This window comes from Macrotis lagotis, chromosome 8 (genome assembly GCF_037893015.1).
Source record: "Macrotis lagotis isolate mMagLag1 chromosome 8, bilby.v1.9.chrom.fasta, whole genome shotgun sequence".
Classification (NCBI taxonomy): Eukaryota; Metazoa; Chordata; class Mammalia; order Peramelemorphia; family Peramelidae; genus Macrotis; species Macrotis lagotis.
This window is the reverse complement of record NC_133665.1, coordinates 61,032,447-61,154,094: the sequence shown is the minus strand read 5'-3', so window position 1 is coordinate 61,154,094 and position 121,648 is coordinate 61,032,447. Positions and strand designations below refer to the sequence as shown.

The 121,648-nt window shown below is 43.3% G+C and overlaps 6 protein-coding genes and 1 pseudogene across 21 annotated transcripts; 3 read left to right on the top strand and 4 right to left on the bottom strand.

Annotated features, from left to right (window-relative positions):
• Nucleotides 1-6,004: 6,004 nt before the first annotated feature.
• Nucleotides 6,005-40,882, bottom strand: CD19 (CD19 molecule). Of its 4 annotated transcripts, none has more exons than XM_074197365.1 (15): nt 35,986-36,143; nt 35,204-35,470; nt 34,430-34,618; nt 16,555-16,854; nt 16,185-16,295; nt 15,914-15,962; nt 15,357-15,445; nt 13,346-13,459; nt 12,851-12,943; nt 12,601-12,675; nt 12,371-12,427; nt 12,212-12,268; nt 11,774-11,866; nt 11,564-11,651; nt 6,005-7,297 (listed from the first exon to the last, which is right to left on the bottom strand). In XM_074197365.1, exons 1-15 carry the CDS (start codon nt 36,077-36,079, stop codon nt 7,282-7,284), a joined length of 1,692 nt encoding a protein of 563 aa, XP_074053466.1. In that variant the 5' UTR covers nt 36,080-36,143; the 3' UTR covers nt 6,005-7,281. The 4 variants fall into 4 exon arrangements, with proteins under 4 accessions (XP_074053466.1, XP_074053468.1, XP_074053469.1 ...); XM_074197367.1 differs by lacking the exon at nt 6,005-7,297 and adding an exon at nt 40,045-40,882 and having other exon boundaries at nt 9,323-11,651; nt 35,986-36,025; XM_074197366.1 differs by lacking the exon at nt 6,005-7,297 and adding an exon at nt 9,325-11,291.
• Nucleotides 40,883-40,996: 114 nt separating this feature from the next.
• Nucleotides 40,997-52,801, top strand: RABEP2 (rabaptin, RAB GTPase binding effector protein 2). Of its 2 annotated transcripts, none has more exons than XM_074197363.1 (14): nt 40,997-41,121; nt 41,873-42,079; nt 43,698-43,855; nt 44,798-44,917; nt 45,027-45,374; nt 45,602-45,718; nt 45,891-45,932; nt 46,247-46,408; nt 46,762-46,939; nt 47,058-47,069; nt 47,174-47,229; nt 47,326-47,397; nt 47,649-47,765; nt 48,169-52,801. In XM_074197363.1, exons 1-14 carry the CDS (start codon nt 41,058-41,060, stop codon nt 48,268-48,270), a joined length of 1,755 nt encoding a protein of 584 aa, XP_074053464.1. In that variant the 5' UTR covers nt 40,997-41,057; the 3' UTR covers nt 48,271-52,801. The 2 variants fall into 2 exon arrangements, with proteins under 2 accessions (XP_074053464.1, XP_074053463.1); XM_074197362.1 differs by having other exon boundaries at nt 45,834-45,932.
• Nucleotides 48,811-65,659, bottom strand: ATP2A1 (ATPase sarcoplasmic/endoplasmic reticulum Ca2+ transporting 1). Of its 2 annotated transcripts, XM_074197361.1 has the most exons (23): nt 65,368-65,659; nt 65,058-65,075; nt 64,534-64,616; nt 62,429-62,533; nt 61,636-61,774; nt 57,781-57,861; nt 56,913-56,998; nt 56,385-56,682; nt 55,911-56,077; nt 55,098-55,186; nt 54,645-54,747; nt 54,248-54,379; nt 53,262-53,387; nt 52,861-53,079; nt 52,172-52,507; nt 51,633-51,853; nt 51,279-51,481; nt 50,936-51,021; nt 50,628-50,761; nt 50,373-50,490; nt 49,995-50,112; nt 49,677-49,722; nt 48,811-49,142 (listed from the first exon to the last, which is right to left on the bottom strand). In XM_074197361.1, the coding sequence occupies exons 1-22, from the start codon at nt 65,483-65,485 to the stop codon at nt 49,718-49,720; spliced, it is 2,985 nt and encodes a 994-aa protein (XP_074053462.1). In that variant the 5' UTR covers nt 65,486-65,659; the 3' UTR covers nt 48,811-49,142; nt 49,677-49,717. The 2 variants fall into 2 exon arrangements, with proteins under 2 accessions (XP_074053462.1, XP_074053461.1); XM_074197360.1 differs by lacking the exon at nt 49,677-49,722.
• Nucleotides 65,660-70,050: 4,391 nt separating this feature from the next.
• On the bottom strand, nt 70,051-77,529 carry SH2B1 (SH2B adaptor protein 1). Of its 6 annotated transcripts, none has more exons than XM_074197355.1 (11): nt 77,278-77,529; nt 75,004-76,034; nt 74,553-74,654; nt 73,951-74,042; nt 73,688-73,794; nt 72,463-72,614; nt 71,949-72,143; nt 71,480-71,651; nt 70,929-71,028; nt 70,644-70,762; nt 70,051-70,505 (listed from the first exon to the last, which is right to left on the bottom strand). In XM_074197355.1, exons 1-10 carry the CDS (start codon nt 77,480-77,482, stop codon nt 70,744-70,746), a joined length of 2,175 nt encoding a protein of 724 aa, XP_074053456.1. In that variant the 5' UTR covers nt 77,483-77,529; the 3' UTR covers nt 70,051-70,505; nt 70,644-70,743. The 6 variants fall into 6 exon arrangements, with proteins under 6 accessions (XP_074053456.1, XP_074053455.1, XP_074053457.1 ...); XM_074197354.1 differs by having other exon boundaries at nt 71,949-72,160; nt 72,463-72,663; nt 77,278-77,522; XM_074197356.1 differs by lacking the exon at nt 77,278-77,529 and adding an exon at nt 77,131-77,255 and having other exon boundaries at nt 71,949-72,160; nt 72,463-72,663.
• Nucleotides 77,530-84,707: 7,178 nt separating this feature from the next.
• On the top strand, nt 84,708-88,705 carry TUFM (Tu translation elongation factor, mitochondrial). The gene is made up of 11 exons (XM_074197353.1): nt 84,708-84,865; nt 85,050-85,090; nt 85,251-85,416; nt 85,888-86,054; nt 86,322-86,426; nt 86,631-86,795; nt 87,100-87,232; nt 87,376-87,480; nt 87,590-87,741; nt 87,869-87,988; nt 88,283-88,705. The coding sequence occupies exons 1-11, from the start codon at nt 84,823-84,825 to the stop codon at nt 88,454-88,456; spliced, it is 1,371 nt and encodes a 456-aa protein (XP_074053454.1). The 5' UTR covers nt 84,708-84,822; the 3' UTR covers nt 88,457-88,705.
• Nucleotides 88,706-89,222: 517 nt separating this feature from the next.
• On the bottom strand, nt 89,223-113,847 carry ATXN2L (ataxin 2 like). Of its 6 annotated transcripts, none has more exons than XM_074197347.1 (23): nt 113,075-113,846; nt 111,278-111,314; nt 111,045-111,101; nt 110,888-110,959; nt 110,296-110,446; nt 109,775-109,899; nt 109,463-109,554; nt 109,070-109,270; nt 108,594-108,775; nt 108,339-108,446; nt 107,797-107,988; nt 107,476-107,547; nt 107,124-107,194; nt 106,601-106,896; nt 106,390-106,459; nt 105,893-106,039; nt 105,700-105,772; nt 105,337-105,524; nt 105,040-105,169; nt 104,819-104,940; nt 104,399-104,611; nt 103,862-104,051; nt 89,223-89,796 (listed from the first exon to the last, which is right to left on the bottom strand). In XM_074197347.1, the coding sequence occupies exons 1-23, from the start codon at nt 113,359-113,361 to the stop codon at nt 89,732-89,734; spliced, it is 3,141 nt and encodes a 1,046-aa protein (XP_074053448.1). In that variant the 5' UTR covers nt 113,362-113,846; the 3' UTR covers nt 89,223-89,731. The 6 variants fall into 6 exon arrangements, with proteins under 6 accessions (XP_074053448.1, XP_074053449.1, XP_074053452.1 ...); XM_074197348.1 differs by having other exon boundaries at nt 89,223-89,793; XM_074197351.1 differs by lacking the exon at nt 113,075-113,846 and adding an exon at nt 112,010-112,945.
• On the top strand, nt 92,318-93,029 carry LOC141495720 (peptidyl-prolyl cis-trans isomerase A-like; annotated as a pseudogene).
• Nucleotides 113,848-121,648: the final 7,801 nt, after the last annotated feature.

The following is a 121,648-nucleotide window of genomic DNA, read 5'->3' as shown; positions in this document are numbered from 1 at the left end:
ATCAACCAATTGACTGACTAGGGAAGGGAGAAAAATGTATTTAAGAAGAAATTTTGGATGTCAGTCAGGTACTCAGAGGCTTGGAAATTTTCCACTAATGAAGTTTCCCAAAACTGGAACTCAGAGGAAAGGGAGGAAGGAAATCAAGAAGGCTCTGTCCAAGGTCTCCCATACCGAGTCCCATAGATAAGGGAAATGGTAATTTCCCAGGATGAGATCAGCTTGCTTCCATGCCTCAGTCTGCAATTCTGCCCTGGGGAGTCCAGGTGGTATTTTATCTCTATAATAAGGAGGCATTTTCTCATGGGTGAGAGAAAAAACTTTTTCTATAATCTATTCTTCACAAGGTCAGACCATCTAGGGTACCAGATTTAACACTTTTCTTTTTAAGGGCACAGAATCTGTCTATCTATTGTCTGCTATACAAAGTCCAAGTTAATCCCAATATTATTGCAGTTCACTCCATCTCAGTGGCTAGAGCACTTGCCTAGAAGTCAGCAGGATCTGAGTTCAAAATTGACTTCAGACACTGACTAGCTGTGTGCCCCTGAGCAAGGCTATTAACCCTGATAGATTCTCCCCAAAATTTAAAGAAACAGAATGATCACACCTTATATAGCTAAAGCAGGAAAAGGCTTGGAAAATAGAAGAGTTCAATAATCCTCCTATGAATAGAATTCTCACTCTAGCGAAAGAATCCAGCTAAGAACAAAAAGCTAGAGGCAGATATTCCACAAACTTAGTTGCAGTGGTATGGTGCAACTTAGAAGTGCAGTGGATAAAAATGTTGGGTGTGAGGCCAGGAAGACCTGAGTTCAAATATGATCTCAAACTAACTGAATGGATATAGGCAAATCACAACCTCCATTGACTCCATTTCTTTGACTGTAAAATGAGGATACTAGATTCTATTTCTCAGAATTGTTCTAAAGGTCAAATGAGGTATCATTTGTAAAGTGCTCAGCACATAGTCTATTCTATTACTATTGTTGTAAATGTTGTTTTTCAGTCTCTTCTTGACCCCATTTAGGATTTTTTTTGGCAAATACACTGGAATAGTTTTCCATTTCCGTTTCCAGAGGAGAAAACTGAGGTAAACAGGGTGAAGTGATTTGGCCAGGGTAATGAAGCTAGTGTCTAAGGCTGGATTTGAATTCAGATCTTCCTGACACCAGGTCTGGGGGGAAGTGTCTCTCCTCTTTACCACATTGTTCATGGAAGAAAATAAAGTATGAGAAAACTGAAAGGTAGACTGTGAAAGACTTTAAATGATTACATTGATCATGGAGGTAATAGGGAACCTCTGGAGCTAATTGTGTAGGAAGCATTGAATGGTCACACCTGTGCTTTAGGAAAACTATTTGTCAACTAAGTGGAGGGTGGATTGGAGTGAGGAAAGACAATATATAAAGAACCCAAGTGAGGTGATAAGGGCTTGCAAAGTTTGCAAAGTTGTTGTAAAAGATGTGAGTAAAGAGAAAGGGTAATATATAAGAGATGCTGGGAAGCAAACAAGATTTGACAAGCGATTGACTATGTGGGATGAGTGCTTGTAAGAAATCAAGCATCACATGAGATGGTCAGTTGGGTAACCTGCAAGGATTGTGGTGTCCTTAAGAATAAGAATGCTGGAATTAATAAAACTGAAAGCAAAAAAACTAATTAATAAATAAAACCAAAAGTTGGTATTATGAAAAAACCAATAAAATTGATAAACCTCTGGTCAATTTGATTAAAAAAAAGAAAGAAGAAAACCAAATTGCTAGTATTATAAATGAAAAAGGTGAACTCACCACCAATGAGGAGGAAATTAAAGTAATAATTCGAAAACATTTTGCCCAACTTTATGCCAATAAATTTGATAATCTAAGTGAAATGGATGAATATTTACAAAAATATAAGTTGCCCAGGTTAAATGAAGAAGAGATTAAATACCTGAACAACCCTATCTCAGAAAAAGAAATTCAACAAGCCATTATTGAACTCCCTAAAAAAAATCTCCAGGGCCTGATGGATTCACAAGTGAAGTCTACCAAACATTTAAGGAACAATTGGTTCCAATCCTATATAAACTCTTTGGAAAAATAGGGAAAGATGGAACTCTGCCTAACTCTTTCTATGAAACCAATATGGTACTGTTACCTAAACCAGGAAGAGTTAAAACAGAGAAAGAAAATTATAGACCTATTTCCCTGATGAATATAAATGCAAAAATCCTAAATAATATCTTAGCAAAACGACAACAAGTCATCACTAGGATAATACATTATGATCAAGTAGGATTTATTCCAGAAATGCAGGGTTGGTTCAATATTAGGAAAACTGTTAGTATACTCAATTATATCAATAACAAACCTATCAGAAACCATATGATCATATCAATAGATGCTGAAAAAGCTTTTGACAAAATACAGCATCCATTCCTATTAAAAACACTAGAGAGTGTAGGAATAAATGGACTATTCCTTAAAATAATTAGCAGTATCTATCTGAAACCATCAACAAGCATTATACTCAATGGGGAGAGGCTAGAGGCATTCCCAATAGGATCAGGGGTTAAACAAGGGTGCCCATTATCACCACTACTATTCAATATTGTATTAGAAATGTTAGCATCAGCAATTAGAGAAGAAAAAGAAATTAAAGGAATTAGAATTGGGAAGGAAGAGACAAAACTCTCACTATTCGCAGATGACATGATGGTCTACCTAGAGAATCCCAAGAAATCATCTAAAAAACTACTAGAAACAATTAGCAATTTTAGCAAAGTTGCAGGTTATAAAATAAACCCCCATAAATCCTCAACTTTCCTATATATGACTAGCAAGAAACAGCAGGAAGAGCTAGAAAGAGAAATCCCATTCAAAGTAATCTCAGACAGTGTAAAATACTTGGGAGTCTATTTGCCAAGACAGACTCAGAATCTTTTTGAAAACAATTATAAAATACTTCTCACACAAATTAAATCAGATTTAAATAACTGGGCAAATATCAACTGCTCATGGATAGGTAGAGCTAATATAATAAAAATGACAATTCTACCAAAACTAAAACTATCTGTTTAGTGCCCTACCAATCAAAATTCCAAAAAATTACTTTAATGAGCTAGAAAAAATTGTAAGTACATTCATATGGAGAAATAAAAAGTCAAGAATTGCCAGGAGCTTAATGAAAAAAATGCAAATGAAGGTGGCTTAGCACTACCAGATCAAAAATTATATTATAAAGCATCAGTCATCAAAACTGTTTGGTATTGGCTAAGAAATAGAGTGGTGGACCAGTGGAATAGACTAGGTGTAAAAACAAGAGAGGATTATAGTAATCTGCTGTTTGATAAACCCAAAGAGTCAGGCCATTGGGATAAAAACTCCCTCTTTGATAAAAACTGCTGGGATAATTGGAAGTTAGTATGGAAGAAACTTAGATTAGACCAACACCTCACACCCTTTACCAAGATAAGATCCAAATGGTTACAGGACACAGACATAAAAAACAGTACTATAAGCAAATTAGAAGATCAAGGACTAGTCTAACTGTCAGATCTATGGAAAGGGGAACAGTTTATGACTAAGGAAGAGTTGGAGAACATCACTAAACCAATTAGATGATTTTGATTACATTAAATTAAAAAGTTTTTGCACAGATAAAACCAATGTAATCAAAATCAAAAGAAAAGTAGTAAATTGGGAAACAATCTTTACAACTAATGATTCTGACAAAGGACTCATTTCTAAAATATACAGAGAACTAAGTCATATTTTTAAAACAAAAAGCCATTCCCCAATTGACAAATGGTCAAAGGATATGCAAAGACAATTTACAGATGAGGAGATCAAAGCAATCCATAGCCATATGAAAAAATGCTCTAAATCATTAATTATTAGAGAAATGCAAATTAAAGCTTCTCTGAGGTACCACCTCACACCTCTCAGATTGGCCAGTATGACCAGGAAGGATAATGATCATTGTTGGAAGGGATGTGGGAAATCTGGGACACTATTACACTGTTGGTGGAGCTGTGAACTCATCTAACCCTTCTGGAGAGCTATTTGGAACTATTCCCAAAGGGCAACAAAAATGTGCATACCCTTTGACCCAGCAATACCACTACTGGGTCTATACCCTGAAGAGATGAGGAAAAAGGGTAAAAAAATCACTTGTACAAAAATATTTATAGCAGCCCTGTTTGTGGTGGCGAAGAATTGGAAATCCAGTATATGTCCTTCAATTGGGGAATGGTTTAGCAAACTGTGGTATATGTATGTTATGGAACACTATTGTTCTATTAGAAACCAGGAAGGATGGGATTTCAGGGAAACCTGGAGGGATTTGCATGAACTGATGCTGAGTGAGATGAGCAGAACCAGAAAAACACTGTACACCCTAACAGCAACATGGGAGTGATGTTCAACCTTTAAGGACTTGCTCATTCCATCAGCACAACAATTGGGGACAATTTTTGGCTGTCTGCAAAGGAGAGTACCATCTGTATCCAGATAAGGAGCTGTGGAGTTTGAACAAAGTACAAGGACTATTCCCTTTAATTCAGAAAAAAAAAAAACCCAGATGTCTTATGGTTTGATCTGGTTACCTCTGAGAATTCCGTTCTCTTTAAGGATATGATTTCTCTCTCATCACACCCAATTTGGATCAAGGTACAACATGGAAACAAAGTAAAGACTGACGGAGTGCTATCTGTGGGGTGGGGGTGGGGGGAGGGAAGCAAGATTGGGGGAAAACTGTAAAACTCAAATAATATCTTTAATAAAAATTTAAAAAAAAAAGAGGGACCAGAAAAAGCTTCCTGAAGAAAGTTGGATTTTAGCTGGAATGGGAAGAAAATGAAGATGAGAAAGACCATTTCAGGCATGGGGGACAGTCAGTCGCAATTCAGGAGATGGGGTGTACATGAAAAAAATTTTGCATTTAAATAAAATGTTCATTAATCGGAAAAAAAAGAATAAGAATGCTGGGAATGGGAGAGGGTTCAGAGGGAAAGATACTGATTTCTACTTTGGACTTGTTGAGTTTGAGAAGTCTATGGGATGTCCAGTTAGAGATAAACAAAAGACAGTTGATAATTCTGAATCAAGCTCAGGACAAAGATTAGAACTTGATCTATAAATCTGACAGTCATATTACAAAGATAATATTTGAACCAATGAGAGCTGATGAAGTGAGGTAGTAGAGAAGAAAAGAGAAGATTCCAAGACAGAATATTGGGGGAAACACACAAGTAGTGGTATGACCTGGATGAAGATTCAGCAGAGGCCACTGAGAAGAATCAGACAAGTGGGAGGAGAACAAAAGAAAATGGTACCCTGGGAACCTGGAAGAAATAGGCTCCAGGAGGAGAGGGTGAATAACAGTATCTGTAAGTCAAGTACTAATACTAATGTAAATCCTGCCGATGTAAGCCACATGTTAGTCTAATACTAATCCTTTAAGTCCTCATTTAACCTAGGGAAGAAGGATGTTTCAAACAAATCCCATCCTCGTTGCTTTCTAGATTCTTTATTCAGAGACCAAAGGAATGCTGAGGAAACTTGGAGAGATATAGACCTTTTTATTGTACAGACTTGGTGGTGGCAGGAGGCTGCAGGGTCAAGGAATTTCACAGTTCATGAACACTGAAGTGGAATTCTTGCATGTGAGATGTCAAGATCATGTAAATCTCTCTGTCCACTTTTTGTTCACCATTGCCCGCTCTACACCTCAGCTCCTGTCTGCTCATCTCTAGCAAGCAAGAGGTGTAACTGCTTCCATGCCCAAATAAAGGCTGCACATCTGACCTTGATTATATAATCATAATTCCAAATATGGGCCTTTCCATTCAAGTTAGACTATTGTGATTGAGATTCATTTTCCAATTCCAGTGAAATGGTTTGCCTTACAGTATCAAAGGTAGAAGAGAACTAACTCAAGGATGATGAATGAAAAATACCATTAGATTTAACAGTTAAGAAATCTCTAGTGGGGTAGCTAGGTGGCACAGTGGATAGAGGACCAGCCCTGAAGTCAGGAGGACCTGAGTTCAAGTCCAGCCTCAAATATTTAATAATAATGTTTGACCTTGGGCAAGTCATTTAATCCCATTGCCTTGCAAATAATGAATGAATGATTGAGTGAATGAATGAATGAATGAAGACATCCTTGGGAAAGTCATGAAATTCTGATTGCCTTTCATCCAAGGCCATTTCCAGTTGTCCTGATTCATATCTGGCCACTAGACTCAGATGGTGTTGGAGAAGAAAATGAGATTGGTGACTTAGCACAACCCCCTTCACTCAAATTCAATTCAAATACATATCATGGCATCACTTCCTTGATGTCACAATCCTCTTCAAAAATGAAGAACAAACATCATCATTGTAGACAAGTAGGAGGGGATAGATCAAAGTGTATATAGAGGGCAAGAGAAGGCTCACCTCTTCATGTGGCAAAGGAATAAAAGAGTGAAGGGGAAAATATTGTGGGGGTCCAGCCTCCGCGGGGTCCTTGGAACCTGACAGGAGGGATAGAGTCGGCAAAATGAGTTGAGTCGACACAGGGTTAAAGGCAGGAGCAGGTTGACTGAATGTCAGCTGCTTGGATTTATTTTTATAGTCTCAGAATCATATCAAACAAGCAAACTAAAATCATTTCCTTGGTTACAAAAGTGTACAATTTTCATCATTAATCATATAGTTCATATGGTTACAAGTTTGATCATGTAGTGGTTCCAAGTGTGATTATCAATCATGTAGTTAATTTTCTTGTCCCTGCTCAGACCATGATGACCTCAACCTGTCTGTTGCCTGGTTTGTTGCTGCATAGTAAAGTTATTAATTAAGCAGAACTTTCCTGATAATAATCTTTGATATAATTTGTTTAATGGAATGCTTTTATGTTTTTGTGCCACATATGTAATGTTTTTCGATATGCTCCCTTGACAACCTATGGTGAGGGCAGTTATGTTTGTCCACCCGTCCGTTGACTCCTTCAATAACCAATTTTCCTTTCAGCCCTGTTGATAAACGCTATGGTTTCTATGACATTTTATTCTTTCCCAATAAACTAAGGCTATTAGAGTTCACATATCGGTCACCTATACTAACTATTCTCTCACCAGCTTTATCATATATTCCTGTGTATGATAAGGGGGGCAAAACTGTTAATTTCCCTGGAATTTTATCTGACCCATCTTGTATCTGTTTTCCCTGTATATATTCTGATGTCTCCCTGGAACTCCCAGTGCTGTATTTTCCAAAGATTTCATAATGTTGAAGCCTTTTGTATGTCTCAGGGAGAGGCGGTCCTGTTAAATTTGAACAGAGTTCACAATCTGTTTTATGCAAGGAATTTCTCTGAAATTCTTCCTTTATAGTCATTCCACTATTTGAGTAAGTTTTGCAATCAATAATAGACCTATAAATATGGGTATACATGGAATCCCTATAGATATTGAAGAAGGAAATGTTCCATCAGGCAGTGTGGCCACCTTGAGTCTTCTTGCCATGAATGTGTCAAACAGCTTAGAGACCCTGGCTCCCAATAAAATATGACTTCAGGTTTTGATTGGAATGGGGGGATGGAAGTTATAAATTTAATTCCTCAGTTGAGTGTAGGGGAAGGAAATTAAGAGATGCTATTCCAAATCTTTTCATACTCCCTTAAGTAACTATCATGAGTGTAATAGTTAATCAATTAGGATGGTATAAAAAATTGCTTTACTACATTAAGGATGCAGTTGAGATTATGTAACATAAGTTATGTAACAAATTCACAGTGGACTGAATGAACCTGATTTCTTATAATTCTCTTCAGCAGGACACAAATGGAAACAAAAGAGATAGGGGCAGCTAGGTGGTGCAGTAGATAGAGCACCTGCCCTGGAGTCAGAAGGACCTGAGTTCAAATGTGATCTCAGACACATAATTACCTAGTTGTGTGACCTTGGGCAAGTCATTTAACCCCACTGCCTTGGAAAAACTAAAAAAAGAAAAAGAAAAAAAAAAGAAACAAAAGAGATGAATACTAGGCATAACCCAAGGTCACAGTTTGGCAAAACACAATTGTCAGTAGGACAAGGGGTCGAAAGATTCAAGTGTAGATAATATTGTATAGTTGCACCAAGAGGAACTGAACCAAAGGAACCTTTCCTTGAGAAAGGAAAAGAATGTAATCAATTTATGGCTAATGAACTGGGAAAGAACTAAGGAGGTGAAAGTTTGAAGTTCATAGGAGGAATGAAGAAGAGGTTTTAGGGGACATAAAGTATGGAGAAAGGTGGAATGATAACAAAAATGGAAGGAATTTCACAGTTTGTGAACACTGAAGTGGAATTCTTGCATGTGAGATGTCAAAATAAAGGTTATGACCACCTCTGTCATAGCCAAAGTAGACTGGAGATCATAGCAATTAATTAGACTCAAGAATTAGGAAGTTGGGGCGGCTAGGTGGCACAGTGGATAAAGCACCAGCCCTGGAGTCAGGAGTACCTGAGTTCAAATCCAACCTCAGACACTTAATTACCTAGCTGTGTGACCTTGGGCAAGCCACTTAAACCCATTTGCCTTGCAAAAAAAAAAAAACCTAAAAAAAATTAGGAAGTTAGAGTAGTTATGGGAACATCAATATGTATGGTGATCAATATATAGTACGAGGGCAGGAGTTGGGGTAGAGAGAAAAATATTGTGAGTTGGGAACTAAATTCATTGAGGAAGCAAAGAAAATATTGTTGTTCAATCATTTTTCAGTCATATATGACTGTTCACGACCCCATTTGGGGTTTTCTTGGCAAAGATAATAGAGTAGTTTGTCATTTCCTTTTCCAACTCATTTTTTTTAATAGATGAGGAAATTGAGGTCAATAGGGTTAAGTGACTCACTCAGGTCACACAGTGTCTGACGTTGGATTTAAATACAGGACTCCTGACTCCAGGCCCTGCACTCTATCCACTGGGCTACCTAGTTGCCCATAAGTAGGGTATATGTGTCAAAAGATAAGAGCTACCCAGACGTAGATTGGGTGTTAAATTTTGTCAAAATATTTTGAACACATTCTGTTTCCCAGGGTTAAGACCCAACAAGTTTGACATAACAGAAATCCTTTGCACTTTGGATGATATTACCCTCTGTCAAAGTGTACCACTTTGATCAGCACAATGTGTTCACTGAAGGATTTATGATTTTAGCTTCCCCTATTTCCCAGGGACATAGGGTTAACATTCATTACATATGATATCATAATCACAATACTATACACCTGTTCCCATTACAGGACTCTGGTTCTATACCCCACAGAGTAATTATAACTCCCAAAACTTGAGATCAACTTAAGAACTGTTCTCACAGGACCCAGGATTACTATGAATGAGCCTGCCATGGAACAGCAACTTAAGATCTAGAAATGATTATACCATGGGCCAGCCTGGTAGGTATATAAACTCTGCCTTCTCTCCAGCAAAATAAGCCTTCTTTCTCAGGGGGAAGTAGAGAGGAGTATCCCACCCACAAGCATCATTTTCCTCCCTTCAAAATTAATGCAACTTCTGTTTGTGTCCTGACATACTACCTGTGGCCTGCTCTGTTCAGCTCTGACCATTCACAGGCTAGAGGTCAGTTCCAGTGCAGTGGATAGTAGAAGAGGTTTAAGAATAATGGTGATAGGGGCGGCTAGGTGATGCAGTGGATAGAGCACCAGCCCTGGAGTCAGGAGTACCTGAGTTCAAATCCAGCCTCAGACACTTAATAATTACATAGCTGTGTGGCCTTGGGCAAGCCACTTAACCCCATTGCCTTGTAAAAAAAATACTAAAAAGAAAAAAAAGAGTAATGGTGATGAAACCAGGAGGGATGGGAATTCAGGGAAGACTGGAAGGATTTGCATGAACTAATGCTGAGCAAGATGAGCAGAATCAGAACACTGAACACCCCAATAGCAACATGGGAGTGACGATCAACCTTAATGGGCTTGCTCATTCCAACAGTGCAACAATCAGGCACAATTTGGGGGTATCTGCAATGGAGAATGCCATCTGTATCCTGGGAAAGAATTGTGGAGTTTGAACAAAGACCAAAGACTATTTTAATTTTAAAAAAAGTTATTATATAATTTTACTTTATTTCATACTTTATGTTTTTTCCTTAAGGATATGATTTCTCTCTCATCACATTCAATTTAGATCAATGCATACCATGGAAACAACGTAAAGACTAACAGACTGCCTTTTGTGGGGGGAGGGAAGCAAGATTGGGGGGAAAATTGTAAAACTGAAAATAAATAAAATCTTTCAAAAAAAAGAGTAATAGTGGTAGAGGAAGTCTGGAGTGGCAGTAGGGAGTAAAAATATTCCAATTGTCACACTATGACCAGTGAGTTTTAGATATAAGTGAAAGTGCAAGCAGTATTTTAAGGGTTCGCAAGGGATTCAATCAAGAGAGAATCAGATCTAAGAGACTGCCAGAAGATGGATGGAGTATTAAAAAAAAAAAGGAAACAGCTTAAAATGAAAGCAACTTTGTTAATTATGAAGCAAGCAAGCCAGAGAGCATAGTGAAACCTTGGTGGAGTAGGTAGGGTTGAGGGGGATGGCTATAAAGGAGCTAGTAGTTTGATTTGTATATAAGCAACTAAGGGTTCAGAATCACTGGGATAGTGATAATATGATAACCATGGAGAAATAAATCCAAGCACAGTATCAGTGGTTGGAGAAATCCCTTTAGTGAGGCAGATGATTCAGTTTGTCAAAGCTATCTCTTGAAGGGGAGGTATAAAGGTTGAGGGTATGATGCACTGTCATCAATAGAGAAATTGGGAAGAGGGATGAGTTTGGGTGAGAGAGAAATGAATACTGTTCATATATTAGACACTGAATGGATATTTGTTGAATTAACAAATTAATTCAATGGATTAAATCAGTTTAAATCCAGACCAGGTCTGAACCAACAGACCTCAGGGGAAGCCCTTAAAGTGTTCTAAAGAAGCTTTTCCCCAGGAGAAATTATTTGATCTAACATACCAGATTTTTCAGAGACTGCTCAGCAAATTAGAATCCTGTCCTTTGCTTCCATTCCCTTGTCTCATCCCATTCCAACACACAGTCATAGTTTCTTGGAATTAGGAACCTCAGGATTTTATTAAGGAGAAAAGGGATAATGGGCACAAGCTCACATACATACATACACACACACACACACACACACACACACACACACACACACAAAGTGAACATCATCAGACTTTAGTCACGCCAGATAGAAAGACTAAGCATCAAAAGAAGGCTAAATTGCTGTTGTGTTTCTATGACCTGAAGAGGGAAAGATAAAAATGGGAGGTTGTGTTCAGTAGGTACCCTTTCCTCTCCCTTTAGCCCTCTGTAAATCTCTCTCCCTCCCAAAATGCCAGGCATCATCCCAAATATCCTGACAAAAAAAAAAGGACCCTACCTCCCTTGATCTCTACCCCTTACCACCAGAATCTAGTTTGCCAGCTTAACTCCCAAATCTCCCCTTCTCCATCTCTAGAGCAGGATTATTTCCTACTCATTTAAGGGGGTGGGGTTACAGTTGAGGGACACACCTGTTGTTCCAGGTTGGGGTCCAACCTCCTGCCTCCCACCCTGGACCAGCCTCTTCTGGATTTTCCATATTCTCATAAGAGTCACCATCTAAAAGGCATAAGAGATCGGGTTAAAGGGAGACAGGAGAGAGAGAAATGGGGAGAAGGGAGAGGGATGACTCGTTAGAGTCTAAAAAGCTTAGACAAGGCTGAAAATTGAAAGATATTTACCTTCCTCCTGGTTTGGACCAGGCTGAGGATGAAGGTTCCGCATCTGAGGGGCAGCATACAGGATTCCTCTCATGTCCTCATAAGACTGAGATCCTGTTTATAGGTGAAGGATGAAGGGACGCATGTGAGAAATAACTAGATCAGACTGAGCATAGATAATCCCAAGGGCCAGGCTGGGGAGAAAGAGTTGGAGATTGAGTTAAGGGGAGTAAACCATATCTCACTACAAAAGTGCTTAGGTTCAGACTTAGAAAGCTCCATAAGGGCAGGAACCCAAGTTTTATTTAATCTTCTCCAGCACCCAACCTTAAGCTCTTCACATAGTGAATAGTTGGATTAAGCATCAGACCAGCTGAGGATCAGGGTCATATTAAAGTCAGAACTAGGTTTGAGATATGAAATAACAATATAAATATTTATTTCCTTCCCACATCTCACCAAGTGAAGAAGCCTCCCGGAAGGTGTCCCAGACAGGCCCTTTGGGGACCAGGAAGCCTAGAGAGGAAAGCAAAAAAGATCCTTTCAGTCCTTGGGTCTATTCTTCTACCCTTCTACTCCCCTTTCCAGTCCCTAAATTAGGAATATTTTTGCCCCCACCTGTTGTTGTGTAGACAGGTGGGACCATTTCCTTGTTCTCATTTTCGTAAGATTCAGCTATTGGAGAGAAGAGGGAGAAGGTGAACAAGAGGTGAGGTGAGAAAGTTGTCTCCATAAGAGCCTCTTGGGACTTCTCTAACCCACCCTTTCCCCAGCTCCCCTTGGCCTCCTTGGTCCTTCAGGGTCCCCCTCTTCTATCACCTAAGGTTTCCTCCCCACTTCCTTATTACCAGTTGAGAAAGAATCATCCTCCAATTCTTCAGCAGCCAAGGTTCTTTTCTCTTCATTCTCATAACCCCAATCATCTGGGGAGGGAAGGGAGTCAGAAAGAAGGCTGGGCATTCTACCTGTTCATCCAATGCCTTTAGGGAAAGGGAAGAAGGAGCTGGTGGGGGAAGGGTGTTGCTCAGTGGAGGAAGTTTGGACTCTTTAACATACACGAGATTGGTCCCTGGATGAGGGGAGCAACTCCATTATTACCTTGGGAGATCTGATCCTGGCTATTTTCATAGGCCACAGAAGCCTCTTCACCATCTGGTTCCTCATAACCTTCCCCTTCTTCCTCCTCTGTGTCTGCGGAGTAGAAGCTGTCACTGCCCCCAAATTCCCCAGCTCATCCTGCTCTCCTATTCCCTCCCAAATGGACTCCAACTTTCACTAAACAATGCCCAGGACTTCTCAACTCTCAGAACCTGGAAAGTGGATAATCCTCTTGCAAGGATCGTCTGTACCTTTATCCCCTGTATCAAAGAGGATTATTTAGATCTAACATGAAAATTAAATATCAACTTATTGAGCCTCATTTTACAAATGAAGCAACTGAGACCCGCAGAGGAAAAATTACTTTCCTAAAGCTAATAAGCATCAAAGTCAAGATTCCACTAGGACTCCTGACTTCTACTATGTCATGCTTCTTTCTCCTCTGACTTTGGCTCTAGTTCTAGCTCAAGATACATTCTCTTAAAAGTCATTCACCTTCCTGCCTTGGACTCCTGATCCCAGGAATTCTTGTTTTTTGCTGCCTTTGGTGTGGGTTCACAAAGGATGGAGTAGCTTCTTCAAAACCAGGGGTCCATTTCAGGGTCCGAACTAGAGGGTAGAAATGGAGTGGGGTCAACTGGACCTCACTTCAGCAAAACAGCACTTTTATTTCTCCCTAATTGATTCCCTGTCTCTCCTCTTTTCATCTCAAAACCCCTTGACATCATCTCTAACTCTCCTTTTCCCTGACAAAAGGATAAGGGTGGTTTTTTACTCCTATCCAACCCCTCTATTCCCTCTCATCTTTCCCAGTAGATGAAATATTTATCCTCTCTCTCTCTCTCTCTCTCTCTCTCTCTCTCTCTCTCTCTCTCTCTCTCTCTCTCTCTCTCTCTCTCCTTCAACAAGTCCTTAAAAAATCTTCACTGAACTCCACAATCCCCAGAAGGTTTGTTTGGTATTTTCATTTTATACTTCAGCCAATCACCTTGAAAAAGCTATCTATACTTGCTGCCTTCACTTCCTCTCCTCTGTCTCACTCCTTAACCTTTGAAGCAATCTAGCTTCTGTACTCATTATTCAAATCAAACTGTTCTCTCTCTACACATGATCTCATATTTGTCAAATCTGATAGTAATCTATCCATGGACTACCCCCACCCCTACCATAAAGTGATTACAGGAAGTTTGTAAATTTAGATGGGGGAAAAATCTTTACTTCAATATAATTGTGTTTCTTTATATCCTATGTATTTTATTTTCTAGTTCTCTTCCATCTAACTTTTTGACCTCCTTGACTAGCTTTTGAGCCATATTATGGCTCCTTGTGACTGTTCCCTAGAGTTCTTTTCTCTCCACAGACACTCCATATTACTAACATCATCAGCTCCCATGAGCTTAATTATCATCTCTATGAGGATGACTCCCAAATCTCTAAATTCAGCCCCAGACCCTCACCGGAGCTTTGATCTTGAATTACCAGTTAGTTGCCTGTTGGTCATTTCAAAATGGCTGTTCCAGAAACATCTCAAACTCAACATCGCCAAATTCAAACATATTATTTCCCCCTTCAAGCACACCCTCCTTCCAAACTACCCTATTTCTATCAAAGGCATTGCCATTCTTCTAGTCACTCAGATTTGTAACCTTGGCTTTAGCCTGGATTCTTCACATGTCCAACAGTTTCCAAATCTTGCAGTTTCATTCTCTACATAATTTCTTATTCATAATCCCTTCTTTTTACCAACACAGCCCAGATCCATTCATCTCTCTTCTAGATTATTGCATCAGCCTCCTAATTAGTCTCCAATTTCTCACCAGTTCACTCCATTTTCACTGCCAGAATGATTTTTCCTTAAACATGGATTTGGCCACATCACTTCCTAACTCCATCACTTCCAATAGCTTCCTACTGCCAAAAGGATAATCTCTAAACTCTTCTATTTAACTTTTTAAGCTCTTCACAACTGACCCCCAGCCCCTTTCCAGCCTTATATTACTCTCCCTCCTGCACTCTGTGTTTCAGCTATATTGGCCTTTCTCACACATTCCATCTTCTGTCTTCATACCTTAGGCTGTCCCTCTCTTCTTTTAATATTCAGCATAAGCAGCATCTTCTACATGAAGTCTTTCAGATCTCCATCCCTCCCAAACTACCCTGTATTTACCTGCTTTGCATGTATTTACATTTATCACTTTCTATTCACACTGTGTATATTTTTAGGTATAGTAATTGTCTTCTCCATTAGAAGGTAAGCTGATTGCCAGGACTGGTTATTCTCATCACCTTGCCCCTCCTAACATTCCTCTCCTCTCCTTTTCCAACTTGCCTTTATCCTCTACTCATTACTCTCTCTGAGTTCCCCTCAATACAAAAAACTCATCCATTGACCTCAGACTGGGATATATATTAAAGAGGACTGACTTGGAGGCTTTCAGGGTTGGGGCAGAAAGGAATCTAACTATATTCTCTGGATATATCTCAGGAATTCAAGAATCTTGCTCACCATTTCCAAGGTTTGCCACCCCAGACAGGGGTAACACATTCCCATACTGACTCTGGGTCTCATTCCCTGGAGACATCACTTTGAAGAACCTGACCCCAGAAAGAAAGAGAAACTATAATACAAACCTAAGGGGCTGTGGAGAAACTAAAGAGTAGGAGAAATAAAAAGGGACCTGAGGACTAGGCAATTTAATGGAAAGGGCACTGAACTTGGAGTCAAAACCCTGGGTTTGAATCCTGTTTCTCACATTTACTAGTTGTGTGACTTTGGGCAAATCCCTTAAGTTCTTTGAGTCCCAGTCTCCTGATCTGTGAAATAAGGAATATAATATCTCAGTTTCCTTATCTACAAAATTAGGAATATAATAACCATCTCATAGACTTCTTGTGAGGAAAACTCACAAAAAGGGTTTTAGAAACATGAATGACTGCTATTGACTACTAAGGAAGAAATGAGGGGAAGGGAATGGGGGAATAGAATCTTAGCCCCAGAATAGGGTTGCTAGCTTGGGATGAGGTTCAAGGGGACTGAGATTTCTTCACACTGAGTTTTCTTACCCTCTGGTACGATCAGTCATCCGCTTCCTTTTTCTCCGTGAAATCAGGGCTAGCCAGGATCAGAGGAGGGTTTAGGTTGGGATCAGTCAGAAAGGCTGGAATTGGGGAGGAAGACTAGACATACAGACACACATATAGGGCAGGAGGCTACCACAGCATGGAGGCCACTCCTTAGGGAAGTTCAAACCAAGATTATGATGGAGTAGGGGCCAGGACCGGGACCAGGACAGGGACAGGGACAGGAACAGGGGAGAAGGAAGTGGTCTCTCACCTTTCTGAACTTGAAGGAACCCAACCAGGGTACCCAGACAGAAGGACACATAGGTCAGAGTTACAACTGGAATCTTCCAGCCTCCAGCCCCCAAAAGCCAACGCCATATTGCTGCAGAATGAGAAGAACTATGAGATGGGAGAATATCTTTCTCAACAATCAGAGATAAGTACTGAATGAGAAGAACTATGAGATGGGAGAATATCTTTCTCAACAATCAGAGATAAGTACTAAGGCTGTGAAATAGGGAATCCCCATATACTAGCCCATCACAACTCTCACATTCACACCCCACAAACTGCTCCAAGAAGAATGAATGAAGACTTCTCTTGACTTTCAAAAGAAAGCTATGGTGGACATGACTTCCTACCTGGCTGGGAGATGACTTTCAGTTCGATGCTGATAGTGAGGTTGCCACTTTTACAGAGGTAAGAACCAGCATCCTGGGGAACAACTCGGGGCAAAATTAGCAGGGTACCTTCTCCTTCAGTTCCTATAACCCAGAACTCCCGGACTGGGAGACCCTTTCCCAGTTCTAGGCTCAGGAGTGAAATGTTTTGCTCAGGGCGCCAGTGAATCCATGATGTGGGGCCCTGGGTAAGATCAGATGGAGGATGTCCACAGGTCAGCCAGAGGGGAGATCCTGGGTCCACAGTCTGTTCCAAATTATCTGGGGGAGAAAGACCACAGTTCAACTTATTAATTTATTCATTCACAGAATCTCAGAGTTGGAAGGGTCTTTGGTTTTTCACTTAATCCAACTCCTAGCACTCTAAGAATCTTCTCAACTTGATTATCAAGTCTTCAAACCAGGATCTCAAGAGATTGGAAAAATATGAGAAGATTACAGACTAAGTACTCATGACTAAGTCCAGCTTCCTTTCATTACCTTTAAGAAGCATATCAAAAAAAAAGTAAAAAAAAAAATAACAGAGGGGGGAGGAGATAAAGGAAAGAAAATCAGATGAGAAAACTATGATAGGAGGGTCACAGAGGTGCAGTGATTTACCTAGGCTCATCGATTTCGTGAGTATCAGAGGTGGGATTTGAACCCAGGTTTTCCTAGTGTCAACTTCAGCACTCTATTCACTATACCATACCACTCACCTTCCATCAATCAATAAACACTAAGTACCTAAAAAAATTCAAATAGTAACTTAAAATAAGAGTACATGAATTAATAGATATAGATATAATTTACTGCATAAAGGAAAATAAATCTCCAGAAAAAAGCACATTAATATATTCAGAAGCAAAAAAAGGAATATTAATATTTAAAATATTTTTAAAAGAACTAGAATCTGTAAAAATAAATATAAAATAAAATGTAAACATAAGAAGTTGACCATGTTAATAAACTGGCATGGTGCATAGAGTACTGGGCTTGGAATTGGAAAATGTAAATTCAAATTTAGGCTCAGACCTTTACTAGCTGTATGACTGTAGGTAAGTCACTTAACCAGTTTGTCTCAATTTCCAATTGTAAAATGGGGGTAAATAATAGCACCTATTTAGAAGGGTTGTTGTGAAAATCAAATGAGATAGAACAAAACAAAAATAATTCAAGGGGCTAGAATACAATACCTTTCATTTTGTCATCTCAAATTAAAAAAAAAGCAAGAGTTGTAAACATGATCTTAGATTAGGCAGAAGATAAGACAGATAGATTCTGTCAAGAGGGATGAACCAGACAAACTACCTTGTACTTAAAGGCATCATATATATTCTGTACTCATAGACTAAAAGACCTACTAAGAACATGAAGGAAAAGTTAGTTGAAACACAAAAAATAACTAAACAATAATGCATCAATAGGAAAATTTTGATGTTCCTCCTTCAAAATTTAATGGATCTAACAAAAATTTTAAAAAATTACAAATTCAGAGTTAAATTTGATAGACAAAAGAAGTATATTACATGGGAATTTGAAAGAGTAAGCTAATATTTTGCAGACTCATGGAACCATTATTTTTAAAAAAATCATATCCTAAGGCATCAAGAATTCACAAATTAGTACAAAAAGGAAGAAATCTTAACCATATTCTTTACAGACTATATTGCTATAAAATAGACATCAATGAGGAAAATATGAACAAAAGAAATAGAACTAAATAGAGACTAAAAATTATCTCCTAAGTAATGAATGGATCTAAAGCTGAATCATAGAAACATTTTTATATAAGGATATAAACTTATACATACATATATATATATGTTCAAGAGAATAATATCAGTGACACAACATAGAAAAAGTTATATGATACAGCTAAAGCAGTCAGTGGCAGATTTAAATCTCTGAACTCTTACGTTTATAAAAAAAGCAAAACAGAGGTCACACAAATTAAAAAACCAAAAAACTAAAAATCCCAATATAAGCCCAAAAGAAGAAATTTTGAGTTTCTAAATACATATTTTAAACTGAGCCAATAAATAAAACAAAAAACTTTTTAAAAATGCCAATAAAAATAATAATCAACTAATTTAATTTTTTAAGAAAAAAGAAAAAGAAAACAAAATTAGCAAAATTAAAAATGAGAAGATAACAATTAATAGAGTAAAAATAAAGAAAAGTATTACAAACTAGAATATCTAGTTGTTTTTGTTGTTGAAATCTGTGATTTCTTTTTCATAGAGAACTTCCCAGTATAGGAAACTCCCTCTAGCAATGAATATCAATAATTCCTGTAATATATTCTTATAAATTTGCTTAAGGAGATTTATAAGTTTCTTGCCCATGTCCACGTAGTCAGTATATGCCAAAGACAGGCCTTGAATTCAAGTATTCTTGACTCCAAGGTCAATCCTCTCTTCAGGATGCAACACTGCCTCTTGTATGTAGTTCTATGCCAACAAAATTAAAAGTCTAAATGGAAAAAAAATAACTAAATGAAAAAAGTCTAAATAGAATAGATTGATAACTACAAAAATACAAAATTCTGAGGAAATAGAAATGAGAAATTAATAAGCCATAAATGAACTGTTCCAGAAGCAGAGTGATTTACATGTCCCTTCTAGAAAATATTTAAAGATCAAATAATCCTCATGCTATATAAACTATTTGCAAAAATAGTGAAAGATGTCCCACATTCCCCAATTGACAAATGGTCAAAGGTTATGCAAAGGCAATTTACAGATGAGGAGATCAAAGCAATCCATAGTCATATGGAAAAATTGCTCTAAATCATTGCTTATTAGAGAAATGCAAATTAAAGCTTCTCTGAGGTACCACCTCACACCTCTCAGACTGGCCAATATGACCAGAAAGGATAATGATCATTGTTGGAAGGGTTGTGGGAAATCTGTGACACTATTACATTGTTGGTGGAGCTGTGAACTCATCCAACCTTTCTGGAGAGCAATTTGGAACTATACCCAAAGGGCAACAAAAATGTACATACCCTTTGATCCAGCAATACCACTATTGGGTCTATACCCTGAAGAGATGATGAAAAAGGGTAAAAACATCACTTGTACAAAAATATTCATAGCAGCCCTGTTTGTGGTGGCAAAGAATTGGAAATTGAGTGAATGTCCCTCAATTGGGGAATGGCTTAGCAAACTGTGGTATATGTATGTCATGGAACACTATTGTTCTATTAGAAAGGGATGGGAACTCAGGAAAGCCTGGAGGGATTTGCATGAACTGATGCTGAGTGAGATGAGCAGAACCAGAAAAAACACTGTACATCCTAACAGCAACATGGAGGTGATGGTCAACCTTGACGGATTCACTCATTCCATCAATGCAACAATCAGGGACAATTTGGGGCTGTCTGCAATAGAGAATACCATTTATATCCAGAGAAAGAACTGTAGAGTTTGAACAAAGACCAAGGACTATTACCTTTAATTTAGAAAAAAAAGTTGATATTTTATTGTCTGATCTTGCTATCTCTTATACTTTATGTTTCTTCCTTAAGGATATGATTTCTTTCTCATCACATTCAACTCGGATCAATGTATACCATGGAAACAATGTAAAGACTGGCAAATTGCCTTCTGTGGGGGATGGGAAGGGAGGTAAGATTAGGGGAAAAATTTTAAAACTCAAAAATTTTATTAAAAAAGGTGTCCCACTAAATTAGTTCTATGAAACAAACACGGTTCTTTTTTTAAAAATTTATTTAAGGGGCAATGGAGTTAAGTGACTTGCCCAAGGTCACACAGCTAGGCAATTATTAAGTGTCTGAGGCCAGATTTGAACTCGGGTTCTCTTGACTCCAGGGCCAACACTCTATCCACTGCACCACCTAGCTGCCCCCAACAAATACGGTTATAATACCCAACTCACGGAAGGAAAAAGCAGAAAAAGAGAATAATAGATCATTATCACTTATTAATGTTAATACAAAAATGTTAAACAGAATACCATCAAAGGTAATATAGCAACATTTACAAAAAAAGATTGATCATTTCCAAGTTGGATTTATACTAGTATAATAGTAAGTACATATTCTCAGAGTGTTTCTGACAGCATCTTCCCAAGTGGAAAAGCTTAGGGAGCCTGCATTCAAGAGGTTTTGTAGTAATGTAATTATTACATTATTAATATAATTTTGTAATTAATGTCATAGAAGATGCTTGGAGCAAGAGGAATGAGCTCTTGTATACATTCTGCAACTGATTCTGATCTACAAACTACAAGGTTAGGAGAAGCTTTTATGATTAATTAGGTGCCTTCAAAAGCTATTAACAGCCCAAACCTCCATGACTCTTTTCTTAGGCTATTCTTTCTTGACTTGACTTCTTTGGGGATGGCATCCAGAGAGAGACAATACTATAAAGACAGAAGTCTTGGGCCTGCTCCCCAATGAGTCCAACAGAGATACAGAGAAATAGATCTTGGTTCCTTCACGTCTGAATTTCTTCCTTTTAGGTGAAAGAATTAGAGGCTCTAACCTTGTTGATTTTTAAATGACTGAGAGAACAAGGCTCCTGGCATCCAGGCATCTCTGCATCTGGGTTGTGCAATTCACCCTGCATGATATCCCAAGGAATATGGTATGACACATCAGCAGTGAAACAAAGACTCATCTGGCAACCATGCCACATTTAGACATAAACTTTGTAAAGTTTCATGGAGTTAAATCAGTGCCCTAAGTCATTGCTGAGAGGACATTGGGGATTCCTCTGATGATTCCCAAGGACTGGGGATACATACCTCTTGATGACTAGTTGATGGAAACTTAAGTAAATGAACTCTCGTCAGAAGAGACATCTCCTCTGTGGTCCATAGAAATGAACTATAAAACAGTCCCTCTCTTTTACTCTTTTTTGTTTTGCATGTTTGTTTGTTTTTTCTTTTGAATTTCTCTTTTCCCTCACTCCCAGGAGCAGAAAATGGAAACTTACAATAAAAGCACATGGTAAGGGGTAGTTAGATAGCCCAGTGGATAGAGTACAGGCCCTGGAGTCAGGACGACCTGAGTTCAAATCCAACCTCAGACACTTAATAATTACCTAGCTGTTTGACCTTGAGCAAATCACTTAACCCCATTGCCTGGCAAAAAACAAAAACTGGGTGGGGAAAAGCACATGGTAAGCATCTTGTGCTTCCCCAGATGGGTTTGAAAGGGGAATTTTTGAACCTCCAGTTCCACTCCGTTTACAGCCTTTCTGTTTCACTTTCTGAGTACAAGTCAAAGATTAACAATCCTGACTATAGTATTTCCAGACCTGGGGATTACCTCATGGCTAATTCTGAATTTCAAAGTTCATGAATTTGAGAGTTAGGCACTGATCTCCCAAATGGAGATTTCCTTAACTGCTCACTTCTCAGAAAAGAAAAAAATTCAGTAGCTAAATCTGGCCAAGAGGCCATGTCAACCCTCCATGACATTGTGAGTTACTCAGTGCAAATCTGAAGTAAATGGACAATATTTGTTTAACAGTTCCCCAAAGTGTCTTTACTTTCTCAAAAAGAGTCTAATTAGCTATTTGATTGTTTTATGTCTCCTGTATTTACTCACAGATGTAAGTCCTTTGTTATGATAGGTGATATAAAGGATTTTATTTTCTTAGCACCTATAATGTCCATTAATAAAAGTATAGAAGTTGAGCAGCCTATTATCTACTTTAGGGGAAACAGGTTATGTCTAGGCTTTGTTTTTGAGATTTCCCTAAGATTTTAGTTGGGGCATAACAAGTCAAAGGGATAAACTTTTCTATTGAGGTTAGGATTTAGTCTAGTCTGTGTGGGCCCAGTCTTTCAAGGAACCCAGAACCAGAGTGACAAAAACAAACAAAAAGAAAGAAAACCACATAATTGTATCACTAACATCTGGAAAAGCCTTCAGCAAACTGCAATAATTCATTTATGACTTAAAAATAGTACTGGAATGATCTTTCTTCAATATGATTATTTAGTTGGTTAAAACCAAATTAAAATTGGTTAAAACCAAAAGAGATAGTATTGTATTGTAATGGAGAGACACAAAAAGTTTTCCCTAAAAGATCAGGGGTAAAGCAAAGATGCCTGTATTATCAATAACTGATATAATACTATAAAATCTGATTGTCGCAATAAGACAAGGAAAAGAAATTAGTGAAATAAGCATTAACAAAGCAGAAGCAAAAACAAACCCATCTGAGAACAAAATAATGGTTTATTTAGAAAATTCTTGAAAATGATCAGAAAATTAATTGAGATAATAGTTTCAGCATAGAACCACAATACAAAATAATTCTACAAAAATAATCAGTACTTCCACATATCACTAAAAATCAACAGGGAAAATAGAAAACAACTTGTCTTATAATAACAACAACATACATTAAATATCTAAGAACTAACATACTAGGATACAACTAGCATTTGTATAATAAAATCATAAAATAATTTATATAACTGCTATGAGAGTAGACCTTGTCTCCATGTTATCTCTTATCTCCACTCTGAATGAGGAATGAAAGGAATTAATATGAATTTTAATGTGAAGCTTTAGGGTAACTTCTTTCCTCTAAAATAAATTTGTTTACCAAAAACTGAAGTAGCAGCTTCTCCCAGACAATGGAGATGGCTCCTTTCCTGAGCAGTGGAATACTGAAGTTTATTACTAAGTAATATATAACTGAACATCCTGAATTGATATTGATCTGAGGTCTCTATTAGCTTCAGCTGTCTTGAATCCCACTATCTCTCTGCATTGTCATTTCTCAACCCTTCCTCAAACTTGTCATTTGCACTCTTTCTTAGGAAAAAAGGATCAACAACCTTAATGGACTTGCTCATTCCATCAGTGCAACCATCAGGCACAAAGAATTGTGGGGTTTGAACAAAGACCAAAGACTATTACCTTTAATTTTTAAAAACACGTTATCTTATTATATAATTTTGCTGTCTCTTATACTTCATTTTTCTTCCTTAAGGATACGATTTCTCTCGTCACATTCAACTTAGATCAATGTATACCATGGAAGCAATGTAAAGACTAACAGACTGCCTTCCAAGGGGGGTGGGAGGAGGGAAGTGGGATTAGGGGGGAAATTGTAAAATTCAAAATAAATAAATAAAAAGTGAATTAAAAAAAGAAAAAAGGATCAAGAGCCCAAATAGATGGATTTGCATTTTCAAGAAGGAGGGCTACCTCTCCCCTAAAAACTGGAGGAAAGGAGGAGACATCAACAGATGTTGGTATGATTTAGAACTGGGAAGAAGGGGGGAAATTGGCTCTTAGCTCCAATTTTTTTTTTAGTTAAGTATTTGAAGTCCTCTGCTGAGAGAGAGAAGGAAAGGAGAAAGTCTGCCAGGTTCATTCTAGGGTTTTAAAAATGCTAAAAAAAAAAATCTTCATTTGTATAGAATACTTCATAAATCTGGCATAACCAGCTCACTAATTTTGATCCCATCCAGAACTCAAGGGAAAATAACTAAAAAAATATAACTTGTGTCTCATTTTTCTTCTATATCCATTCTATATGTCCTACCAAAAACAAAACAAAACAACCAAATCTACCTACTCACATTATAGACTAGAATACTTTTACCCTAAAAAAGGAACTCATTATTCAACAAAAACCACTGAAACAATTCAATAGCTTGGAAGAAAATGAGTTTAAACTAACATTTTATACCATAAATCATAATATAACCCAAAATACTAAATGATACAAATATAAAAAAACAATTGAATTAAAAAGTAATAGAAGAAACACACACACACACACACACACACCCGTAGAAAGGGGGAAAGCATCAAGTAAGAAAATAGTAAACTGACAAATATATTCAGGAGTTTTTGTTTTAAACCTATTATATCCCTTGCCGAGTTGTATTGGAGAGAGAAATTGGATTAATTCTAGTCTGATATCACTCTCAAAAGTAGACAAAAGAAGGAACAAACACCTAGCCACAGCCTTCCTCCTATTCCCCCCAAAAAGAAAAATGACAGATTCCCTTATAGAGAAGTAGGCAAGATTCTAGGGATATCTATCCTGCCTACCCATGAGCCATACATCTATATGAAAAGATAACCTATGGGGATATATGTATCATACAAGATATGAATGGGCACATTCATTTTACAAGCACAAGTGTGTTGAAGTGAGCTCATATAAGCTTGCTTGAACAAATGGTTTAATTTTTATTATTATTAATTTATTTAATTTTAAATTTGAGTAAATTTTCAGTAAAAATTTTTATCTCAAAAACTGGCAAATGCTACAAATCAGGACTTGAGTTATTATTTTGCTGAATATTAAATTCAAGAAAGTGATTGAGAAAATGCTAATCAGATTAAATTAAAATTGCCTCATATGTGTGTATGTTGTTTTCCTGTTAGCCAGTTATTGAACATTTACCAATACATCCCTGTTTCCATATGTAATATTTCCCTCAAAACTCACTAACCTAATTCATATTATCACTGGATGATTGGGTTCTCAGAAAGATGACTTTTCCTAGCCCCAGGGCTTGAGATAAACCCTCCTGAGACTAGTTCAAAAGCCCCCACCACTGTGCTTCCCTTTAGTCAGTTAGTAGACCGAATCTTTTAGCAAATGTGTTTATTCAAATATATTCAGTCAAAGTAAGAATAGTGTTACAAATAATTTCCCTCAAATACTTGGGGTACACTTTCCCATAAACATATCTAAAATCCAGTAGAGGGAAAAGAATGGGCATAAACTAAAAAATACAAAAGCAATGATACATTCATGTAGGGAAAATATTTAACCAAGGCAAGTCTCAAAACTGCAAGGCATCAGTTCTCTTTTTGAAGCTGATACTCAGAGAACATTTACAGGGTGGTTGGACCTGGGTAAGTTGGGGGTTGGGAGGAGATGGGGCCAAGTATGGTATTTGAATTGCATCTACATGAAAAGAGAGAATCTATGAGATGAAGGAAAGGAGTGCATTCTAAGGCCAGAGAGACAGAAATAAGAAATGGGGTGCTATGTGTGAGGATAAGAAAGAAGGCCACTTTAGAACTCAGAATGGATAGCAGAAGTAATTTCCAATGAGACCAGAGAAATAAAATAGGACTACAAAAGGTTTTTAAAATCTAAATAAAAGAGCTTATATTTTATCCTAAAAACCAATAGAAAGTCACTATTACTGGTTGAATAAGAGAGTTACATGATCAGATATGGTCTTAAAGAAAATCACTTTGGTATTGCTTTGTAAAATGGAGCAGAGTGGAGAGACACTAGAGGCAGGAAAGCTCATGCAAAAATACAGGAGAGAAGTATGACAGTTGGGTGGTGCAGTGAATGAAATGCTCTTTCTGGAGTCAGGAAGATCTGAGTTCAAGTTCAGCCTTAGGTATTTTCTAGCTATATGACCCTGGGCAACACAGAGAAAGGTAATGAAGGCCTGAACTAAGGTGGTAGCTCTGTGAATAGAGAGGAGTAGGATAGAAGAGATGTTGTGAAGGTAGAAATGGAAAGATTTAGTTATTGAATGGATGTGGGGAGGAAGTGAAGAGTACAGGAAAATACCAATATTATGAAACGAGATGACTAGTAGGATAGTGATATCTTCAACAAAAACAGAGGAGTTTGGAGGAGATAAGGGTTTAGTGATGATGAGCTCAGTTTTAGACATGTTGAATCTAAAACGTCTCATATAATTTTGACATACAAATTGAAAATAAATTTGAAATGTGCAATAGGCTATTGGTGATGCAGGATTGAAGATCAAGGGAATCTTTCTCTTTGACTTCATTGAGTTTACATACAAAAATGTCAGAGGTTATGAACAATTTAGTGACTTTTCTCACAGAGTAGTCCCATTGGTAATAGCAAAAAGTTGGATGCAAATTGTACTCAGTGATGGGAGAACAGTCAAATAAAGCACTTTAGGATGATATGGGAACATAGGGATGGGGATAGGGATTTCATTGATACAGGTTGGTAGCTTTCTTAGAGAATTGGCTGGTACACTGAGAGGTTAAGTGATTTGCCATAAGGTAGTAAGGCTTAGATGAAGTGATACAGAGTAAAGGAAACAATGCAAGTAAGAGTAGTAAAAAGGATCCTGGTTTTGGAGTCAGAAGTCCTGAAGTTAATGGTACCACAAATTAGGATCCTGACTCAGTCTTGCCATAAAAATATCAATAATAGCTAGCATTTGTATAGCATCTATTATATTACATATTTTATACTATATTATTTTGTATAATATATATATAATTTATATATTATATACTTTATAAATATTATCTCACAACGACCTTGTGAGGTAGGTGCTGTTATCATGCCCATTTTATAGTTAAGAAGACTGAGGCAAACAGAGGTTTCTAAGTAACAGCTCAAAGTCACATATCTAAGAGAATGTCTGAGACGATTTAAATTCATATCTTCCTTGATAGAGACCTACTCTAAATTCATATCTTCCTTAATAGAGACCTACTCTATCCACTGCACCATCTAAGTCCCTTAATCATCTAAGCCTCGGGTTCCTTATCTATAGAATGAAGGCACTAGGCTAGATCATCTGTAAGACCCATTTAAGCCCCAAATATATGATTCCTTTATAGTAGGAGCCATCCTTTCTCCCCCTCCCCCCATCTACCTTGATAGAACATGCCTAGTTAGAGTCATGATTCCTAGCTCCATATGGAAGCTTTGGGATGGGAGTTTGGGGCCATATTCTGGACAAATATGACATCTTTAAGAGCCTTGCATTGTGAGATGAGTGTTTATTGGTTACGGAACAAGATCTGAGGACTTAGTGAATGTACTAAAAGTAGGAGAGGATCTCTCCCCTTTTTCAATTTCAAGTCATGTTTCAATGTTTATCTGGAGAGTTGGGTCAGGTTCCATTGTCCTTCCCCAGACTTAGTGTGGCCACAAGTACATGGAAGCTAAAAGACATAACCTGCCTCTTGTGTTTTGGTTCTTTCTTAAACTTAAGCAAACTTTAGGGGAAGCTTGTTGGCCCTGGAGTCAGGAAGATTTATCTTCCTGAGGCCAAATCTGATAACAGACACTTGCTAGCTGAATGCCCCAGGGGAAGTCACCTAACCCTTTTTGCCTCACTTTCTTCATCTGTAAAATGAGCTGGTGAAAGAAGTGGTATGTCAATCCAGTATCTTTGCCAAGAAAATCTCAAATGGGATTGCAAAGAATTAAACACAATTGAACAACAATGAATTTATACAAATGATTATTGACATGGAGGTATAACCAGACAAGTTAAGGGACTTAAGGTAGCTAGATGGCTCAGTGATAGAGAGATGGAACTCGAGTCAGGAAGACTTGATTTAAATCCAACTTCAAACATTTACTAACTGTGTGACTTTGAGTAGGTCACTTAACTTTAGAGGACTAGGGTCTCATTCTAGTTGGAACTGACTCATAGAAAGTAAAATTTCTTCAGTGAAGAAGACAGTCACTGACAACAGGATTAATCCAAACCTTGCCATTTTACCAATAGATATATAGGAGGAGTTGTTTAGACAATGAAGTGAAAAATGTCTAATGTCTTGCAAACTACTAAATGATCTGAGGAAGTTTAAGTACTAGGAAAAACAACTGTTCCAGTAGATGCTAAATTCTGTTCTGCTAATGTACATGTGAATCTTTTATGACATTTTTTAGTGTCTAGAGTTGTTTATATTCCCTACTTGATTCATATTGTACAATAAATATTTTTTATTCTTCCCATTTGAGGGAAGATCCTAGATACAAGCTAATAATTAAAATCATCTCTTGGGGTGTCTGAGGAAGGGGATTTAATGAGTCACTGAATGTGAGAACTCCTCCCAGAACTGAACCTGGTTCAACTGCATACCTAAGGACAGAATGGGCAATGAGTGATGTGTCCCTACTCTGAGATAACGACAGCAGATCCTCACGGTTAGTTACCAAGTTCCCAAAAGAATATATTAAATGATGAAAAAACTCAGGTTAGGTTTGATGGTATCAACTGGTCAAATTTAAATTCCTTATTTAATTTTTTAAACAATCAATAAATTTCAGAAGTATAAAATTGCAGAATTATCATTGGGTAAGCCCTCTAAGAGTCTGGTGTCTTTCTCAGCTGCAGGGAGGAAATATACTTTGTAGGTTTGGGGTTTTTTGCCTGAGTTTGCCTCTCTTATAAAAATAAAATGTAAGGAACAAAATGCAACAACCAAAACCATTTGGTTACAAATAAAAAGCAAGGATCAGCAGAGAGAACTAAGTAAGGAAGAATAAGAAACCATAGAATTCAATAAATTTAATTTCTGCAAAGGTAATTTCTTACTTTCTCAGCTGATATTTTCAAATAGGATGTTGCACTTTTTGCAAAATTTTGGTTTCTATGGGGCAGCTAGGTGGCACAGTGGATAGAGTACCAGCCCTGGAGTCAGGAGTACATGAGTTCAAATCTGGCCTCAGACACTTAATAATTACCTAGTCGTGTGGCCTTGGGCAAGCCACTTAACCCCATTGCCTTGCAAAAAACCTAAAAGAAAAAATTCAGTTTCTAAATGACTAACAAAACCATACCCTTTAATGCAAAGATACCACTGCTATCATATACTTTAAGGAAGTAAATGACACAAAGATCCTATTTACACCTAAATATTCATAGCAACAATTTTATTGTAGCAAAGAGCTGAAAATAATGTGGACAGATTCATTGGGAAATCATGCTACATGAACAAATAGAATGCTTCTGACCCATAAGCAATGATGAATATGGAGAATACAGAGTAGCATGAGAATAAAGTATACACAAACCAAGAAAATAATTTGCAGAGTGATTATATCAGGATAACTAGAAAAGGCATACACAAAGGAAATATTGCTGTATAATTATAATGACTGATCATTACCTTAGAGAAGAATTCATAAAACACACTTTGCTCTTACAGAGGAACTTAAAGAGAGGGTAGAGGAAATAAGCATGTGGAATATTATAAACATTATCAGACACAAGTGATGTGTTCACTGGTTTTGCTAAACTATTCATCCTCCTACCCCATTTTTTTTCTAATCTTTGTAATAAGGAGGAGAGGCATTCAGTAATAAAAGGGCTGTAAAAAACAAAATAAAGCAACAAAAATGAAATGAAAAATTTTAGAAACCATATTTATCAATAAAACAAATAAAAAGCAATAACAACTTCCCAAACCAGATGAAATTATTTGTTTTATCAACATAAACAAACAAAAGTTCAAGTAAGGAGGAATCCAATATCTTCCAAGTCAGTCCACTTCATTTTGGACAGCAATAATTGTTGAAAAGTTTTCCTTACTATTAAGTCACAGTATAACTCACCCATTACTCTTAGTTCACACTCACTACACCTAGTTCATAAGCTAGAGAAGGAAATGACAAACCACTCTAATATCTTTTGGGGAAGTTAGGTGGTATAGTGGTTGGAGTTCTAGCCTTGTGGGGCAGCTAGGATAGAGCACTGGCTCTGAAGTCAGAAGGACCTGAGTTCTAGGCCTTGAGAAAGAAAGACCTGAGTTCAAATCCAGTCTCAGACCCTTACTCCCAGGCAATTCACTTAACCCTATTTGCCTCAATTTCCTCATCAGTAAAATAAGCTAGAGAAGGAAATGTCAGACTACTCCAGTACCTTTGCCAGGAAACCTCAAATGGGCTTGGATTTAGTTTAAACATTCCTTACAAGATGTAATTATTATTTATAGGACAGATCTTCAAATACTTGAGGACAGCTATCATGTCTTCCCTAAGTCTTCTCTTCTCCAGGCTAAGTATCTCCAGTTCCTTCAACTTATATTCTTATGGCATAATGTCCACACTCTTCACCTTTTTGGTCACCTTCCTCTGGACACTCTTCAGTGTATCAACATTTTCCCTATGTCCATATATACATACATTATATATATATATATATATATATATATATATATATATATATGGAGAGAGAGAGAGAGAGAGAGAGAGAGAGGAGATATATGTGTGTGTAAACCATTGTACCTGCCACTGGGAGAGACATAAGACAAAGGGTTTGCCCTCACAGGGTTTAGAGTATATTGAAGGGGTAAGAATAAAAAGGATGTTTGTTGTAAACTTGGAATACTGGAATTTATTTGCGGGGGTGGTTATGAAGCATAGCTGATATTTTCTAATATTTAGTTTTCCCCCATTCCCTCTCTGGACCAAGTCAAGGGGGATGTGAAGAAAATTTATTGTAACCTAGTAAAAATAAGGGGGCTTAGTGTAATCCCACAGCCCTGGGGGTCCTCAATACTATTTCAGGAAGATTATAAAGTCAAAATTATTTTTATAATAATGCTAAAATGCTTTACTTTCTAAACATGGTAAACATCAACAGATATAATCCAAATAAACAAAATCTCTGGTGGGGGAGGGGTGTCCCCAATAATTTTAAAGACTTCTTAAGAGTCCTGAGAAGAAAGGGTCCTGAAAACTATAGATAATCACTAAGATTCTTTCCAAGTAGCACAGTGAAATGAAAAGAATATTGATTTGGAATCAGAACTACATTGAAATGCTCACTGAATTACTTTCTACTGTAGCTGTATGAGACCTTGGGCAAGTCACTCAACCACTCCAGGTCTCAGTTTCTACATCTGATAAAAATGAAAAGATTGGTCAAGATAGCCTTTAAGGTTCCATCCAGATCTAAATCTATAACCCTGTGAATATGAAAAGAGGACAAAACCTCCTTCCTCAAGTCAATGTAAAGGACTCCTGATGGACTAAGCAAAAATTCTTATTGTAGAGTCAGAGAATTTACTTAATCTTATACAGTGGACAGCCTATCAAAAAAATTTGATCATGTACCACCAAATAGAACTACATTTATTTATTTATAAATTATAAATATATATGTATATATCTGTGTGTGTATGTGTGTGTTTGCTACCGTATTAATGCTTCTACATTATAAAACTTGCACAAAAATAGATACTGGAAAAAAAAAAGATGAGGTAAGCAGTAAAATAGTGTTTGATACCAAAGTCAATAGAAAGTCAATGGAATTTACTGATACAGTCAGATCTACCACCTATCTTCCCATGTTCTAACAGCTGTACCTCTTAGGGTCATGCAATGGATCCCTCAGGAGACCACTGGTCTACAGACTTAGATTTACCATTCATAATGGAGATGGGATAGGTTATAAAAGAGTGTTATAGGACCAAATACAAGAAGCCAAGATGGGAATAACCCTAGGAATGATCTTCAGGTTTAGAGAACCACAGAACCCAGGAAGACTCTGGAGAATTTTCTCTAGATTTGGTATCCCCCAGTCTGTACTAAGCTGCTTTATTTTACCTGTGCTTTCAATTGCCTTCACCTTCTCTTTTATTTAATAAAAACTCATATTTTTATGGCCCCTTAAAGTTTACAAAGCATTTTCTCCATAATAAACCCACAAGATAGGAAGTCTATTATTATCTACATTTGACACATGAGGAAACTAAGGTTCAGAGGAAATAAGATGGTCATAGAGCTAATATATATCAAGCCAGGATTCATACCCGCTCAATTCCAAATTCAGTGCTCTTTCCATAACAGCATTGTGAATTTATATTTTTTTCTTTTGTAACCTCCATAAAAGTCCTCCTTAGAAGCCTGGTATGGAGATGGTCCTGGTTTCTTGAAGCCATGCTAATGGAGTACTATCCTGTCAGGTCCTGCCAAGCTGGAAAAGCTTAGCAAACAGGCCCAGCCACAAACTTTATGTTTGCCATCCCAGAACCCAGTCTAGTTCACTGAAATCTGACTCCTCATAGCAAGATTAGTGAGCAGGTGATGAGTTGTTTGGGTCACACCCACTCCTAAAATCACAAAATGTTAGAGCCCTAAAAAATTTCAAAGACTGTCAAACCCAAGGGCTCTTAACCTTTTATTCCTTTGGAGTCCTTTAGCAGTTTAGTAACACTTTCTGATCCTTTCTCAGAATAATGGTTTTAAATGCATAAAATCATTACAGAACCTTTCATAGGAAAACAATTATACTGGATTATAGTTATTGAAATATTTAAAAAACAAGCTTACAGACCTACAGCCACCTCCCATACTCCCCACATGTATCCCCCCTTAACAATACATAATCCTGGAGCCACTAGGAGGCTCAGTGGATAGCGCACCAGCCCTAGAATCAGGAGAACCTGAGTTCAAATTTGACCTCAGACCTTTAAAAATTGCCTAGCTCTCTGACCTTTGGTAAATTACTCTTAACCCTGTTGCCTTAAATAAACAAAGATTTAAAAAAACACATAGTCCTTCATTTTACAAAAGAAGAAACAAGCCTAAAAGGCACAGAGGCAATTGAAGAGATTTATCTAGGTTGGAATCTGAACCTAGATCTTCTCATAATAAACTCCAGTGTCTTTGTACATTCTTCTGCCACATTGTTGGCTGTTTTGATGGAGAAAGTGCCTCCCAGACATCATCAAAGCAGTAGACCTTTTGACATATGGAAGTATTCCATATTTATAAAAATTCTTGCTAAAACACAAGATAGTTCAGATGTGATAAAGCAAAGATGTAGGAAATGAGGGAGCAGTCTAGAGAATGCATTGGACTTAGAATCTGGGGTTCTAGGTTTAAATTCTAGTTCTAGTTTTGATTCTAATACCAGTTGTATGACCATGGGAAGTCACATGAATTCTCTGAGCCTCAGTTCCTAAGTCTGTAAAAGGGGAATACAGTCACCATTACTTCCTACCTTACAGGATTATCATGAAGCAAATGCTTCCTGAACCTGAAAACCTAGGGACAAATTAGGACATAGTAAATTACATACAAAGTACTAGGAGATTACAGGATCACAGGAAATTTAGTCAGCCATCAGGGTCAATTCATATTCCAAAAAGAAAAAAACCACTAAAACATACCCAAAGTGGTTATTCAGCATCTACTTGAAGATTTCCAGTGAGGAACACCCTACTCCTTACTTCTTGAGGTAATCCTTTCCACCTCTAGAGCATTTCTAATTATTCAAGAAGTTTTTCATTATATCAAAGCCTATAATTTGCCTCTCTTCCATCAGAAGCCCTTCAAAGCTTGAATACAGATCAGATAAAGGAGAGACCTGGGAACCAAGGAAGGTTTCATAAAGGAGGTACCAGAAATGTTTGGAAGGATCAATATGATGTCAACATGGGAAGGAAGCAAGTATTTATTTTTATTTATTTATTTGGCAAAGCAATGGGATTAAGTGGCTTGCCCAAGGACACACAGCTAGTTAGTGTCAAATGTCTGATATCAGATTTGAATTCAGGTCCTCCTGACTCCAGAACCAATGCTCTATCCACGTAACTGCCCCAAGCAAGCATTGTGAAATGCTTTATAGATATTATCTCACTTGATCCTTACAATAACCCTTAGAGGTAGATGCTATTATTATGGGTGGAGATAAAGTGACTTGCCCAAAAATGACACAACTAATAGGTATCTAAGGCTGGATTTGAATTCATATCTTTCTGAATCTCCAGTGCTTCTATACTGTGGAATATTAAGAAAGCAGCTCCTGTTGTTTAATCATTAATAATATTAAGTAGTATTTATGTGCTTCATATTAAGCATTTCACAAATAATACCTTATTTGATCCTCACAGCAACTTTTGTGGGTAGGTGCTGTTATCCCCATCTTTATAGGTGAGGAAAGTGAGGCAAACAGAGATCAAGCAACTTGGCCAAGATCACACAGCTAGTACGTGTCTGCAGTTGGATTTGAACCCAGGTCTTCCTGACTCCAGACCCAGGGTTCTATCCACTTTCCCTCCTATTGACCTCCACCCGGTGTACTTGACCTAGATCACATTTGCTTAGCTGCCTCTTACCTTTCCTTCCCACACCCCCACACTTACCCTCTGTTTGGTTGTGATCAGCACATGGAGTGAAGGGAATCCATAGCTCAGGTTTGCCCTCAGCCCATACATATAGTTGAGTGGAAAGATCAGGCTGGACCCTCAATTTTGAAAAATGAGAAGGTATGGAGGATGCCTTCCTAAGACCACAGCCCTTTAGGCCTGTAGCATTCCACCGGAAGAGTTCACCTGGAAACACAATGATGGAGAGAGATGAACACAGAGAGAGGTCAAGGATGACTGGGAGCTGAGCCCAAGGTCATTCACCCCCCTCTGGAGGGAGATCACTCCTAGTCTGATCTTTATATCCCAGAGTATCTCCCTCAGACCTAGTTTTAATGACTCCATTAGCCTCCTTGGTCATTCTCCCATCTATTCTGCCCGCTAACAATAACAAACTCTTTTCCTTCAGTCTCCCAACAACAAGCCATCTAGGAATCCTAAGATGTAGAGCTGACAAAGACCTTCTCAATCATCCAGTCTGAACCTCCTCATTTTACAGATGATGAAACTGAGACCCAAAATAAAAGAGAAAATATGACTAGCTCACGAGCCCACAAGGAGGAAGTGACTGAATCTAGATTCAAACCCTTATCTTTTTACCCCAATTCTAATGTTCCTTCCATGATACCATCCATATCGTTTCTCAGCAGAATAGGAGACTGAGACCTAGAGTCAATCCCTTCCCCAGCCCTTCTTCTCTCTACTGAGCCCAAAACTTCAGGTTCCCCTCACCCCACCCCCTACCCCCCAATCCCCAGTCTGGCCCCTCACCACTGTCTTTGACACTGATTGCAGCCCTCAGATTCGACTCTTGCTTTGGGAGGTGTCCCCATTCACAGAGGTAGAAGCCCCCAGACTTGACTGAGATGTTATAGATGAAGAGGGAGACATTCAAGGGTCCCACCTGGGCCCCCAGCCCTGGGCCTTTCAGGGTTAGTTGCTGCAAAGAGGACAGCTGCCCTCCTCCAGACCAGGTGATGGGCTCAAAGGATCCATGTCGGGGTCCAGTCAGACATGGGAGCACTGCATTCATCCCCTCTATGGAGAGAGAGCAAGAGAGCAGAATCGGAGAGAAAGGGTGAGGAAGAGGTGGTGTGAGTCTGAAGCCTAAGAACAAGCTTAATCTTTCACAAGTTACAAGATCACAGGTCCTGTTAACATCATTTTTTTCTCTAAGCTTTAATTTCCTCATCTATCTAAGAAGGTGAGAAACATTTGCACTATACTATGTCCCAGGGTTGCTATTAACTGGTTCAAAAAAATTAAAATCAAAATATGAGTTTTTTTCATCATCTCCATTTCTTTCCCCCCCCATAATCAATCCAACCCTACCTTAAGCCCAGAATACAATGGTTCCCTTGGTTCCTTCCCAATAAAACACTGTTTAGATTGGAAAGGTCCACAGAAGGTCCTTTCTGTGGATCATCTCATCTGTTCTCCAGTCTCATTTTGTAAAGGAAGAAAATGAAGCCCAGGGAGAGGTAAACTGTCTAAGGTCACACAATAATAGGGGCCAAGCTGGGACGAACACCCCCCACATCTCTACTTCCTACCTTCAGTCTCCACACTCAATGGGTCTTGGGGCTCAGCATGCTGTGGGGTAAGAAAGAAAAAGAGGAGGAAAAAGATGAAAAGGGGCTGCTGCATGGCGAGTAGGGTTATAGCTCCGCTGGGTGCCCAGATCAGCAAGGTGGATGCTGGCGTAGGCAGGGGCTGGTGGGAGTTGCTGAACCAAGACCATGGTTGCCTTGTCAGAGGCAGCCTGCCTACCCCGTTGTCCCAGGGAGGAAGGGAGGCTGCCCACAGCCAGGTCCCCTAGGGGACACACACTTCTCCCCAAATAACCCCAGGCTTCTCTTCACTTCCCTACATTCATACAAACATAGAAGAGTATATATGTGTATGTATATATGTGTGTGTATGTATTTATACAGAAACCTATGAGAATCCATGAATTTATCAAATGTAGTCTGTCTCACCATCCATCTCAATTTGATTCAATAATCAATGCACTACACTAGAGACAGAGGATTAAAAAAAAACAAACTGAAGAAGAGCCCTTGCCCACAGGGTCCGTCTCTTCTTAGACCCTATATACCTTATACCTTATACCTTTACTTTTCCCTTTTAAAGCTGGTACATGGTTTAACAGACTGTTCAATTCAAAGACCAAACACACTCAAAACACAGGAAAAGGATCTAGGTTAGACAATATAATCACACTCCATGAGTTGACATTTTGGAAGCATTGCAGGTTTTGGAGAAATATGATTGCTAGTATCAGGACTTTTTCCTCACTACCAGACAGCCCAATGATCTGCCTTTTCAGACTAATTTCAGGTCAAGAAATATTTATCAGGGGTCTACAAAGTCCTAGGCACTATCTGGTCACTAGGGGTACAAAGATTAATCAATCGATAAACATTTATTAAATGCCTACTCTGAGCTAGGCAAGGAGCCTGAGTGCTGGAGGGACATAAAGAAGCAAAATACAATCCCTGCCCTCAAGGAGTAATGCTCTAATGTGCAAATACATATATAGAAAGTATGCTATATAAAGAATAAATAGGAAATGATTAACAAAGGGAATTAGGAAAAGCTGGGGAAAGCTTCCAGTCAAAGCAGAGATTTAAATTGGAAATTAAAAGGAAACCAGGGAAGTCAGATGTCAGAGGGGAAGAGGGGTAACATTCCAGGCATGGAATTTAGCCAGAGAGAATGCCTGGAGTCAAGAGATGTCAAGAGTGTCTTGAAAATATATTTTGAAAAAAAAAAACAAACAATATTAGAGCTAAAAAACTTAGAACTTACAACACAGCATATTAGAACTGGAAGGAATGCTAGACATTTAATGCAGTGGTTCTCAAACTTTTTGGTCCTCTTTACATTCTAAAAACTCATTGAGGACCACAAAGTTTTTGCTTATGTGGTTATGTTTACCAACATTTACTGTATCAGAACTTTAAATATTTTAGCATAACTATGAAAATAATTTTGATTTCATAGACCCACCTGAGAAGGTCCAGGGGTTCCAAGATGATACTTTGAGAACCATTGATTTAATCAAACTTCCTGCACTTATTTAATCAAACTATCTGCACTTAAATGTCAAATAAGATGACTCAGGAAAAAAAAGGATCATATCATAACTGCAAGTATTGTGTATCATGTATGTATAGCTTGCTTTTCCTTTTAAGTACATTATAAATTCATCATATAGCTTTCAAATTTGTCAGATTTATCTGTTCCTTTTGGACCTTCCTTATGTTCTTTAAACTATTTCAATGACCCCCCTTTTTTTACAATCCCTCTCACATCCTCCCACCACCCCATTGAAAAAAAGAAAAGGAAAACCCTTATAATAAATATGCCTAGTCAAAACAAATTTCCATACAGGGAGATTCCTATCCGAAAATGTGAATCATTCTGTACTGTGAGTCTATAACCTTTCAGTTAGGAAATGGATAACAAGCTTCCTCATCAGTTATCTGGAATCATGGCTGGTCATTTTTCTCAAGAATCTCATTTTACAGAAAAGGAAACTAAGACTCAAGGTAAAAATAACTTGCCCAAGGTCACATAGAGCATCAGGGATGTACAAGACTACAACCCCAGTATCCAGACTCCAAACCTGTGGTTGGTGGTTTGTCTTTTTTTTTCCTCCTTCCATTATTTGCACAACAAGCCTCAGAGAGAGTAAGAGCTGGCCTAGTGAGGCTTCATACCTCTGTTGCTATTATTTCCTGACCTGAGGCTGCCCCCTCCCACTTCCCCAACCCACAGCTTCCTGTTTGTGACAGACAACCCTCAGGAGACCACCACAGGTGGCCAACCCTGGCCTTCCTTCTGGTCATGAGTGAGGTGAAGTGAGTCCAGACTGTCAAGACTTTAAGAGAGGAAGGAGGACAGGGGATAGGAGAAGTGGGTACTGGGCCCATGTGGAAGCATGGGGTAGCATTTGAAAACAACTTTCACTCTCTTATTCGTGAATTAACAAAAATATTTTGGGCCATTACTAGTTGTCCTGACCCATGTCTTGCCACTGGACTCTGATGACTCTAGAAGAGAGATTGGAGCTGATAACTTTGCACAGTTCTGCCTCACTTAAATCCAATTCACTTGCAAGTCAAGACACCATGCTCCTGATCTCATTGGTCCTCTTCCAGAGCAAAGGACCACACCAACAACACACAAAAAATATTAAGCACCAACTAGGTCCTTCCACTGGCAACTTCCTGTGAAGGAATGCAGATAACTAGAGGAATTCTGAATTCTTGGTCCAGTATATTCCATCAGTGGATCAGTCTTTGTCAGATAAAAACTGATAACTCACCTGTGGCATTAATTCCTTTATGTAACCTAGGGCTAGATTCTTGAGCATGCTCCCCTGGCCCCATTATATTTATCTACTTAAATACAAGGGTGGTTTAACAAGGGCTCTTATATGATGAGATCCCAACATAACTTTTAAGACTCATTTCCCATTACTTCCATGCATAAAAACCTATTCTCTGGTCACACTGAACTCCTTATATTGTTTTCTGAACATCTTGTCCCTTCAATACCTTCCCCTCACCGATGCCCATCAATTGGAGAATGGCTGAACAAATGGTTGAATGTGATGAGTACTATTGTTCTGTAAGAAATCATGAGTGGGGGGGGGGCGGCTAGGTGGTGTTGTGGATAAAGCACCGGCCCTGGAGTCAGGAGTACCTGGGTTCAAATTCAGTCTCAGACACCTAATAATTACCTATCTGTGTGGCCTTGGGCAAGCTACTTAACCCCAATTGCCTTGCAAAAACCTAAAAAAAACAAAAACAAAAAAAAAGAAATCATGAGTGGGTGAATTTCAGAAAAGCCTGGAAAAACTTGCATAAACTGATGCTGAGTGAAGTGAGCACAACCAGGAGAACATTGTATATATTAAAGCAATATTGTGTGATGATTAGCTATGATGGACTTAGCTTCTCTCAATAGTTCAATGATCAAGGACAATTCTAAAAGACTTGGATTGGAAAATGCCATCCACATCCAGAGAGTTTGAATGCAAACCAAACAATATATCATTTTCACTTTTTAAAACTTGTTTTATTTTTTCTTTCTCATTTTTTCCTTTTAGTTCTGATTCTCCTTTCACAACATGACTAAAATGGAAATATGTGTAACATGATTGTACATATATATCCTATATCAAACTATTTGCTGTCATTGGTGTGTGGGATAAAAATCCACCTTAAAAAATACAGAGACTCCTCTGAGCAAATAATTATTTTGGCTTTTCTTGAGAAAAGGGCACACTCCAAGTCTCACAAATGATTTTTATCCCTGAGAGGACTTCACTAGGAATATTAAATCTTAAGAGGGAATTTTCCACTCACTGGGGAAGGGGGAGAGGAAGGAAGGAGGTAGAAAAATATGGAACTCAAAATCGTGCCAAAAAAATGAAAGTTCAAAACTATCTTTGCATGTTATTAGATAAAATAATTCAAAAACTTCCCTTCACATCTCTTCGATTTGAAATTTCATTTTAAATGTTCAAATGTCAGTTCCTCTATGAAGCCTTCCCTGATCCCTCCTCAATAGCCCAGCTTCATACAACTGCCAGAACTAACCTCGTTTTTGTATTGACCTGATCATGTCACTCCTCAAAAAAATCTTCAATGACTCTATTGCCCATGGATTAAATTTCAGTCTCCTTTGATTGTCATTCAAAAACATCTGCAATTTGGCCTCACTCAATCCTTCAGCCTTATTGCATTTCCTTCCACTCTGAGTCAACTAGACCTTTTCTGTCCTGTCTTCCTACTTCATTGCCTTTCTTTGTCCATGATGTTTCTTATGCTTGGGAATGCCTTCCTTCGCCCTACTTTTCCCAGCATCTAAAGCCCATCTCTATTCTATATGAAGTCAAAAGGGTAAAGTTATTAAAACTGAGCTCCAAAGAAAACTTCCTGGAAGAGGACAGTAAGTCCTTGATAAGTATGTATTTATCGGGGCGGCTAGGTGGCGCAGTGGATAGAGCACCAGCCCTGAAGGCAGGAGTACCTGAGTTCAAATCCAACCTCAGACACGTAATGACCTAGCTGTGTGGCCTTGGGCAAGCCACTTAACCCCACTGCCTTGCAAAAACCTAAAACAAATTATTTATGAAGCTATTAGTGGGTGGCAGTCCTTGGGGCAAAGGCAAAAAATAGCTCCTACTCTCAAACAGCTCGCAATCTACTGGGGTCAGAGATACACTAGAATACAGGTTAAGTTGGAAAAAATCAGCAGAAGAAAGAGACTGCATGGCAGCGCGCGGTGTGGCGACGGGGCAGAATTCGAACCCAGGTCTCCATTCAATGCCCTTTCACAAAGTCTCGGCGCGCTGGAATGGCCGCGGAGGCTGCGCTGTGAGTAGGTCTACGAAAGCGAGCCGTGCCCGCTTGGAAGCACCCGCTCCCTCCGGGAGATGGGCCTGGATGCGGCCCAGGAACCCGCGCCGCCCCGCGCCGGGCGCCCGCACCATCCGGAACCTCCCGAGCGGACCCGGAAACACCCGAGTGCATCCGGAGACGCGCGAGCGGACCCGGAAGGAGCGCCGGGCGCAGCCTGGGAGAGAAAGCCCGGGCTTTGGGCTCCGGCAATGGCGGCGGCGGCGGCCACAAGTGCAGCCGCGGGCGAGGACGGCCAGCGGCAACCACCGGCCGGTACGGGAGGGAGCGAGCGGCTGGAGGCCCCGGGCCTGGCGACTGCGGGGAGAAGGCGGGAAGAGCCCCGGGAACGGGGGGCAGATTGGGAAGGAAGGAGGGGGCGGAGCTCTCCGGGGGGGGGGAAGAGGGGGCGGGGTCGGGCGTTGAGAAAGGGTTGAAGGTCAGGCTCCGAGGGGGGAGGAAGGGGGAAAGGGCGGGATTTGTCGGGGAAAGTGGGTGGGGCTTGTGTTTGGGGGCGGGGCTTTGGGGGAAAATACCAGTGAGTGGAGCTGTGAGCGCGGGGAGGTGGAGCTTGTGGGGCCTGTGGGTGGGGCTTTGCAAGGGGGCGGAGTTTGGGAAAGTTTGGGGGGCTTGTGGGAATTGGAGGCGTGGATAAGGAGCGGAAATTAACTTAGTGGAGAAGTGGGCGGGGCTGTGGAAGGGGGCGGAGTTTGGGAAAGTTTGGCTGGTTTGTGGGCGGGGCTTTGAGGGGGCAGAGTTGGGAAGTGGGTGAGGCTTCCAGCGATGGGCGGAGCTTTGGGGGAAAAGTGGGGTTCCCGGAGAAAGGGAGGCTTTGGACAAAAAGAACATTTCTAGGGAGAGAGAGAGAGAGAGGGTGGGGGCTCGAGAGTGAGTGGAGCTCTTGATAAAGTTGGAACTTTGGGGCAGGACTTAAAGGGATGATGTAAAAAAGATGCAGAATGGGCTTAGACATGGGTGGGATGCTTTGGGGTCTCCGGGAAGCTGAGGCGCAGCCTGGTCGTTGCAGAACCGAGCCCCACCATGAGGGGCGATGGCTGGGAGGCCGAGGCCGGAGAGCTGGCAAGGCTGAAAGCCCAGCTCGGGGCCGCCCTGGCGGAGATGGAGAACATGAAGGCCGTGGCCGAGGTGAGCGAGAGCACCAAGGCCGAGGCCGTGGCCGAGGTGCGCAGGCAGTGCCGGGAGGAGGTGGCATCCCTGCAGACCATCCTCAAAGGTGAGCCCCCCGCCCTGCCCGCTGCTTCCTCGGGACACCCCGGCTCTTGAGCCGAGCCCCCCCCCCCCCAACCCCAGCCTTTTGCATTGCTCCTTTCCTAGCAACATGTCCTAAGGAGATGGTTTTTCTTGGGATGTGGCTATAGAAAGTCACCTTTACAGAAGAGCGGTCTCTGGGATTCATAGGACCAAATGTTATAAATTTAACCACTTTATACACAGAATCTCATTAGCTTCTCACAGCAGCCTTTTGAAGCATTACAGTTACAATAACTCTGGCTTTACCATGATTTTTACCACTGTACCAACTGAAATGCAAGTAATTTTGTAACTTAGGGTTGCCTCAGTTTCAGAGAAATTATGGAATTTGCTTATGGTGACTTAGCTAGTATGTGTCCAAAGCTTGATTTCAAAACCGGGCTCCCCCAAGTCCAGCTTGAGTCCTCTTTGCCCTCTCTCTCTCTCAAGTTACCTTTAACCAGGCTGGCCTACGGAGCTCAGATGAGCCTGAAAGAGCAAAGCTGAGGACCGCTCATTTCAAATCAGCTCTGGGCCTGGTAAACTAGAGGCTGGATGGCCATGTCCATACTGCCAGCTTCAAACTGTTAGAAAAGAAGCCTTTGTACACCTTCAAGGACTGTCAGAGTGGCAGCTGTTGTTATTCTGGTCAGCCTAGGAGACTCAACCCAAACCGAATCCTTCATCTTTTTAAATGGCTGCCTCCAGGTTCTGCACTTGCCAGAACCTCTTTTCTTCTTCATTTTTCAGCCCTTGTTGCTGATCTGATTGTTCCTCAGAGGGGATAGAAAAGAGTCAACCTTGGTGTCAGGAAAAAAACCTGAGCTTCAATCCTTCTAACTACTCATTTCAAATAAGATATATATATATATATATATATATATATATATATATATATATATATAAAGTACCTTGCAAATTCAAAAGCAATATATATATCTGTCAGCTATAATTATTGTTATTTAGAGATTTCTGTCTTCATTGTGACAGTCATTTCAGTCATTAGCTCTCAATCACCTCTAATCCAACCCCTCTGTGCAACAGTTGGGCAAGTAGGTAACTTCCTTTATGCTTTTTTCCCCCTTCAGGGTTCCTTTCCTTTTAACCCCTGGAAATATCTTTTCACTTTTCTCTCCAGTCACCTTTGTCCCAGGGCTCCCTTTCTACCACTTTCTCCTATCACCCCTGATACCATCATATTCCAGGAAACTATTTTCTCCTCTTACCCTCTTTTTCCTTTACTCTTTCCCCTTCAAGACCTCTTTAGCCCAATGCATTCTCTTTTCCTTAGGACTTCCCTAATCTCCCCCCACTCCTAACCCGTTCAGCCATTAAAGGTGAAGAAATTCCATTTCAATGATTCCAAGTTTGACTGTCCCTGTTCCACCATCCCCTTTCATGGGATTCCAACACAGAGAACTAGAAGGGACCTCATGGACCATCTCTCTGGTCAAGCCCTAGCATTTTAAAAATGAAGGAACTGAAAAGATGGAGTGGCTTGCCCCAGGTCATTCTAGTAGTAAGGAGAAGAGAGGAAATCTGTCCCCAGGTTTCCTGGGTTCTTCTCTCATCCCACACTGATTTCCCTTCCTTCTTTCAAGACTCCATTAGTAGCTATGAGACTCGAATTTCTTCTCTGGAGCAAGAACGGAAACAGCAGCTGCAAGACCAGGAGGCAAGAGAGAGGGAGCTGAGCCGGCTGAAGCAGCTTCTTTCTCGTTCTAACCCTCTGGACTCCTTGGAGAAGCAAATGGAAAAGGTTAGAACCAGGGACTCTAGGAAGCCTTTGGGTATCCCAAGAGGAAGCATAAGAGCCCAGTTTGTAGAGTCTTGGGGGAAGAGAGGAAGCTTGACAGGGAAGAAGGACCATAGGGCAGTTAATCAAACAGAGCTTGGTTAAGCCTGGATAAACCCCCAGATAGACAAGGTGGAAAAGGACCCAGGCACAAAGCTTAAAGACACTCATAGAGATTTCAGTATAGCAAAGAATGAGGCCTGAACACAAATAACCACCAAAGGTGATGTTCAGGTCATGGGCACTAGAGTGCCTTCCCACTCAATTAGAAATCTGTTTATAACATTTCAATTTTAATATTGTCTAGATTTATTATTAACTATTTCCCAGTTGCACTTTAATGTGAGGCCAGTGTGTTTGGCTGGTGTTGTATGAAACCCAGGGGGAAAGTCATTAAAAGCCAGAGGTGTCCTAGGGAAATTCTTGGAAGGAATGTCATTAGAGTTGAGATTTAACAGATTTGTAGGAATTCAAGAAGGGGGCTGGGTATGGTAATGGGAGAAAGTGGCCTAGTTCAGGGGTACAGTGCTGATTTAGACTTGGATTCTCAAATAGCTAATCACTTTGTGACCATATCAATTTCTTAGAGCCTCAATTCCCCCACCTGTAAAATGGGGATAATATTTTCACTTCTTCCTCACAGGGTCATTGTGAGGAAGGTACTTTGTAAGCCCTAAAGTACTCTCTAAATATAATCGTTCACAAAGGGAAATAAGACAGATCGAAAAAGGCGTCAGATGTGGAGGTCTTTGTTCCAGGCCCAGTTGTTTGAACTTTACTTGATAAGCACTGAGGGCCACTGGAGATTTTCAAGCAGGTGGTAATCAGGGACAGGTGGAGGAGGAGGGATTTGGGTGGTTTGGTCACTTATTGGCAATGATCTACGCCATCCTCTTGTGTTCCTAGGCTCATGAGGATTCAGAGAAACTTCGGGAGATTGTGCTCCCCATGGAGCAGGAGATTGCAGAGTTGAAGGGGAAGCTCCTAAGGGCAGAGGAGCTGATCCAGGAAATCCAGGGAGGCCAGGTGAAGGAGTGGAGGGGGCTCAGGGAAAGTGGGCCTAGTGGTCAGTGGAGAAAATCCAAAAAGAAGCCTCACACCCAAACTTCTCTTCTTTCTTTTCCCATCTCCTTAGGGTCGTCCTCATTCCCAAAACACTTTGCATGGCTCCACCGATCTGCTCCCTGTGCCCCGGAACCCATCACCTCCCCTGGAGCCACCAGAAGATCTGGGTGTGGATGGGGGTGCTGCTGCTGAGGTCTTTGCCCGAAACTGTGATGACAGTGCCTCCATCTCTTCCTTCTCATTGGGAGGGGCCGGCAACAGTGCCTCCCTGCCCAGAGGACGCCGGGGAATGAGCCCTGAGCAGGAGGAGACCGCATCTCTCGTCTCTACGGGGACCTTGGTTCCTGAGGGCATCTACCTCCCTCCCCCCGGCTATCAGCTTGTGTCAGACCAACAATGGGAACAGCTACAACTTGAGGTGAGGCAGCTTGGAGCTGTGGAGGGATGTGGGGGGCAGTGGAAGGAACAACTGTTCAGTCGCTAGGCAAATGACTTCCCTTCTCAGGGCATCAGTTTCTTCTGTCAGTGAGGCATTGAATCTAATGATCTCTGAGTCTTTTAGCTTCAGATGATAAGATTTCTCAAGTGCCTTCTGAGTGTTCAGGCATCCCTTCATCTTCTGTGTGATGGGAATTTCTGTGCCAGGGGCGGCAACAGCAGGAGGCTTTGCAGCAGCTTCAGAGGCAGCTGGAGGGTGCTGGGCGAGAACGGGATGAGCTCCAGGAGGCCCTGAAGCGGAGCAGTGAAGACTGTGCCAAGCAGGTAGGGGGTCAGCTGAGTCCATGGGCCCCCAGTGGGCTCACTATCCTTTTCCAGCCTTATCAACAGGTCAACCCTGGGGACAGTTGCCTCTTTGATATGATCTCTTCTTGCTCAGGTTCAAGTGCTGCTGGCTCAGGTACAGAACTCTGAGCAGCTTCTACACACTTTACAGGGGACCGTGAGCCAGGCTCAAGAGAGGGCTCAGCAACAAATGGTGAGGAGGCTTTGGGGTAGGAGCATGGACCACCGGGGAAAAGGAGAAACCTTTCTTTCTACAGTCCCAGGCCTCGACCCAGGGGGAGCATAGAGTAGGCCCAAGAGTCTTAATATGGGGTGAGTTAGGAGAGAAGCTAATGGGGGGGGGGCACTGGTTGGGGCAGGCCTTCGGAAACTGAAACTAGTTGGTGTTAGGGAGCATTTCTGAGAAAAGTTTCTGAGTATTGGGATGGGCTTGGGCCTCAGACTACTGCAGCTGCCTTAAGAGTAGGAATTAACCCCCTTTTAATAATGTCTCTCATCTGGCCCCAGGCAGAGCTGGCTGCCTCTCACAAGCGTGTCTGCTATGAAATAAAGCGGCTACATGAAGAGAACCAAGGACTTCGGTGCCAGCAGCCCTTGTCTTTTGGCCCCCAAGTTCAGGAGCCAGAGCATGGAGAAGAGGATGAGCTGCCCCTGCCCACATCTACCCTGGTATGGATGGGGGCTGGGGAAGCCAGGGGAGTCACTCTTCTCTAGTTTGGTTCCCAAGGTGAGAGGGAGAATTTGCTCTGTGACCTTTTGCAATGGAGAATCTGACCTGACTAAAAGAAACTAATCTGGAAAAATTCAGGAGGGGACCTCTGGAATCTCAGGCAGAGAAATCACTTCCTCTCTGTGGTGTCAGTTCCCTCCTTGATAAATGAGAATGGACGATTCCTCTCTCAAGCCCTTTCTAGCCCTTCCACTTGCTGAGGTGTCCACTTAACTGGCTACTCTAGTCCATGTGGTCAGCTGGTGGCCTTTCACACTGCTCCCCACCCTAGGTTCTGGCATCTCTTTTCCAGGAACTCCAGCAGCTGGTGCGGAGCACCAGGCAAGAAGCTCGGGAACGTCGCCGTGCTCAGGAGCATGAAGCCGAGCGCCTGCGAATCGAGATTGTAACTCTGAGGGAGGCCCTGGAAGAGGAGACCACCTCCAGGGCTGGTCTGGGGAGGGAGTTGAGGGTCCAGCAAGAGGAAACAGGTGAGGAGGGTGGGCAAAATGGATTAACAAATCCCAGGGCAGCTGACCAGGGAAAGACCTGAGACCTGACCTCTTCTCTTCTTTCCCCCCCCCACTCACCATTGCCATGACAACACAGAGGTTTTAGAGGGTAAGTATAAGAAGATGGAGGCTGGGCTAGAAGGGGAGGATGGGAAAAGGGAGAAGGGGGCGATGGGGAGAAATGGATCTGATTTCCACCCCCTGACCTCCCAGCCTCCCTGTGTAGCCTAAGGACAGAGATGGAACGGATCCAGCAGGAGCGGAGTAAGGTGAGGGCTCTGGATGGATGGGAATATGGGAGAGAGAGGCTTCTAGAAAAGTTGACCAACTTTTCTCCTCACCCATTTCTCCCCTGCCCCCCACAGGAGGAGCTGCTGCAGCTGCAGGCATCCCAGAGGCAGCCCCCACCCCCACCTGTGGGATGGACTGAGGAGAAGGTCTGAGCAGCAGGCAGCTTATGTTCATGAGCAGAGGGAGGCTGTTCTGGTTTTCCTATCCTGTTCTTTTCTCTACCTACTGTGGCTATAGAGCGGGGACGGGAGGTTGTGCTGCTGCTGTTCCCTCAGCCACAGGCTTTGCCTGGATCTCCTCTCCTTCCCCCCGCCCCACCATGGTGCTGCAGGGTGGGAAGGTAAATGACCTGACTAATCTAGGGCTTCAGATTTTCTTTTGCTCCCACCCCTACCAGGCTCAGCTCACAAACCTTCTCTCAGAACAAAGGGCAAAAGTGCTACGGCTTCAGGCTGAACTGGAGACCAGTGAACAAGTGCAGAGGGACTTTGTCCGGCTGTCCCAGGCCCTGCAGGTATACAGGGGCTCCAGACTGAGCAGGCACTCTGGGGAGGGTGCCCTGACCTGGGTGTCCATACTGAGAAGTGTCTCCAGGCAGGAGGCAGCACCTAGACCTCCCTCCACCACTGTGCCCCCCCCAGCTGTTGCTGAGAGGAAAACAGTTCCTGCTTACATCTGGACATAGAGAATACTGGATGTCCGAGCTGGAGTGGACCTTTGACAGCTCCTTTCTTCCTACTGGGATGACCCAAACAGGAAGCGCTATTTTGTGATGGCTTGCCTTCCATCCCTAGACTTCCCTTGATGGTTATTATATACCATATACTCCCTACACTAGGGAAAAGAGAGTCATCGATTGGACATAGGAGGAGAGTTGAGCACTTCTCTACCTCATATACAACCCTCCTTCCCCACAGGTGCGCCTGGAGAGGATCCGCCAGGCAGAGACCCTGGACCAAGTGCGAAATATTGTGGATGAGACCCCCCTCAGAGATGTGAAAGACATAAAGGACACCTGAATGTAGCAGACAGAGGCCAGCCCCCCTCCCTCCGACATATCTCTGGGGAAAGAATCTGCCTTTTAAGACTCACTCCAGTAATCAAGAATTTCTGGGGTTTGGGGATAATGAAACATAGCCTTCCGCCCCCTCAGGAAAACTGTCCCCTAGCCCCTAGGCCAGCAGTAGAGGGGTTCTCTCCCATCGAGTCCCACCACCCCCTTGTAGCAGGGAACTGGGCCTTTTTGCTCTCAGGGATGATGCACGAGAGAAGGGTGTGACCTCCTCCCCCAGCCAAAGGCACAAGAGCATATTCCTGAAACTCATTCTGTGAGACCCCCCCCACATCCACACTGCCCTTCAGCTGGTTCTGACACTAATTCAGCTTCTGATCTCACCCCTCCACAGTGTCCTGGGTCTAATGGTGTAGCCTCAGCACATGTGCTGTATGTACCCTGGTCATAGCCGCTTTCGTGTGTGCGTAACACTAACATGCTCTCACAGGGGTCATGTATGACTTAACCAGACTTGCTTTTTTTTTTTCCACACAGAAGTCTAGACCAGAGTTTGCTCTCCTTTAATGTCAATAAATTAGCAGCTCAGAGGGTCACCTTGTCCCTACAGCCCCTGCAGCAGGGCCAGTGGGTGGGTAAAAAGGGGGAGGAAGGAGATAGGGTTGAGGTTGTGTTTTATAAACAGGAAAATGAAAGGGGTTTTGGGAGGGAAGGAGCAGAGGAAAGAATGAGGGAGGGATGACTTTGGGGAACAGATCCTGGGAGGTTGTGCCACATCACCGGCTGAAGATATATTTCTCTACCAGGGTGGGGAGAAGGTGGCTGTGAAGGGTATTGGGGACCAGGGGGCTGGTTATTTCCTTCTTTCATCTTCTGGATCTAGAAAAAGAATGGAAAAGGATGGAGGAAGACATAGGGATAAGGGGAATTGGGGGAGAAAAGATTCTACCCACTACCCTAGAGTTATTTCTACCCACCTTTGCACTCCCTGGGGCCCTCTCTTAAGAGTGAACAGCACTCACCTTCAGGTGTGACCCCTTCTTGAAGAGGGTCTTAGACTCAGGTTCCTTTTTCCCACACTCTTCCCCTCCTCCTTCCTCTCCCAATACTCACCTCTCCCTGTCAACTTTTTTTACCACCCCTCGCAGCCATCCCCCATGCATCCCCATTAGCAGCTCTTAGCCCTGCCCCGCTGAGCGCAGTCACAGAACTTCCAAGTTTGGGAGAAGAGGAAAACTTCCATGTAAGATCAAGGAAGTCTTAAACTTCCACAAAATGGGTCAGCAACCCCATTCTCTTGGACAGCAGCAGATTAGGCTCCAGCATGGCGCAGCAGGCGCAGGAGATTGAAAGGATCAAGGGAGGTGGGAAGGGGCAGGCAGGGGGACAGCAGCGTGGAGGAGGGGGTGATACCTGTGACACGGATTCAAAGAGATGAAGGAGGGAAAAACAGGTTACCCTACAGCCAGAGAGGACAGAGAGAAATGAGTTATCAAGAGAAGAGGGTAGAGGACAGGACTGAGACACACCAACAGTTCAAGTCTAGGAGGGTACAGAAGAAGGAAGAGATTGGAATTGTTCCTTGGCAGACAGGTCTGATCAGTGCTTGGGAGGCATATTTCCACCTGGAAAGGAAAGTGTTGAATTTTTCGGAAGTTTTGGGGGGGTTTTTTGGAGGGGGGGATGGGACATGGAGCAGCGCAGAGTTCCTACAAAGGAGAGACAACTTACCCTCCAGGTAGTTCCGGGCAACAAACTTGAGGATTTCATCCAGACCAATAACTGGCAATGAGATCTTGAGGACCATCAACCATTGAGTTAAATCCAATGCCCGCAGTTTGAAAATCATCTGTGGGTGGGCCCAGAGTGAGTGAGATACTATGATATATCCTGTGATACTATTCTGGGGCTGACTAAGGAATCCCAGGAGGAAGGATGAAAAACCCAACCACATCCTTATATAGGACCCAGGCTGAGACTAAATCTCCATCTAGTCCCTATGTTCATCCCCTTGACAAACCTATGATCTTCATCTGAACCCCAGCCCAAGGACCTAAGACCTCAAGGAAGTAGATTACTGGTGATGTCAGGGCACAGGACTTTTCTCACCGGTAGGGGATCAACATAAAGGATGAGGAAATGGAGAGACATGGAAAGGCAAATGGACCCAAGGAGCCAGATGTTCACCCAGGGGGGCATCCGAATTAGGGACTGGTTCTCTGAAAGGCTGAAGTAGGAAGACAGTAGTGATAGGGAAGAGATCAGAGAAAGAGGAACAATTCAGAAAAATGGACAAAGAGGAGAATGTTCAGTGAAGAGAATGTGGGGCTAGGGAATGAGACTTGAAAGGAGCAGCATCCTCACCTGTTGAGAGCATTGCACATCTCAATGGTGACCAGCACAGACAAGGCCATGGTCATGGGCTCTGGAGCTTCAAAGACCTCACAGTCCAGACCCTCAAAGTCAGGATTTCCCTCAGTGCACTGCATGAAGTGAGTCTGCAGAGTGAAGTATGGATCAGAGTTGGGCACTGGAGGTTATTTCCTTATTGCAAGTGAGAGAACCCCAGCTGCTCATAACATCCCTTTTCTGATTCATGTGGTAGTCTCCCTTGGCCCTTCCACCTCCTAGGGAGCCTCCACCCTCCACCAGTGAGCCACTGCCCCCCTTACCAGTTGACTGTAGTTGACATGAGGCCCATCTTCTGCATACATAAACCACCAAGCCGCTGCTCCCACCGTGGCTGCACCCACATAACCTGGAGGGAAAGGGGGAGACAGAAAAGGTCCTTTAGAGAAAGGAATGGAAAATCAGACCAGGGGATACACATCAAGAGAGAGACAAATGGCTGAAGATTCAGAAATACAGTGATGAGCCATATGAGAACAAACGGGAGTTAGAAACAATGGGGGTTGGAGTTAAATCCTATGGGGCAGAGAAGGTGTTACTGACAGAAAGCATTGGGACTTGGTGATAAGGAAGAAAAGAGAAGGTCATAGGAAAAATGTTCCTCACCTCCAATAGCCATGTAGCGGAAGAAGAGCCAGCCACTAATAAGGGGTTCCTTAGGGCTTCTTGGGGGTCGGTCCATGATGTCCAGATCTGGAGGGTTGAAGCCCAGGGCTGTGGCTGGAAGCCCATCAGTCACCAGATTTACCCACAACAGTTGTACAGGGATCAGGGCCTCGGGCAGTCCCAGGGCTGCTGTCAGGAAGATACTGAAGAAGAGAAAAGGGGATCACTCTGATTTCCGGTCCTCTTCTTTTGAGGAGAGGAGGATGCGCCTCTTTTTCCCCCAACTACGGCATTTGAAGAGGTGCCATTTCCCCAGCTCCTGACTCTCCCCTTGCCCCCCCCAATGTAGCTCACCAGACAACCTCCCCAACGTTGGAAGAAATGAGGTATCGGATAAATTGCTTCATATTGTTGTAAATGGCCCGCCCCTCCTCTACAGCAGCCACGATGGTGGAGAAATTGTCATCTGCAAGCACCATCTCAGATGCAGTCTTAGCCACAGCAGTACCAGAGCCCATGGCAATACCAATCTCAGCCTTCTTTAGAGCTGGGGCATCATTCACCCCATCCCCTGTCTGTAGGGTAAAGAGATGAGTGTCTAGTCAGAGGAATCCAGAACTGACTAGCTTCAGGCAGCCCACACACCACGCTTCTTCAACTGTATTGTACATCCCACTTCATTGCTCCTATGGTATCCTCCCTTTTCCTCATGCTAGTCCCTCTCTCATTAAGATTGTAGGGACCTTCATTCTCATGACCCTTCTCTGCACCCTTTCACTATAGTCTACTATAGTAGAGTAGACTATACTTACTGTACCTCCCCCAAGTCTCTGAATCAATTCCTTATCTGTCTCCCTCTCACTACCTCCTCACTTTGCCCCCCAAGTTCTCACCATTGCAGTGATCTCATCAAAGGACTGCAGGAATTCAACAATCTTAGACTTGTGGGAAGGTTCCACCCGGGCAAAGCAGCAGGCACGGCGGCAGGCATCCCGCTGCTCTCCCTGGGGCAGATCATCAAATTCTCGGCCGGTATAGGCTCGACCTGTCACCTCCTCATTCTCCCCAAAGATACCAATGCGCCGGCAGATGGCGATAGCTGTGCCCTTGTTGTCACCTGTGATCATGATGACTCTGATTCCTGCATCACGGCACAGCTGTATAGAGCCCGTGACTTCCTTGCGGGGTGGATCCAACATCCCCACTACTCCGACAAATGTCAGATCCGTCTGAGGAGATCAAACACAGAGATGAGCTCAGACAGAAAGTAATGGAGAAAGGAGATGGGAAATGATTCAGGATATCCCAAGTGAGGAGAGCACCCCATCCTAACTAGTCCATTTAAGAAATGGATGGATGATTGACACACCTTCCAGAGAGCCTAGATTTACCAGGGGACAGGGTGAGCCGAAGGATGAGAAAACAAAGGAGATAGGAGGTGTGACATATGAACCCAAAAGTGAAACAGAAACTTCACTCACCTCTTACTCTGTGGTTTTAATAGTGGCTTGAGGGTAGGTCAAACCAAGTGAGAAAGGATGGGGGGGGGGTTGGGGGAGGGAATTATCACTCTCTAACTCACCTCATACTCCATGAACTTGGCAGAATCATCCAGTGACATTTCCTCTCGCCTGGGTGGAGCATCCCGTGTGGCCAAAGCCAAGCATCTTAGGGTATCCCGGCCTGTGCCCCACTCTTTGATCACAGACATGATTTTGTCCTTAACTGGTGTTGTTAGTGGCACCCTTGTTGTGCCAACCCTAACATAATTACAACGATCAATGACTCCCTCAGGAGCACCCTAAAAGGAAAGAAAAAGAGCTTAGAAACCTCTGTTCTTCTTCCAGAATGTGAAAGAGATAAAGAGAGGTGACAGCTCTGACTGCCCCTACAAAGGATAGAACAGTTGGGCTTTTGGTAAAAGAAGAGGAGGGTCTTTTTCAGGTCCAGGGAGCAGTTCGGAGTACTATTCTGGTTTCTAACCTTGACAAACATCTTGTTTCCTACAGCAGCCCGGGAAGACTTGGCTGGGGAGCAATAGACAGACATGGACTTCCTGTCACGGGAAAACTCCAAGGTGAATTCTTTCTTCATCAGTTGGCGGATCACCTGGACAAGTGGAGGAGAGAAGAGATTGGATTGCAGTTTAGATGGTGATTAGACATAAATTGGTTGGGGTGAAGTGGGGAGGAAGAGGATGAGATAGCACCCTGAAATCATATCTATTACACTAGAGAAAAAAGAGGTCTAGTGACCACAAAAGAACACAGCCAGTTAGTAATATTGTAGAACTAAGTTTGGTCCTTCATGTGGGGATTTTTACTACTAAGTTTTAGAGATGAGATTTAAGCACTCTAACCATTGAGCAATGATGCCTCTGCAGATAGGATAAAAAGGGAAAAAAATCTCTCACTCTATCATCATCATGTCTCATTTGAAACATAATATAAACAGGATAGAGCAGGCCCAGAGGAGAGGCATAAAAATACTTTAACAAGTTAAGAATATGACCTAGGAGTAAAAGTGAAAGGAAATGAAATTATTCAGCCTGGAAGTAAAAAATGATTTGGGAAATAATGTTCCTCTGCTAAACATAATGAAAAATGAAGACCAATTCTCTCCATCTCCATGAGGAAATAAGTCTTTAAAACAATAATATGAGGGGCAGAAAGGGGTTAGAAACAATCATAATAGCTCATAGTTCTGTGCCCTTTAAGGTTTACAAAATGTTCTCCTAGGTGGTGCTAGGTGGTGCAGTGGATAGAGCACCAGACCTGGAGTCAGGAGTACCTGAGTTCAAATCTGGTCTCAGACACTTAATTACCTAGCTGTGTGGCCTTGGGCAAGCCACGTAACCCCATTGCCTTGCAAAAACGTAAAAAAAAAAATGTTCACCTTACAATGACCCTGTCAGGGGAGACAAATATAATTATTCCCAATTCAAGATGAGAGAAGCCCCTTAGACTCACAGAGTTGCAGGCATTGGCCCTCTCCACCTTGGAGAGACTTCTCACATCTGTGTTGAAAACATTCATCTTTTCCACCAGGGTGGTGAGTGCTGTCTCAGTAGCCTCCCCAACCTTCTCATAAACACCTTTGGACTGGGTAGAAATAATAACAGAAATGGTTAACATTCCTACACACACACACACACACACACACACACACACACACACACACACACACACAAACTACTGCTACAGAGAGAAAGGATTTAGAATAATGCTATTTCCTCTCATCCCCACTCCAAACCAGGAAAGGATTCTGCTTTTCCTACTTTTCCCCAGGATTTTCCCTTGTCCTAGCTGGGAGGCAATTACTGAGTGGGAGTTTGGTTTAGGAATAGAAGATACTCTTGCTCCTTACCTCATTGAAGTCCAAGGAAGAGTCATTGCAGAGGGCACAGATGGTGGCCAGCTCTACCAGTCCATCGTACTGACCTGCCCGGATCGGCTTATCATTCTTCAAGCTGTGGGGGTTTGGGGAGGAGCATGAAGGGGAAAGACAGAGGGAAAGGGAAAGGCAGAGGAGGACAAGGAAGGGGTGGATTGGAAAAGCAGTGAACAGGTGGTCAGAAAGGGATAGTAAAGAAAAGTGGTGGGTAACCCATGGAACATGGGATGGGACAGGTAGGAGGGAATAAGTCTGGAGGGGAAGGGAAGAAGACAAAAATAGCAGAGGAAGATAAAAGAAACAGTGATTGAATGTAGGGCCCAGAGAGAGAAAGAGAGAGAGATGCTAGTCAAAAGGATTATATGGAGGAAAGACAAGGCTGAAGGAGAAAGGGAAAATCTGGGGAGGGAAATCTTGGCCACTTACACTTCACCCTCAGGGGCATATGTGGAACCAGTGATGGAAAATTCATTCAGAGAGCAGAGATCCCCATCTACCTTATCAATAACAAACATCTGCAGGAGGTAAAAGAGGAGAGAGGAAGGTAAGAAAAAGTCTCTCTCAGATCTGATTAGGCAGTCAAGGCTGGATGCATTCAGCAAGATGAGCAACCTGCACTATCTAGCCAGGTATCTAACTCTTGGCACCTCCCTTCTCTTTAAATGTCCTAAGCTCTCTCCTAGAATTAGACATACAATAAAAAAAGTTATTTGTCACTATTAAGGGGAAACTAATTTTTCTAACTTCTTCCCCTCCCCCAATATTTCCCAGACTAATGGTGATAGTAGCAGGCTTCCAGTATGCAACTGCTTTTAGCTTGCCTTAATCCTCCCCAATCAAATTTCCCTCAAGCTTTCCTTATACTGTATAATGAGGGCAAGGATGGAGTCTTATTTATAACAGTGAATATTCTAAAGTTAACAACAGTCTATTCCATTTTAAAAGCTGAGCCAGGGAGTGGCAGTGAGAGCAGCTGGGTTGAGAGGGAAAAGCCCTCTCCTTCTATGGAGTGAACACAGAGAAAGGGTGACATAGGATGACTCTCTGCACACCCAGCATCAGTGCTACCTTCAGTTAATGCTTTGAGTTTTTTCTAGGCCAAAATAAGTGGACACAATTAATAAGGGGTAAGGTGAGGAGAGCTAGTCTGACACCTCATCCCCCAACCACTGGGTCATCTGCTGGGAGGCAAAGGTTAACTCTACTTCCAGCCCCCCTCCCAGGTTTCTGTCCACTGACCTTGCAGACAGACATCTGGTTAGTAGTGAGGGTGCCTGTCTTGTCAGAACAGATGACTGAGGTGCAGCCCAGAGTTTCCACAGAGGGCAGGCTCCTCACAATAGCATTCTTTTTTGCCATCCGGCGGGTACCCAGAGCCAGACAGGTGGTGATGACGGCCGGCAGACCTGGAGGTCAGATGGGGGGGGGGGGGGGTAAAGAGTGAATGGAATCCCTGGAAGGGGCAGTCATGAGAGATAATAGGAAAACAGAGGGCCTACTGTGGTGCCAACCCAGGTACATCATGATACCCTGGGAAGAAACGATTCTAATAAGATAGAACAAGACAATGAGGCAAAGCTGGCACATTAGGGAACAGTTGTTCTTCCACTTAGGACCAGGTGGGGGCGCAAAGGGAACAGGTAAGGGACAGAAATCAAGAGGCAGGCAGATGGAGTGATGGAGAAGTGAAAAGGATAGAAAGGTTTCTGGCACCTTCAGGAATAGCAGCCACAGCCAAGGCCACAGCTATCTTAAAGTAGTAGATGGCCCCGCGGAACCAGGAGCCTCCGTGGACAGGGTCATTGAAGTGGCCAATGTTGATCAGCCAGACGGCCACACAGATCATGGAGATAACCTTAGATAGCTGCTCTCCAAACTCATCGAGCTTTTGCTGCAAGGGCGTCTTGTCCTGCTCTGTGGCTGCCATCTGGTCCCGAATTTTCCCAATCTCTGTACTCACTCCAGTGGTTGCCACGATACCTACTGCCTTTCCTGCAGCAATGTTGGTGCCCTAGGAGGTGGGGACCAGACACAGGTAAATTGAGTGAAGGGCAACATCTCTCATTCCCCAAAGAGACCTCTGATCTCACTGGGAAGATGGGCACTCTCTGGGTAGGGCTGGTGAGGATTCTCTGATCTGCACCCTGGCACAATCCCCTCATATCCCACTCTCTAAAAGGACAGCCCTGACCCACTATTCCTCCAGTACAAATGAGCAACAGCTGATCCTAAGGAACTCACCGAGAAAAGCATATTCTTCTTGTCCTGGTTGACAGCTCGTGGGTCAGGGACAGGATCTGTATGCTTGATAACAGAGACAGATTCCCCTAAAGAGAAGGGTAGGAAAATTAAGCTGATTATATTTCATCCTTCTGGCTTTCAGTGTTCTACTCCTCCCAACAGCCTATTCCAAGGAACATCATTCCATCAGTGTCCCTTGTTAAATAAAAATGGCTCCAGAAATTAAGAAACTTGTCTTTTTTCCCCAAGAACTCCCCACCTGTTTTCCATTACATTTTGCATTCCATGGTGCAAAGAGGCCTGTTCTAAGTCTGATAGGGAGACACCTTTGCTTAAGTCCTGGACTCCCTTAGCCTAAAGAGGAACTTTCTCCAAGGAGAAAGCAGTCAGACAAGATTATCTCTAAGGTTCCTTATAGCTCTAACTGTCTATGAGAAACAGAATATTATATTATTTCCTAAACAATTTTTTCAGGATTCTTTGAGGTGTTACAACATCCTAGGTTTTCTCCATTTCAGTGAGGAGAGATGTAGATGTTTTTGAGAAAGAAGACAGGATGAAATCTAATGTAGTTTGGAGGGGGAAATTTGAATATAAAGGGCAGATGAATTGAGAATGGGGGGGCAGTTAACATTCCTTCTTCCTCCCCACACTTCTACTGTATCCCAATAGATCCCCATATGTCATGAACTGGAAAAATTTGGAAAACAATGAAACAATGGGCAGTGTCTACCAGAAACCTTGAGAAGGGCTTAGAGTCATTTGTAATTCTTTTCCTTTTCTGAGGATCTCTACCTCTTCCTCCTCCTCCTTTTCCCAATATCTCTTCTTCTACCTAGTGCAACCTCCCACCTAGGCAAATTCTCACCTGTCAGGATGGACTGGTCAACCCGAAGGGTAGTAGATTTGATGGACAGGATACGGATATCTGCAGGCACTTTGTCACCCACTGTGGAGGGGGGAAAAAAAAGGTCAGATGTAGAGGAAAGCTTGTTTCTTTACTCCTGGAAACTGTGGGAGGAACAAGAGGAGAAAGAAAGATAGATATGTGTAAGGACAAAAGGATAAACTATTGGTAACAAGATGCCTAAAGTGAACCTGAAACAGTACACTATGAACAAAATTCAGGCTACATTTGTATCTAGGATAAGAAAGGAAATATTTGAAGGAAAAAAAATTTGTATTAAATATCTCTAATAAGGGTCTGAAATCCAAGGTATATAAGGTACTAACAGAAATAGATAAGATCAACAACCATTTCCCGATGGTAAAAGATGAACAAACATTTCTCAAAAAAACCTGAAAACTATTAAAAACCAGATAAAAGATTGTTCTTAATCACACATAATAAAAAGACATGTGAACCAAAACAATTCTAAAGATTCACCTCATGCCCAGAATATTAGCATAATGAAAGATGTGAATAAGCCCATTTTTGAAGCATTATGGAAAAACAGTCACTTAATGATGAGTCGTTTCAATTGTAATTGACTCTTTATGACCCTTTTGAGATTTTCTTGGCAAAGATTTTTGAGTGGTTTCCTTCTCCAGCTCATTTTATATATATGAGGAACTGCAGCAAACAGAATTAAGTGACTTGCCCAGGGTCTCATAGTTGGTAGATGTTTGAAAATAGTTTTGAACTCAGAAAGATGAGTCTTCCTGACTTCAGGCCCAGTTCTCTCTCCATTTCACAACTCTATTGACAGAGGTAGAAATTGGTCCAATCATTTTGGAAAGCAATTTGGAATTATACTAAGAAAGTGACTAGACTTTCTGCTTCCTGATATGCTTGCCACAAGACATAGATCCCAATCAAAAATAAGAAGGTTCCATTTAATATACAAATGTTGATTTTTTTGGTAATAGCAAAGAACTGAAAATGAAATAGGTGTCCATTAATTAGGCAATGGAAAACTAAATTATGGTACATGCATGTAATGAAATATTACTGGAGTATAAGAAAAAATGAATATGAATATGGAGAAACACAGGAAGACAGATTAATTGAATGAAGCAAAGCCAAATAAGTGGAGTCCAGAAAACAGTATATACAATGACTAAAACCATGTAAATGGACCCCCCCAAAAAAAAACCAAAATGAAAGCTTTATAATTATACAGACTGAACTTGGCCCTGAAGAAGTGTGAGAATATGTTTTCTTCACTTCTTTGCAGAGGTGGAGGCCTGTAGGTACAGTGCATCTAATGAATGACTTGGTTGAGGTGTTTTAATTTTGATGAATTGTTTATTTTCTCATATTTAATTTTTAATTTTACATTATGAGGGTTGGCTCTCTGAGTGAGAGATGGATAAGGATTATATTCAAGAGTGTCAATTATATAAAAGTAGAGAATAGGAACACTATGTATGTGTGGGGTGTGTGTATGTACAAATATATATATATATGTGTGTGTGTGTGTGTGTGTGTGTGTGTAAATACATATATATATATATATATGTATATATTTGATAAGGAAGCAGTATGATAAAAGGACTCAAGGATGGGGAGGTATAAAAGGTCAGAGAAAGAAAGATAAAATGTAGCCAAGAAAAAGAGGGGGGGGAAAAAACAAGAGAGAGGCAAATGAGCTTGAAAAAGAAAATGGGGAGAAGAGAGAAGAGGTTGAAACAGTCATGAAAGCGAGAAACAGAAAGACTAAGAAAAAGTTGAAAAAAAAGAGAAAATGATGGGGGGAGGATCAGACATGATCAGATAAATAAATAAAGTGAATGAAGGCAGGAGGAGAATAGTAAAGAGAGAAAGAGAAGTAGTATGCCAGGAAATAAAGTGAAGGGGGAAAGTAGGATAAATTCATCACTTTCTCACTTCTATCCTCTTGCCACCTGTTTTTGCAAATTGAATTCCCACTCAACAGAGGTCACTTCTTTCAGGAAGTCTTCCCTGATCCCTTCTACTTGGAATCAACCTTCCTCCTCAGAATGGAGGCAGTATTTGGTTTTGAACCTCTTTAAAAGTATCTATGTTTTCTCTTCCTGATAATGTCTATGGGAGTCTTAATCTTAATCTTGAACTTAAAAAAAGATACAAGAATTTCAAATATAATTTAATTTCTTTGTAATCCTGTGTGTTTTGTTTTATGCATTTAGAAATGCATGAGAAAAAAAGAAATATTATTAGGAGAAGGGGTCCGTGGACTTCACCGGACTGCTGAAGGGATCCATAACAAAAAAAGATCAAGAATTTTTGTCTATGAGCTCCATGAGAGTTAGGAGTGTCTTCAAATTTCCCTACTACCTAACACAATGCCCAATACGTACACATAATGGTTATTAATATTTACTGAATAACTGACTGACCAAAAGGATGTGAGACAGCAAATCATATGAAAAGGAGCGAGTAACATAGAGAAACAAGATAGAAAAATGGGGGAAGGAAGTGAAAGAAGGGGAAATAAAAAAGAGAGATGCATATATACAAACTGGGAATAGAGATTGTAGACTCAGAAGTAGGAGAGAGCCAGAAGTAGATCAATTAATACTAGGAATTAATTGCTGAACAGACAGATGCCATGCTGTGGGGTGACCTCTCCAATTTAAGGACCTTTTAGGGAACAGGAAAACATTCTCTGAGACCTCAGTCTAACAAATTCAATCCTTCTGTATGGTCCTGGGAGGGGGAAGGATACATCCTTACCTCACCTTCCTTCCATTATTGGGGTACAGGAAGTCTACCCCAATCATCCCTGAGACCATCCCTCTTGAGGACAGAGGAAACAAGGGAGGGAAGAGGCTGGCTGATAGTGGGACACCATGTCACCCTATCCCAGGCAGTATTTATAGACGGTCATGGCCCTGGCTCCAAACTGTGTTGCCGCTGGGTTGGGGCACAGGAGGGAAATCCTCAGCACCCACCTCTTCACTTGGCTACTCTCCCTAGAGTCTCCATACTCTCATATTGGGGTACTGAAAAGGGGAGAGGATTTATCTATGCCACAGGACCCAGAGGGATGGAGGGAAGCCCTGGTCAAAAGAGCAAATATAAAAACCGCTGAAGGGGACAGAATCTTCGTAATCTTAGCCGCCTGGCCCCCACCCCCTCCCCAGTTAGGCATTAAGTGTCCCTCGGTTTCTGAGAGGCGGGGACACTCCTCAAACTCCCTCCCTCCCCACCCCAACACCAGGTCTCGTGCTCTCTCAGTCGCCCATGTTTTCCATACATGGCCGGGGGCTTGATCTCTGGGCCACCCACGCTCCTTCCCCTCTGAGACTCCTCAAGGGCACTGAGAGGTCAAGATTTATAGCTGACGAAGCTTGGGGTGGGGGAAGGAGGGGGAAGCTAAGCAAGGGGTGGGGATGATGGGGCCCATTGGCAAGGCCCTGGGTCCACCTGTTGCTAACAAGTGCCGGGTGAGAGGGGGGGCAGGGGGTTCTGCTTTCAGCCACAGGGACAGGACTGGCTGTTCCTGTTGAGACTCTAGAAGGGGGCAGCTGCTGGGGGGCGCTGATGAAGGGGGGAAGACTGAGTGCCCTGGGGTGACCTCCTTAGGAGTCTAGGAAGGAGGAGCTAAGACCTTCCTACCTCTCCCTCACAACCTCCTGGGCCTCAATGCCTCCATCTTAACCTTTCAGTGCTAACAACTCCTCATTCAGACACAAAAAGATGAACAAATTCTCTCTGTACACATAAAGACACACATAATTCACAAGGCTCCCCATTCTCTTCCTCTCCTCCCCTCCAGTTCCAGGCCATAGAACTCACCAGCCACCTCCACGATGTCTCCAGGAACAATGTCCCGGGCCTTAATCCGCTGCACTGACTTTCGGTCAGCCCTGTACACTTTGCCCATCTCAGGCTCATACTCCTTAAGAGCTTCAATGGCATTTTCTGCATTACGCTCCTGTAGAGGAGACAGCAGGGAAAGAAACAAGATGATCAGTAGGGACTTCAAGAAGGAAAGGAGGGACAAGTAGCGGGTGGGGAGTAGGAGTCAGGGAAGAAAAATGGTCCCTTCAAAGATTAGACTTATAGAAGGAGACTAGTTATAGAATGGATTGTCTGAGACCTAAGTGTGAGGGGTGTCATTAATGTTATCTAGAGGAAACAGAGGAATAACAGAACAGTTAGTATTTGCAGGTTGCAGGGATGGAATGGAAGACCAAGAAACTAAATGAAGAGGGAAGGAAATATCAATGGGGAATAAATGTAGAGAAAGAGAATGATGGCTGAACAGGAGTGAAAGGGAGAGAAAGGAAACAACCAAGGACCAGGGGAAGGTCAGAAAGAAGGGGATAGGAAAAATGGACAAGAAAAACCAAGGCCTTTGGTGGTTGAGTATGAAAAACTAGAATGGGGGAAAAATACTTGCATGAACCAACAAGAAAGGTAACATAAATCGAGAGTCAAAAGGTTTTGGAATAAGAGAATATTAATGAGAAGGGCAAAAAGCTAGGAGTGACCCCCTTAAAGGAGGGGAATTGGAATTGGAAATTGGAAATCAAGATGGTACCACACACAAGGGGTGAGAGGGAGAGGGGGTGAGAGTAATCCTGACCTGCCAAACCCCAACAATGGCATTGGCAATGAGAATGAGGAGGATAACGAAGGGCTCAACAAAAGCTGTGATGGTCTCCTCACCTTCCTCAAACCAGGCCAGCACCTGTGGGAAGGAGATAGCGTCAATGAGACTGCCCCAGAGAAGGGCAGGAAGTAGAAGGGTTAATTTAATACATACCACCAGCTGTCCAGGTTGGTGGAATTAGGATTACAGATGCATAATCACACTTACAACTATCTAGAGGGCTGCTGGCATCATTCTTACACATCAGTGTCCACCTCTCATATGCAGATATTCTTGCTTACAGGTATTGGGGACCCAATAATAACTCATAGTTATATAGTAATATAGCTTTTGAGGGCTTAAAGTACTTGTCTTCTAACTACTGGGGGAGGTAAATAGATACTACAATTATTGTTAACCCTATTTTACAGTCAAGGAAACTTAAGGTTTGGTGGGATTTAAATAATTTTGCTTGTGGTTCCACAAGTGTCTTGAGGTTGGGTTTTGAATCCAGGTTTCTAGATTCTAAGTCTAACATTCCTAACACTATGCCTCTCCAGACAGGAGATACATAAGGATGGATGATTTATTTCAGGTTTCTTTACATAACTACACCCAGGATAGATTTCTGCACAGAGACCACCCAAAGTCTCCTGACACTCCTTCCCTACAAATAGGAAAACTGTTTTGCAAAAACACTCCCCATTTGAATAGACATTTCAATCTACCCGGCTGCCTAAGCCCTCCCCACCAACCCCAGCCCAGGGTTGGGGGGGTGGGGGTTCCAATTTCAAGAGAGCTTTGGGGAGATAGGGTTACTGATCCTCGTGCACACACACCCGGGTCCAGCTGTTTTCCCTACCCAGCGACAGCTTCAGCAAATGTCAAGATATAAACTTGAGAGGGGAAAAGGAGGGCCCTGACAGCCAAGAAGAAAGGGAATCGGGGTGAGGAGGGAAAGGGACCTGGAGGACAAATTTCCAGGGGCTGAAGGGATGATCAGTGAGCATGTGAGGGAGGGAGGAGCTGCTGTAGGGCTGGGGAGGGAAGATGAGATTTGACCCCAATCAGAGATGCAGTGGCCGGCAGGAGGGTGGGTGGGTGGGGGCCGCTGGAATCTATAGCCAAGGGAGAAATAGGGAGGGGATATGGGAATGGTAGGATGGGGAAGGAGATATGCCGGGTGACGGCAGGAGGACTAGGGAGTTGTTTCAAAGAGGAAAGAGACAGAGGCTTGGGGGACACCAAGGTCAGAGTTTTTGCAGATTAATTTGGAGGAGAAACCTGGAGGTTGTGGGAGCTTAATGGAAGGCTGCAGGGAGCCAGACCCTCTCCTGGGGAGGGTGGAGAAGAAAAGAAAATCAGGGGTGGGTCACTTGGAAAATGAGGGAAGAAAAGATCCAGGGTGCTAGCTGATGGGTCTATCCTGCTGTTCAGGGAGGAGAGCTGCTTTGTTATTATTACTGCTCTTGCTATTATTGTTATTATTATTATTATTATTTCCTTCACCCTTTAAGCTGCAGGCAGTGTGAGGTGTAGAATTTGAGTTCCAGAGAATTTCCCCAGGAAAAGCAGCCAGAGTCTAAGGGGAGGGGGAGGTGTCCCTAGTCCCTCACTTGATCCCCCCTGTTTGCAGCCATCTGTCCCTGCTCCTCCCCGAGGGTCCCTGAACAGACCCTTCAGGCTTCCCTCAACTCTGCTCTGGACCACATGGTTGATGATGAGTCTTGGTTTCCAATACTAAGCTGAATGATTGCCCCTCCCTCTCTCCATCATCATCCATCCTCCTTCTCCAGATCTAAAACCTCATAGTATGAGCCAGTGCTATGAACCTATCATCACTTCTTCAGTACATGTGATGATATTGATGAAAATAATGACAAATCTCTAGAAAAGATTTTGCATAGCACTTTTTCCTCTCAACAATTATTATCACCCTTTTTGAGACGAAATAGGATCTGAGAGGGAAGGGAATTCAATAACTTAACTTCCATAGCTTCTCCCTTATCCCCAATTCTTTGTTACCTCATGGAAAGTGCTTTTCCTCCCATGGTCCCTCAACCCTCTTCCCCTACCCTAGTGCCATTTGCTGAACTTACAAAGGAAATGCAGGCAGCCAAGAGAAGGATCCGAACGAGAAGGTCTTCAAACTGCTCGACCACCAGCTCCCACAGGGACTTGCCTGGGAGAGGAAGGCAGGGGAAAGGAGAAGATAGCCGCATCCAGGCAGATGGAAATGATCAAAGAGAAAAATGCTGGATGTTTGGGATTAGGGCTAAGGAAGAAAAAGGCTAAGAAATTTGGGGAGACAAGGAGAGAGGGGGATGAAAGGGAAAATTCCCAGCTCTGAGCAACTCTTCCTAAGGAAGAAGAGGCAGACCTCAGTGGGAGAAAGAGTGGAAATTTCTTTTGTATTTTTGGGGGGGAGGAGGAGGGTTGGTGATAAAAGGATGGACAATGAACAAAACAGAAATGAGAAGCTCTAAAGACCCTTCTGGTGGACTTTAATCATTGATGAAAGGACTTTAAGCAAGAGAACCTAAATACAAAAGGAGTGGGGCAGAAAGACTGGAGGGTGGGATGAGAGAAGGGGAGGAAGATATACAGAGAGTATTTGACTCACCTTCTTCTGCGGGAAGTTCTGGGATAGGATTGGGAGAGAAGAGAATAAAACAGTTCATTTAGGACCCAGTCTCTTCTACCCAACATTTCTTCTATAATGTTATGGCCAAAGTGAAATAATTAGGCCACAAAATGAGAAAGTGAGACAAACTACAGATGATTCGAGCCTTGGAGATGCTACCCCTACCAATTCCCACTTCCCTTCCAGAATTCAGTTATCCTATCCCTCACTTCCCCCCCCACCCCCCATATCAAAGGGAAGGGACCATATTAAGGAAGACAGATAATCAACTCCAATTCCAAATACTCACCATTGTGTCCATATTTCTCTAGGTGTCTTTTAACTTGGTCAGGGCTGAGGCCAGTGTTCTCATTCACCCCAAAATAGGCCAGGCATTCCTCCGTTGACTTGGAGTGTGCAGCCTCCATCTTGCTCCCTTCCTGGGGGCCAGGGGCCGGTGCGTTCTTTCTAGGGGGTCTCTTTCACACGTGGGGGATTTCCTCTTCAATCTCACCACCTGCTTTTCTGTCTGTCTCTCTTCAGCCCCCCTGATGGGCTTGTCTCCCCTCCACACAACTCTGACCCCCGTCCAACCTACAGCAGCCGGCCACCCCCCCAACCCCCAGCTGGCCCTTATGAGTGAGTTGAGGGGGTGCCCAACCCCCCCACCAGCCTCAGGATTGGCTGGCCAAGACCCTAACAGGAGGGGCCAGAAGAGAGAGGTATTTTTGCTGACAGAGGGGGAACAGTGGGGCTGCAGCCTGAGATGTCACTCATAAGACCAAAGTGGCCCCTGCCCCAGGAAAAGAGGGGGCAGGGGGAGACTAAGATTGTCTCCTATGTTGCTCATCTTCCCCCCAACTAACTTCCCTAGCTTCCTCTCTCCATCAAATTCTATCCTCCTCAAACCCAATCTTATCCTATTCCATTACAACCTCCTTTCAACCCTTCCATCCCTTTTCTCCTTTCCCTTTTTTTCCCTTTCGCCCATTTGTTCCCTCCATCATAACTCGCACCTGGACAACCCAGTCTGTCCCTACAGTCATAACTTTCAGCATCTCCTTCATCCTAATGAAATAAAGGAGAAACACACAGAGTCTGGAATTATGCAGCCAAGTGAAAGGGCCAGGGAAATATAAGACAAAACTAGAGGGGAGATTTTCTATTGTGGGCTAGGAGAGAGCAACTCTAGAGGGGCAAATGGAAATGAGGAGGGGAGAGGGTCAAAGGGGCAGGGCAGAAGGTGGTAACCTGAACCCAGGGAGGGGGGCAGCAGGAGCCATCAACATGGGATTTAGTGTCCAAGTGCTGGTGAGTAGAGCCAGGACTCTGTGTACCCCCTGCCAACACCAACTCCCCACCTGCCCTCCTAAAGCCATGGGAAACACAAGTCCCTGCCCCACCACTCCTGATAGAGAATCCCCCCCACTCCATCCCCCCTCCCCCAGGAAAAAGGGATAGCGGGCAACAGGGGTAACCGAAGAGGCTACAAAATGTGCTGATGGAACAGAGAGAAGAGACATATGGTCCGAAGGCTTAGAATGGGGGTGGGCGGAGATACCTTCCTAGACAAGGATGGAGAGAAACAAGGATGCCTTCATAAGTCATGGCTTCCTCCACATTGACAGATCTTGACTCAAAACCCTATAGCCAACATATGCAATTCCTACTACTACACCTGGCTATAGGTGTCAGGCCAAAGTGAGGACTGGAAAAGTTAAGATAGATATCTAGGGTCAGTGGAGAACAATGATCATGATTATATTGTGCTCAAGAGTTGGACAGAATCTTCAAGGGAAAGCAAGATAGACAAAGGGAATGGTTGTGGGTGTGACTGGGGAAGGTCAGAGCTGGTGAAAGAGGGGATGGGGATAGGGTGTAGGAGAAATCACGGAAGTGAGCTGGAAGGGATTCTGGAGACCATTCATTCCAACTCTTCCATTTTATAGATGAGAAAACTGGATTGAAGAAAGATGTCCACAATCACAGAGCTTCCAAATCCATCACTCTCCCCCTCCCCTCCAAAACCCCACAGCTTTCTTATCTGGAGAAGCCACAAAGCCCTAAAGGAGATAGCTGAAGGAACAAACCAGAGGTGAAATGACAGTGGAATAAGAAGCAAACTGAACCTTAAGGAGAAGGGAGCAGGAGGCCCGTTATCAGAAGCCAGGCAGTACTGAAAGACTGGATTTGAAGGCTCAAGAAGTTTCTGAGCCTGGATTCGGTGTCAGCCTCCCAGGAGTAGCAGCTGCTCAGAGCCAACCCCCACCCTTGCCCCAGGGTGGAGCGTCTGGTTACCACTAGGCAACTGTTGAAGAATGGGGGAGGCAGGAGGGGACCTTGGGGGTCAGGAGGAGAGAGTGTGAGTATGGAGAGCTGGTAAGGAGAGGTGGAGAAGAAGGGGGAGTAAGGAAGGCATTAGCTAAAGAGGAAGAAGTGGAAATAGAACAGAAGGGGGATGAGGACTAACTAGTGAAGGGTTAGAGGTGGGAAGGTCATAGAAAGGTAGTTGTGTGACCTTGGACAAATCACTTCCTCTGTGCTGTCCTTTTCCCATTTGTATTAGGATGATAAACTAGTTGACTCTTTTTAAGGTCCATTTTGGTTCTAATAGTCTAAAGAAAGGTACAGGGAAAAAGGAGCCTGAGGAAAAGGAACTCCCTCACTTGGGAAAACCAGAAGACTTGGTGGGGGTGGGAAAAGGTTTAAGAATGTTTCCCCCCTGAACTCTCCAGTACCTTAGCACTCCTCTGCCTGGGCTGGAAGGGCAATCTCCAGGGTGAGGTGAGGACATAGCTCTCCTCCCCCTCCCCTTTTTCACAGCTTTCACTGTCTCTCCTCCACAGCTGAGTCCTTCCCTGACCTCTGGGGGTGGGGTGGGGTGGGAGGTTGGAGTGTGGGGGCTACACAAAATGGGGCAGGTTAGGTGAGAGAATCACACCCACAGGAATCAGGGGACTTTCAGACCTATCCCATGTGATCCCACATTATCTGGGTTGAGGAGAGAGGTGTGAGAGGGCAAATTCACCATAACCTAAGCTACTGCTCAGGCTAGTTTTTCCCCACCCTAGTTGAGTGACAGGGGCCACTGCCCGTCTTGAAGGAGCAAGAGTGACCAAACATGGAGAGGGGGGGGAATGAAGAAGGGAAGGAAAGAGGGAGGGATGGAGAGAGAGAGGGAGGGAGAGAAAGGGAGCAAAGAACATTATATGCGGGATAAAATAAGTGTGCAGAATTATATTAAGGGACAAACTAAAAAGGGATTAGTTTCTAGAATGCTAGTCTAAAGCCCCTAATTTTACAGAGAGAACTAGAGATTCAGGGATAAAACTACTTTATCCAGTATCACACTTGAGTGGTCAAAGGTATCATCTCTCTAAAAGATGGACAAGAAAAATGATTTAGGAAATGACTAAGTTTCTTTTCTCCTGAGGGTGGCCAAATACTTTCTGATTTGATCAAGGAAGATTTTCTCATCATATCCCCTAAGGGTTGGTGGGAAAAAAAGGGCTCAGTCATCAACTCCCCATGTCACCCTAGCAAATAACTTCTTTCTGCACCTTAATTTTCTCATCTATAAAATAAGCGGTTGGACCAACATTCTCAGGTACATTTTAGCTCACAGTCTGTGAGGAGGTGCTAAGGAAAAAGGAATAATTACCATCCAAACATGAGGAAGGCCTTTGGACCCTGTGTGCCCTCCATTCCCTAAGAATTCCCTTTTGCATTACAAATTTTCTGAAGATCAAAAAGGAGCAATCGAAAATAATTTGTTTCAGATTAGGTCCAAAATCTGATCCTGTTTATCTCTGAGGTGGTGGAATTCTCATGCTCTCCATTCATAAAACCAAGATTCCCCCAACTTTCTCCCTCTTCAAAGGAAGGTTCCACCCCTCAGGTTCCCCCAACTAGGTAATGAGGGAGTCCCAGAGAAAAGACCAAGTGGGAAAAATCAGCAACCTCCAGGCAGTTCCCAGCCTAGGGTGTGTTGCAGACTCCAGCTGTCTCCTGTCCATCTCCTGTCAGAACCAGAGGCTCAGAATAACAAGGTCACAAGAGCCTCAGGCCTACTGGAGGAGGGGATTTGGGAAAGAAGGGAGTGGCAAGGCCAAAGGAAAGGGAAGACTACAGACCCAAGCATCCCCTTCAGATTGGGGGATGGGGGTGGCAGTAATAGGGAAGGAACAAAAGAGAAAAGGAAAGAGGAAGTGTACAACTGGCAAGGCAGACAGACTAAGTATTTGGAGGTGGTCTGAAGTAGTTAGCATATTGTAAAGCAAGGAACAGGACGTTCACAGTCAGAGGTCCTGGGTTTGCATCCTTTGACCAGTCTGACCTGTGCATCTGCCTTTTAGGAATCCACTTCCTTATCTCCAAAACCTGGGGTCTGACTGGATGGCCAGTTCTTTTTTTCCTCTCTTAAGTCCTCCAACCGCCTCCTGGGGGCCAGAGCAGCGAGAAGGCATGGGGGCGCCCTCTTCTGGAAAAATGCTCCCCGGAAGGCAGGAAGCTGTCCCAACTCAAGATGATAAAAAAATGTCAGTGCTGGAAAGATTCTTGAGACCCCTTCATTTACAGAAGGGTAGACTGAAGCCCACCTGTCCCAAGACTGGACTTTCTAGTACAGTTCAATGGCTATTACCTTTGACCTCTCCTAGAACAACCTATTTTGGAAAATGAAGCCACCCTCATCCCTGGCTCCACTGTGAAGTTCTCCCTGGGGGAACTGGAATTTCAGAATCAGAATGTTAAGAATTAGAAAGACTTCAGAGATAACTAGTGGAAGTGAGAAGTACAAAGTCAGGCAGGAAGTGGTCAATCCAGGACTAAAAAGCATATATATATATATATATATATATATATATATATATATATATATATATATATATACACATACATATATATACACACACATGCACTTCCTAAACCAATCATGTCCTCGTCTCAATTCCATTCTGTGATACAAACATTGGGCCAATGACCAGAAGAGAGCTGAGATAAACCTTTTTATTTATATTTCACCATTTCACTTAAAAAAAAAATCCTTAATGTAGCTGATACAGCCCCTCCCCAATACATCACAGAGTGCTGTGAGAGGTACTGGAGAAATGGCCCCCAGGGGGCGAGGCTGAGCACAATTGGCCCACCCCCAAATGGAGGTAACGGATCCAAGTCCCCTGCCCAGGGAGTGGGCTGCTTGGAGTGTGTCATCTGGGAAGTTTCTAATGGCTCTGTCCCTCTGTCCTGTACCATTCCCACCCCCCCAGACAAACAGGGGCAAGGGAAGCATTTGTACCTCTCTGAGGAGGATCTGTCCTGGGTCCTGGCCCAGGGCCTGGGAGAAAGGGGATATTGGTTGTGTGGGGATATTCATCCTTATAGGAAGGAGTACTGGTTATTGATGGCTCTGGAGCGGACCCCTTCCTCCCCGGCATTCCCTGGCTGCAGCTGCAAGAAATGCACAAAAGGGGTCACTCCCACCTCCCCACTAGGCCCCTCTAGCCCTATGGTCTCCCTGTTTAGGACTGTGGCCTCCTCAAGCTCAGCCACAGGGCCCGGCTCTCCTGGGGTCCCTCCACTGCCTGCCTTCTCTTCCTCTGAAGCTTCTGATGCTTCCACCATATCCTCCTCTTCCTCAGGGTGTGCAGGGTCTGCCCTCGGATCAGGGTCAAGAGGTTGGGATGGATCATGGGAGATGTTCGGTTCTGGAAAAGGTAGGAGGGAAGATAACCCAGGCAGAGCATATATGACTTCAGTCTTCTTGGCACCCCCTCCCTTTTACCTCCATTATCCTCAGGACCCAAGTACCTTCTTCCCACACCTTCCAAATCCCCTCATGGAGGATGGAACATGGGGAGGAAGCACACTTACACACAGTCACTCGCTCCGATGGGCATGAGGGTGGAAGAGGCGTCGGGGTAGCAGCGATCTCCCTCACACACCCCAGCTCGGCTCCCTGCCCGTTCCCTGCCTGAGGGGGAGGGAGGAGGGGAGGACAGACAGGACAGCAGGGGTTGGAGGATGGTTAGGAAAGGTAAAGATGAGGAACAGAGATTTGGGTAAAAGTCATAGGGGGTCAAAAGGGGGGGGGGAGGACAGAAAGAAGCATTGCCAAGAAGGGACAGAGAAAGATCAGGGTAGAGATGAGGACAAGAGAGAGGAAGGGAAATGTAAGGAACAAGGGAAGCAGAGACTGACAATGGACAGAGGCTTTTGATGGACATGAAAATGTTCCAAGCCCATTCTCACCACCTCCCTACCTCCCACCTGGTTTGAGTATCACCACCTCCAAATGAAAAGGAACAAAGAATGGCTAAGCCCCTCCAAAACGTATGGTTACCTTCTCTGCCCCTCCCTCAATCCCCTCTAAACATGCTCCACAACTTGCATATAAGAGCCCTCTCCTTTTCTCTATGACTTACCTTGCAACCTCTGGGAGGCCACAACATAGCTGACGAGGGTAACGTCACTGGAGCCCCCAGACTCCAGAGGAATGGGATGGACCCGAAAGTGCTCCAGCATGTCAAAGACTGTCTGGAACCAGAGGTGCTGCACGCGACACTGCCCATCCTCATTCAGGGACAGACGAAGGTGCTGGGGGCCAGGAGGGGAAGGGAAAGACTGCTTTCTTCTTGGGGTCTGAGGGCTGCCACCTTTTCCCGGTCATCTCTCCTTACCTACCCTTTCCCCTGGGATCTAAAATCTTTTCCCCAACAATTTCTCATTTCCCTAGGAATCTTTCTTTTTCCTTAACTTCCCTTCCTTCTTTGATCTCTCTTTCCATAAGCTAGTTCCCTAAGCTAATCCTCTTCCCAGGACACTGCAGTCTTCTCTCCTGAAGTTTTCTTTTCTCTTAAGAAAGAAGCCCTTTCCTTCCATGGGGCCACTCACCTTGGCCTTGCCCTGGAAGTTGAACGTGAGGACATACTCCCCCCTCCTCGTCTCGCTTTGACGTACCAGGAAGACACCATGGCTGCCAGCACCCCCCGCCAACACTAGCTGGGCAGCTTTGAGTCGGGAGAGGGTCCCGTGGAACCAAGGGTACTCTGAAAGGGGGTGGTCCCCATCACCTCCATCTGACTCTCCCTGGAACAGGAACGAACCTTCAGGGAGGAAAGAGTGGGGAAACCGGGGTGTCAGGGAAGCCTCCCCCATCCCTGAGGACAAGAGTCTTCTGTCTTGAAGCCCTTCCCTTATGTATTTTCCACTTTTCCCTAGGTCAGACACCCACAATTCCCTCAGATCCAAAAGACCCAAGAGAAGGAGTTTAAAGAGGAAAACTAGAATTAGAAGTAGTTAGAAAGTTAGAAAGACCTATAAGGCAAAGACAGAAATCCCCTCCATGCATAAATATATGGACACACACACACACACACACACACACACACACACAGTAACACAATACCTGTGGTGTCTGGAGTGTCCGGAGGAGGATAAGGGGCTGGTGGAGGGTAAGTTGTCCCCACTGGGGGTACCTCTTCAATAGGGACTCGGGGGGGCAACTCTGGGGGCAGTAGTTCCATTGAATCAAAATGGGAGGCAGCAATAGAGGCAGAGCTGGGGGAAACAGAAGCTGAGGGACGATCAGAAAGGCCCCCATATGCCCCTAAAAGAAAAACCAAGGGTGTAGGGAATGTTGAGATTCAACACCCCCCATAACCCAATCTATTCCCAATTAGAGAAAATGGAGACCTTCTCCCTAGGACAAAGGGACAATAGCTTCCTAACATGTCTCCATGACTTGAATTTCTTCCTCATATCTATCCAAAGAGGATACCAGAGAAATCTGTCTAAAACACAATATTCATCACCCAACGTGCTGCTCAAAACCCTCTCTAGTTCATTTCCTAAAGGATAAAGACTGAACTTGACTTACCACTGAATCCTTTAGCCTAACCTATCTACCTCTCCAGTCTTTCCACTTGTCCCCCTAAGATGGACACCCCACCTCAACTGATCACTTGTTGGCCTGGAACATGTATCTTAACTTTACCTAAGGATCATGACTCACACAGTCCCCTCACCTGTGACTATCTAAATCCAGGTAGAACTCCTCCAGGAAGCCTTCTTTGACTATTCCAGCCACCAATGGCCCGTTCCTCCCCTCAAATCCAATAGAACGAGACCCCAGTGCCATTCACCTTGCACCTGTTGGTTCTTACTCTATATTACTGCTTGTTTCATCTTACAGTATCTCCCCCTCCCCCTCCCCCTACAATGGAACTTTAAGAATAAGAGTTATACCTTAGAGTTCTATGTCCAGAGTTCAAAGCATTTACTGGACACTAAAGAAATATCTAAATCTTAGAACCAGCTCAGGAGCCATTGAACCTGATAATCTGTTGATTATTGATTAACTGAATAATGTAAGACTAAATAACTGAATGAATTAATAAGATCCTCAAAAACTATAGCACCTAGATTAGTAGTTTGGAGATCTGGGTTCTAATCCCAACTCTGTCACTTACTAGCTATGTTACCTTGGACAAGCCACTCCTCCTCTCTGACTCAGTTTCCCCACCTGTAAGATGAGGAGGTTGGACTATAGTATCTCTTCTAGTGCTAACATTTTATGATTAATATCTAGTTGACACAACAAAAGATGCCCCCAAGTTTCCCTCCTGCCTCACCCTGAGACAGGTGCTCGTTGCTCTCGCTAGGTCCCAAGGGTAGCTCCTGGCTGGGCAGGCTTTCTGAGTGGTTGAGGCAGGATAGATCCAGGCTATCAACGTTCTCCCTGGTAAGGAATGAAGTCCCAAAGATAGGTATCAGAATGGAGTTCGGTGGCACAGAAAATTTCAGGGAAAAGAAGTGGGAGAGGGAAGAGTCACAAGGTGAACTGAGAAGCACCTTTTCTACCGCCTCCCCTCCCTTGCTCCTCCAGGTCCCTCACCCTGGGCTCAGGCAGTCCTGTAGATCAGACACCCAGGCCTTCATATTCAGGGCATCAGTTGTCTCTAGGATGTATTCCACAGAACCCTCCACCTATGGAAGCAAAGGTAAGGCACTTCAGATAGGAGATGGGGGGAAAAAGGAGACCAATAAGAAGAGACCTTCCTAGGTCTTTTAACTCAATCTCAATGAAAAGAACTTTCTCTCCTGTCTTTTTGTCTCCTCTTGCTTCTCTTTCCAAGTATTTGTGTATACATGCATACATGTATACAGATGCTTATATGTGTATATACATATGCAAACAAATACATACATATATACATATATACATACATATACATATATATATATATACACATACACACATAGATATGTAAGGGGGAGGGGATAAAGACAAAGCAGGTTATATTTTTATACAGCACATCTTCATTTGGGGGAAGAGTCCCCTGGCTGTGGGATCACGGCACCTTTCTCACAGCTTCAAGTCCTTGGAAAAACCAAGAACCTTCCCATCCCCATTCTTCATCCACCCTCCCTTCCCCACAATACATCAGAATATCTTTGAAATGAGTAGTAATAATGAAAATGTCAAAAGTCTCTAACCTTAACCACAAAGGTGTTCTCCCTGTCGGGCATCTCCAGGGCTGTGGTTGTCCGGACATCTGTGATGGTAGAACATAGGATGTTGATCCGGGGCCGGGATGCCTGCAGTAGAAGAGGCGATAGGAGTCCCAATATAGGCTCAAAAACACTTCTCTACTTCCCAGGGGGAAACCTGGTCTCCCAACTCCTCCCACCTCATCAAAGGGGTGTCAACACAAACCCAATAGCTCCCTGCTCTACCTTGTAAGTAATGGAGAGGTGGCAGAAAGACTGTTGATATCACCAACCTAGTCCTGTACACTCAACAAGTGTCAAGAGTTAGCAAGAGGGGTCCAAGTTTCAAAAGAAAAAAAAAAAAAGTAAAAGCCTGTAGGCTCGTAAACTTCTGGGGGTTATATCTGCAAGGTTTTTACATTACTTATCCCCAGTCACACTTCCCCTTCTCTCTCACCTTAGGTGGGATATAGAACTCCAGTCGATTTCCTCCTCCTCCTTCCCCCTCACTCCGAAGCAGCAAGCGACACTTCTGCCACCTTGACGGTCCCCCACCCCCAGATGAGGTTCCAGTTCCTCCTCCCCCTCGACCTTCTCCTCCACCAACAGCTGCCTCCTCTGTTCCCATGAAGCTCAGCAGTCCCTCCCTTTGCACTGTCCCTGTGCTGTCTTTTAAAAGTCCCCCTCCCCTACTTAGTCTCAGCCTCTCAAAGCGGTGTGTCCATCTTTCCCCAGGGGATGTCCCACCGCTTGTTGGCCCCACATTGGTGCTACCACCCCCACCAGAAGAGTTGGAGTTGCTGTTTCCACCCAAGACAGGTGGCCCAGAGGCAGAGGTCTCCAAGGGTCCCACTGGAGAGGGAGGATCACCAGTTCCCCGCCACTGCAAGATCCCTCGAACTGAGCCTCGTACTGATCGGCCCACAGAACGGAGGGAAAAACGTTTCTTCAGTTTAGGCTTTGAGGAGGATGAAGAGACTGAGGAAGGGAGAGGGCCAGCCAGGTCTTCGGAGGATCGAGAAGGACCCAAAACAGTCAGAGGCCCACTGTTCCTGCAGCTCTCCAGGGAAAGATCACGGGATGGGATTTCTGTACCAGGACTCAGGGGCATTGAACCAGACGATAAAAGGGAACCTGAGGCCCGGGCCACCTCTGCTTCAAAGTGCTGCAAGAAGAGCTCAGCAAAACGTCGGGAGAAGGCTGCCTCAGCCCCGGGTCCTGCATATTGGGGATGGGAAGCCAAGTAGAGGCGGAAACGTCGGGCAAAGTCCAGGGCTGCTGCCCGAGCGTGGGATTCACAGAACTCCCGCCAACTTGGGGGAGGTGGTGGTGGTGGTGGTGGTGGCAGAGGGGGAGGAGAAGGGGAAGCCCCATCCTCAGGGGAAGGGGCACCATTCATGATGAGCCAGATGAAATGGAAAGTGGGGGACCAAGGGGAGGGAAGGAAGTGGGGGGGGAGGCCAGAAGACTCAGGGTCATTTGCAGCAACTGTGGAAGGGAAAAAGAGGCACATATATAAGAATCAGTATTAGAGATAGAACTTTAGAGACTCATTTCTAGACTTTTCCCAGGTACCAGAAATTCCCAATTGTTATACCCTTACTGAGAAGCCATCTACTTCTCCACAATGCCTTCTATTCACATTGCTCCTCTCTGATTCAGAGAGACTCTAGAAAGTCCTTCAAAACATGCTAGCTTCTTTCTCATATCCAGGTTCTCACACCTCTCAGACACTGGTAGGTTTTTCCAGCTATCTAAACCTCCATCTTTCCTACTGTACTCTCAGCCCACATTCCTTGGCTTTGATCCCAGAAGAGTCAGAGTTAAGCTGGTTCCCGTCCTCCAAAAGGGAACCCTTTAGAGACATTAAGGTTTCTTTCTAATCACCCCCCCCTCTTAGCAATGGTCATCCAATATCTTACTCCCAGGGTCCCTAATTAGGGAGACCAGCAAAGGCTCACTGACGCAGTACTGCCTTGAAGGCATCATTCCCACTCAAACGGTCCTCATCGTAAAACACTGAGTATTACTACCTTTCTCCTTTTTCACCTCAAGTCACGAGAAAAATAAGCAACTACCAGAAGGCTGGGATGAGCTATTTTCTAGTTAATAAGAATAAAAAAAAAAAAAGCAAAAGGGGCTAAAGGTTGGATAAGCTGTGAAAATTAGCACCCGGGCCCTTAGCCCCATCGCCCAGAGCCATGGGGCTGTGGGAAGGGCAAGGCTCAGAACTGGGTTCCACCAAGGCCGTCCTCTTTCGGACCAGACTGCTAGCCACTATCTGCAGCATCACTGGGCGGCAAATAGCAGGCTTTATGGTTTCCGAGCATTCCGCGCATTCTGCCATCGGGGCTTCCCGACCACAGGTGAGCCCGGCTGCTCCGGCCGGCCGCGCCGGACAAAGGGCCGGCCGACCCCGCTCCGTCCGGCCCCCGGCCCTGGCTGCGGGGGGCTCAAGGGCCGGGCCCCGCCAAGCCCGCGGCTCCGGCCCCCGGCTCCCTCCGGCCCGGCCGCGGGCCCGCCAGCCCCAGGCCCGGGGGAGGGGAGAGGAGAATGAGGAGGGGGGTTCCGGTTCCGGTCCCACCTGCATCTCGGTCCCCGCGGTTTGCTCCGGCGGCAGCAGCGGCGGCTCCCGCTCCCCACCCGCCCCCAACAACCAGTGACCAGGGACCAGCCGGCTACTGCGCAGGCGCCGGGACCCCCTTTCCCAGCGAGGAAAAAAAAAAAAGACCATAGATAAGGCGGCGGCGAGAGAAAGGCGGGTTCCCGCCGGCGTCCTCCGGCTGAGGCGCGGGGGTCATAGAGAGCGTCCGCCGGGCTCCGAAAGGAGGCGGGAGGGCGCATCCGGGGCGGCCCGCGGACACGGGGAGCTCCAGAGCCGCGGCTCCGCCGCCGGCTTCCGCGAGCGGGACGGGGCCGGGGGGCCGGCCGGCCATAGAGACGGCGTCCTGGCTAGAGCGGCCCAAACACCGCGAGACTCGGCTCCCGCTGGGGGCGCGACGCCAGAGAGAGGGCGGCGGGGAAGCGGCCCGGGGGTCACCAAGGGGTCAGGCCGCCTCCTAGAGCGCCCGGTGCTGGAGTCACGGACAGCGCCCCCTCGGGGCAGGAGGCCGGACGGCTGAGGTGACCTTGAGAAAGAACCCCCCCCCCCCTTCCACCAGCTGGGGGAGGCTGGAGCCCCAGCTTATGCTGTTCTCCCGTTTTGCTTTATTTTTGTCATTATGACCCCTTATGGGGGTGGAGCGATTTTTTCCATTTCCCCAGCTCAAGAAACTGAGGCTGACAGTATTAAGTGACTCGCCTAAGGTCACACAACTAATACTAATCTGAGATCTATTTTTTTTAGGTTTTTTTTGCAAGGCAATGGGGTTAAGTGGCTTGCCCAAGACCACACAGCTGGGTAATTATTAAGTGTCTGAGATGGATTTGAACTCGGGTACTCCTGACTCCAGGGCCACTGCGCCACCTAGCCGCCCCCAATCTGAGATCTAATTTGAATTCAGGTCTTCCTTATTCCAGCAGCTACCTGGCCCTGAGTTTGCAACCTTGACCTTTTTCTGGGGGAAAAAATCTTTTGCAGCAGCCCCAGAGATGCCTTGAGGCTTCTCTCCATAAACTCTTGGGAAGGAGTATTTAGCCACTCAAGGGCTGACATTAGACCAAGGGTAGTGTGATGGTCTTGATGAGGTCATTCAAGAAGACCTCCATCCTTGGTGCCTCACTGGGAAAAAAAAAAACTACATCAGTCTCTTGCCACGTCCATGGGGATGATTGTCCCTCCTTCTGGAAGAAGACCACGAATGACTTCAAGGAGGTGATGCCATAGCATGCGAGTGAGTTGGATTTGAATGAGGGGGTGCTGTGCAAAGTCATCAGCCCACCTTCTCCTCCAGAGTCATCTTCATCTGGTGGTCAGATATGGAAATGATTCTGGATACAGTAGAGACCTTTGACTTTTTTATTTCTTTTTTATTTCTTTTTTTGGTTTTTGCAAGGCAAACAGGGTTAAGTGGCTTGCCCAAGGCCACAGGGCTAGGTAATTATTCTGTGTCTGAGGTTGGATTTGAACTCAGGTACTCCTGACTCCAGGACCAGTGCTCTACCCACTGCACCACCTAGCTGCCCCTTGAGACCTTTGACTTTTAAAATTGGGTTTTTCTGTTCTACTGAAGCAAAAGGTTAAGGTTAGATGAGAGAGAGAGAGGAGGAGGAGGAGGAAAGAAAGACTACTTTAAAACACAAACAACCAACCAAAACTGAAGCTGAGAGGGTAAGAACCTCTTGGTTTCCCAGTGATTGAGATAGGTTTTAAAAAAAAGAAGCAAAAAGCTTTTCTTTCAAGATTATGATTACTAATTCTTTATTGTCCTCTGTTTGTATTTTCCCCCTTCCCCCCCTTTTATCCATATTCCCCAGTCTTTTGTTTCTGAAAACCACCCCCTTCAGTGTTTTTGCCCTCCTATATCACACTCTCCCCTTTCTTTCCCCTTTCCCTTTTCCCTTCCCTTCCTTTTGTTATTTCCCCTTATTTCCTCCACTCCCCTTCCCTTTCTCCGTCCCCCCCCTCCCCTTTTCCCCTTTTAATACTTGAAAGGTTAGATGTTTTATAAGTTAACTGAGTATGTGTAGGTTGACTTTAAGCCAAATCTGATGAGAAGAAGATTCAGGTGTTTCTCCTCTGCTCCCTACTTTCCCACTATTACCATAGGTTTTTTGTACCTCTTAGTGTAATGAGATTTACCCCATTCAATCCTCTCCCTCCTCCCGTCTCTTTCCTGTCCCCCTTTTTTAGAGGGGTAGTGTTTTTGGTTTTTTTAGATCCTTCTGTCTAAGTCATAGAAAATTTTGAGTGTATGTCCCTTCTAGTTCTGTACATTCTGTCGAATAGAGTCAGAATTCCTGAGAGTTATTAGAGTCTTTCTTTCAAGTGGGGTTAAAGCCATTTACATCCCATTAGATATTAGTCTCATGGATAGGTCATGAATGTCCATCATTTCTGGCTAGGTGTATTCTTTCTGTTAGAGTTACATTTCTCGAGGTTTATGAGAATTTTTTTTTTACCCCCATGCTGGGGTCTAGCCAATTTCAACTTACTGGATTGCATTTTTTTTTCCTTTTACCGCCCCCCCTTTCTTTTTTTACCTTTTCATGTGTCTCTTGAACCTCCCGTTTGATGTCCAGATTTTCTGTTTAGCTCTGGTTTTTTCATCAGAAATTTTTGGAATTCTTCCATTTCGCTAAATGTCCATCTTTTTCCCTGGAAGAGAAGGCTCAGCTTTGCAGGAAAGTAGATTCTTGGCTGCATTCCAAGCTCCCATGCTCTTCGTTCCAGGCCCTTCAATCCCTTTAAAGTCGATGCAGCCAGGTCCTGCGTGATCCTTACTGTGGCTCCTTGATATTTAAATTGTTTCTTTCTGGCTGCTTGCAGGATTTTCTCTTTTATCTGATAGTTCTGCAGTTTGGCCACAACATTCCTTGGTGTTTTCATTTTAGGATCTTTTTCTGGTGGGGATTGATGTACTCTTTCAATAACTACTTTGCCCTCTGATTCCATGATATCAGGGCAGTTTTCCATCACTAGATCCTGTAATATTAAGTCCAGGCTTTTTTTCTTTTCAATGTTTTCAGGAAGTCCTATAATTTCCAGGTTGCTCCTCTTCGATTTATTCTCGAGGTCAATGGTTTTGTTGATGAGGTATTTTACATTTGCTTCTATTTTTTCTGTTTTTTGATTTTGTTCGACTCTTGCTGTCTCATGGAGTCATTAGGTTCTGTAGACTCCATTATTTTTGGGGGGGAGGAGTTTTCTTCATTAACCTTTTGCAACTCCTTTTCCAATTGGTCAATTCTACTTTTGAAAGAGCTTTCCATTTGACCAATTGAGGTTTTGAGAGAATTAATTTCTTTTTGCATTTGCTCCTTTGAGGATCTGAGAAAATTATTCTCATTTTGTAATTATCCAATTGATGTTCTGAGAGATTTATTCTCCTTTTGTGTTTGTCCAATTGTACTTTCTAAGGTATTAATTGTTTCCCCCAAATTTTTAAGCTCCTTCCTTATTTCTTCAAGGAAGTCTTTCTGTGCTGGAGACCAGATTGTATTCTCCTCAGAGGTTCCAAGTCTCTCTGAGTTAGGATCTTTCCCTTCCAGGAATTTTTCTATGGATCCACCTTTCCGCTGACCCTTCTTCATTATGCTAAGACCTTGAGTTGGGGGGCGGGGCTAGTTCACCTGGGCTTGGGATCGCCAAAGGCTTTACTGAGTGAAGTTTCTCTGGCTGGCCGGTAGGAGGTGCTGGTTGCCCTCTCTGGGGTGTCTGTGACCTTGGTTGGGAGGCCTTCTCCCTTTGCCCGAAGGCAGGAGTTGGAACTATTGAATTCTTTTGCCTTCAATTAATGGTGGGCTTTACCCTGGCCTGAGGTCATTCCTCAGCTGGGCTGGTTCTTCTGCTCACACACCTGGGCCTGAGGCAGAAGTAATTTGCCTTTGTTTGAGGAGAGGCCTCTGTGCAATGGAGGCGTGCCCTCAGAGTTTCTCAGACCTGAGAAGCCCAGGGATGGTGTCTGCTGTTCTGCACCAGAACTCTTCCCCCAGCCTGGTCCCCGAGTTCCAGGGGGACAGCACCAACACCAGCGTCTCTGTTTCCCCTCGGACCCAAGCCTCTTTCATCCAGCCCCACCGCTGATCCAGCAGGTCCAGCTCTCAGGCCCTCAGACTTCGGGTTCCAATTCAGCTGTTAATCTGGCTGATCGGGGCGATCCTCCCTTGGAGCCCAGACTCACCCGCCCGGATTCCTCCAAGGCTGCTGCGGGAGACAAATCCTGAGGTAGCTGTTCCTTCTCCTGGCTTTTCTCTCTGGGTTTCCTGGATCGGACTTCTTCTAAGAGGTTTGTTTCATGTGATAGATGGGGAAGAGATCAGGAGACTTCAGAACTGTGCCTGTCCTCTCTCCGCCATCTTGGCCGGAAGTCCACAAAAAGCTTTTCTTGCAAAATTCAAAAGAAGATTTAAAAAATCAATATGAGAGGGCAAGACCCTCAGGATTTCTGGCCCAAACAGAAAACAATAGCTATTTACATTCACTCTGGACCAAATCTGACCATAGTCTGAGACCCACTGTTGGCCAATAAAGAAATTTTACTAGGCCTTTAGGTATTAACATATCTGGGTTTTTTGTCATTTTTGCCAATCTGTTGAGTATGAGATAAAATCTCAGTCCTGGTTTAATTTGTATTTTTCAATGATTTTGAACATTTTATCATATGATGGTGGATAGCTTGGATGTCTTCCTTTGACAACTACTTGTTAATCTCATTTGACTGTTTACTTCTTGGGGAAATAGTTCTTATTCTTATAAATTTGATTCAATTCCTTCTATATCTTGGAAATGAGACCTCTATCAAAAAAAAGTTGTTACTATGATTTTCCCCTAGTTACCGTATTACTAACTAAATTAGTTTTTTTGTGCAACAGCTTTTATATTTTAAATAATCAAAATTGTCCATTTTGTCTTCTACAATCCTTTCACCCTTGTCTAGTTATAAATTCTACTTAGAATTCTACTCAGAGGTAGACTTTCACAACTCATTTTTATAGACCTCTAGAAAGATGTATCCCCTGATAATCAGTGTTTTCTGAAAAATGTGTAAGGCCAGAGGTTTCAGGGGTTCAGTTGAATTTACTTAAAAGATTGACTCTAACCCAGAAGAAGCCCAAGAAGGAATAAATGGTAAAGAAGGATATAGGGGCATGAGAGTTTATTTGGGGACTCACTTTTCCCAAGAGTAGGATCATCTCCCAAAGGAAGAGAGCAACTCAACTGAAGAGAGATGAGCTTTTAAAGGGGCAGGGAGATGAGCTAATTGGGTACATGTTGATGGGGGCAGGAACTCAGAAAGCAGAGATGAGGTAAGGAAGGATATGTCCATGAAGGGATGTAGCTCAAAGAGCAAAGATAAGGTAATTACCAGGGAGGGGGCAAGGTACCTTACTAAAAAGTTAAATTACTTCATCTTCCTTAGAGTCCCTTAACCTAAGATCATGGAATAGGAATCAGATACATTGTCAGTGGAGAGGGAACAGATTAATTAAACTACATATTTCTTTGCTCAATATTTCCTCAGTATCAGTACCCAGTCATCACCCCCAGTCACTGAAGACCAATAAGAGAAAATGGCTATGTCCTCTCAGGAGAATTCTCTGTAGTTCTGTTAGGTATGCCCTTCCAACAAAGAACTTATCTAGTTGATTGGGAGACTTATATTGATTAGGGTTCTCCTGATCACTTCTGTCACAAATATAAGAGTCATAGGTGGGTACAAAGTACTTTGAAAATTCTAAGAAAAGAGTACTTCTGACTGAAAGTTTTGGCAGAAGATTCACTAGTAGAAGGAATTTGAGGTAGGTATTGAAGCAGGCATGGTTCAAATAGATGAAAAGAATAGAGACATTAGATGAAACATTGACCAAGTTGTCTTTAAGGTAGCAACAGTGAGAACTGGGGTTGGAAAGGTAAGGTAAATAGAAGTCAGATGGTAGAGGGTCTTGAATTGTAGGTCAAAAATTTAAAATCCAACCATGGCTCACATTTTTATAGAACCTTAAGATTTTTCAAAACACTTTCTCACAACTTTATTAATATGGGCCCATTTCCCTCATTTTGCAAATGAAGAAACTGAAACTAGGAGAAATACTTATCAAGTTTACACATTTTTTCTTTTTCTTTTTCTTTTTTACAAGGCAATGGGGTTGAGTGGCTTGCCCAAGGCTGCACAGCTAGGTAATTATTAAGTGTCTGAGGTTGAATTTGAACTCAGGTCCTCCTGACTCCAGGGCCAGTGCTCTATCCACTGTGCCACCTAGCCACCCCCAAATTTACACATTTAATATCAGAAAGAGTATCTGAACTCAGGTCTTCCGACTCCCAAGACCAATCAATAGTCTTTCCATTAACTTGTAGAGCCAGTGAAGGTTCCTAATTAGGAAAGTGTCATGATCATAGCTGTGTTTTACAAAAGAATCTGTTTGCAGGATGGATCAGAGAAAGATGATGTTGGAGTAAGGAAACCAGCTAGGAAAGTTGTGCAGTATCTGGGACTCGGGGCCTTAACTTCCCCATTTTAAAACTTGGGGATAGCCAGTGATCTCCCATTAAGAAGAGAGGGTCTAGTAAGTAAATTGTCTTTGTTTCTGATTTAGGAGTACTTTTTTTTTTTTTTCCAAAAAGGGGAACCCAAAGGAAGCTCCTTAATAGGGGAATTTCAGACAGAAACCAGAATGGATCTCCAGGGTGGATATTGCCTTGGAGAAATAAACCACTCAACTTTGTAGCTCCTTGGGGAAGGCTTTGTGCAGAGCAAATCTTCCTAGGTAATCTTAGACCCCCATCATGTTTAACCTCCCATCTTCCTGCTATGCAGCTCTGCATGGAAACCACTATCTTCTAACCAACTTCTAGTCTACATTTTCTGTTTCAGGCCCTATATGCAACTCAAAACTACCGTTGCTTCTGGGAAGGCCGTGTCATTTAATTGGTTTATACCTTCTCCAACTCACATTCCAATTAATTTCCAGACCAAAAACATCCCCTCCTAGAGAACATCCTTATGTGTCGTCTGCCCCAGTTAGGTTGTAAATCCTTTAAGGAGAGGAACTGTCTTTTATGTTCCCATGACTTAGCCCGTCACTACCCATGACATAGTAGAGAGAGCGGGAGGGACTGGATGTGTGATTTCATTGATGTAAAGAGCTGCCAGTGCAAGCAGGCCCTTCTCTGGAAGGTGCTTCTCTTCATCCATTCCTGTATTGCCAAGGGCGTATTTGAGACGAAAAGGGCTCCAGCTCCATCACTTCACGTAACTGGGGAAATTCCCAAAGCGCTTCCAGTCCTCCAAGAACTCCCTTCGAATGCGACCTTCACAGTCCCTCCCCTCCGACGACTACAAATCCCAGAAAGCAACGCAAGCGGGGGGGGGGGGGCGGAGTTTGGTTGTTCTTGGCAGTGCATTGTGGGAGCTAGCAGGTTTCCAGCCTCCGGCATTCAGACTCAGCCCCGCCCCCGGCCGGTGTTTCCGCCGCGCAGGAAGTCCGCCGCTCAAGTCCTAGAGGGGCCTCTCTATGGTCTCCCGTCCCCTTTACGTCACTTCCGTCCGGCGGAAGTGCTTTCCGGTTCCCTGCGCCCTTACCCCCGCACGCGCCGCGCCGCCCCGGTCCCCGTCGCTCTGGCCCTTCCTCCTTCATCCCATCCCCTCTCCGCCTGCCCGCGGTCCTAGACGTGATGGCCGCAGCCGTGATGTTCCGCGCTCGGCCCGGGCCCAGCGGTAAGAGGTCGGGGAGGAGCCGGGCTGCGGGTCTCCTTGAGAAGCCACGGGGAGGGAGGAGGGGCGGGAGTCGGGAGGGGCCTGCTGGAGGCGGGAGAAAGAAAAGAGAGATTCTGTGAGAAACGTGGAAGAAAGATGGGGCCGCGAGAAAGGAGCCCCCTTCTAATGCCTTCTCTTTGCTCAGTCTTCCAGGGCTGCCAGTTGCTACACAAGGTTTTGAGAAGGGTAAGGACTCAGCCCCGACCCCAAAGCTGACCACGACCAAAGAGAACAAGGGGAAAGCTGTGCGGATGGAGCTCCCGCTAGCAGTTTCCTCCCCTAACTCATCAAGGGGTGTGGCATCTCCCCCCTCCCCAACCCCAGGACCGGTTTACTTTCTCCGCAGGCCCAACTTTCTAACCCAGCGCAGAAGCCCTCCCTGCCCCTCATTTTGCGGGGCCTTGCTGTCGAGGCCAAGAAGACTTATGTGAGAGACAAACCCCATGTTAACGTTGGCACTATTGGTCATGTGGATCACGGCAAGACTACACTGACAGCAGCCATCACCAAGAGTAAGAACTGGGGGACGTTTGTATGGGGGGAGGATGGTGTTTTAGTTATCAGAGAGGATGTGTGAGCGTGTGTATACACACCACCTGCACATACACGTACAAACACGTGTATATAGTGGGAATTTTGAAGTGACACTGACAGAGAATGTCCTGTGAGTGGGGGGTAGGGGTGGCCGTAGGGTAGAAACAGGGTAAAGATAGGGGGTGGCTAGGTGGTGCAATGGATAGAGTACCAGCCCTGAAGTCAGGAGTACCTGGGTTCAAATCCAGCCTCAGACCCCACTGCCTTGCAAAAAAAAAAACAGGGTAAAGATAGAAGCTCAGAGGATTTTAGTTTCCTGTATGTCATTTGACTTTCTTTGAGTATGGGTTCTAGCCCCTATCAAGTTAAGGAGACAATCAGAAGGGGGATAGAACAAAGTTTCTCATAAAGGCTATATACTACAACTATTTCTTCCTTCTGGTTCCAAGTTCTGGCAGAGGGTGGTGGGGCCAAGTTTAAGAAATACGAGGAGATCGACAATGCACCAGAGGAACGAGCCCGGGGTATCACCATCAATGCAGCTCATGTGGAATATAGTACAGCCACTCGACACTATGCTCACACTGACTGTCCTGGGCATGCTGACTATGTCAAGGTGAGAGGGACGTACCTGGGCGTCTCGACACTGAGGGGGCTGAAGGAACTTGAAGTTCTGGGGAAGATAACAAAAGTGTCTTAGAATGTGGAGTGCTAGTCAGCAGAAAGGACAAAGCAAGTTGGAGGCTTGAGGGGAGGATTTCAGACACAGGAAAAGAAGGAATAATAAAAAAGGAATGACTGCATCCTCAGAGAAGAGAAAGGCAGAAAAATTTGAAAGCCAAAAAGAACTTTCATGCTCACTAGTATCATTTTCTGTCTCCAGAACATGATCACTGGTACAGCTCCACTGGATGGTTGTATCCTGGTGGTGGCAGCCAATGATGGCCCCATGCCCCAGACAAGAGAGCACCTACTGCTTGCTAAACAGGTATCAGTCTCTTCAGGTGGAGCCTTGCTAGAAACTTAAATCTTCAATGGGGGAGGATGATGTATGGAGAGGGAAGCAGTCTTTAAAGCAGTTCTGAGGTGGGGCATACTTTCATTGGGATCTGGATTATTGCTATATAGCATTTTCAATCATCTTTCTTAAGCTTGTGTATGAACTTTCTTAATAGCAGTTTTCTTCCACCAGATTGGTGTGGAACACATGGTAGTGTTTGTAAACAAAGCAGATGCTGTCCAGGACAATGAGATGGTGGAGCTAGTGGAGCTAGAAATACGGGAGCTGCTCACTGAGTTCGGTTATGATGGGGAAAAGACTCCTGTCATTGTTGGTTCAGCCCTCTGTGCTCTAGAGGTAAGTGGGAGAAGTCCACAGGCTGGGGAACTAATTCTTCCTGAAGTTCTTTATTCACTCCAATTCCTGTAGTGAATCTGTTTGGGAATATCTTAGAGAGGATTGTCATAAAGGGACATTATATAACTCTGTGCTGTTGACCATAGGTTTGATCCACTGTCCCAAGATCTTATGGAGAGGTGGCTGGATAGGAACTTCAGGCCACGTACCTCTTCCTTTCTTCTGCTGCTGCTGCTGCTCTGTACTGCTGTTCTCAGTGAAAAGCTGGCCTGTTTCTGACCTTGTTCTTCTTCTTTGACCACAGCAGCGGCAGCCAGAGTTAGGTGTGAATGCCGTAATGAAACTGTTGGATGCTGTGGACACACATATTCCTGTGCCCAATCGGGATCTAGAAAAGCCCTTCCTGCTGCCTGTGGAGTCTGTTTACTCCATCCCTGGTGAGATTACTGCATTATTTTCCCCCAGCTCTTTGTCTCTTGGCAAAGTTTTTGTTCCTGGTTTAGAGTCATCCCTTCTTGGCATTTTTAATTTCTCTAACCTAAATGAAACCCTCTCTTCATTTTAAATTGTTTTATTCTAGGCCGAGGCACAGTGGTGACAGGGACTCTGGAGAGAGGAACTGTGAAAAAGGGAGATGAATGCGAATTCCTGGGTCATAGTAAGAACATTCGGTCTGTGGTGACAGGTAAAGCTCATGGTCCATTATTAAACACTTCTTGTTCTGTTCTTGCTTACGTTACTGAGGCCTTGTTCCCTCTTCTCATTTCTGCCTTGAAATTATTCTTCTGTTCCAGGAATTGAAATGTTTCACCAGAGTCTGGATCGAGCTGAGGCTGGAGATAACCTTGGTGCATTAATTCGGGGGCTGAAGAGGGAGGATGTTCGACGGGGCATGGTGATGGTTAAACCAGGCTCCATTCAACCTCATCAGAAGGTTGAGGCTCAGGTAAGTTACAGTTGGGAGAGAAAAAAGAAGTATCCTAGGAGACTCTGGACTATATACCTACTTAGCTCTGGTCTAGTTTTTAGGAAGACACATCAGCAGGCTTCTGATTGTTTGCTTCATTTCCCAGGTTTACGTTCTCAGCAAGGAGGAAGGTGGCCGCCACAAGCCGTTTGTGTCACACTTCATGCCTGTCATGTTCTCTCTCACATGGGACATGGCCTGTCGGGTCCTTCTGCCCCCAGAGAAAGTGAGTAGCTCAGGAGACTGAGCAGCTTTGACTTTTTAACCCAGCATTTATTTAGCACAGCTTTGCACATGTTAACTTAATGGATTTCCCTCTACTTACCTCCATTCAAACTAGTTCAGAAATAGTTAATAGCCTATGGGGTGTTGCCTAGCATTGTTAATGCTTTTAAGGTTGTGTGTGGGAGGAGGTGATTTCTTCTGTATTTCCCACCCTCCCTTTTTCCTTTTTCCCTCCTCCCACTCACACCATTAATTGAGGCCATGATTCATTTTTAATCCCCATTTTTTTCTCCAGGAGATGGCCATGCCTGGGGAAGATCTGAAACTAAATTTAATCTTAAGGCAACCCATGGTCTTGGAGAAAGGTCAACGGTTTACCCTGAGGGATGGTGGCAAAACTATTGGAACTGGCCTGGTCACCAATATATCAGCTCTTACTGAAGAGGACAAAGACATTAAGTGGAGCTAAGCTCAACTCTAGCCTTTCCAGCCTTGGTACCTCACTAGCCTGAGTCAAGAAGTTCAAGTTTAGGAAGTGAAAAAAATAGTCCTCAGGCTTTTCCTGCAAACTCCCACAAGGGTGTCTCCTGAACTGAGGGGGCCTGAAAGTTGTATGGAAAAATAAAATGTTGTGTGAATGGTGGAACACAACATGTGGAGGAACTTAGCTGTTGTACAGATTAAAAGATTGGGTACTAATATTGTACCTTCAGATGAATGATTCCTTTTGAGGGTGTTTTCTTTCTGGGATTTTAATATTGATCTCTAATCAGGTGCACATTATCAACAGAGTACGGATGCAGCAGGACCTGGAATCCCTCAAGCCAGCTAGCTCTTTTATTTTCAGAATCAAATACTTAATGCTCCTGTTTTGTGTTTTATTAAATCTGATGGGATGGGAGCTCAGTGGACATAAAATTAAGATCATGATTCTATAAAGATAGCTCAAGACCGAGAAATGTAGCTAAACTATTCAGTTTGGGTTTTTCCTCTAATTTGTCCGTTACATCTAAAGGAGCACTGCTAGTCCCCTTTTGCTAGTACTGTGCATCCTCGAGCATAAGAATTACCAACTCTTAAATTTTTGATACTGTATTTTTGTCTTTCATAATTTTGAAAATTGCTTAAAAGTGTTTATAGTACATGAAGTAGTGTTAATTGATAATAAGGAATTTAACCTTAATAAACACGTAAGAGCCATTAATTCTCATATACATGGAGAAACACTCATTAAATAGAAATAACTGATATTTATTTGCAGAATGTGAATTTAAAATTTTGTTGGACATTTCATGCTCTGTATATACACATACAAACACACATATATGTATATACACACATTTCTGGATATTGGGACCTTTAGTTTTTTGAGTGGAGAACTTGTGAGATGTGGAAACCCTCTCTATCAAAGCACATCAGCACCCTCTTTGCAACATATGGCCTCATAGAGCTAGCTGCCTAGGTGATGAGAGGCCCCTGAACCAATTCTAAGACTGGCTTTCAGTCCATTAAGCCACACTGATTGTGCTTTAAGGTTTGCAAAGCACTGTATAAACCTAATTTGGTCTTCACACAGTTCAATAAACATGAAGGATCTACTCTATGCTAGGCTTTGTGCTAAGCATATTAATAAGAAAAAAGACAATCCCTGCCCTCATGGAGCTTACAATCTAATGGGGGATGTGACAACAGGACTTGAGGTGAAGTGATGTGTATCAAAGACTCAGTCAGTGATGCTGAGTCTTCAGGTGATCAGCTTATCCTGAGTGAGGCATGATGTTCCCTTGGAGTCAAAACCGAGCAGGGCTGCTGATAGAAGATGAGAGAGTTACTTCTGAAGTCTTATGTTGGGTAGATAATATATATATATTACTCCCTTTTACAGTGGAAGGAAACAAGATCAGGTTGAAATGCCTTGGTCATGGGTGGTAGAAAAATGGGAGTTTGGAAGCCCTAGGATAAATCATGTTTTCCTGTTTTAGAATAGCTCTTTTTGATTACATAAAATAGAGACCTGTCAGGGCAGAAAATTACTGCCTCTAAAACTCATTACCTGAGTCAGCCATCACTTCCAGGTTCACAAGTGTAAGGTGTGAAAGATAGTCTTTGGATAATATCAAGTTACTAGGAATCTTTCTCATAAATGGATGGCCTCAAGAAATTTTTTAAGTGTTTTTTTTTTATTTTTCAAGGCAATGGGGTTAAGTGGCTTGACCAAGGTCACACGCCTTGGTAATTATTAAGTGTCTGAGGCCGGATTTGAACTCAGGTAATCCTGACTCCAAGGTCAGTGCTCTATCCACTGCGCCACCTAGCTTATTTCTAAAACATCCTTAGGGAAAAGATAATAGCATTATAAATTTAGAGCTATAATGTATCTCAGAGGCTATCTAGACCAACTGCTTCACTGTACAGATAAACTACAAAAAGGTAAATTCCCATACAGGTTAGAAGGGACATAGTTTTCCTGACTTCAAGTGCAGTATGCTAAAAGAAGATGAGGTCTTGAGGGTAGGTAAAAGAAAGGTGAGCCCCAAGCTAAATCGATTGATTGTTCTTCACTACATAACTTTGGATTCTGGTAGAACATGAGGGTAGAAATGTGGTTTAAAAGTAGATGGCAAAGTATAGTTATGGAACATTCCCCAGAATCCCAGGAGAGAAACTTTTTCCTAAGTCAATTAAATAAATTAGAAATTGCAATTACAATTTTAATGAATCAACTCCACCCTCCAACCCTCAGGGCAAAAATGAGCCAAGTTTCTCTGGTATATAGTAAGGAGGGGGGCACACTCATCCCATCTAGACCTGATGTTAAAGGTCAAAATGACCCATCATATTGTATAATCTGTATCCCTTGGCTATTTTTTTGAGAGGGTGGGAAGAAAGGTCCTTCACCAAAGCAGCATTAATTGTCTAATAAATAGATTCCTATTTTTCAAGTTTTTTTTTTATTAATTCATTGAATAGTGAGTACCCTAACTTAAGTGAAAGTCCCTGTGATAAGTGCTGTCAGGTACAAATATTTTCAAGGCAGATCATCTTCCTCAAAATTTCTTTTGGGGGGGATGGGGTTCACAGGGGTAATTAATAATGCTTAAATAAATGTAACTCAGTCTAACTCAGGGGCCTTGGTTTTCAGGGCTCTCAATAGTCTGATGAAGCCTATAGATCCCTTCTAAGAATAATAGTTTTAAAGGCAAAAAAATGTGACAACAATGATTGAAAGTTATTTTAAATTGTTCTTTGAATGTTTGCTAGAATGTACTTGTAACTGTATCTGGTCCTGGGCTTTTTTCTTTGGGAATTTATAGCTTTGTTCTATTTCTTTTGCTGATTAGCCATGTACATCTAATCGTAACAAAACTGAATATGAAGAGTGGCAAAGTGAGAGAGGATAGAGCTGGACAATGGCTGTGTGACCTTAACCATTCACTAAAGCTGTAAGTTGCAGATTAAGGTGCTGACCAGCATTGGTAGAGGGAGTTTCCATGTAGGGGAAGCTCCCTGTATCTATGTAGTCACAAGTCCAATCTGTATCCTGAAAGTCAGAGAAGATTCAAAGTACTTTTGAGAACTCTCAGCTTCTTCTGTTGAGGAATTGGTAGAAAGGGTCAGGAAGGTGAATTTTAGCTGGGTCTGATGCTAGATTTTGCTTCAAAGAGATGAAGTTAGATGAAGACATTTCAGGTGGAGAAATAGAAACTGGAAAATACAAGATAACCATTTTGTCTAGGTCTTAAAAACAGGGAAAGTGGGAGATAACCTAACAAACTAAAGAATTTGGATTTCCCCACTACAAAGCCTGCTTTGGTACTTGGAGATCCATCAAAGATTTTTGATGAAAAAAGTTACCAGAGATCATGGGTGGATTCGGGAAAGTAACCCACTGGATGAAGAATGGATGTATTCAGAGGATGATGATGTTGGGGGTGAGGAATCCTACTGGGAAGAATGCTCAGTACCTAGGCCAGTTCAAAATGGCCTTATTTCCCCTTGAAGAATTGATGTAACCTGTGCAAAATTTGCTGCTCGTTCAGTAGAGGAGTCCAAAGGGAGTTAATACCTGCTTCTGGCATAACATAGTTATTACCCAGCTTGAGTTAAGGTAGTATTCGGTTTAAAAAGTTCCGCTAGATTTCTCTGTCATCACATTTAACTGAGATCAACGTATAACATGGAACCAGTGTAAAGACTAACAGTCTACTTTCTGTGGGAGGGGGGGAAGCAAGAATGGGGGGAATTATTATTTTGAGTTTTACAAAGCTGCACTTGGCAGACGCCGCTACTGGGAGTCCTCGTTCAGCTCCCAGCCCAGGCATCTGTGGCCATGGCCAACCCCAGCGTGTACTTCGACATCGCCGTCGATAAGGAGCCCCTGGGCCGAGTTACCTTCGAGCTCTCTGCAGACAAGGTTCCAAGGACAACAGAAAATTTCCATGCTCTGAGCACTGGAGAGAAGGGATTTGGTTACAAGGGATCCTGCTTCCACACAGAATCATTCCTGGGTTCATGTGCCAGGGTGGGGACTTCACACGCCATAATGGCACTGGTGGCAAGTCCATCTATGGGGAGAAATTTGCTGATGAGAACTTCATCCTGAAGCATACTGGTCCTGGTGTCTTGGGTCCAGTTGTTCATCTGTACTCTAAGACTGGCTGGATGGCAAGCATGTTGTCTTTGGCCAAGTGAAAGAAGGCATGAACATCGTGGAAGCCGTGCAGCGTTTCGGTTCTCGGGATGGCAAGACCAGCAAGAACATCACCATTGCTGACTGTGTGTGTTTTGTTTTCTGTCGTAACCACCAAACCATTCCTCTGTAGCTGGAGAGAGCACCCCAATTCAATCTGCTCTTATACCCTGTAATCCTTGTGCTCTCACTTGCTGCAAATTCTCTTGGGATTTCATTTCCTTTTTCCTTCCACAAGTCTGGTTAGAAACAACAGAGTTAAGTTTATGATTATGAAATAAAAGCTAAGCTACAAAAAAAAAAAGTTCAAGGGCGGCTAGGTGCCTAGTGGATAGAGCACCGGCCCTGGAGCCACGAGGACCTGAGCTCAAATGCAACTTCAGACAATTGCCTAGCTGTGCGCCCTTGGGCAAGCCACTTAACCCCATTGCTTTGTAAAAACCTAAAAAAAAAAAAAAAAAAAGTTCCACTACTCCAGTATTCAAGTGAATGCCTGAGCCCACTGTTTCACCTCCTTTTAAGCATGTCCTCAGGAAACGACTACAAATCCCGTGAGGCTGTGGTAGGGACGGGGCGGGGTTCTTGGTTTTCCTGATGCATTGTGGGATCTAGTCTTCGGGTTTCTTCCGGGTACTCAGCTGCGCCGGAAGTCTCGCCTACGTACTTCTGGCGCTTCTTTAGATGTCACTTCCGAATAGGAGTACAGGCGTTAGCTTCCTGCGCGCCGAGGCATCCCGTCTCTTCCTTCTTTCCTGTGATCCCCCACCTTCTCGTCCTGGCAGCAATGACCCCCATCGCCCCCCGACCCCAGCAGTTGGATGACTTAGTACGACGAAGCCGCGGGCCGCTTTGGGGGAAGACAAGAGCGTGGCCGGGATCCAGAAAAGGGCCAGGAGGGGGCAGGGGTGCTGGAGGGACACCGTCCCCGTGGTTAGTGTAGCCTTCCAGGCCCGGGGAACGCAAACGCAAGCCTAATAAATGGCCCCGCGTCCTCACTCGGGTTTGCCCACTGCAGCACAACTTTTTCAAGTGCTTAAGGGAATGCTCCAGATCCCGAGCCTGATCAAGGTCAGTGAAAATGAGCAATTGAGAAAAAGGTATAAGTTTGGTTTGGAACATTCTGGCGTCTCTTCCCAGCGCCCCATCACGAGGCTTTTCTTCTCAGGCGACTCTACCCAGGACCTATTCCAGATAGAAACTCCTTCCCATTTTGAAGACTTTAAGGGCGGATTCAAACCCCACAGTGCTAGTTGCCACCATCAGTCACATACATACTAGAATCTGAGAACTCTGGAATATGCTGACAGCAGCCACCCCCAAGATTGCCAAGAGGAAAGGGAGCAGCTGTTAAGTGCCTAATGATGTGAGGCACCTTTACAAATACTCTTTATTTAATCTCATAACAACCCAGTGTGGTAGATACAGCTAGAGGTGAAATGACTGGCCTAAGGTCACGTAGCCAGTGCCTGACTCTACTTGCCTATAGCGTATTTGCAAATAGAAGGGCCTTTTGACCCTTATCAAGGGTGGAAAGAAAAACACAATCAAGTGAACTATTTCAAAGTTTTGAGATGTTACTCTGCCAACCTGAAACGTGACCTCAGCTCACTGTGCTTGTTTTTGTCCTTCATTTATAAGACCTCAACATCAGGGAGGTGATGCCATAATTACCATATGGAGTGAAGTGTTGCTGTCAACAACTTCACTTTCTCCAGAGCCTCTGGGTCCAATGGCCAGAAGTGAATCAGGACTGGAGATGGCCCTAGATGCAAGGCAATCAGGATTCAGTTTCTTGCCCAAGGTCACACAGCCCTAAGTGGCAAGTGTCTGAGGTTGAGTTCCAACTCCCTCTTCCTAACTCTTAAGGGCAGTGTTCTATCCATTTCAAGACCTAGCTGGCCACTGTGCTCATAGGTAACCAGTCTAGGAACCAGTTTGAATCAGCAGCTTAGTCACTAGCCTCCTAATGAGAGTCCTGTGGGTAGGCAGTCAAAACCCTGTTTTCTAGCACTGAAGTGGCGTAGAAGTTGGTCAGGAAGGGATAGTGTACTTACCACCTATAGGACTCGATATTCCCAACAACTGTTCTCTTCCCCTCTGGTTCCATGTTTTAGCACAGTCATTGGACACATTGTTTACACTGACCATCTTGGGATCCTATTTCAAAATGAGGGGGGCACACCTAGGCAACACCAGGGCTTGAGGTGGCTAAAGGGCCTGGGAGCTCTGTATCTGGAGAAGATACAGAGTTATCATGGTTGTAATCTGGGGTATTGGTAAGAAAAGAGTAGAAAAAGAAGTTAGAAACTAAAAAAATAAGGAGCCAAGGAAAAAGGAAGATAATGGGATAAAGTGAGTACTGAATACACCACACAACACTTGGAAGGACTGGCAGGGGGAAGAGTAAAAGTCAGTATGAACATGCTCTACTATCATGTCTGCAGAAGCCCCATTTGGAAGGCAGCATCCTTGTGATGGCAGCCAATGATAGCTCTGTTCCTCACACCAGCAACTAGTCAAATAGGTACCAGACTTTCAAGAGACCAGAAAAATGAAAGGAAGCAGGGCACTAAGCTGTGGCATGGGATTCATTGGAGTCAGGATCATTGCTACATGTTAATGTTCTTTCCTAATCCTGTATGGAGCAATTTTCTTCCACCAAATTGGTGTGGAGATCATGGTAGTGTGAACAAGGTAGATGCTATCCACAACAATGAGATGGTGTGGTTAGCAGAACTAGAAATATGGGAGCTGTTCACTGAGTTTGGTTATGTTTGGAAGAAGACACCTCTCATTGATGGTTCAGCTCCCAGTGCCTTTCACAGGCTGGAGGGACCAATTCTTCCTGGGCTCTTTATTTATCAATTCCTTGAATGAATCTGTTTGAGAATATCACAGAGAACAACTCCACTTTGTCCAACTGCTCCCAGTGATACAAAATAATCTGAGCTGTTGATCATAGGCCTTGACCCAAGATCTTATGGAGAAGTGGCTGGATAGGAACTTCAGGCCATCTACCTCCTTCCCTTCTGCTGCTGTGTAAATCTTCATTTTTCTTCCTGTCTCCCTTGGTAATCTTCCATCTCTTCCCACTCCCATTTTAAATTAATTCAATTCTAGGGTATGGTACAGTAGAGACAGGAACATGGAGAGGAACTGTACATGAATTCCTGGTCTACAAGATTTTTGTGGTTATTGGTCACTGGCATAATCAATACTTTGAACTCTTCCTGCATTTTCTTTGTTCACATTAGACCCCCCCCCCCCATATCTCCTGCTCCCAACAGCATTACTTTTGCAGACCTTACACTTGTCCTTTCAGGAAGTCACAAAAGTGATGGGGCAGGGTGATTTTTTTATTATTTTCTCATTTGTCTGGTTTACATTCTCTGCAAGGAAGGGACATGTCAGTTATATGGGGCTGTCTCTCACATGGGAGAAACTATATCTGTTGGGTATACTTATTAAACAGAATTCTAAACTTACAAGTAGAATCAACCATCAGCACTAGCATATCTGATATGACTGAAGACAAGGACATTAATTATGGCATGATGGTATTCTTAACTATCCTTTCCCTCATGACTGGTGTGAAACACAGTTTAGGAAATGAGAAAAATCATACTTAAGCCTTTCCTGCCAGAATATACCAGGAAAGAGAGAGGAATGGATGTAGCCAATTTGTAATTTTATCTTTTTTCATGGCTACTTAGATCACTATCCAACCAACCACTTCCAATATTCCTTAAGACCTTTTTGATGACTCCAAAGTCACTGGATTTTCTTAGGCAAATTCAATTAGACTAGTAAGCCTGATTTATCACGGTAAAGTATTAAACTTCTGTCAGAGGGACCATCAAAATTGTCCTACACATGTAATATTCCACTCCAACTACTATCTTGTCTTGATGCTGGATATTGCTTAGGTACCTGCTTCCAACTCCTCTGTGAGGTAACAGTTAATAACTGCCTAGCTGTGTGACCTTGGGCAAGTCACTTAACCCCATTGCATTAAATAAATAAAAAGTCAACGTGATACCTATCCTGAACACCGTATTCAGAAAGATGACTTTTAGTAATTTCTAGGCATTAACCAGAGCGAACTTCCATTCATATAACTAAAACATTCAAAGGTATCTTTGTCTCTTTTATCCCTTTCTCTAATCCTTTACAAGTCTTTTTGTTGTCTTCTGTCAAATGAACAATTCTTTTGACCTCTTTATTTCCTTTCAGATAGTCTCTCTTCACCTAGTTTTTCCTGGTGCCACTCTTTGTATTCCTGTTTGGTCAATTTATCTCCCTTGTTTGATCACCTAAAATGTTGGTATACTGGGTCTTTTCTCCACTCTACGCCCCCAGCTCCAGTTGATTTAAATATTTATATAAAGAAAAAACATCCAGATGTTATGCTTCCCTCTATTTCAATGAAGACCACTAACCTTTTAGTCACCTGCATTTATAACCCATCATCATCCTGACTCACTTCTTACCTGGACTTTTAAAACAGTTTCCTAATTGGACTCTTCCTTCTTGCCTTCACATAAGCTACCAGTTATATCTTAAAAGCACAGGTTCAATCATGTCATTCCTGAGGTTCTAAATCTAGTCAAATTGACTTTCTTAGAGTTGTTTCCTCACACAATCTCATCTCTGAATTTTTGCAAACTTGCCATCCCCCCCATCCCTGCAATTCACTTCATATCCTTACTTCTACTTCCCAGAATTTCTAGTTTACATTCAAAGTTTGGTTCATGTATTAACTTTTCACATGAGACCTTTCCGCCTGCCACTCCTTTTGACTTCACCTGCTTTGTATTTATTTATTTATAAACATACATGGATAATGCTTAAGGGCAGGGAATGTTTGTTTTCTTCTAGTGCCTTCCACATGGGGGGTACTTAAAAGATTATTTGGTTGAAAGTACACTCAATTTTTAATGGCAACAAGGTCATATTTTCAGATAAATTACTGAACTTTTCTGATTCAGTTTCTTTTTCCTCAAACATGAGGGGACTTAATTTGAAATAATGTTAAAATGGCTACATCCTTTTCCCCCAAAATCTAACTGTTAAAGCATATATCACATGTAGGTCAAAGATAAAAGATCTGTAAACAGAGTAATTCATAATAATTCCTTTTGTTATACCAGGTGGAAATTAAGTAAATGAAATCATGGCATATGAAATGTAACAAAATATACTGCAACATGAAAAATTCAGGAAATGTATTAAGATAAAAACTGATGCACAGTGAAGTAAGCAGAACCAAAAAAATGACACAATGACTAAACTACCCTAATGGAAGAGGTCCATGGGATGTGGAATATTACATATGCAGCCAGACAGGGTATGTAGGTATTTTTGTGATTTATCTGAACTATTTTTTAAAAATGTTATGAAGGATGGCTTCTTGGGCAGGGATACATTCAGAAATGATGATGATAAAAAATTCCAACAAAAATGACAGAGACTGAAGGAAAAACTATATACTGAATGATGGAAGTGGGATCTTAATAGGCTAGAATGAGGCAAATTAAATTAATTACTCTTACAACTACTCCACTATAAGATTGGAGGGAGGTCTGGATAGGGCAGACTGATACTTTCTTCTGTAACAAGAGAATTGCCTAAAACAGAATTGTCCATAACTCTAACATCTTCCAGAACCAGATGTAAATATAATTCGAGTAATGTTTAACAAACTATAATGCAACAGAATATTAACTGTTGCAATACAATGCAACAAAATATTAACTTGTCCTTTTCTAAGTCACTATGTTTCTATGGACACAATATGACCTAGAACACTGAAAGATTATTAAGGGGGCAGCTAGGTGGTGCAGTAAATAGAGCACCAGTCCTGGAATCAGGAAGACCTGAGCTCAAATCCTACTGCAGACACTTAATAAATCTCTGGCTGTATGGCCTTGGGCAAGTCACTTTTACCCCGTTGCCTTGCAAAAACCAAAAACAAAAACAAAAAAAAAATAAAGATTATTAAGTGTTTTATTTGTCCAGCCAGGATATGTCAGAAATGGTTCTTGAACTCAAAAGTTTTTCTGGCTTTGAGGTTGGGCCCTCTTGACCACTTACTCCATTCGCAGCCTCTACTTTTATAAAGGCAGTTAAACTGTAAGCAGCCTAAGGGCAGGATTTTCATAGAAACTTCTTTCATAGCACAAAACAGATGATGCTCAATAAATGTGGTTGACTGAATGAATAGTCCCCAGCTGCTAGCTATACTGCCCTCCAAGATTTCTAAAGTTCTTTTCCTTACAATGATAATAATTATTTCACTTTACAAATAAGAAGTCTTAAGGTCTAAAAAAGCAAAGTGACTTAGCTGATATAACACAGCAATTAATCATTAAGTGCCTACTATGGCAGACATTGTCACAAGTGTTGAGAATTAAGACAAAATTAAAAGTCTCTGCTCTCATAGAACTTATATATCTAGTAAAGATAAGAATTAGTAAAAAGCAAGATGAATATGGGGGGGGGAAGATTGACCAAAAAAGGAAAATAAGCATCAGAAATAATATTGACACCAATTATTATGCAAAAGTTTAATAAATGTAAATTAAGAGCCAAGAAAATCCCTTCATCATCAAACATTGTACTTGCCAAGAAATCATCTAAAAGCAAAACTGTTAAGAATTATGATTACGAACACTATTTCTCTCAAAGAAAGGAGAACCTATTTAAAGAAAGCTTTGCAAGAAATCCAAGTCAGCCAAGCCAGCCCAAGAATATTTAAGAATGAAAATAGAATGAGAAAAACAACCATAAGAAAAATGAAAAAGATTTGAAAATATTTTAACAAATCTTTCCCCATTCAAGGACATTAGAACCACCAAAACTTGGACCCTGACATCCCATTCCCAAGATGAACATATTCACAGAATGAAAAAAAGCATTTATTAAGTGCTTAATATGTCCAACTATACAGAGAAAGAGAGAAATAGCACTACTGAAGAACCAACATGGGGAAACCAACCAGAACGAACCTATAATAATGTTTGTCCTTCATTTTTGAAGATGACCATGACATCAGGGGGGCAATGCCATGACAAGCACTTGAATTGAATTGGATTTGGGGGGGGTGGGGGCTGTGCTAAATCACCAGCCTCATTTTCTCCTCCAGAGCCATCTGGGTTCAGTGACCAGATATGAATCAGGAAGACAACTGGAGGTGGCCCTGGACGAGAAGGCAATCAGGGTTAAATGACTTGCCCCAAGGTCACACAGCTAATGTGGCTGGATTTGAACTCTTGTCCTCCTGATTCCAAGGCCAGTGTTCAATCAACTGTGCCATCTAGCTGCCCAGAATGAACCTATACTAGAAGGGACAAATAACTGAGGGTGTGAAGGAATCTATATACAAGGTATCTGCTAGAGAGGAGATATCAAAGATGAGGAAAGATTACTAATACAAAAACCAACCAACCAAAAATCCCTCACAATACCATCAAACTAGTAACCATAAAACTACTCTCTCATCTTTACAAAATGAGTTATCTTAAACACAAAATGAAGGCAGCCTAATGAGAGAATGGGTAGGGAATGAACACTTTCATGAATAAAATTTCACAAATGAAATATATGGAAAATATAAGATCCCACATTACACTTTGTTGACTAAAAACTAGAATATTTTCCCATAATTCATCTCTACCAATCCATCTATCAAAATTCCTTAATGATTAGGGCAATTACTTTTTATTGTTACTTATAACCATCTTGTTGAACTATACCCCTCTGATTATAAATGTTAAGCAAGGGATGAAATGGAGAGAATAAATACCTGTCAAATACATTCACCTTTTGAGAGTCCAAACTGAAGAGAGATTTGATGTGGATAGTTAAGTTCTGAAAAACCTAAGAGCAACTGGAAGAAATCTAAAACCTCCAAGAATATGGTTTGGACCATCTACACAGCAAAGCCTAAAGTGGATGTACAATGTGTTGCCCAGATTATATTTGGTATGCACTTGGCTCAACATCCTAGCACTTGTGCATCAGAACAATGGACAGGGAAAACAATACATGGAATTACCTTCAGGAAATTGCCCCAAATCTAATCACAGAAACATAGGTAAATCTTTTTTGAATGTCAACATATTAATTAGTGCTATTTGGCAGTCAGAGGTCAAACAAAAATGAATGTCACAAAGATGATTGAGAGGGCACAGTCACTGTGAGCAAATTGTAATATGTAACCAATAAGAAATTTCAAAAAAGAATAAGCATTAAAAATGTCTAACAGGAAGAAGAGATGGGTATATATATTAAGGCAGAAAGCCAGAATGTTCCACTGGTATCCTCATCTGGTTAAGTGAAAGCAAGAAAGGCTCCCAGAACATTGGGTTACATACCTTTTGTGCTAAACTTTATGAGAGGACAAGAAGTCATACATCAGGCAAATGGACTGCAATCAGGATCACTGAAGGGAACTTCCAAATTGATGGAATAAGAGATTCATGTAGTAAGACAGAAACAATGCAAAGGGGCAGGAGGGAAGAGGCTGCCTCAATGTATAATCAATCAGGTTCTATCTATTATTTAAAATGTGCACAGAGAGGAAATATGATTGATAAACCTTTGAATGTTTAAAAAGAAATTCCCCACAGGGATAGAAAGACAGTAAAAGAAAAACAAAATGACCACAAACTAATTGGTCTCCCTGTCTCACCCAGTCTAGAAGTGCAATGGCCACTCATGGGGCCCAAGCCAAATGCTGACTAACCTGCTTAGTGGAATGGACAATGGAAACTCTGACCTGCTTCATTTCTGTGCTGATTTACCTATCCTTAGGTAACCTGGTCTGCCTTTGCTTCTCAGAGTTTCACCACATTGGTGTGGAACTTCTTTTGGAAGCCTGATCAGCTTCAGCCTTTACTGCAGCTGAGAATTCCCAAATTCAAATAATCCACCAACCTCAACCTTCTCAGTACTAGTTACTACAGATGTGGTTCCATGATGCCAGGCAAGTTTTCCCAACTTCCCTAGAGTAGCTCTCTGGAATATTGTCAAGAGAATGAAAATGATATTACACAGCCATCTGCTTTCATTTCCTGAAGCAGCAATCATAGAAGCAATACAAAAATACAATATCCACAACCACACTCTCCAATAAAGTAAAAACCCTGTGTCTAGCTATGTTTTTATCACATGCCAAAAAGCACCATGAAATGTCTGACACATCTTATCAATTAGTGTTTACTCTTTCTAAAAACTAAATCCAGTCCCCTTTTACCCATGACACCCTTCCCAGCTCTTTCAGAACCTTACTTTCCATACTCAAAAATATGGATCATGGCAATAATTTTTCAAAATATTTCACATATTACCCTATCTGATCCACAAACTAGATTATTACTATCTATTTATTAATGATGGGAAATAAGCCTGCTTGACCTAGGCTGAGACTAGACCAGGCCTAGGACTCCACTAAACATTCAAGGTATAAATGAGACTAAATAATTTCAAACTGGTGACCTAGACCCTCACAATAGTTATACAGGATCAGAACAAAGGGTCATTCTTGCCAAGAGCTACAAGTTACAGGCAAGCTGGTTCTCTTCACTCTAGCTAGTAGCCCAAGAGAAAAATAAAATTTTCATTTGGAGTGCAGCATCATAAGATTTTTGTATTATAAACTACCAGAGAGCCATCATTTAAGCTCATCTAGTTCAGACATCCCTCACTGCCACCCTTCCCTTTCCCCCAACACCATTTTATGGATGAGGAAACAGAGGGCCTGAAAGATCACAGAGGTAATAATAGTGATGGACAACAAACCTATAATCTAGTACTTTTTCCATAGTAACACCCTGCTTCTGTGTCAGAGAAAGTGTCTCTCACTTTCTCTCATGTGCACACACGTGTATCGAATCAAGAAAATTAGCAGACAAAGGTTATTAGTGACATTTGCCCCTTTCCCCTCAAAGAGTCTGGTCCCCCATCTCTTACCTCTGTATTTCCTTGATGCCCTGGTCTTGTGGCAGACTAGGGTTGCATCTTTTGTCCTTTTCCCCAGAGAGGGAATTCCAGGCATGTTGAGTTAGTTTAAAATTTTATTTTTTTTCTGTTTTTTTTTTTAAATATTTTTATGTAATAAAAAGTAAAAGTCCTTGTCAACCATCCTTGTTGGGGCATCTGTCTATGTGTCTGTCTCAGGTTAATGGGAAAGAAGGGTAGGGGAGCCCAAGTCTGAGGTTATAAATAATAGAAAATAAAAGATCTTCCGTCTCCAGCGGGGATGGGAGGGAATGAAGGAGAGGGGTAGGAGGAAGGATGGGCCAAGCAGGAACCCTCCACTCCCTCTGGACCCTGGCCCCGCCTTGAGGTCCCTCCCCCCATCCCACCCCCTGCCCCATTCAAGGTGCTTGGTAGGAGTTCCTTACTCCCCCGTGGGGTTGGGCTGGGGAGGGGAGTGGAGGGCTAGAGAACTGGTCCAAGCTGCTGGGGGAAGAGACATAGGTCACTCTTCCCTCCACTCAAGGAAGTCTCTCAAGTGACGGCCAGGACCATCTTCAGTTCCCCGAGGGGTGGAAGGGGAGCTGCTGGGAGGGATGAGATTGAACTGGTTGAAGGGGAAAGAGAAGAGATCAGGAACATTAGAACCTAGCCATCTATCCTTTAGACCAGTGCTGTCCAAATATTCTGAAGGAGGAGACCACATTTATATAAAAACAACAAACTACAAAATCCAATATTAACTGGTCCTTTCAAAACACATACCTGTTCCTCAAGTTAGTTTTCATTTCTCACAGCCTCTCATTCCCCCACCTTATCAGCCTCATGACTGTTTTTACCCTTCCTAATGGTACACTACTACAGTTAACCATGGCTTGATAAGTCATTAGACAGGTTATTAGGTGACAAACTTAAGGACAGAATGCAAAGAATGGAGCAACAAACTAATCAAAGTCAAACAGCAGCTCCGGCCTACAAATCACATTAAATAAACCTTTTGCAGACCAGATGCAGCATACAAGCAGCATCTATCAGGATGTTTCCTTCCTATTCAGTCTCATAGTTTTTCCTTGCCATCAGATTAAAATCTTCCTTGCCAAATTCTCTCATTTAATTGGATTTCATGAATCCTTTCATCTACCTCCCCTCTTGTATATTTATCCCCCCCTTCCTGGAAAGGCAGGTTAACATGGCCTGTCTGCTCACCTTGGTGGTGTCCGATGTAGGTGTAGGGTGAAGGTGTGGAAGCAGAAAGAGCAGGCACACCACTCTGAGGCACACCCCCTTGAGGTGGGCCCCCATGGCTCTGGGGTGGGTGCAGCAGCATCACCTGGGGTGGGTGGGGAGCCCCAGGATGAGGGGGTGGGGCTGCTGTGATTCCAGTCTGGACATGGGCCTTCAGAAAAGAAGCAGATGTGAGGACTTAACAAGTAACACAGAAAACCCCCCAATTCAGAGAGCTACATATACAATCATTATCAAAGGAGTAAGATTTCTATTAGCTTCTTTATTCCATTCCAAGCTATTCAGAGAAGACAGATTTGGAAAAGAAATTTATAAAATAGGAATGACTATCATGGACCTAAATAACGTAGATCACATAAAAAAAAAAATCACAATAGGGGAATCAGTGGGATATTTAACAAGGTCGGGAAAACTACAGTGGTGGCCAAAATAATCAACTCCTATAATATAAATATACCAGAGAGTAAGTTTAGAAAGTGTTCATTTTGGAATAGTTACCTGGGTGACATGGGCCATATTGGTGAAGCCATGGGGGAGCTGCTGGTGGGCATGGATGGCATAGACTGCAGCTGGCTGAGGGAAGCTGCTCTGAGGAGACTGGGCAGAGGGTCCCGGTGGCAGAGATGGTGGTGTGCCTGTTAAGGCACCTGGATGGTACAAGTTCTGTTGTGGTTGCCCACTACCCAAGTGTGGTGGCTGCCCTGCCTGATGCTGTTAGAGAAAAGAGGATGAGTTCCAAAGTCAGGCAAGCAGCTATTTCCATATCTAGGATCTACTTTGTGCCACCTCAAACCCTAGACCCATTCTGATGATAGATCCATTCTCCATCCATCCCTCTTTCTTCCCAGTTCTACCCCTATATCATTTTATCACCCAATTATTTTGCCTCAACTCTTATTCCTCTCCCATGTCAGGCACCTGGACAGGGCTAGGGGCCGCATGCTGGGATTGCGGCTGGCTCCCAGTAGGGGTGGTGGCTGGCTGCGGCTGGTGGGCATGGAGCTGCGTGGCATGGTGTGGATAGGACTGGTGAACGGTGGCTGCAGCAGGTAAGAACGAGAGAGAATCAGCGGAAAGAATGCATGAAAAGGGCAGGGAGCTTATTTCAGGAAAAGAATCTAAAAATTTAAAGGACTTACCATAAAGGGCTTGGGGAGTAGGCTGCTCTGCTGGAGGGTACTGAGGGGTAGAAGATGAGACAATGGCCTGGGGGTGACTGCCCGATGTCAGCATCCTTGGGTTACTCTGAAGCATTGGGGCAAAGACCGGCTAGAGAAGAGAAAAAAAAGGGAGTCTGAGGGAAGGCTTGTATTTTCTTCTTGATACTTTGTATTCCCCTGAAAAATGCCAGTTTGCATATGATCTCATCAAGAGTAGGATGAAAGGTCAACAAATACTCAAAGCAATTCTCTTCCATTGGTCCCATCTCCAATTACCTGTGAAGGATAGTGGGCCATGGGCTGCATCATGGCAGGTTGGCCTGGGAATTGTTGGGGATTGTAGGATATATAAGAAGAATATGGTGTGGCTGCCACCAAAGGGGGCCCTGCAGCTGCTGCCGCCTGCATGATAGGGGGTGCTGAGGCTGGCTGATGCTGGTCTGAGCGTTGAGGGGGCAAAGAACCTGTAGATGAGAAGACAGCCAGCTGAAACTCAATGTTAACAAGGAAAGAGAGTGAAAGTTGAAGACTGAATGGAGTATTTCTAATTCACCACGAATTGATAACCCAACATCTCCCAATCCCAGGACAATTTATATGCTGCACATCAGTTCAGTCCTACTTCCCCCACTCTTTTACCTTTTGCTCCCCGGTACTTGCCCTGCTGACCAGGCACAGAATTAGATACAGGATATGGGTACATCTGAGGAGCCTGGAGAGAGCAGAATGAGCAGGGCTGTGATTCCCTCTTATGTCATCCAATCACTGCTGTTCAGGGTGTTTCCTGAGGATCCCAGACTCTAGGGAGGCTCTGCTCCCACCCACTGCTCACCTGCACGGCCGGCCCCATGTGGATCTGAGGTATATAGGAGATGTACTGGGGGCTGTACATCCCACTCTGGCCTGCTGTCAGCACTGGGATTGAAGGAGTTGAATGAGTCCGGGGACCTGGGGAAGTTGGGGTGCTGGTTGACTTGTTCTATGACAAATAAAAGGGGAGGGAAGTTAACCAGTTCCCTAACAGCTCTCAAGTACAGAGATTTGCTGACCTGAACAGTGAGACACCTCAGTCTCTCACATACCATTTATACTTCACTCTTCTGCCCTGTCTGTTACCCACGATATTCCAATATTCTTAAAATACTCTGCGCCTCTGTGGTTTCCCCAAGATATTTCCCTCCTTGTCCCTTCTCATCACTGCCTACTTCTAGGGAAGAAATAAATGCTGTAAACTGCCATTGACCCAGACTGCCCCCATGACCTACAGAATTTTTCATCCCTGTCCTCTCAGGTCTCTAAAATCTCTTCTTTCTTCTGCCCCCATCTTACCACAGACAACAGAGGCTTTGAAGGGTTAAACTCCTTGGCATTGGGGTTCAGTGTTGACTTCTTCACTTGACTATGAGAGAGAAAAAACAAAATTAATAATTTACAGTCTTTTATTGGCTTAATACACCCATTTTTTGCATTCTTCTTGGAATCCTTCCTTTTCTCCCCCCCCTCCTCCAAGCATGTTACCCCAGGTCCCTATCCCACTTACTCAGTGACAGGTCCTTCTTCCTTGTCATCCCCCTTGCTGATGCCCCCAGGAGGACTGCCCATTTGGTTCTGTCGAGGTGTTTGGGACTGCTCTGGTCCCTCAGTCCCTCCCGTTGAGGGGAGGGACAGCTTTTCTTCCTTATCAGGTGGTGATTCTGTTTTGGAGGATACCAAGGGTTCTGGAACCAGAAGACCCTCCACCTCCTTTTCCTTTCCTTTGGCTTCCACCCCACCTTCCTTGGGACCCCGGGGAGAGAAAGGGTCCAGGCTGGCCTCAGGAGAACTGCTAGACTGGAGCTGCAGGTAAAAAAAAACACACATTAAAGACAGACTTTATATTCAATGCTCCACACTCCAGCTGATGTCTCTAAATTCTCCTCAAAATTATCTGTACCTTACCCCTCTTCCAAATTTTGTCCTATTTATGTCTTTCTACATATCCCTCATTTGTAGTTTCAACCTCCAAAATCCCTTTGTCTGTTTAAAATTCACAACTTATTCCCCTATAATTTCCCAATCCTCACCTTAAACTGAGCCCCAAACTTCTTCAGTTCTTCCAACTGATAACGTTTTTGCTCATTCTGAAGACCAGGGGCTATAGGAGAACAATGGAAAAGGGAATAAGATATTATAGGGAATTAGCTCCCCTCTCTAGAAAAACTAAATTTAGGGCCTAAATGCAGAAACAGAGACTTGGGGTGGGGGGGGTTTAAGAGGAATCTTGAGAATGTAATGAGGTATATTAGAATGAAATCCTTAATAGCTCTCATCCCTTCCCCATTACTCTATATTTGGGAAAAAAAGTCACGTAACATTCAAGGATGAGAAAAAAGACACCTAATGTTCAAAGATGAGGAGGCAGAAATTAATCTTCACCTTTCCCAGTTACTCGGGCTAGCTCTGGTGGCTCCAAAGTCCTCCCAGGTTCCTTTTGGGGTAGTTCTTTCCCTTAGGGAAAAGAAATACATTATAAGAACCAACCAAGGACCTTTCTTTTTTTTTTCTTTAGGTTTTTGCAAGGCAATGGGGTTAATTAAGTGACTTGCCCAAGGCTATACAGCTAGGTAATTATTAAGTGTCTGAGGCCAGATTTGAACTCAGGTCCTCCTGACTCCAGGGCTGGTGCTCTATCCACTGAGCCACCTAGCCACCCCCCAACAAAGAGTCTTGCCCTTTTCTCCCAACCATTCCCCTTACCATCATTAGGAGCTGTAACCTTTGGGGAGGATGGGGAAATGGGGCCAGCTCCAGGTTCCATAGCTGAAGGAACTGGAGGAATGGAGGCCGTGGAGGTGGGAACTGCAGAACCTATAGGTGCCTCTGGACAGGAAGCTGAGGCTGGGGCAGGAGCAGCTGACTTAGGGGAACGAGGGGGATACATCCGACCAACTACCAGAGTGGGGAGAAAATATTTTAAGACAAGTTAAAACAGTAGATTTGGATACTTTATTGAACTGAACTGTTAAAAAGTACTTCCAGGCAATTTATGTTTCTTTTTCACTTATTCAACAAACATTTAATCCCAGAGTTTCATAAATACACAGCTTTCCCATCCCAAGAAAGCAGAATTCCTTATTATTCTATCATCTCTTTCCAAAGCTTTCCTGGTATTCTTCCCATCCATTTCTCTTTAATCCCATCCAGGACAATTTTTCACAACTGGTTCTTCCCCTCTTCCCCCAGCTTCTCTCTAGCTATAATTTTTACTTCCTTAATATAACACATATCAGAAGTCTTACCTGTAGGAGGTGGGGCAGAAGCTTCCCCAGGAGGTCGGCTGCTAGGGGAAGACATAGTCTTTGCACCTCTAAGGGGCCTCTGGGCTTTCGGGGACATGCGGGAAGGACCTAAAAGTAATAAAAGGTAAGAAAAATGATCTAACAAAAAAAAAAGGTAAAATAGAGTTACCAAGGAAGAGCACTAACATTACCCTTCTGGCCCTATTTCAGTCCCACTTGCTTGATTCCCCTTTCCCCTCCGCAGTCCCAATTCACCTCCATTGATGCCACGGGGCTCAGGACCAGGACTGGGACCACTACTGTCAGAGTGGTGGGGGCCACCCCGAGGGGGCAAGGAACCAATGCCAGGTCGACCTCCCCTGGAGCTGCTGCAGCGAACTCCTCCTCGGGGGCCTCCCTCCCGCATCCTCTGGGGCAGAGGAATATACTTCCCTTCCCTAGGAAAAGGAAGTAAATAAAATTATACAAAAAAAACCAAATCAAAACCAAGAACCAGAGGTGTCTTGTTTCCCTAAATCCTTTTTCCAAGGCCTTTACCTAGGCTCCTTTTTCTAATTTCCTTTCTGATACTATCTAAGGATGTTTGTTTGCAGACAAAGACCTACTGCTACAGAATTATGTATATAATCTCACTTCCATCCAAACACTGCCAATAAGAACATCTATTTTCTAAGCCAGTACCACTCTTCCACCTCTTGCCCCATCCCTGGGGCCCTTAATAACATACTGACCTGGACACTAAACTTGGACTATCTCGACCTGAGCCCTGTCGCTGCACAGAGCTATGCTTCTCCTCCTCTGTCCGTCCATCGTCGTTCTCCATAGCAATTCGCAAGCGGTACTGGGGACTGGACTCTATTTCTCTAGCCAGCTGGGCTGCACGGAGCTCTCGCAGACGAAATTCCTCTGAATTGTCCTTCTCCAGGGGGACCCTAGAGTATTCCACAACCATAACACGAGGCCAAGAGAAGCAAGAGAGGGAAAAAATGGGGATGGGGGGAGGAAAAAGGGGAAGAATAAAGTTCAGTATCAAATGTGGTCTTCCCCCTCCCCTTGGACAGAGCCTGTTTTGACACCTCACCCTACCTCCTATTTCTACCTCTGGAGAGTATTCAGACACTCACGTATAAGAAGAGAGGCTACTGTCATAAGTTGTTTTTACTCCATAGTTTTCCTCGTTGAACTTGAACATTTCATTAGGGTCCCATCCATTAGACTATAAGGGAAAAAAGACAGATGTTAAGGAAGAGGAAGAAATAAGAACATAATACTTCAGAAAGAATCAGTAATTGTATCTCCATAGTACCTCTTTCTACAGACAACATCTAAAATTGTCTTTAAGCCCACACCAATATAAGATGTCCAGCCTTCTACAATCCTACCACTTGGACTCCTTGACTCTCAGATTATAGAAGCCCTCAAAAAACATACTGTACCATATCAGATTCAAGGTCGTAGTCATCACTGTTGCCATCGCCCCCTTCCCAGCGTTGTAGCACCTTCTCTTTGTGTTCACCATTCACCTTTGAGTTCATAGCAATGGCAGAGTCTGTAAACTTATCTGTGGGAATAGGGTTTGAGATCAAGAGTTACATGACATCTCACAGACTTCCTTCTACCTCTCAAAATCTCAGAAAAAGGGAGAATGGAGATACCAAGTCTGGGAAAGTCAGAATCTTAACCTAACTTACTATGGAAGGGGTTAAAGTGACTTAACCTGGTCACAAATGCTAGTATGATTTGAACTTAGGTCCTCCTTCATCCAAGGCCATTTTTATCTACTGAACTACCTAACTGTCCCATAACCCCACTCTTCATGAACAGGCACAAAGAAAACTCAGACGTAAAGAAAACAAAAAAATTTCCCTCATGCTGCCACTTTGGGCAGCAGCAAATGGAAGGAAGAAATCATTTTCCTCCCCTACCAATACTTAAAATAAGTTCCCCAACACATTACCCTTAGTGGCATAATTGAAGTCAACGTTTCGGAAGTGAACCATCATCACATCACTTGGTTTAAACACCATGGTATCCACGATGTCCTCTCGACGGGGACCACCTGCTGGCTCAGAAGCCTTCCTATGAACCGCATCCACTGCTAGTTCAAACTGCAAGACCCCCCCCCCCCCCAAGACCTCAGGTCAGGACTAGAGAAGGTAAAATCCAGTCTGAGATTTCCACAGAAGTTTGCTAGTTGCTGTAGTACCCCCACCCTTCCTATCTTCTTCCCAAATATTTCCTATTATACTTCCTAACTCCCAATTTTTTCCTAACACCAACCACATATTTTACAGTTTTAAAAAAAAATCAGGTTAGAACTATTTTAATATAAAAATGCATACATGCCCAACATCAATATTTTTTTCAGAGGAAAAGTGCTTATGATGAAATAGAAAAAACGATAACAAGCAATGGTAGGCTGGGAAGAATCAGTACAGAATGATAGTTTTTAAGTCTATGTTTAAGACTAACTGCATTGACTTGCCCACATACCTCCCTTTCCAATTGATTTCAACTTCCAAACTGGGTCAATGAATACACACACTTACCTTTGAACTCAGAGTCTTGAAGATACCTTCATATGTGGTACCATTTTTCACCTTTACATCACAAGTGGAGCCCTAGCAGAAAGAGTGATACTTCAAGACTATATGTTACACTTATCTAGAGCCCCCACGCCAAATTATTCTAGAAGACAGTACGTACCACAACAGCAGTAAGGAAGTGCAGCATCCTAGAATTATTATAAACACCCTCAAATACCTGAAAATAACACAAAGGTGACAATTTAATAAGTAGAATCAGAAATCAGATATTCTATCCTACCCTACTTTTCTGACATTTGTTTTGCCCAATGATCCCTATTTTGTGTACCATCCCATCTGTTCCCACTTCAATCTTTTTATATCACTAATTTTGACTATTGGAAAGGCACTCACAGGTGACGGTGGGGGCCCCTTTCCTGTGCTCTGTCCCCTATAAAAGAAAATATCAAAGGTACTTTTAGTTATTTATGTTCTCCCAAGTCCCTCCTACGCCCCTACCCACAAAGAAAGGGTCAGGAATGTTTAACATAACATAAAACCATAGAAGAAGAATCTACTTCTTTTATAGGAAAGAAGGAATAAAGAAGAGTTGGATAAGAGACATCCCTGTGCCTTTTCGGGGAGAGAGCAATGAAAGCCTATAAATCAACAAAACCAGGCTTGTCCTCATCTCGAAGAGGCAAAGTAGTGAGGTGTATTATTTTTCACCTCAGAGCCCATGGCCTAATCTCTTGTCCAAACTGTTCTGTGAAACAAGAGATAAACGGGCAATCGTCCTGCAGTTCTCCCCAAAAGTCAAGGGAGCAGAACTAAGGGCTTCAAACACCAATGAGAACAAGGAACCAATGGTCAAACACACCAAGCACATGGAGCCGATCTAAAACTAGTCAATGTAAACCCATCACCTTATAAAGGCACCTTTAGCAAGAAACCCCTAAGTCGCCCGTGGAAGACATTTGTCTCCACCCCTACTGAGAAGCCCCATTACCCATTCTGGGGAGAACTAACCGCCGTCTCTACCAGGGTCCTCACAGGCTGATGTAACTGGCCGTTGGGGGGAGGGGGGCCGTTTGGCGGGGTGAGGGGACCGCGCAGACGCAGACACTATCCACAGGGAGGCCTCACCCATTCAGCGCTTGCGCATTAAAGCCCTGAGGCTTCCTTCACGCTCGCTCGCCTTCCTGGCCCCAGAGCGCCTGCGTGCAGCCTCAATAAGCTACACGAGAAGGATGTGTGGTCCGCCGAGCCCCCACCCCCGCCCTGACCTTAGCAAACAGGCAGAGCCCGAGACTGCACTAGACGGTGCCGGCTCCAGCTCTCCTCCCGGAGCCGCCCGGAGCTGCCCGGAGCGCCGTCCTAATAGCCTGTCATGAGACGGCACCTTCTTCACGCGCACGTACCAGGGCGCGCGCGCGCACAGGGGGTTATACAGGGTCTGCAGTTCCCTCCGGGGGGGGGGGGGGAGGCGCAGCCTATTTCTTCTCTACCCATTGGCCCAACTGTAGACTCCACGCCCCCCCCATTGGCTATAACTAGGGACCCCTTCCCGCCTCTTCCCACCCATTGGCTGAGCTCTGGGACCGCGAGACCCTTCACATCAATTGAGCCGGAGACCCTATTCACCTTTACCTCCCTCCTCTCTTCCCCCTCCCCCGCGCAGGCCATTGATGAAACCCCTCCAACACAGACACTGACACACACACACATACATGATACACACACACACGCCCGGGTCTGGCACTGCCTCCGTGTGTGTGTGTGTGTGTGTGTGTGTGTGTTGGGGGGCACTCCGTCCTGGCCCGGTCTAATCCTTCTCCCACCTAGTGGAGCCCACCAGGACGCGGCCCCTTCCCCCGAGCAAGCTGCCTGTCAGCACAAGGGCCACCCCTTTCCCCTCCGTGTTCCCTCAGGAAGCCTGGTGGAGGGATCCCCCGGATCCCAGACGGGATCAGACGAAGGCTCCCCCACCCTGTATTGGTTCGATTCAGGGACCCCATCTCCTCCATTGGCCAGACCTAGGGGCACACGCCGCTTCCTCTTTCATCCCCATTGGCTGAACCCGAGAGCCCCCGCCGAACCCCTCCTGAAAGTTGGCGCGGCGTCCCCTGGCGCTGCTCCCCCCGGCATGGCTGCAGCCCACCGCCCGGCCTCGGGCTTCCCCGGCCGCCCCCCGGTCCGGCCCCTCGTCACCTGGTACTGCCGGTGGCAGCGCCCCCGGGACGCTCCTGGTGCTGATGTGTCGGCGGCTGGGGCGGCAGGACCCCCTCAGCTGCCCGGCGGATCCCACTGCCTCCGGCGGGAGGCCCCAGGCCCGGCGAGGCGGCGGCGGGCGGCCCGGGGGCCGAGGCTGAGGCTGGGGTCCCCCCGAGGCTTCCGTTGGGGGGGCTGGTCCCCCCAGGAGGCCGGCGTGCCGGTGCCGGCTGCTGGATGGGTGTCTGCTGGGGCTGAGATGGCTGAGGCGGCTGCGGCTTCAACATGGTGGCGGCGTCCGGAAGGGGAGCTGGGGGGGGAGGAATGGGCTGGGGCCGGGCCCGCCCGAGCGCGCGGGGAGCAAAGGGGGTTGGGGAGAGGGGGCGCCGCCGTTAGCGGGGGGGGGGCCGATGTGTGAGGGATACGAGGAGGCGGCGGCGCGAGAAGGCGCCGCGAGGCGGAAGGGGGGATCTCGCGGGCTTGAGGAAAGCGAGAGAGAGAGGGCGCGAGCCGGCGCGCGTGCGCGAAAGGAACGGTACGCAGAGGGGGGGCGGCGGGAGTGCGCGCGCGGCGGAGAGCCCCCGGGAGCGAGCGGGGAAAGATGCCTGGCACCTGGGCGGGCGGCTCTGGGTTGGGAGGAGGAAGAGCAAAGGAAGGTGAGGCCGGCGCTCCTGGCACACTGAGAAGACTCGGCGGGGAATGGGAGCCGAGCTCGGAGGGGGAAAGGAAGAGAAAGGCGCACGCGCACAAGGCATCGGAGGCTCTAGCGCGCCCCGTGACCGCCCGCTCGCCGCCGTCGCTTGACAATGAGCGTGTGAAGTGCTGGGGGAGGGGCGAGAAGGGAGGCTGGCTATAGGCAGCCACTGCGCATGCCCGATCTCCCTGCCTCGGACAAGCAGCGCCGCATGTGCAACGTCACAGCACCGCCGAGCCATCCCTGATCCCTCCGCCTTACCGGGACTCAGCTAAGGGCTCGGTTTGAGGGCAAAGAGATCCGGGGGGGGGGGAAGAGTATTGACATTTCCTATGCAATTTGTTCCACCGTGCGGAGTTCATCGAGGCTTTTGTTTCCTGTCCCTTCGTCCCACGTTTAGTCTCGTTAATTTAATAACTTTAAATGTCTTAAATTCAATAAGATAAAACTATTTTTACAAGGTTTTGTTCCTTTATTAACAGCTCCGATGGAAAAAAATGGGTGGCAAGGTTGTCTCTTGAAGTCACTGGTTAATAGATGGTTCGAATCTACTGTAAGATCAATTATCTATACATATTTGTTTGGCAGTAGGCTTTTCCCAAGTCATCAAGGCTCTGGAGGTCGGAAAAACGCTTTTGTTTAAGAGTTCTTGTTCCTAAACTTCAGGCTACCATTTGAAAGGAAACCTACCGGTTTCCTATTCTTCCCCATCTTTTCTTAGTAAAAATTGGAAGACTAAACTCTCTCCTAGGAGGAAAATGAAAACAATGTAGAAAGGGGATGAAGCAAAAAAACCACAATCATGTTGACAACTTGGTTTTTCCTTAGGTATAAATGGAGTTGGGGAAGCACTGGACAAGATGATCTTTGACATTTTATTTTTTCACTTTCTAAATACTTAAGACCTATCTTTATGTAGGTTTATAGGGTCAAGGAGAGTGAAAGAATGGTAACGTCACCATCACTAATGAAAAAAAGATGTATATGTACACAGCTTTTAATATCTTCCAAATAGTTTTAAGGTACTGGGGTAAAATTTCATTTTAAGATTTACAAAGTGTTTCACAATTTCAACCTTGAAAGCTAGAAGGGAAAGTGATCTCAGCAAGCAAGGAAGGCAACAATATGAGCACAAATTATACAAATGGACTTTGTCCAGATAGTTACATATAAGGCAACAGTTACATCTTGAGAAAAAGAATGAAAACAGTTAGGAGCCTAAGGCAAAAAGTGATTAAAAAAGTGATTTGCCATTAAACATTTTAGGTTAATCAGTTTGGAGCTGGAAGAGACTTTAAAGGTCACCTAAGTGATCTAAGTCATTTAAAGTCATCTAAGTCATCCCACATACAGATGAGGAAAGTGAGAACCAGTCAAGATCCAGAACCTCAACTGGAGATCACAGTGGAAATCCTAAAACAAAGGTCAATGAATCCTATTTCAATCTTTATTAAGAGCTAAAATATATCAAAGGGATAGTAAATAGTTAGTAAGCATCAGAATGGTGTCATTGAGAACAGGTAATACCACAACATTTCCTTTTCTGAGGGGGGTAACTAGACTAGTAAAGGTGCATATAGTTTATCAGAAAATGTCTATCATGCTATTCTTGTGAACAAGGTAAAATAAGAACTAGATATTTAGTTGGGTGGATTCAGGACTAGTTGAATAGCTAGACCCAAAGAGGTCATTAATGGTTCTGTGTTAAATTTCAGGAAGTTTCACTGTGCTTAGTCCTGTGGAAGTTATTCCTGTGCTGTTTAACATTTTTATTGATTTGGGAAAAGGCATAGATAGTCTGCTTATTGAATCTGCATTACAAAGTAGAGAGCTTCTAGGGCTAGGGTTAACAAACTCAGGATCAAAAAAAGACTAGACTACTGGGCTAAATATGATGCAGTAATTCTTAACTTTTTATTGGGTTTTGTAAACTTAATTTTTTGATAAGTCTAATTTCTCTGTAATCTTATATATTTTAAATTCATAATTCCAAAGCTTCACCAGAATCCCAAAGGAGTCTATAATGGAAAAACCAAAATATTTTAAGATGAAATTAAATAAGGATAAATATAAAATCTCAAATTTAGGTTAAAAATGTCAAATCTCAAGTGCAAGGTAGAGAAGGCAGTGCTAGACAGTAGTTGTTCTGATAAAGATTTAGATGCTTTAGTAAATTGCCAATTTCAATATGCCATAATAGACTATGGGGGAAAAAAATTAATGAAACTGTATTGAGATAAAACCAGGACCAGGAAAGGGTAGGACATCTGGGGTTCATGTCTGGACAGTAAAGATCATACTATGTAGACTGGCTGAAAGAGCAGAACAATAAGGCAGGTGAACATAAGCTGTTCTGAAGTACTTTGATGGGTGTCATGTGGAAGGACAGCACTAAAAGCAATGGATGCAAAGTACAGAGGCAAGGTTATGCCTAGTAAAAGAGAACCTTCCTGATAAGCTTTGTGAGAGCTTGAGAAATGATTTGTCTGCCTCTGGAGGTAATGAACTCTTCCTCTTTAGATGTCATCACACAAAAACTGGATGAGCAATCTATATGATAGGTTGTGGAAAAGTGTTTTTGTTGGGAGTATGGCCTCTGTAAAGCTTCTGTGACCAACGGGTAAGGTAGCTAGGCCTCTAGGCTGCCCCCCCCCACCATGCTTTCTAATTCTAGTCAACAAATATTTCTTGAATTCTCATTTCATGAATGGCATGAATAGGAATATCACATAGTGCCTCAGGGAAGGCGTGAAGTAAATCATTCTCATTATACTTACCAAGTATTGATAAATTAAGTAAACAGTTTTAAACTTGTAGAAATGATGTATGGGATAAATTAATTTTTTGGCAAAATCCCACCATTCAAACCAAATTATAAACAAATGTACCTGAAGCAATCAGGCAGGCAAGTGCTAGAAGGAACCTCAAATTCATGTAAAATAATGGAACCATCTCCTTGATAATATACAGAATGGCTAGAGTAAGGACTTAATTGTTAACTACTATGTACTGAATTGCCATGAACTGGGGACATTTCCTAAATTATTCTTCAATTATTACATTCAGACCCCAAATCCCTCAATCTCTAAGAAACAAGGATGTTCCAGTTCCCTAAAATCACTTGATGAAAAGCATATTCACTTTTTTCCATGCATCTTCCTACAACCTTATGTGCCAGGATTTTAAATTTTCAATTTCTAGTTTTTTTTTTTTAAATAGCCTTCCACCCCTTTCTCAAACGGCTTCCCTGCCCTATGGTTCTACTGGTTGAATCCTTCAGATCTGAAACAGTAAGTTGTCTCATTTTTTCCAGAACCCAAACTGGTATTTCTTTCCCCCATACAACCCCCTACCCCAAAATTAAGTTGCTCTGTTAACGTCACCAGAAGTTCAAGAGATTAAAGATGGCCAGTCAGATCAATTTATCTAGAACTTATGGTCACAAAGTTGGGAGTCACAAGAATTGAACTTCATATTCCTCCTCTTACTATTTCTGCTCCTCTGACCTCTTCATCTGTCCCTGGGACTGGACAGTATCTTCATTTTGGGGGAGAACTTTGTCTCCAACTGCCCCTGGCTACTGCTCTGAAAGATTCTCATCTATTCTCAATGGTTGAGTATCAATCTTTCCACTTGAGATCCATTTCTCCACTCCTTCACGTTCACTTGGGATATACTCCATGGTCTCTCCCTCCCCTCCTATGGGTCTTATTGTTTTCTCCAACTTCCTTAGAGACGTGGCCTTCAGTGGCCTCTTCATTCCCTCTGTGGACCTGTGTTATAGCCTCCCCTCCCTGGACTTCTTTTTTATATCCCTTTCCTCAGTTTATCCTTCACTATCCCCTCCCTGGGTCTGTGCTTCAGCATCCATTCCTTGGGTCTGTCCTTCAATATCTATTCCCTGGGCCTGTCCTTCACTCCCAAGTCTGTCCTTCAGCATCCCTTCCCTGGGTCTTTCACTATCCCCTCCTCAGATTTATCCTTCATCATCCTTTCCTTGATCTGTCTTTCACTATCCCCTCCCCAGGACTGTTCAGTGACTTCTTTATCTCTCTTGTGATCCTCTATCTTTAAATTTCCTTTAATGATCTGTACTTCAGTTCTTACTGCATCTGCCTCCTGAAACTCTCAACATCCAATTCAACTTCTGCCAGAACAAATCCCTCACTCTCTTTATATACTTCTGGGTTCTGCCCCTCTTTTTTTGTTTTTTGCAAGGCAATGGGGTCAAGTGAGTTGCCCAAGATCACACAGCTAGGTAATTATTAAGTGTCTGAGGTTGGATTTGAACTCAGGTCCTCCTGATTCCAGGGCTGGTGCTCTATCCACTACACCACCCAGCTGCCCCCTGCCTTTTGCCTGTCTCCACTACTGGTTCTCCCTATCATTCCATTAATACAAAAATCTTATCCTCAGTTACATTCTACAATGATTTGTCTCTATATCCTCACATACCTCACTTCCATCACCCCCGCAGTCTTTCTATAGCTCAGTAGGAATCCAGCTTTTTTGCCTCCCTGAAGAATTTCTTCCTCAGACTCAGTTTGCTCCCTTGGTAACAATTTCTCCACCTCCCAGTTTCTTCCTGGGGACTGGAAGTCAGATTTTTCTTGAAGTTGTTCCCTGTTCTCTCCATCTGCTGCTGTCTGGACCTCTCCCTGCTCCTGCTCTTCTTCCACTAGGCCTAAGTAATACATAAGGCTGCTCAAATAGGGAAATTTCTCTCTACAGAGGAAACAACCTTCCCATTTCCTCTTACAACTTCCAAAAATTCCAGATCTTCTGGATTGACTTTTCCTTTTTCACCTCAATCTTCTTCCTTTTTCCATCTTTTCCAGGATACTCAGTTTTCCCTTTCATTCCTCCCATCTTCCTTCTCTCATATTTCTTGATTTCTAATCCTCCCTGTTCCCCAGTCACCTCTGTTCCTCCTCAAGCTGTGGATGATGGCAAAAACATAAAACAGTAATACACAGGGTAGTGATCAGGATGCTAATTGATGACCTATTGTTTTTCTGAATATCTTCCCACCACTTTTCTAAACAATGGGAGATAGAAGTCATTTTCTTTACCTCTTGTTCTCCCATTGATGCTCTAACTTCCCTTAATTTTTCCCATAAATCAATCCTAAGATTCAGTCCCTTAAAGATAGCTTCATACCTACCTACTACTCAGCTCTCAACTTTTTTTTATTTTAGCAATGTTGTTAAGTGACTTGCCCAAGGTTACACAGCTAAGCATTAAGTGTCTGGAGACTCTCCTTAACTTCTCTGTATGTATGTATATATATATATGTATATATATGTACATATATATACACACACATAAATATATATCCTTTCATCATTTCCATAACCTTCTTCCTTCCGGGAATTCTTTTCATCTCCCCAGCTTCTGAACTTCAGATTCTAAAGGATTTAGATACCACTCTTTCCATATGCCCCCCTTTACATCCCATTAGTCATATTTTACCCAAAGTTCATTCATTTCTTCCTATATATTCCTCAACTTTATCTTTCTACTCTCCTAGTCTTGTCATTCCCCTACTAGTGAATTCTTTGATGCCCTTTCCTTATCTCTACACAATCAAACATCCCTCCCCAAATCTTTGAAAAATCTCAGATTGTAATATCATCACATCATAGGACTTAAAAGAGTAGGAAGGGACTTGAGAAGGAATTTAACCCAACCTTCTCATTTTAAAGTTAAGAAACTGAGGTTCAAAGGAATTAATTTTATCCATGTTTGAACAGGATTCATTCTAACTTCAGTACTTTTCCAGGACATCATATGGCCTTTCAAGTTGCTTCTCATGTATTTTACCATTACCAATTTTAGGCCTTCTTGTTTCATATAGTTCCTGTATCTCCCTCACCTTCTTTGACCTCCAAATCTAATATCTGTTGCAGGGGATGTTCCAGAGCTGAGTGAGTCACATAATAGGTAAAGTTGGCATCTAAGTCATGGGATTCCAGGGTCAAATTTAAGATCAGCTTCAAATCAAATGTTCCATCAGGGTTTGGTGTGAGGGCCCCATAACAATGGCCTGTGGTAACTTCTGCCCATTCCATAGCCACCTACCCCTGCAGGGTAGAAACCTTTGATCTGGCACAGCAGAGTGGTCTCCTCTCCTAGAGAGATTTGGACTGGAAACAAGGAGATGTGGGGGGCAGCTAGAGCCATGTAAGGAAGAGAGTGAGAAATACTAATATTAATATTTAAATTGACTTGGCCTGAAGCCTAGAATCTCAAACACTGGAGGCAGGAAGTTAAATGAAAGCATAAAAGGATTTTTCATTGCAAAACAAGAGCCACCAGAATGTATTAAGAAAGATTTGCACACATTAAAGAGGCAGACTCTCATGAGCAGTGTCCATAGGATACTACAGCAATCTACAGACACAGATGAGGGATGCCTATCCCATGTACTTCAGGGACCAGAAGTCACAAGAGAATTTTTGCCAGGGTGCTAGCCTAAGGTGTGGGGGAAAGAAATAGATCTGCATGGCTTAATTTCAGAAATAATCAAGGACAAAACTAAAAGGTTTATAATTACAGTGATTACCCTTTTTCACTCATAACACTGAGGAGGCTTCCCACCTCCATATACCACACTGCAACTGTAGAGCCCTGCATCCTTAGGTTAGGCTCTGAGTATTATCATGGAGACATTGCCCAAAAGCAGCTGTGCCTCAGAAAAAGAACCTAAGGTCGTTAGCCTTCCAGACCCTTCACCTACATTCTCCTCTTCCTCCTTTGGTGGAAATTGGGCTACAATTCATCCCATATCGTGATTGAACTCAATTCAATCACATCCCCTATGCTGAAGCGACATTTGGGCAGTGCTGTAGAGCCCATTGTCACCCAAGAGAAGGTTCTGTGTACATCTGCAGGTCAGAACCTAAAGGAGAAAGTATGAGATAGGAGATAAAAAAAAAATTCCAAGGATGAGAAAATAACAGAAAAGGAAAAGAAATAGAGATCCAAACATGGAAATGGGGTGGGGGGTAAGAGATTAAAATCAGAATATATTCATAGCCCCAACCTTACTCCCCCCACCACACCCCCCAAAACAGATATCACAGGAGGTAAACAAGTTTCCTAGATAACAGTTTCAGGAACAAAATCAAAATTTGGAAGGAACATTAGCCTAGAAATCAACATATATTTTCTACTTGGGCATGCCATTGATTGGCAGTGATACAAAGGCTAACTTATTTTCCCTGAGTTCAGTTTCCTCAACAAATAGAAAACAACTTGGGGTGGCTAGGTGGCACAGTGTTTAAAGCACTGGCCCTGGAATCAGGAGTACCTGAGTTCAAATCCTGCCTCAGACAATAATTATCTAGCTGTGTGACCTTGGGCAAGTCATTTAACCCCACTGCCTTGCAAAAAGAACCACACATAAATAGAGTGATAGATAGATTGTTAGATATACAACAACTCTACATCACAGGGCTGTTGCTACTGATATCTAGTAAGATAATATTTGTGAATGTGCCTTGAAAAATCAGATAAACTTGAAAAATAAGATAAACCTTAATTCTATAACAACTTTTTCTTTGCTTAAATTAATAAGCCAAGCTGCTAAAGGGTCTTCCAATTTTAAAATAATCAGAAAGAGCAGTTGAAAGTGCAAGAAGGAGGGGAAATGTATTCAGGACAAAGAGAGGTCTATAAACACTGGCAGGGCAGCTGACAGGACAGAGCCTATCTCCTCTAGGGTCTTTCCTAGCTCTTAGGACAATGATTACCTGAAGTAGAGGGTCTTCCTCACTACTGCAACATGATCCTGTGAAAAAAAGCATCAACTGCAGAGTCAGAGGGTTTGGATCCAAATATCTGGAGTTGGTTTCTGACTTTCCTGCTAGTGGGACTGG

Bases quoted from the DNA above. Each gene is read 5' to 3' on its own strand.
- RABEP2 (XM_074197362.1), top strand. From the start codon at position 41,058: ATGGCGGCGGCGGCGGCCACAAGTGCAGCCGCGGGCGAGGACGGCCAG. The intron at 45,375-45,601 runs GTGAGGCAGCTT...TTTCTGTGCCAG, and splicing joins GGGAACAGCTACAACTTGAG to GGGCGGCAACAGCAGGAGGC. The intron at 45,933-46,246 runs GTGAGGAGGCTT...ATCTGGCCCCAG, and splicing joins AGAGGGCTCAGCAACAAATG to GCAGAGCTGGCTGCCTCTCA.
- ATP2A1 (XM_074197360.1), bottom strand. From the start codon at position 65,485: ATGGAGGCTGCACACTCCAAGTCAACGGAGGAATGCCTGGCCTATTTT. The intron at 56,999-57,780 runs GTGAGAATTTGC...CCTTCTCTTTAG, and splicing joins TGACCAGTCCATCCTGACAG to GGGAATCTGTCTCTGTTATC. The intron at 51,854-52,171 runs GTGAGAACTTGG...TTTACCCTACAG, and splicing joins TTGATGAGATCACTGCAATG to ACAGGGGATGGGGTGAATGA.
- ATXN2L (XM_074197346.1), bottom strand. From the start codon at position 113,361: ATGTTGAAGCCGCAGCCGCCTCAGCCATCTCAGCCCCAGCAGACACCC. The intron at 109,271-109,462 runs GTGAGTGTCTGA...GGAATACTCTAG, and splicing joins AGTAGCCTCTCTTCTTATAC to GGTCCCCCTGGAGAAGGACA. The intron at 104,941-105,039 runs GTAAGTCCTTTA...TACCTGCTGCAG, and splicing joins TACTCCCCAAGCCCTTTATG to CCACCGTTCACCAGTCCTAT.
- SH2B1 (XM_074197354.1), bottom strand. From the start codon at position 77,482: ATGGCCGGCCGGCCCCCCGGCCCCGTCCCGCTCGCGGAAGCCGGCGGC. The intron at 74,655-75,003 runs GTGAGAGAGAAG...CTTCTACTGCAG, and splicing joins AGTTCTATATCCCACCTAAG to GCATCCCGGCCCCGGATCAA. The intron at 72,664-73,687 runs GTGAGGCAGGAG...TTTTTCTTTTAG, and splicing joins CAACGAGCACCTGTCTCAGG to GGGCATATGGGGGCCTTTCT.
- CD19 (XM_074197368.1), bottom strand. From the start codon at position 36,079: ATGCAGCAGCCCCTTTTCATCTTTTTCCTCCTCTTTTTCTTTCTTACC. The intron at 34,619-35,203 runs GTGAGGGGCCAG...TTGTGTTTCCAG, and splicing joins AATCAGTGTCAAAGACAGTG to GTGAACTCTTCCGGTGGAAT. The intron at 16,855-34,429 runs GTAAGTGTGGGG...TTTCTCCCCCAG, and splicing joins TGATCACAACCAAACAGAGG to ATAATTTGGAACAGACTGTG.
- TUFM (XM_074197353.1), top strand. From the start codon at position 84,823: ATGGCCGCAGCCGTGATGTTCCGCGCTCGGCCCGGGCCCAGCG. The intron at 86,796-87,099 runs GTAAGTGGGAGA...CTTTGACCACAG, and splicing joins CAGCCCTCTGTGCTCTAGAG to CAGCGGCAGCCAGAGTTAGG. The intron at 87,989-88,282 runs GTGAGTAGCTCA...TTTTTTCTCCAG, and splicing joins TCCTTCTGCCCCCAGAGAAA to GAGATGGCCATGCCTGGGGA.